Here is a 132,737-nt window from a genome sequence, read left to right as displayed (position 1 = left end):
GACACAAGTTTAGAAAATCCTTGCGAATGTGAAGTGTAACTTTTATAAAGCTGCAGGAACAAGAGGTTTTCAGTTGTTGTCTCTTCATCGGTACAAAAATGTGAGAATGTTGTGTGTGTTGTAGGGTGAGGGGGAATCCACAGAAGAGAAGTGCAGCATGTAGGTGTGTGGTTTACAGTGTCAGTGGGCGCCAAAACTGCGCCCAGCAAAACAAAACAAAAAAAGGTTGGCGGTCTGCTTGTCAATGCACCTCCGCAATTTAAGAAGAAAGGAAGAAGAAGAGAAACGTGCAGTGCAACCCTCCCAATAACAGTAGCTTCAGCCAGAGGAGTTTTTCTAAATTAAAACTTTTGAAAACATACCTGAGGTCAACCATGGCTCAAGAACGCCTCAGTGGTCTGGCTGTCATCAGCATTAACCATGAAGTTGGTGGTCAGATTCAATACAATTATGTAATTGATGACTTTGCAGCGAGGAAAGCCAGAAGGACTGCACTGTAACACTTGAAGTGAAGGGAGTGAAATGTATATAGTTCTTTAGACAACGTTCATTTGCACTTTTTATATTATACAATTTATTTGTTTATTTTATAATATTATATTATTTAACACTCTTACATTTACATATATTATTGTATTGTTTGTTATCATTGTTTGTTTTGATTCTATATTGTAACATTCTCAGTGATTTTGTTCTTTAATTAAAAATTGTTCATTGTTGCGATCGTTGTTGCGTTTGTTTGAAAGAAATGCAGTCTCACAGGGCAAAATACCGTCTGAGAGTTGCAATTCCGTTTTCATGGAAAACCTTTTTTTGGGGGGGGGGAGCGCCAAATGTGCTAGGGCCGGCCCTGTGTACAGTAATGTACTGTATTCCAGACCTCTGCTGAACTACGCAATCTTGTCTATCACTGTATTTCAGAGAGTTTTGCAGAAGGATGCTGAGGAAATCCTGCATGAATTCATATACATAGATGACGCAGGGTTCAACCTGACAAAAGCAAGGAGAGGCAGAAATATCATCGGCCACGGGCTCAAATCAACAGCAACAGCGTTTCCAGTGGTTTTCTTACTCATTATAAAACATTAGTAAGCTGAATTGAGGGCGTGAAATGGAGGGCGTGACATGTGTGCAAGTGTGAAAGGGAGACAGAACTTTCGTATGATACCTCACTTTCTCCGCCGGCAGTGTTAAGAGCAGAGGGAGCCAACGTAAAGTCAGAGGCTGGTGAGTGTTTGAACAACATTAATATTTTTTTACTGTGATCGGCTGAGTCTCAGGTTACCGTGACGAAACACTGAATTTAATAGCAGGCTTCATTGTGCCGCCGTTGCTTCAGGACAGACGAACCTTAACTGTCCGCTCGTCCTCCTCACTCCTCCTCTGACCTGCGCTCACTTTACACTTCAACAGTAAACTCTGATCACACGTTATTAGGACACGTACAGGACTGACGTTTACTTTGTATTTTTTTGATTCGCTTTAGAGTTTATGAGACACATGGTTAAACCTGAGACGCCTAAATACATGTGTTCATCAGTTCGTGTGAAGAGGATCAGAGACGAACACGCACTCAGGCTCCTGCAGACAGAAGAGTTCCTCCCGCAGATTACGATTTAACGCGGTTTTTTAACTTCATTGTTGCAGAAGATGCGAATCCCCGTTTATCCAGAAACATTCATATGAATTCAGAAGGTTGTTTACAGAGATGTAACGGGGTTAATTCTTGGTGACGTGTTAATTTACCTGACGGGAAGGCGGAATCTATTTAGGGCTGCCGTCGTGCTCTCCCTCTCCTGAGTGTGTGTGTGAGTAACTGCAGCGTGAACTCAACAGGATCTGATGCGAATTGTTTGTTGCGAGCTCAGCGTGCAGACGTGACTGTGTGCGGGTGTGTGTGACGGTGTCGGCGACGACGTGGATCCCCGCGGTCCCTGCGTTATCTTAAATAATTAAAAGGTACGACATAATGGTGTTTTATGTTTGTAAATGTTTTTAAACATTTTGATGAACTTGTTTAAATTGTGTGACCTGACTACATGTTTATTTTATAGGGCTGCTTCAGCAGAATAGTTACGCTCACTGTTTTTTCCCAACTTTATATTTCATTTAGATTATTTGGCCTTGTTTAATTTTTGTTTCTGGTTATTTGGCTAGATTATTGCTTTCTTTGTTTTATTTTATTTTCTTTCTGGTTATTTGGTTTGATTATTGGTTTCTTTGTTTTATTTTATGGCAATGTGCAATATTTATGGTTGACTGGGACTGTGCACTCCGGGTGTAAGGACTAGAATAACAGTGAGTTATTGGCTCCACCAATTAGAGACCCTCTTTTGTCTTTTTGTTTGATTACATTGCTTTCAGTGCGTTTTAAAGTTTGCTGTGTTTGTTTTAATGCATGATGTTTTAGCGTTTTATAATTGGGTCTGGAGCCTTTTATTTCTCTCCTTTTAATCTGTTATTTATACCTAGTCCAGGCCAGTCCTTCAACTTTTGTCACACATGTCACTGATTTTAAATCACTGCTTTAAATGGTTTACAGGAGACCATTTAAATCACTGATTTAAATAGTTTACATTTAAATCGCTGATTCAAATGGTTTACATTTAAATCACTGATTCAAATGGTTTACATTTAAATCACTGATTCAAATGGTTTACAGGTGACCGTTAAATGTCAATTTGGTTCACCACATCTATCCAGAATAACCAGGACGGGAGGCTGAGATTTCCGAAATATACAATTTATTCAGACAGCTGCAAATTATTTAAAAGACAGTGACATGTGCAAAAGTTGAAGGACTGGCCTGGACTAGATATAAATAACAGATTAAAAGGAGAGAAATTAAAGGCTCCAGACCCAATTATAAAACGCTAAAACATCATGCATTAAAACAAACACAGCAAACTTTAAAACACACTGCAAGCGATGTAATCAAACAAAAAGAGAAAAGAGAGTCTCTAATTGATGGAGCCAATAACTCACTTATTCTAGTCCTTACACCCGGAGTGCACAGTCCCAGTCAACCATAAATATTGCACATTGCCATAAAATAAAATAAAACAAGGAAACCATTAATCAAACCAAATAACCAGAAAGATAATAAAACAAAGAAAGCAATAATCAAACCAAATAACCAGAAAGAAAATAAAATTGAAACAAGGCCAAATAATTTAAATGAAATATAAAGTTGGGAAAAAACAGTGACCGTAACTATTCTGCTGAAGCAGCCCTATAAAACAAACATGTAGTTAGGTCACACAATTTAAACATTTCATCAAAATGTTTAAAAACAGTTACAAACATAAAACACATCATTATGTCGAACCTTTAATTCTTTAAGATAACACAGGGACCGCGTGGATCCACGTCGTCGCCGACACCGTCACACACACCCGCACAAAGACACGGCTGCACGCTGAGCTCGCCACAAACAATTCGCATCCGCACCTGTTGAGCTCACGCTGCAGTTACTCACACGTACTCAGGGCCGGCAGTAGGGAGAGGGGGAGCACGACGGCGTCCCTAAATAGACTCCGCCTTCCCGTCAGGTAAATTAACACGTCACCAAGAATTAACCCCGTTACATAGAGATGAAGATGAAAGGGCGTCAATTTTATAGTGTTTTATTTAATTGGGTAAATTAATCAGAAAATGTAATTATTGCAGTCTATCTGCTATTTTTTTAAATAAATGTAGTTTTAATATACTATGCAGTTAGTCAACGGGTATGTTAACATTTTCTAGGGCAGCCTTGCCTTGTGCATACGCATGTTCTGAGGAAGTTTTAATTTGTTCTCAGAGTACGAACAACTTTAGGTACAAACTATTGGATTGATTTGAGGCGTGCGTGCGTGCGTGTGTGTGCGTGCGCGCGCTCACGGTCAGTGTCTTGTTTTTCCTCTCAGACTGAAGATGAGTAGTTATGAGGAGGAAGAGGAGGACAGAGCAGAGTCTCCAGGTTTCAGCTGTGTGTCTCTGAAGAGTGACATGTCCATGGAACCTCGTATATTCTTCAGTAATGAACCTGGACCCTCACACACAAAGTAAGAGACCTGCTACAAACATGTGAACCTCCAAACTGAATCCTCGGAGAATGAATGAGTGAAAGATGTGTTCTCAATAAAAACATGTTTGTGTTTGCAGAGGTCAGGACCACAGACTGAGAGCTGTATCTCCAGGGTTCAGCTGTGTGTCTCTGAAGAGTGACCAGTCCATGGAACCTCCTATATTCTTCAGTAATGAACCTGGACCCTCACACACAAAGTAAGAGACTATTTTTACTGTGAACTGATCTGAAGAGGATTTAGTTTCCTCTACTGTGGCCCCTGCATTAGGACACAGCTTCATTGAAGTTGGTGACTGATCTCTCAGAATCACTCAAAGAGCTCAGACCTCCACCAAGAACCAACACGCTCCTTATGAAACTGTTTTGCCCTGAAAAGGGAAGATATCAATAAAGACGCTCAGGCACCATGCTCTCCTAAGGCAGCTTTATTGAGAATAGGGCGTAGTGGCCGAGAGCACCCCCTTCCGGACTCAGCAGGCATGAGTAAAAATCACAAGAGTCAACTTTCAAAAAAGACTCAATCAGTGGAGTGTAGATTGACTTAACCTTGTTACCTTTTTAAAAAACATTTTAACCTTTTACACAGGAAATCAAAAGTTTAACCTCTTTCACAAGACTTTTTACACTTAAAGTTATTATCTTTTTATACATGAATTCCATTCTTCTGTATGACCCTATGACTCTTTTTATTTGCTATTGAACTTATATCAATGATCAGCTTCCTTATGAAATCAATCTATCATAAAACCTGATTGAAATTCACTAGATACCCATTTTTTTATTGGTTCTGCACCAAATTTCACACACTCATAAACATCAGTCCTCTGAACATGTCTGTTGAAGTAGAAAGAAAACCTCCCCTCTCCCTGATCTGGTTCACAGGCCACATCCTTCCACCAAGTTTACTGGTTATCTGGAGTTTTTTATAATCCCACTAACAAACAAACCAACCAACACACAAACATACTGGGTGAAAACAAAACCTCTTTGACAGAAGTAATGACAACCTGTTACTGTGACATTTGAGTTACCAGGAAATGTCTTCACAGGGAGAGGAAGAGGAGTCATGTTTCTGAGGAGGAGCAGTTGTCCTGCTGTGCTTCGTGTCAGGACGTCCTGAAGGATCCAGTCTCCACCAGCTGTGGACACTGGTTCTGCAGACAGTGCATCACCTCATACTGGGACCAGTCTGGTTCTTCAGGAGACTCCTCCTGTCCCCAGTGTGGACAAAGATCCAGAACAGGAGCTGGAGGTCAGACAGCCGGTCAGAGCAGCACTGTACATGTGTCTGCTGATGTCTTCACTTCTGACATCAGCACAAGTTTTATTTTGTTCCTTTATACAGCATCAACATTTTTCTGTATCTGATGAAAACAATCAGCAGATTCTCAGATTCTCTGTCTCTGACATTATTTCTTGTCTTTCAGCAGATCCTGGTCTGCAGGAGGTTTTAGATGAACATAAGCCCAGTCTGAGGAGAACATGTGAACATGTGACTGAAGGAACTGATGAAACAGGAAGTAGAACCCTCAACAGGATCTACACTGAGCTCTACATCACAGAGGGACAGAGTGAAGAGGTTAATTCTCAACATGAGGTGAAGCAGCTTGAGACGGCTTCCAAGAAGAAGATCCTCCACGACACTCCCATCAAGTGCCACGACATCTTTAAAGCCTCCACTGACCAGCAGAGACGCATCAGAGTCGTCCTGACCAACGGCGTCGCTGGCGTTGGAAAAACCTTCTCGGTGCAGAAGTTCACTCTGGACTGGGCAGAGGGTTTAGAAAACCAGGATGTAGATCTGCTGACTGTGCTTTCGTTCAGGGAGCTGAACCTGGTGAAGGACCAGCAGCACAGTCTCCTCACGCTGCTCCGTGTTTTCCATCCAGCGTTACAGAAGCTCACGGCAGAGACGCTCGCTGTCTGTAAACCTTTGTTCATCTTTGACGGCCTGGATGAAAGCAGACTTTCTCTGGACTTCAACCACAGGGAGCTTATGTCTGATGTCACACAGAGGTCATCAGTCAACGTGCTGCTGACAAACCTCATCCGGGGGAATCTGCTTCCCTTGGCTCTCGTCTGGATAACCTCCAGACCTGCGGCGGCCAATCAGATCCCTCCTGAATGTGTTGACAGGGTCACAGAAGTACGAGGCTTCACTGTCGCCCAGAAAGACGAGTACTTCAGGAGGAGAATCAGTGATGAAGAGCTGTGCAGCAGAATCATCTCACACATCAAGACGTCCAGGAGCCTCCACATCATGTGTCAAATCCCAGTCTTCTGCTGGATCAGTGCTACAGTTCTGGAGCACATGTTGACCAGAGACCAGAGAGGAGAGCTGCCCAAGACCCTGACTGACCTGTACTCACACTTCCTGCTGGTTCAGACAAAGAGGAAGAACAACAAGTACGGTGAGGGACATGAGACGACTCCACAGCAGCTGACGGAGGCTGACAGGGACGTTCTCCTGAAGCTGGGGAGGCTGGCACTTAAACATCTGAAGGAAGGAAACATCATGTTCTACCAAGAAGACCTGGAGCAGTGTGGTCTTACTGTCACAGAGGCCTCAGTGTACTCAGGAGTTTGTACTGAGATCTTCAGAAGAGAGTGTGTGATCTTCCAGAAATCAGTCTACTGCTTTGTTCATCTGAGCGTTCAGGAGTTTCTGGCTGCAGTCTACATGTTCCACTGTAACACACACACAGAAGAAGTTGACAACTTCATGGGAACAAATGGGGACACAGCCAGTACCTCCTCCTTGGATGACCTCCTGAAGAGAACCATGGAGAAATCCCTCACCAGTACAAATGGTCATCTTGACCTGTTTGTTCGCTTCCTTCACGGCCTCAGTCTGGAGTCCAACCAGAGAGTCTTAGGAGGCCTGCTGGGTCAGACAAGGAACAATCCAAAGATCATCCAGAGAATAATCAACAACCTGAAGGAGATGAATACTGATGACATTTCTCCTGACAGAAGCATCAACATCTTCCACTGTCTGACTGAGATGAACGACCACTCAGTTCATCAGCAGATGCAACAGTTCCTGACGTCAGAGAACAAATCAAAGGAGAAACTCTCTGAGATCCACTGCTCAGCTCTGGCCTACATGCTGCAGATGTCAGAGGAGGTTGTGGATGAGTTGGACCTGAAGAAGTTCAACACATCAGACCAGGGTCGACTGAGACTGATCCCAGCTGTGAGGAACTGCAGGAAGGCTCGGTGAGTCCAGACATGATCAATAACATGTTCAATCAGTGTAGATGAGTCGTTCTTCAAATACACTCAGTGTTAAATGATTTTCATTGTTTTGGGCAGCATGGTGTTGCAGTGGTCAACTCTGTTAGTGCAGCCTTAGTTAGGTTGATTGGACATTGAAATTCAGTTCAGCTGAGATTGGCTCCAGGATAAGTTGCTGGCTGACTTCTGTGTTTGTGTGTGTGTGAGACCTTGACCACCCAGATCTAATGAGTTCACCTGTTAGTCTAAATTTTTCTGTAATTACAGACTCGTTGGTTGTGGACTCTCAGAGACGCACTGTGAAGTAGTGGCCTCAGCTCTAAAGTCAGACCCCTCACATCTGAGAGAACTGGATCTGAGAGGAAACGAGCTGCAGGATTCAGGAGTGAAGCTGCTGTGTTCTGGACTGGAGAGTCCAAACTGTCGACTGGAGACTCTGAGGTTCTAAAATCCTTGAATGTTCACTTTTCCAATACGGTTTATTCTATGCAGCCGAGATGTCGATGTTGTTGTTGAAGTTGATGTTGATGAAGGAATCTCAGTGAACCTCGTTCTTGTTTGTGTAATATGTTTATTACACAGAAGTTCACAGGTCAGCACGGGCACCATGGTATACCCGGAGAAATCACACGCCAATAGTGAAAGTGTAGCTTGCAAGGGTCGAACACATAATATATATATAGAAAGATTGGTTCCGCCCATGACGTCAAACATAGGGCATTCTGCCTCAATAAGGATATGTTTCGTACCCATCCATTAGCAGGTCAGAGATTATTCCCTAAGTCAAAGGTCATTCCAAAAAGGGAGATAACTGACAAGAAACATCTGGGATACTATTTAAAAAGTCTGAGAATTTAAGAATCAAGATGCCTAAGATGTTAACATTTCATTCTGGTTTATAACCATGTTAAAAAGATCTATTAGCTAAATATACGCCACCAACCTTTTTCTTATTCAGTCATTATTTATTTAATTGTCTCAGTTCCGCTCTGCTCACTGTCCCTCAGTCACTCACCCAGCCTGTCATTCCCGTCGACCTCATCATACCAACTCCATTCACCTGCAGAAAGTTTCAGTAAATAACATGTGGACTGAAGCCAAACACTCGTCCTCCTCAGGTTTTCAAAATAAGACACATTCTTATTGAAACACGTTGGACAGTTGATAAGTATAGAAACAAACAGGAAGTGACATCAGGAGCCGTCCCTACTTTAAACAGTGTTTAATTACACAAAGCTGCTCAGTGACCAACACACAGAGAAGAAGCTGATGAATGAAACAATGGTCCAACATGTCTGATCTGATATTTATCTTTATTTATGATGACGATCCACAATAACAGGATGACACATTCAAATATTCATGTTTCTTTATTCAGATTGTGGGACTGCAGTCTGTCACAGACCAGCTGTTCTTCTCTGGCTTCAGCTCTGAGGTCAAACCCCTCTCATCTGAGAGAACTGGTTCTGAGTGACAACGACCTGCTGGACTCAGGAGTGAAGGAGCTGCTTGATCTACAGCAGAGTCCAACCTGTCGACTGGAGACTGTGAGGTCAGTAGATGGTTGGAGTCAGTCCACGCTGCTTTCATCAGTATTTTACTAAACACAGTCAGTATCACAGATCCAGGGTCTGTGCTACCAAGCAGGATTTGTAGTTATCAGGTTAACTTCAGGTTTTATTTTTTCAGTTCTACGAAGCTCGTTCACTTTTTATCAGGGTGAATCACCATGGTAACTGGTAATGATGAAAGGCTAACTAGCGCCGGAGCGGCATAAGTTGGAGATCAACCAGTATAAAAGCTCCGCCCACTGACCACAGTGACTCTCCACTGTTTTGTGGTGCACATTCTCCTTAAAGGGAAGGATAAAGGAAATTTAAATCAACCTCTTGTTGGTTCAGTCGATCTGTAACTCACCCAGAACATCTCAATCTCTCAAGACTCATCCTGTCACCAAAACACCAAATGCACTCAGTCAGCTTTCTTAAAATAGGTCCATGAGTTTTTATTGAGTAGTGATGTCAGAGGTGTCCACCACAGTGTGCGTCCTCAGAGTCAGTGAGACAGTGTGTCCTCAGAGTCAGTGTGTGTCCTCAGAGTCAGTGTGTTCTCCTCTGATTTGATATTGTTGTGAAATATGAGGCTCTGCTGTCAGTCAAAGCGTCTATGTCTGTGATTGGTCATCCGCGGTCAAACCCCGCCCCTTTTCTGTACACATGCTCATATCTTGATGAGGAAAACCTGACTTAACTTAACGAGTTGATAACCAGCGTCATGTGACCACTTAGCCTGACTGTGTTTGTCAGGTTAAGTTGAGCTGATCTCAGAAAGATCTCCTAGACATGTTGTAGTGGCTTCGTAATTCAGGCCTCAGTGTTTCCTCAGTGAAGCTGTGAGAGGACAATGAGGACAGACGTCAGGATTGGACAGAAACACAGTGAGACAACAGCAGACAGCCTCACACGATGAAAAGAGATGGTGTCGTCTTCATCTGATCTGAGAGAGTTTTTCTCTCACTTCATCAGTGAAGAACTGATCAGGTGGATCTTTGTCACTGCTCTGAGATCAGTGGGACTGAAGCCTGCACATCAGCGGCTCTTATTCCAGATCATCAGCATCATCACCATGGTAACCAGGAGCTCTTTATACAGACCAGAACCTCTCCTGAGGTCCATCTGTCTCATCTGTTTAATGACATTCAATCCACTGTGCACTTTGACTTGCAGAGGACACACACTGAGCTCTTAGCGTGTTCATTCCAACACGTGAACATGAAGCAGAGAGGAAGCTGCTCCACCTCTGCACAGGACTGAAGTCCCTGCTGCTCTTTCTACTGGATGTGCTGCATCACTGACTCACAGATGATGAAGAGAGTCTCTGTAAACACTGATGTCGTCTTCTCTCAACAGATGGAGGGAGTGGTCCTTGTCCAGAGGCTGAAGCAGCAGCAGCTTCTGTGTAGAGCGGCTCTGACTGGGCCTTGTTGCTGGGAAGCAGAGTGGAGACAGAGCTCCAGAAAAATCAGAGGAGTTGCACTGCTCTGAGATCAGCTGTCACACAGTGTCCAGTCCACCATCCTATAACCACCTTCTGTGTATCTGATTGTTTATAAGCTTAAATTTCCTGGATTCAAATCACAAATCGATTTATCTCTACACAAAGTTAAACATATTTAAATCCCTTTGAGTGTATACGTTAAAGAAAGATATTATTATTTTGTTTCCTATGATAGAAGATGTAATGGGTTTGTATTTTGGGTGTATTATTTGGTTAATTTTTTGTTTATCGTTTACTTCCTATCATATTAATTTGGAAATTGGTCATAAGGATAGGGGGGGGGAGGGGAATCATCGTTGATTTAAGCACCAGTTCACCTGCTTAGGAAGAAAAGAGTGTGAGTGGGGACGCTGTATTATTTGTTGATATAGATAGATTACTTTATTCATCCCCGAAGGGAAATTAAGTTGTCATAGCAGCCGGTATATTTGAATACAATAAAATACAATACAATAGAATAAAATGCAAAATATTGAGGTACAAAGAATAAAAAACAGAAACACAAGATAAATAGGAAGATAAGGTGCAGTGGCAAGATGATGGTAATATTACTGATGATATGATAGTAATGTTATTGTTATACAGTATATAAAAATAGTACAGTATATATAGTATATAACATAATATATATTTATATATGATCGTAATTATACCAATATAATAGCAGTATATAGTAATAATGGCAGCAGCAACAGTATATAATACTACATATAATAATAATAACATGTACAAATGTATAAATATGTGTATATAGACTTATATATACAAAGAATATACAGAGAGTATGATATAATATGATATGATATTTAGTAGAGGTATAAATATAAGTATTTGACTATACAATAGATAATATAATATACTATGAGTGTAAGAATATGTAGACAGAGTGTGCAAAAGTCAATATTATTGTATAAAATGATATATAATATCAATATGGTTTATATTAACACATATCACATATGATGTGAAGTAAGTGTGAGACAGGTATATTTAGTGCAGTTCTGTGATGGTGGCTCTGACAGAGGTAGAGGAGTTGTACAGTCTTATTGCGGTTGGGAGGAACGATTTCCTGTATCGTTCCTTAGAGCAGCGGGGTTGAATGAGTCTGTGGCTGAAGCTGCTCCTTAGATTGTCCAGTGTTTTGTGGAGGGGGTGAGAGGGATTGTCCATGATTGCCAGCAGTCTTGCCAGCATCCTGTCTTCCACCACCTCCTCCAGTGTGACAAGCTTAGAGCCAACCACAGACATCGTTACACAATCTGCTTTTTTACGTTTGATCGATTGAATGTATGAGTTTGAAAATGGACAATCAAATGTATCTTTTTTCTTCAATAAAGTTTATACGCATTTTGTACAGATTGCAGTGATTTTTGGATCAGCGTATTATTCAATTTATTCGGCCCTACCTCAGCCTCTCAGCGACGTTTGTTTTCACGAAGTCACTACATCGAGTTTAAAATCTGAGATTTGTCTTTGACACAAATCAGGTGAAGAGCCGTGTTTGCACTTCTTCTTTTTGACCCACAGGTGGCGCTGTGGTATAACAGCAGATCATCCCAGTCAAAGCCTTTATAGTCAGTCTATGGGTCAAACACATGTATCATTTCCTCTGGGACGAACCAGATGTAACAAAAAGTAAAAGAAAAGTTATGTTGTCTCTATTTTTCTCTGCTTTAATGCACAATAAACATCCTTCCACCGACTTTGTTGGAAAACCTTACAGGTGAAAAAATCTCCTCCTTGGTGCAGGTAAATTAACAATTTACACAAGTGGACACAGTGGAAACAACCAGTAGAAACTGAACTGTCATTTTTACAGTATGAAAGAGCCGATAAAGAGCAGAGCATTTTTAAGTCATAGAGGAAACTTTTCAATAAATATTTAACGATATTTAATATAAAACTGACCCAAGGAGGTTTTATACAAACGTAGATGAAGATTCTTCTTCTGTCCAGTTTGTGAATAAGTAAATCTGTTTGTATGTTCACGACCACTAACTCAGAACAACCACAAGTGGGAGACTCTAGCAAGCCTCTGGGAACAGCAGCATGCTGGGAAACAACTGATGATGGGAGGTTCACATTTATTTATAATTATAGGTCATATATTCTTAAATGCTTACTTTTGAAGTGACTCTTTTGTTTTAAGTCTTCCTCTCTGTTTCTCGTGTTGTTGTAAATATTTGAAGATTCACTGTGCACACATGTAAGAATGTCTTTAGTTGCCCACATTGACTTTTGCAAATGTAAGTGAACCACTGAGGTCACAAGTTAACGTTTATGTTCAGATGTTCTCACCTTTTTCAGTTATAAGATCAATACATGTTAAAGTTACTGCTTTGATTCAGTGTTTCCTTCACTTTAGTTTCACACTGCTGCTGCTGCTGTGTCAACGATCAGTCCACTGCTCCTTTGCTCTCTGTCACTCCCTCATCTCAACCTGGTGTTTTTATGTTTTATTGTTCAATCTTCTCAACAAATCCCATGAAAATTCCAAAGACTTCCAGCTGAGTCTGACTTCCCACTGTCTCTGGCACTCGGCTCCAAGGTCACAGGTTCCCACTGAAGACACAAGTTTAGAAAAGCCTTGTGAATGTGAAATGTAACTTTTATAAAGCTTCAGGAACAAGAGGTTTTCAGTTGTCTCTTCATGGGATTTGCTGATGATGATAAATACAAGATCTTTAAACTGAACGACCACTTTGCTGCAATGAGTTATTAATGTGAGCTTTTCACTCCTTCCCATGTTGGCAACTGATTATTCTACTTTACAGAACACTTTATATTTTTTTTTGTGTGATTGACACAAAGTTTCCCCCACAAACCACAACTGCTGAAGCTGAACACTGAATGAGCAGGAGATGAGGTGACATGACATCACAGTTTTTAAGTTGGTGACTGAGGAGAATCGGATCAAACTTTGTTCCTGTTAATAAAAACCTGTTAATTTGACGTGAAGAGGTGTTTACTGCTGCTCCTGAACTGAATCTGCAGTGCCGAACTGTGTCAACATGGGGAACCTTTTAACATCAGCCAATGAACACTGGCCACAAACATAGTCATGTGATTTCAAGTGAATACAAAGAGGAGCCAGGAAAGGGAAAGTAAACTAGTCCAGAGCAGAGGAGGCAAACGTGAAGTCTTTGGTTTTGGTGAGTATTTGAACAACATTCGTATTTTACTGTAATCCGCTGAGTCCAGCACATTAAACCTACAACTGTCTCAGGTTACCGTGACAAAAGGGAACAATGTAGGAGGGTTGACTTTGTTATATTTAAAGAAACTCACGAGCAGAAAGCAGCAGAGTGCGGAGAAGGACTGAAGTATCGAACACAGGAAATCCTTCCTGAAGTGAACCTGCAGTGACGACCTGTGTCCACATGGGAAAGCTCAACAGTTCAGATCACTTTTACATAATCGGCTTGTTTTATTTAGATTTTATTGAACTTTCTCATCTGCTGATCGGATCCTAGAGCCTCTCTGATTAATTACAAAATAATATTGAATCAGACTGCGGACGATAACTTAAACATTATAAAGAAGAAATATTTGAATTTCAAGCAACAGAACAAGAGACTGCTGTCAATGAGAAACTCCACAGACTTATTTCACCTCATGACAGTTCATCACCTCAGAGTCTGACAATATCAGAGCAGTCTGATCAAGATTTTCAGAGTAAAAGCCCAGGAAATATCACATTTACCACCTGTTCTCACGCGTTATGTTGTGATCATGTCATATATTAGTGTTTGTTTGATTCGAGAGAGATACCTGAAGACATGTTCATCAGTTTGTGTGAAGAGGGACAGAGACGAACACGCACTCAGGCTCCTGCAGACAGAAGAGTTCCTCCGGCAGATTACGACTTAACGCGGCGTTTTAACTTCTTTGTTGCAGAAGAAGCGACGCCCCGTTTATCCAGAAACATTCATATGAATTCAGAAGGTTTTTTATAGAGTTGATGAGGATGGAAGGGCGTCAATTTTATAGTGTTTTATTACATTTGGTCAATTCATTGGAAATGTAATTATTGCTGTCTATCTACTATATTTATCAGTCTCTTGTTTTTCCCTCTCAGACTGAAGATGAGTGATTATGAGGAGGAAGAGGAGAAAGAGGAGGACAGAGCAGAGTCTCCAGGGTTCTGCTGTGTGTCTCTGAAGAGTAACCAGTCCATGGAACCTCCTATATTCTTCAGTAATGAACCTGGACCCTCACACACAAAGTAAGAGACCTGTTATAAACATGTGAACCTCCAAACTGAATCCTCAGAGAATGAACCAGTGAATGATGTGTTCTTAATAAAAACATGTTTGTGTTTGCAGAGGTCAGGACCACAGACTGAGAGCAGAGTCTCCAGGGTCCAGCTGTCTGTCTCTGAAGAGTGACATGTCCATGGAACCTCCTATTCTCTTCAGTAATGAACCTGGACCCTCACACACAAAGTAAGAGACTGTTTCTACTGTGAACTTATCTGACCCTGGATGTGTTATATAATGTTGCGCACAGCGACACACGCACTATTAGGCCTCTGCAAACACGGGCATTAATACAACACAAAAGAACAACAGCCTTACAGCCATGATATTATTTTATAGTAATTTAAGAAATAGAATATAACCAGAATAAAGGGAATCTCCCTGTATAAACAGCAGGGCTGAATGAGCATATACTGTAAGTAGGGCTGCAACTAACGACTATTCTGATAGTCGATTAGTCACCGATTATTGAAACGATTAATTGACTAATCGGATTATGAATGACACAAATTCTCAATTACTCTTTTTTAGCAAACAGCTTTTAAATTTAGCTTGAGGTTGTTCGAGGCATGTGATGACTGAAAATAAAGAAAATAAAGATCGATACTTCATTCAAAAAAAATGTATTTTAATAAACTTTGCTGCATATACGTGTACTGTGAACACAAAAGCAAAGAAAAAGCAAGTTTTTGTCCATTTAAAACCAAGGACAGGCAGAATGCTAATAAAAACAAATTAAAAATTAAGTATCCATTTTTCCTGTTAACAAAAAGGACAGGGAAAATAACATTAATAAAAACATCAACAAGAACGACAGTCTTCTTCGGACTAAATAATTGTGATTAAAAAAAGAAGTTTGTCAGGCAATAGGATAACATTTTGCTTTTAAACTCGTTAAAATTGAGGAAATATGTTTAATTCTCATCAATGTGTGCCAATAAGGCCAGACAACAATAAACCCCAAAAGGGCTATTTTTTTCCTTTACTCCTATCAAAATGAAACTTTAAACAATGAAAGTAACCATGAAACATAACATTTTTTGTATTACAAGTTTCTTTAAAAATTTATTTTAATATGCAAGTGAGCTATACACTAATCGAATATGCCCAAAATACACCCAAATAGGCTTATTTTTTTCCTTTACTCCTACCACAATAAAATTTTACATGGTTAAAGTATACATGCAAAGTAACTTTTTTTGTATTACAAGTTTCTTTTGAAATGAATTTGAATATGTACATGAGCTCCACACGTTTTGAATATGTCCTAATTTGCATAGGCAAAAACACCATTCATGTGTATGACAAAAACATCGGCCCAATCTTCATCTCTTTGTGCTGCAGTCTTTCTTGCAACTACAGCGGACTACATCTAGTATTTCTGGTGGTGCCGCAGGCTGATCGGTCATTATCGGCATAAATCTCCCATCCAAAACATGCCACCCCCAGTCTTTTGGGTCCATACGTTCACTTCCCCTTTTCCACTCCATCATTTGGTAAAAGACCCGAAGACTAAAGAACTTTGCAGCTGTTGACGCTGGAGGGAGAGTTTGAGGTTCCACTGGAGATGAGTTCTGAGTTACTGTATCACAGATCCGCCTGTATCTCAGCATATCCAGTGATTCATCTTTTTCGCCCCCATACAGTGATACTAGAGCTTTTTCACCTGCTGCAATGATGATGCCTTTTCCCACATTTTCCTGTGACTTGCTGAACACCTTAGCTTGTTCGAGAAAGCTAGTGTCATTCTGTATTCTTTCGTGGTGGGGGGGCTCGTGTGCCTCCGTGACCCTGAAGGCTATACCAGCGGGGCTTATACCCCTGGCAGGTACTACCAAACCAGGCAGTTTTCAGGTTAGAGGCCAGTCTAAAAGCAGCTTTTCCATCACCCATTGGCAGTAGGATGATTGGATGAAGATTGGGCCGATGTATTTGTCATACATATGAATGGTGTTTCTGCCCATGCAAATTAGGACATATTCAATAAGTGTGGAGCTCATGTGCATATTCAAATTCATTTCAAAAGAAATGAAGACTTGTAATTCAAAAAAAGTTACTTTTCATGTATCCTTTTACTATGTAAAGTTTTATTGTGGTAGGAGTAAAGGAAAAAATTAAGCCTATTTGGGTGTATTTTAGGCATATTCGATTAGTGTATAGCTCATTTGCATATTCAAATTCATTTTCAAAGAAACTTGTAATACAAAAAATGTTACGTTTCATGGTTACTTTCATTGTGTAATGTTTAATTTTGATAGGAGTAAAGGAAAAAAATAGCCCCATTGGGTGTATTATTGCCTGGCCTTATTGGCACACATCTTGGATTGATGAGAATTAAACATAATTCCTCAACTAGGATTTCTTAGGAATTTTAGTATGTTGTTCTGGACACCTCATAGAAATGATCTATGCTGGAAAAAATTATTTTACAATTAGTCGGTCGTAAAACGCTATTTGCCTGGACTAATATTGTTGTAATGGATTCTAGAATCCTGCGCACAGGTATATAAAAAGCTAGCTAACAGGCTATCTGACAGAGGCGAGTCCGCATCAGCTCCGTTACGATGTCACACGTGCCTCCTCCTCAAGTGCACGTGTCCTGCTTCCATCGAGAGCAGGTCTGCCGCACAGATATTGCAGGTAGTTTTTTTCGGGCCATGTTAAGAGTGAAGTTCTGCCGAACTTACAATAACAATAACAATATCTCTGGATTCATCTAACTGTAAAGCATATGTCCCTTTCTTAACTCTATCCACCAGCTGGCACTGTGTCCTGGGCCATGTCCGTGATGTGCCGGGCAATAGTCCTGTTAGACAGTAGCACTGATTCCAGCTCATTCCAACAGCGGGTTTATTTAATGTTTTTGCCGATTGTGTGTGGCTTTTTTGCATGTGCAATTAAATATTCTACCTCATATGATGCCCTTTGAGCTTTGGCTGGGATTGTCTGTTTGTTTAGTAAGGACTTTCTTTTGGACTTGTACCTCTCCCTCATTCTGCTTATCTGTGTCGTGATAACCTCATGGGTCAACAAAGAAAAAGGAAATAACTGATGGAAATGTTTTTATTGCATGGTTTTATTCTAATTTCAACTCTTATTAATGTATATATTTATACAATAATGGGTTAAATATTCCATATGAAATTATTTTGAAATTGTATTTGTTTTTTGGAGGGCATCTCGCGACCTCCCCTCTGTGTCTTGCGACCCCCCGGCTTTGGGAACCCCTGCTCTAGTGTGGCCCCTGCATTAGGACACAGCTTCAGTGAAGTTTGTGACTCATCTCTCAGAATCACTCAAAGAGCTCAGACCTCCACTAAGAAAATCCTTATGAAACTGTTATGCCCTGAAAAGGGAAGATATCAATAAAGACGCTCAGACACGATGCTTTCTCTCTGTCAGCTTCATTGAGAATCATATTATTTCCAGCAGTATTTGCTGTACAAAAATTCGTACATAAAGCCCCCAACAATTAAATGCATTTTCTCAACTTTCCAATATAGTTTTCTTTCACTTTTCTTTGACAGGCAAGAAGAAGAGGAAGTATATTATAATTTCTCACTCTTTCTTAAACATGTCAAATCAGATGTAACAGGTCAATATTCCCCTTCCGGGACTCAGCAAGTATGACTAAACAATTACAAGTGTCATCTTTCAAAAAATACTCAATCAGTAGAGTGCAGATTAACTACACTTAACTACAGTATCCTTATACTTTAAAAGAGTTTTTAACCTTGTTACCTCTTTTTAAAACATTTTAACCTTTAACACAGGAAATCAACAGTTTAACCTCTTTCACAGGACTTTTTACACCTAAAGTTACCTTTTTATATGTGAATTCCATTCTTCTGTATGACCCTCTGAATCTTTTTTATTTGCTATTGAATTTATATCAATTATCAGCTTCCTTTATAAAATCAATCTATCAGAAAACCACTTGAAATTCACTAGATACTCATTAGGGCCCGAGCACAGACATCAAAGGTGTCTGGTGAGACCCTATTGAAATTGTAATGATTATTATTATTATTATTATTCAGGCAAATGAATTGGCTTTTTGAGGGCTTTAACATGCTCAACTTCTTACCAAAATTTGCAGAAAGTTAGAAAGTGGTGAAAATTTACGTATTCTGAAGGGATTTTCAATGGGCGTCGCAAAATGGCTCAACGGTGCCCCCCGAGACAGCCCGAGACCCCCGGAAGGTGTTCCCATTGACCTATCTTCACAAAAATCGATATACAGGTGTATCATGACCAGACAAACAAAAAAGTCTCTTGGTGCAATTGGAAAAACACAACAGGAAGCCTGCTATTTTGCATTTAGTGGCCATTTTGGCCATATTCCACATTTTTTCTTTGATACACTTGTACCAGGGTTTTCATCGGATCAACTTCAAATTGAGATGAGTGTCATCACAACAAGATGGAGATAAAAACTGACTGATGGATTTTTTTTTAATCACACGGTGTGACCGTGGCGTGGCGTCAAAGTTTGATTACACGCCATTAAAACACGATGTTCTGTAACGCGGACATACATGGACCATGAATCCTTTGATTTCAGTCTTCCTAGATCAAAGGAAACTTTATGTTTTGCAAAGGTTACGTCTCTCTCTCTCAGAACTGGTTATTTTTGTTTTTTCAGACAAAAAGCATGCAACGCTTCAAAATGGATGTGCTCGGGCCCACCCAGTGCTGCTTTGCAGCCCTAAAAATTTTATTTTTTTATTTGGTTCTGCACGAAATTTCACACACTCATAAACAAGAAGTAGAAAGAAAACCTCCCCTGATCTGGTTCACAGACCACATCCTTCAACCAAGTTTACAGATTATCTGTAGCTTTTTTATAATCCCACTTACGAACCAACCAACACAGAAACATACTGGGTGAAAACAAAACCTCCTTGACAGAAGTAATGAAAACCTGTGACTGTGACATTTGACTTACCAGGAAATGTCTTCACAGAGAGAGGAAGAGGAGTCATGTTTCTGAGGAGCAGCAGTCGTCCTGCTGTGCTTCGTGTCAGGACGTCCTGAAGGATCCAGTCTCCACCAGCTGTGGACACTGGTTCTGCAGACAGTGCATCACCTCATACTGGGACCAGTCTGGTTCTTCAGGAGACTCCTCCTGTCCCCAGTGTGGAAAAAGATCCCGAACAGGAGCTGGAGCTCAGACAGCCGGTCAGAGCAGCACTGTACATGTGTCTGCTGATGTCTTCACTTCTGACATCAGCACATGTGGTTTTATTTTGTTCCTTCATACAGCATCAACATTTTTCTGTATCTGATGAAAACAATCAGCAGATTCTCAGATTCTCTGTCTCTGACATTGTTTCTTGTCTTTCAGCAGATCGTGGTCTGCAGGAGGTTTTAGATGAACATAAGCTCAGTCTGAGGAGGAGATGTGAACATGTGACTGAAGGAAGTGATGAAACAGGAAGTAGAACCCTCCTCAACAGGATCTACACTGAGCTCTACATCACAGAGGGACAGAGTGAAGAGGTTAATACTCAACATGAGGTGAGGCAGCTTGAGACAGCTTCCAAGAAGAAGATCCTCCACGACACTCCCATCAAGTGCCACGACATCTTTAAAGCCTCCACTGACCAGCAGAGCAGCATCAGAGTCGTCCTGACCAACGGCGTCGCTGGCGTTGGAAAAACCTTCTCGGTGCAGAAGTTCACTCTGGACTGGGCAGAGGGTTTAGAAAACAAGGATGTGTGTCTGCTGGCTGTGCTTTCGTTCAGGGAGCTGAACCTGGTGAAGGACCAGCAGCAAAGTCTCCTCACGCTGCTCCGTGTTTTCCATCCAGCGTTACAGAAGCTCACGGCAGAGACGCTCGCTGTCTGTAAACCTTTGTTCATCTTTGACGGCCTGGATGAAAGCAGACCTTCTCTGGACTTCAACCACAGGGAGCTTGTGTCTGATGTCACACAGAGGTCATCAGTCAACGTGCTGCTGACAAACCTCATCCGGGGGAATCTGCTTCCCTCGGCTCTCGTCTGGATAACCTCCAGACCTGCGGCGGCCAATCAGATCCCTCCTGCATGTGTCGACAGGGTCACAGAAGTACGAGGCTTCACTGACGCCCAAAAGGAGGAGTACTTCAGGAGGAGATTCAGTGATGAAGAGCAGTGCAGCAGAATCATCTCACACATCAAGACGTCCAGGAGCCTCCACATCATGTGTCAAATCCCAGTCTTCTGCTGGATCAGTGCTACAGTTCTGGAGCACATGTTGACCACAGACCAGAGAGGAGAGCTGCCCAAGACCCTGACTGACCTGTATTCACACTTCCTGCTGGTTCAGACAAGGAGGAAGAACAACAAGTACGGTGAGGGACATGAGACGACTTCACAGCAGCTGATGGAGGCTGACAGGGACGTTCTCCTGAAGATGGGGAGGTTGGCACTTAAACATCTGGAGGAAGGAAACATCATGTTCTACCAAGAAGACCTGGAGCAGTGTGGTCTTAATGTCACAGAGGCCTCGGTGTACTCAGGAGTTTGTACTGAGATCTTCAGAAGAGAGTGTGTGATCTTTATGAAATCAGTCTACTGCTTTGTTCATCTGAGCGTTCAGGAGTTTCTAGCTGCAGTCTACATGTTCCACTGTAACACACACACAGAAGAAGTAAACAACTTCATGGGAAAATATGGGGACACAGACAGTACCTCCTCCTTGGATGACCTCCTGAAGAGAACCATGGAGAAATCCCTCACCAGTACAAATGGTCATCTGGACCTGTTTGTTCGCTTCCTTCACGGCCTCAGTCTGGAGTCCAACCAGAGAGTCTTAGGAGGCCTGCTGGGTCGGACAGAGAACAATCCAAAGATCATCCAGAGAGTCATTAACAACCTGAAGGAGATGGAGAGTGATGACATTTCTCCTGACAGAAGCATCAACATCTTCCACTGTCTGACTGAGATGAACGACCACTCAGTTCATCAGGAGATGAAACAGTTCCTGACGTCGGACAACAGATCGAAGGAGGAACTCTCTGAGATCCACTGCTCAGCTCTGGCCTACATGCTGCAGATGTCAGAGGAGGTTCTGGATGAGTTGGACCTGAAGAAGTTCAACACATCAGACCAGGGTCGACGGAGACTGATCCCAGCTGTGAGGAACTGCAGGAAGGCTCGGTGAGTCCAGACATGATCAATAACATGTTCAATCAGTGTAGATGAGTCGTTCTTCAAATACACACAGTGTTAAATGATTTTCATTGTTTTGGGCAGCATTGTGTTGCGTATATGTGTACACATATTCATACATATGTATACATTTTCATTGTTCTCATGTACATATGAGAACAACTAGATCAGATATGAAGAGTGAAACACGGCTGCCCACTGCTCTGTGTGTGTCCTGCACCAGATGGGTTAAAAGCAGAGGTTTAATTTCCCTCCTTGCATGAGTGTGCTTGTGCATGTCTTTGCATGTGTTTGGGACAAATACATGTATCTTAAATCTTATCTAATGAGTTCATCTGTCTAAATTTTTCTGCAATTACAGACTCATTGGTTGTCGACTCTCAGAGACTCACTGTGAAGTTGTGGCCTCAGCTCTGAAGTCAGACCCCTCACATCTGAGAGAACTGGATCTGAGGGGAAACAACCTGCAGGATTCAGGAGTGAAGCTGCTGTGTTCTGGACTGGAGAGTCCAAACTGTCGCCTGGAGACTTTGAGGTCAGGTTCTTAAATCCTTGTGCACTTTTCCATCTTTCTTTCTTATTGGGTCATTATTTATTTGACTTGTCTCAGTTCTGCTCTTCTCACTGTCCCTCAGTCATCTGTCACTCACCCAGCCTGTCAGTCACATCCAACTCATCAACTCCATTCACCTGCACTCACCTGCTCCTGATCACTAAGAAAGTGTCAGTATATAACATGTGGACTGAAGCCAAGCACTTGTCCTCCTCAGGTTTTCAAAATAAGACACATTGAAACAAGTTGGACAGTTGATAGATATAGAAACAAACAGGAAGTGACTGTTAGGAGCCATCTCTACTTTAAACAGTGTTTAATTACACAAACCTGTATTTTGTCTTTCAAGCAGCAGAGTGTTGTTCAAGTTCGATGTTTGAAGGAAGGAAACCGCAGACCCAGTACTTACATGTGTATAATGTTTATTACAATAAGTTTCACAGGTCAGGACGAGCTCTTGATGCTCGCAGATAATACAAGTCGAATGTTTAAAATCTGACTTGCCTCTTGCCAGACAATGAATAGGGGAGGTGGGACCCCAAAACAAGAGATTGCATGACATCACACAACAGGGCCTCCTGCCTAAATAAGGACATGTTTAGTATCTTGTAGTGCAAGGCGTCTTCATTATACAGGTCAAAGAGTATTCTCTGGGGGAGAGAGCTGACGAATAACATATGGGATATTGTTTAAAGAGTCGGAGAATTTGAGAATCAACACGCCTAAGATGTTTACATGTCATTATGTTTTATAACCATGCTCAAAAGATCTTTTAGCTAAATATACTACACCTGCTCAGTGACCAAACACACAGAGGATAAGGTGATAAATGAAACAATAGTCCAACATGTCTGATCTGATATTTAACTTAAGGCTGGATGAGGTCAGCAACATGTTGAGAGTCTGTGTTGACATGATGACGATCCACAACAACAGGAGAACACATTCAAATATTCATGTTTCTTTATTCAGGTTGAAGTACTGCAATCTGTCAGAGATCAGCTGTTCTTCTCTGGCTTCAGCTCTGAGGTCAAACCCCTCTCATCTGAGAGAACTGGATCTGAGCCTAAACAAGCTGCAGGATTCAGGAGGGAAGGAGCTGTGTGGTTTTCTACAGAGTCCAACCTGTCGACTGGAGACTCTGAGGTCAGACATCATGTTTTAATGTTAAAGGTTAAGTGTGTAGAATGTAGTCACCCCTAACCTCACCCTCCTCTTCCAAACATGAGAGAGAACCTGTGGTAGCTTCAGTTGTCAGAGAAATCAAAAAGGTTTAGTTTGTCCAGTCTGTAAAAAACATGGCTGCCTCTGTAGAGAGGAACTGCTCCTGATTTGAATATAGAGTATTTAAATATAAAAGGCTTGTTCTTAAGTAAAGGAAACAACAATTCGTACAATTTAGATGAAACAGGTGAAAACATCTCCAGGATTATTATATATTCAGTTTCTAACAATGGATCCTTTCACCTGAATCTTCCACACTGGAGCTTTAGGGTCAAAGTGCAGAACATGTGTTCTTAACAGTGAACTCTGATACTGAGCTGAGAGATGTTTATAGAATGAGCGCTGAGGACAGAGTCCGGCTCAACGTGACTGAAGTTTTACTGACAGACAAACAATCCAATGCTGGACAATGTGTACCTGTAATGTTTCTGTTGAAGATAACCAGGATCTGTCCTGGTGGTCCAGTTGACTGACTACATGACAGCGTGACCATGGTCCTATGATTACGGGACTTGCACAGAGTCGTCCATGCCTTTATCTTTTCACCAATAGATCTCTGTACCGCCCTGTACTCATGTTACTCAGGCTCCCTGCACCACTTTCATCTGGTCAAAAAAAAATGCTTCTTAAATCATTGCACTTGAAGAAAACACGATCATGTAACTGTTCTTTTCACACATGAACTGTGGAACATGTTGGGACACTTCAGGTCGGAAACAGTGATGTTTACTCAAAGTCCTTTATTTTCACACATGAACTCAGTTTGAATTACAGTTGTTTTATTCTCTATTTAGGTTGAGGGGCTGCAGACTCACAGAGATCAGCTGTTCTTCTCTGGCTTCAGCTCTGAGGTCAAACCCCTCTCATCTGAGAGAACTGGATCTGAGACTAAATTACCTGCAGGACTCAGGAGTGAAGGAGCTGCTTGATCTACAGCAGAGTCCAACCTGTCGACTGGAGACTGTGAGGTCAGTAGATGGTTGGAGTCAGTCTACGCTGCTTTCATCAGTATTTTACTAAACACAGTCAGTATCACAGTACTGATCTAGGCGTTTGTAATAAGAAGCAGGATTTGTGGTAGTCAGGTTAACTTCAGTTTTAGTATTTTTAATCCAACGAAGCTCGTTCACTTCTTATGATGGTAAATCACCATGGTAACTGGTAATGATGAACAGCTTACTAGCGCCGGAGCAGGTTAAGTTGGAGATCAACCCGTATAAAAGCTCCGCCCACTTTCCTTAAAGGAAAGGATAAGGGAAGTTTAAATCAACGTCTGGTTGGTTAAGTTGATCTCTACCTCACCCAGAACATCTCAATCTCTCCAGACTCATCCTGTCACCAAAACATCAAATACACTCAGTCAGCTTCCTGGAGATAGATCCATGTGTTTGTATTGAGTAGTGATGTCAGAGGTTTCCACCACAGTGTCCTCAGAGTCAGTTTGTTCTCCTCTGATTTTTATCATATACAGGTTGGTCCTCATTGTGAAATATGAGGCTTTGCTGTCAGTCAAACCGTCCATGTCTGTGATTGGTCATCCGCAGTAAACCCCGCCCCCTTCTTCTGTGCACATGCTCAGATCTTGATGAGGAAAACCTGAGTTAACTTATTGAGTTGATAACCAGCGTCATGTGACCACTTGCCTGACTGTGTTTGTCAGGTTAAGTTGAGCTGATCTCAGAAATGTCTCCTGGACATGTTGAAGTGGCTTCGTAGTTCAGGCCTCAGTGTTTCCTCAGTGAAGCTGTCAGAGGACAATGAGGACAGACATCAGAATTGGACAGAAACACAGAGAGACAACAGTCGGCCAATCAGACGAGCCGGAAGCTGCTTGTGATCATTTGATTGAGTTGACGTGAAGACGACAGTGGTTGTTGGTTTCATGTGAACAGGAAATGATGCTGGACCACAGCAGACAGCCACATTCGAGGAACAGAGACGGTGTCGTCTTCATCTTTAAGTTTGTTCTCTCACTTCATCAGTGAAGAACGGATCAGGTGGATCTTTGTCACTGCTGTGAGATCAGTGGGACTGAAGCCTGCACATCAGCGGCTCTTATTCCAGATCAGCATCATCACCATGGTAACCAGGAGCTCTTTATACAGACCAGAACCTCTCCTGAGGTCCATCTGTCTCATCTGTTTATTGACATTCAATCCACCTCTCAGGTGTCCACTCTGCACTTTGACATGCAGAGGACACACACTGAGCTCTTAGCGTGTTCATTCCAACACGTGAACATGAAGCAGAGAGGAAGCTGCTCCACCTCTGAACAGGACTGAAGTCCCTGCTGCTCTTTCTACTGGATGTGCTGCATCACTGACTCACAGCTGATGAAGTGAGTCACTGTAAACACTGATGTCGTCTTCTCTCAACAGATGGAGGGAGTGGTCCTTGTCCAAAGGCTGAAGCATCAGCAGCTTGTGTGTAGAGCGGCTCTGACTGGGCCTTGTTGCTGGGAAGCAGAGTGGAGACGGAGCTCCATAAGAATCAGAGGAGGTGCACTGATCTGAGATCAGCTGTCACACAGTGTCCAGTCCACCATCCTATAACCACCTTCTGTGTATCTGATTGTTTATAAGCTTACATTTCTTTGATTCAAATCACAAATTGATTTCTACACAAAGTTAAACACCTTTAAATAACTTTGAGTGTAGGAGCCGTTAATTAGTAACATTAAAATAAGTAACACTAATAAGTTAAAGAAAGATATTATTATTATTTAGTTAATTATAATTTAAGATGTCATAGGTTTGTATTTTGGGTGTATTATTTGGTTTATTTGTTATTTATTGTTTACTTCCTATAGGAGCAGTTAATTAGTAACATTAAAATAAGTAACACTAATACGTTAAAGAAAGATATTATTATTATTTAGTTAATTATAATTTAAGATGTAATAGGTTTGTATTTTGGGTGTATTATTTGGTTTATTTGTTATTTATTGTTTACTTCCTATAATATTAATTTGGAAATTGGTCATAAGGATAGGGGGGGGGGATCATAGTTGATTTAAGCACCAGTTCACCTGTTTATGAAGAAAAGAGTGTGAGTGGGGACGCTGTATTATTTGTTGATCTTCTAAACATCGTTACACAATCTGCTTTTTTCCGTTTGATCGATTTAATCTATGAGTTTGAAAATGAACAATCAAATGTATCTTTTTTCTTCAATAAAGTTTATACACATTTTGTACGGATTGCAGTGATTTTTGGATCAGCGTATTATTCAATTTATTCGGCCCTACCTCAGCCTCTGAGCGGCGTTTGTTTTCACAAAGTCGCTACATCGAGTTTAAACTCTGAAATTTGTCTTTGACACAAAATATCAAAACTCTGGACTTAAAATGGGACGTTTTCATTTCTGCATCAGGTGCAGAGCAGTGGTTGCTTTTCTTCTTCTTGACCCACAGGTGGCGCTGTAGTATAACAGCAGATCATCCCAGTCAAAGCCTTTATTTTCAGTCTATGAGTCAAACACAAGGATCATTTCCTCTGGGACGAACCAGATGTGAAAAAAAGTAAAAGACAAGTTATATTGTCTCTGCTTTAATACACAATAAACATCCTTCCACCGACTTTACTGGAAAGACATATCCTCCTTGGTGCAGGTAAATTAACAATTTACACTAGTGGACACAGAGGAAACAACCAGTAGAAACTGAACTGTCATATTTACAGTATGACTAAGAGTCGATAAAAAGCAGAGCATTTTTAAGTCTCAGAGGAAACTGTTCAATAAATATTTAACGATGTTATATAGAAAACTGATCCAAGAACGTTTTACACAAACGTGGATGAAGATTCTTCGTTTGTCCAGTTTGTGAATAAGTAAATCTGTTTGTATGTTCACGACCACTAACTCAGAACAACCACAAGGGGGAGACTCTAGCACCATCAATAACTGATGATGGGAGGTTCACAGCAGAGAAAAGTAGCAGCATTGAAGTGATTTCATTATTTTTATTTGTGATTTTGGAGTTTGGGGAGAGAACAGGGAACAACAGAAGGTACGGTGGCCGAGGGACGCAAACAGATGCAACATCTTGATCAATATTTGCACATGTGTGTTTGTGTATATCTGCATGTGTTGTGTCTTTAATACATCGATTTAATATTGATAAACTATATTATCTGATTCAGGATCATGTCAGAAGGCTTTTAAAATAACGTATGCAACAATATGCATGAACAATTAAGGAACCATTATTACAGTATATTCAATAATGTGTGGCTTTGCTTAAATCTTTAGAGCTAACAGCAGACAAGGAATGACTTAAATCGCAAAATGGCAACGCGCTTCTGTGTTTGCACATGTCATCAAATCGATGAAGTAGTTTTTTCTTAACTTGCATTTGTCTTTTTTTCTATTCGCGTGTGTTTTCTTAATTCGCGACGCGTTGGGCTCTCTCGGCCACCGTAGATTTGCCTGTGAGTCCTAATCCAGGACAGAATATTTCCCAGACCTCCTGTCACCAGAACCCTTAATACCATCGAGTCTGTGAACTGGTTAAACTGGAAACTCTCAGAATCTGGACCGGATCTAACTTTTCACTCTCGCGGCTCCAGCTTCCGGTTTAAAGTTCGGTGACTGGTGTCGTTACTGGAGAATCATGCTCGTTACTGGACTCGAGTAACGTGAGTGTCATTATGGATGTGTCCACGTGACCGCTGCATTTAAACCTTCTGCAGTCGAGCAGCAGATTTTGCGCTTCACGCGTGAACAACGTTATTTACAACGCTAACATTTCCCAGCTAGCATCTATTCTATTCCACAGTGTTAGCTAACCACTTAGCTTAATGCTACTGTGTGTGTGACAGGAGTGTGTTGCCGATACGTGCGTCCTGTTGTGTTTGTTATCTTCTCAGCAAGTTAACGTGTTACTTTGTGATATATGTCGCTCAGATTCGGTCAAACGCGTTAAATTGACTTGTGTTTTAAATGGAGTTTGGGGTGGACAGCTGTAACATTCACTTTCACTTCCGCACTGAGATCAAAGGAAAGGATCTGTGTCATGTGATCACTCTGTTACAGGAAGTCTCCAGGAAGTCACATGATCACCCTCCAAATCAATACAATTTATATTTTGTCGGATTCATACTCTCAGTACATCCAATAATTTAGGTATTTAAATGTTTTATTCCCTAAGCCTCATATTTATATATTGTCAAAATTGAACCAACTAAATTTGTCCAGATTTGTGACTTACCAGATTTAATGAGGAATGATTTTGTCTGAAATGGAGAAGAATGTCCAGGGACGTGTTTATATATATATTTTTTTTTTTTTTCTATTTTACATTTTTTATACTATTTATTCAAATTTTGTTTTATTTTGGTTGTAATTACTTGAGCATTGCTAGAAGAGAGCCTGTGACTCAAGCGTTTTATATCATTTGGATCGATTTGCAGAGGAATTTTTTTCCTTGATATATAATAAACTTATAGAAAACTACAGTCGGGCAGTATTATCCCTTCACAGGAGAACTGCTGTAGCCAACAATGATTTTAATTATCTATACATCTGATGATTCTTCAAACTTATCTGACTGATGAACTGAATTCTAAATCCATCCTTTTGTTTTTCAGCCTTTTGACTTTGTATAATTTGTATGTTCTATTTTATCACATACACAATAATTGTCTTTTTCATTCATGTTCTGTAGGAGACAATGAAGCTGCAGCTCAGATGTTGATCACAGCAGTGTTCTGTATATGTGTGTGTCAGTGTGTATATCACTCTTTGTGTGTTGTGTACAGGGCGGAGTGAACCAGCAACACACACACACACTTGCTCACTCGTTGGAGAGGCCATGTGGTGGTTCCAGCAGGGTCTGTGTTTCCTGCCCGCCGCTCTGGTGGTCTGGACGTCGGCGTCCTTCGTCTTTGCGTACATCACATCGGTGGTGCTGAGACATGTGGATCCTCTTGTGCCGTACATCAGGTGTGAGTCTGGACACACACACTCACACACACGTCACCTCTGTTATATCTCTGGGTGATGAAAAGACATACAAAATATTGTATTGGTTTCCCCCTAAAGGGCCTTAGAATAAATTAAAGAGTCAGACATTTAGTTTGGAAAAGTTTCAAATCTTTTGTTTTGGCTTCTCTTTTTTTCTCTGTTTAACTCAATGAGTCAAACGTCTTTGTGCGTTTGTTGTGTGTTTCAGCGACACAGGAACGATGGCACCGGAGAGGTGTGTGTTCGGCATCATGCTGGATGTGTCGGCCTTTTTAGGTAACAACTATATTCCCTTGTCTTGTCCATATTGTTTATCAGCACCGATCAATAAGTACATATATTTTTTAGAAATGTATGTAAACCTTTAATACATTTGCAGGTATTGCCACGGTCTACGTCCGTTACAAACAGGTGGAGGCTCTGACGGGTGGAGACAAGCTCACGCTCCACAGACTGAACCGCCTGGCGCTGCTGCTCGGCTGGATCAGCTCCCTCGGGATGTGCGTGGTCGCCAACTTCCAGGTGAGTGCCGCTGATCCTGGATCAGTTCACAGCTGTGCAGGGCCGGCAGTAAGTGTGTAACTCTGTGTGTGTGTCTGTGTGTGTGTCGGAGCAGAAGACCACGCTGTTCTCCATGCACCTGCTGGGTGCGGTGCTCACCTTCGGGGTCGGGGCTCTCTACATCCTGGTTCAGGCGCTGCTGTCGCTCAAGATGCAACCTCACGTGCACAGCAGGAGCATCTACCTGATCCGCCTCGGCATCGGAGTCTGGACCCTGGGCAGCATCATCTCCAGTATCCTTTCACACAGCGAGTCAGTAGGAGCACAGGCGTAGTGATCGTAATCCCTGAGGAACGGTCTTGGTGAACACACAATCCTCTCAGATCTTCTCTGAACACCTTACAGCTGCGATGGGAACAAAGAGTTGTGATCTTTAACAGTTTGTCAGTGTTTGTATCATCAGTCATCTTGTACAGCAGTTTACCAGGAGTGGACTTACCTCACAAACTGCACTGGACTCCTGGAGAGAAGGTCAGTCGTCCTGTGTGTGTCTGTTTGCTTGTGTGTGTGTTTTGTGGTGCCAATATGACCACATTAGACCAGATGCATCAGTCTGTTACTGCACTACAACTCCATTCAGGTGTAACTGAATTTAACTGCAATTTCAATATCTGGGAAACGTCATTATCTTATATGTGCAATCACTTACACTGTTTATATAATTTTTAGATTAGATATTTAGTATTTGTATTTTTATATTTCCCTGTGTTTATGCTTGTATAGATATTTGACTATCTATTTAATGGGATTTATCATCTTAACTTATCTTAACTTATCTTAACTTACCTTAACTTGTCCTGTCTAATCTCTGACTTTCAGTAATTGTTCTTGAGCTCCACTTTTGCTTTGAGAAACATTTACTTTTAAGTTAGGATCTAAATCAGGAGAAGCATTAAACCAAGTGCTTAAATTTAGCTTTCAGTACTTAAGATGGATACACAACTTTTAAATTTATGGTTTTCATTCCGTTTCCAGGGTTACACGGTTCACATCATCAGCACCGTGTCTGAATGGTCTCTGGCTTTCTCCTTCATCAGCTTCTTCCTCACCTACATCCGAGATTTCCAGGTATTTAGTCTCTTCCTCTGGCAGCTAGAAATAGTTTTCAATTTGACATTTCTTTTATAGTACGGATTAAATAAAGATTTTTGTGTTGAAAGGTGCTGTTTTGTATCAATCTCTCATCCAACTGTGTGACACCAAGAGAATGGAATTAATTACAAATCGACCTTTTCGATTAAAGACCTGAGTTGAGAGACTACTGACAAACATTTTCTTCTTTTTGTGTTGATGTAGAAAATAAACCTGCGAGCGGAGGTAGATTTGCAGAGCAGCCACCTGTACGACTCTCCCCATGGAAGCTTTGTGGATTCACATCCTCACAAACGTGAAGCCTCCGAGTCGTCTCCGCTGCTGGCCGGAGGAACGTGACCCACAAGAGGGCGTCTGAAGAAAAACACCTTGTTCTAATCATGTTTAACAGTTTCTTCGAGAGAGTTTCTAAAAGCTGTGCTGGCTCTTAAAGGGTCAGTTCACCCAAACACACCCGCTGTCCTCCCTCTGCCTGTATCTATCATAGAGATGCCAAGTGGTGGAATTTTGTATATCTCTTTTTATATTTTAAATGTGAGCCAATGGTTATATAAACTGTCAGGGGGGAAAACACTATGTATGGTTTCCAGTTCCTCATGTTCAGCTTACAGCAGCTTAATGATTTTCTAAAGTCTGTGATTTTAATGCCTTGTTCTGAGGAGGGTTTTAATATTTACAGCTCTTTTATTGAAGTCAGGGACATATCACTGACAATAGCTTAACATTTTACCTGCTGAGGAATCAGAAGCTTAATTAGCGTGCGTTCGTGCTAACCTGTCGAATAATTACACGTTTCTATGCTAATTTAACTGTTTTTCCTCAATCAATACATTTTTATGTAAGTATTTGTATTCAAGTTTCACTAATAATGCAATATTAAAACAAATCCCCAAAAAATACATGTAACGTTTGAAAAGTACATTTCTGTATTATTTCATTATCTTTAAAAAATATATATATAACAACTTCACATTTCCTTTAACTAATACAACTGTGACACGAGCTGAACTTAGCAACGCATCTTATTTTTATGATGCTGCAAATCTAGCTCTGTGGAATTGACTTAGACTTTCAGTCCAAAGCTGAACTGATTGATCTATAAATTTGATCTGTTTAAAATTGTTGTTTTATCTTAAATACACCTTGAACCTGTTCCAATGTTAACAAGATAGTTTCATATTATGTAAATTCACTTAAATACAGAAAGTGAGTTTATGGCTTGTTTTTTTATACAGAGGTTATTTTTTCATTGCATTGTCTGTTCAGTAAAAAAACATTTTCAAACACACATGTATCACACTTCAAAAAATCTCACACAGATGGAAGCAAATACAGCGACTTTTAATTTTCTCATAAAACTAGGACATTTCTATGCAAAGCGAACAATTTTAGAGATTCACCCCCTGATTTCTTAGAACTGGCGTCTGGAAACTTGAACAACACGAGGGCGTGCGTCTCTAAAACACTGAAATTCAGATTTGACAGGCTTTTACTTTGGCAAACTGATTTTATAATAGACTCCTGTCTACACCGTGAAAAACCCCGATCATGCACAAAATATTTCTTCTGCTCCCTCATGGATTGTTGATTTCTCAGAATCTGCTGGAGATGATCTGTTAACCTCAGTCCTGATAATCACAAGTATAATAATATTACAACACATTATTAATTATAGTTAATGGCTTCAACATATAAACAATCATAACAATAAATAATTACACTGAAATAAGATAAGCAACTTTGTCCATAAAATCTCCAAATTAAAAACACCTTGAGCAGATAAACATGTGGGAGGAAAATAAACTATAAAATCTGTCTGGGTTTGTGACGTGTTGTGAGTTTGAGCTGTAAGTTGTTAAAGGTTCAGTTCACCCTCATAAGTCTTGTTATCAGACAAATTAGTCCTTTAATGGCTAATTAATTAATTGACTAATAATTAAACTAGAATAGCTTAATTACAGATTTCTCTGTTGAAAATACTAACTTACTTTTCCTTTAATTACACGTTTAAAGAAAACCTCAAGAACGTCAGGAAGCAGTTTTTTCATTGCAGCAGGACTTGCTCTTTTCCATCTCTGTTTTAAGATGTCATTAAGAAATTCCTGATGCCAAAATCAATCAATTCCCAGAAAGTTCAGAGTGAATGAACATGATGCTCAGACTAATTTAATTTAATTAAATTCTTAGAGGCCAGGGACAAAGTGAGCTGAGGGTTCTTACTGAGCTCCATGTGATTCTTAACTTCCTGAATAAAGTAAATTAGAAAATACACGATGGAAACTTAACAACAGCTGCATTGACCATCAAACTGAACATGTTTTTTAAATCTGACATGGTGCTCGTGATATTCTCTGTTTGGGAGAAGTGATTATTTTTCATCCGTCCGGTCGACATTGTTATTTCCAACAACCTGTTCAGGTGCAGAGCTTAACAGACAAAAAGATGACATCTACTCATTCTCAATCACACTTACAATGCTGTGATCGATGATTTTTTTAACTGGAAACGGTTGTGAATGGACACGACAGCAGATCAGACGGATCAGTGATGAGCTTGGGGATTTAAAAGGTGATCCACCACCTTCTGAAAAAGAGAAACACCTATTTTCTTGAGTTCTGCTTGAAGCTTTGGCAAAAGCACATGCAGGACATCAGAGCTGCTAATGCAGAGAGTTCACTAACGTGTCGTTCACATGGATGAACCGTCCGACCTCCACTCTTTAAACAGGTAGGAAATGCAGTTTTTCCTAAATGAAGTCGTGTGCGGTGGTTTCCAGTTCACTGAGGAGTTCCCCTAGGTTTAGTAGACGGGTAAAAGACAGGAGGGTTATAAGGCATCAGTGGGCGGGGCCACACAGGTGACGCGCTCCGAAACGCCTCGACAGGAAGTCTCAAACATTCCCAGCTGATCTGCGTGTCCCGGGTCCTCAGCTCTGTTCTCCTTCGCCTCGCTCCGACCGGAAGTTAAAAGGTCGATCCGTCACAGATGATGTTCTGGCCTCGGCCGGGGAAAAGCTCCATCTGCCAGTAACGAGGGTCAGCGTACACTGCACGGGTCAAAAGGTCAAAGGGAACAACCGTCAGAGCAGGAAGCTTCAGCAACCACATGAAACGGTTACTGCAGATAACACACACACACCTCAAACTCTATGAAGGAGAGTTTTAGAAAAGCTGCTTTGTTCGCAGATCAGATGCTTCGCGTTAGTTCACCTCTGATCTTTTCCATCATTTCATCATGTGGACATATTGAACTGTTTTGATTCAGAGGGAAATACTTGCTTGACTTTGAAGTGGTGCATTTAATAAGGTTTGTGGTTTGAGCTGAAAGTCTCATGACTGTTAATGTTTCATGCACTAATACCAATATCAGTGTTGTACATTGTCGCGCCCAGACGATCACAGGCCGCGGATAACTCTTGCAATTTTAAGACTGATGTTATTTGCAATGTTCAGAAAATATTTCTTTCAGTTATTTGGTTGCTACTTTGTATTAATATTTGCTGTTGTTTTCATTATCGCATTATTATGGTTAGTTTGGTTGGATTCGAGTAGTTGTTGATGCCTTTAGATAAACAGGTGGACAGGGATAGGTCAGATATCTGGAAAGTCAATTTATGTATGTATCAAATTATTTATTGCACGGTCTTGTAAGTGAGTCGTTGAATTGTAAAACCTCTCATCAGTTTAGTGTCATAATCTACTATTAACTTCCTACATAATAATAATGTGTGTGGACGAGATTAAAAACAATAATTTCCACAAAGCACCTTTTAAAAAACACATTCTATATGTAAACAAGTCCTTGTCAGTTTTATTGTTGTAACTGTAAAAAAATCCTCCATCGGGCTGAATTAGTCATTTACTTAATAATTTGTTAAATAATAATGCACAGAAAATGCTGATAACTTGTGAGAACAAGATAAAAACTATATTGTATAAATTCAAGGGCTCTGATTAAATAATGAATTTATTGTGATAGAGACTAAACGTTTTTTTTAGCCTGATGTGATTTGTGGTATTAAGTAGTTATTTCTTTCCCATGTCCACATGCTTGATGTGTTTGTGGATAGAAACAGAAGCAGCAGACGTTACCCATGTCTCCGGGTGTGAGCCAAAGGTTGAAGGAGCTGCAGTGTTTCTGACAGCGATGAACAGGCAGAACTCGAACAGTGGGCAGCCCCTCCCCCACCACCAGCCAGCCCAGCACCCGGACGCCCTGGAACACACAGGCAGCAGATAAACCACAACAAACACTGAATGATGATAGAGCACTGTAGAAATACAGCAAATTAAATATTTGAAAGTGGACGTAAAGCAAGCAGTGGCTGTCATGGAAGACAACAAATATTTGTGTGCACGAGTCAATTTATCAAAAGCATTATTTGATATTTCATGTCCACAAATCAACTGAAAGCAGCATTAATCAAACTGAAACATCTCCACCCTGAGAACTTGTTTGAAGGAATAGTTTGATGCTGTCACAGTCTGTTCTTAGATAGAAACCTGTGGAGAAAAAACCGGAAATGTGGAGGCCAGTGATGTGTGTCTGACATCCTGTTGTGTCTGTAATATCAAACATCATGACACCGATATGTGATTCATTTGTCTCAGAGACTGGTTGTTATTTTGTTATTTTGTCATTTTATTTTGAGGAAAGTTATTATTATTGTAGTTTTCCTGTCATGAAAATAACACTGTATTTAGGTCTTGTGTGTTTCTCATTGTGTGGACGTCTGGACTCAGCTGGACTCACCTTGCTCTGGGAGTTCGTGCTGTGTGTGACTAGGCACCGCTGCAGGATGGTTCCTGCACTGTCCAGCAGGGGACAGAGCTCCGCCTTGGGGAAGAGCCACCTCAACACCTTCTCCCTGGTTCCAGAGCTGAACCTCCTGCAGAGACAACACAACACACACCGTCAAAAGATCACATACCACTGTGGGCAGCAGATTTATGTTTTCTTTTCAGGCAATGTTTCATAATTGAACACGATTGTGCACCAGAGCAGGGTGAAGTTGGCGGGTCCCTGAGGGAGGCCGAAGTTGTGGTTCTGCAGGTCGTCCTCCTCCTCCAGCAGAATGGACATGGACCCTGAATGGGCCAAGTAGAGCTCCTCCAGCTGCTGTCGCTGGACGCTGAGAGACTCCCCCCCCTGCAGGCACCGGCACGGACAAGAGGGTTTGGTAAGCCGGGGGGGATATGATCACACAGATTTAAAAAGTGATGATAAACATGTTTCCAAACAGCCTGCATTGTTCTGTCATGTTTTTTTGTCCTGACCGAACCAACTCGTAGCTGATAATCATTCGCATTTAAAAAAAAACTGTGAGATAAATGTATTTTGTATTCTGTAAAGATGTTGTTCACAAAGTTTTCCCCCGTGGGTGTGACGTGGGGTGGGGGGGTCTTTCAGATGGCTAACTGCGGCTGTGTTGACCTCTGACCTTCAGCAGGACGAGCTGCGGCCCCCGTCGCAGGTTCACCGTCCCTCTCAGGCTTTCTGGGACCTCCAGCACAGAGGAGATCTCTGCACAGCCCGAACAGTTCACCAGACTGTGCCGGAGCGAGCCGGCGCTCCACCATTCATGGAAACCTGCAAAAACCACAAGTTCACTACAATCAAACTAATCTAATCTAATCTAATCACACTACTTAAGTCTTTAATTGCCCAGATTTTGGCCTTTTACAGGTAATTTGGTAAGTTTTAGCCCTTGAGCCCGAAATGCCCAGTCTGCTGTGATTGGTCATCTTTCACACTTTTTGTGGTTGTTCAATCAGAATCAGAATTCTTTTATTTGCCAGGTATGTTTGCACATATAGGAAATTGACTTGGTGTCGTTGGTGCACTGAACATAAAAACAACAATATAAGAAAAAACAACAATATATAAGAAATAGAATAATATAAAATAAAGAGTAAAAGAGTTATGGGCACGTGCTGTGCGAAGGTGCAGAGATTGGTGATAGTGCCAGTAATATATAAGTTATAAATTATAAATTATGTACCAATTAATGTCAGAAATCAGAAATTTGTGTTTGACAAAAAAACCCATTCAACTTTTCATTCGATTCAAGCGACATTCTCATTAGTGAAATAAATGTAAGTGTGGTTTTATGTGTGCGTTTGTGGGAGCTATGGGAAACAGGAACATTGAGTGATGGTGTTCAGACCTTGCAGGTTGTACTTCTTGGCGATGGGCAGAGACAACAGGCGCACGTGGCTGAGGGGCGACGACCAGTTGTAGCAGCCCAGGTTGACCAGACCCAGCTGGGGGGAAGTCTGAGGGTAGGTGAAGGCCAGCGCCGCCACCAGCAGGAGGCCCACTACCACCACAAACTGCAAAGACAGCAGGGACATCAGCAACACAGAGACGTGTCCTTCCTCAGAGCACAGACAAGTGGGAGTAACCTTAAATTAGCTGTATACTCTGACAAATTAATGATTTGTTTTAGAATTTGATTCGATTGCTTTCTTGGAAAAACTTGGGCCGAATATAAAGCTTCAGTTTTCTGCTTTTGCCGAGAGAAGTAAAGCTTCAGACATTTCAGTGTGAAACTTCTTTGGCGTTTTATTGCTGCTGACTGAGGGAAAAACTTTGTACCAAAGCCTCACGTGGGTCTTTCAGTCATAAAATGTAACTTCTGTCTGACAAACACTTACAAAACTGAAAAGAGAAATCAATTAAAAACAATAACAAGCTGAGAAAACCTTACAGTTAAGAGGCATTGACACGATAAGCGCTTTAATGTTCTGCCTGACCTTGATGGTGGCTCTGAGGATGGGGAACTGGGGGGGCTCTCTCCGGGGCTCGTTGGTCTCCAGCACCTGCTTGATGAACCTCTCGATCTCCCTCTCCGACATGCCGTAGCGGTAGCCCGACTGCCGGAGGATGTCTATGCTCTCGGACAGTTTGTCGTAGATACATGGCTCGCTCGTCGTCGTTCCCATGGCAACAGCTTCTCGGTCCAGCGCATCAATCTTCAGCCGCTACGGGGTCCAGGAGCCTGGTGGGCCCTGTGAAGAGGTCTGAGATGTTAGCTGACACATCATAACGTTCAACACCAAGTTGATCATTATGGCCAGGACCCTCTACTGTACTGATAAGCTGCTCTGTGGTATTCATCAACTCGTTTTCCTATTGGAGAGAGGGAAAGTTGTATTTACTCCTTAATCTGTAAAAGTCACGGTAGATAGTTTTGCGTATCCTTGGCTTCGAAATAGAACCATATATTGTGGTTTCCTGTGATGTCATCCAGACAGAGAGCAGGAAGGAGAGAATAGGATTTGGATTTTTTCAATATAAACATAACACACAACATAGAGTGCTTGAGTAAAAAAGTTTAGTTCGAAACAAAATAAACTGAAGCAAACTGATCTAATGAACTAGGCTAGAAGTTTAGATTCAACTTTATTGTCATTGCACAGTACAAGTACTTATACAACGAAATGCAGTTTAGCATCTAACCAGAAGTGCAAAAAAGGCAGTAAAAGTGCATATTTAAAGTGGAATATGTAAATAAATAAGATATGTACAGGAAGAAATATATATGGAATAGTACAGTACTAAGAGGTATTGTATGATATAGGAACGATGAATACACTATGAGCAAGATTAAATATGAATAGACTACAGGTGGGATAATACAGTAATAAAACAAATAAAAGTATAGTGCAAATGTTCAAATATTCAGTGGCTGGAGGAGAGTTAACTACGTAACATTAACTAGTTTATTAAGAGACGCGTTATGTCATTACGTACGAACCCGTTTTTAAACTTCACTCGCTGGTTACGTGAAAACAGTCGAGATGAAAAACGTGATCTTTACATTAACGAAGGTTTCGTCGTTATAACGCATTAATAACACAGGTGATTTACCGTATGGTACCGACAGCAGTCCACTGACAGGTTAGCTTGTGATGCTAGCCTCGGCTAACGCTCCCACTCCCCATTCAGAAACGAGCTCCGGACACAAAGTGCAGATCTGACGTCAGCATGAGATCCTCCGCTGCCGAGGACACGATCATGTCTCTGGTCCCAGACTCGAATCAACGTGTTATACAGGAAATAAACTAAGTTGCTAACTCCGGAGCTTGGCTGCCACAAACCGACCGGGCTCTTCTTCTCCTTTTGTTTTTTTGGTAGTTGTCACGCATGTCACTGCCCCCTGCTGGATTAAGAAATGGCCACAACAATCACAAACCATGTTCTTTAATTCAATCTAAAAGCCACAAAGATAAAACTAGTTTATCAAGCAAACGTGTTTTATTATATCAAATGGCACCAGCTCTGTTTTGAATTTCCAATATTTATTAAATTAAATTTTTATTTGTAGATTCAAGATTTAAGATTTTTATTGTCAAATGAACAGAGATAACATGAAGTAGTCACTGTCAATGAAATGCTTGGGTCACACACTCTCTTTAAGCAATGCTCAGTAATTTCAACTCAAAAAAATAAAATAAAAATAGAAATAGTATAAAATAGAATAAAAAAGAATAAAATAGAATAACAATGAAATAGAATATCAAAAATTTAAAATAGAAAATAGTTATTTTATGTATTGTCTTGAGTTTTCTCTGAATATCTTAGCGATTATTTGGGTTTGTGCAGGTTTATTATGGGACGGGGCCTGATCACCGTGGATTATTTTGGGAATAAAAACAATATAAATATCTGTTGGTAAAGATCAACATATTTCAGCTGCGTCACAGACTAGAGAGCCATGAGGATCAAAACTCTTAAATCAACATGTGAGTCTTGTATCACAGACGATATGTTCCCATAAATCAACATTGATTGGGGTTTATTCTTTATTCCAACATGGTGCACTGGTTTGTTTCAGTTCTTGAAAGGATTCTAGACGTGTTGTCACGCATGTTACTGCCCCCTGCTGGATTAAGATATGGCCACAACAATCACAAACCATATTCTTTAATTAAATCTAAAAGCCACAAAGATACAAACTGTGGATACTGTTTATAAATGATGACCAAAAATAACACACACAAAAATATAACATTTCTATGAATAATATACAGTCATTTTTTTCGTAATGCTTTTTAAAAAAATAGGTAATATAGAGCCTGACACGCATAGTGTCCAACATTAAAGTGACCTGGCACAGAGTGGTTAGAAAACATCTACAGGAGCACAGAAAGGTAGAATGTGTTGATATAAGGGTAAATTGTAAATGGTTTTATATATATATATAGCGCTTTCCTATTCTTGATGACCACTCAAAGCTCTTTACAGTACAGTTTCACATTCACTCATTCACACACACATTCATACAGTGCATCTATTAGCAGAACTTTCTTGATGCTGGAATAAGTCGTGGAACTTTAAATTGCATAAACAATGTCTCAGATAATGTGAGAAAATGATCTTTGGAACTGAGAAAACCTAGCCTGGGTCCCAGACGAACTTAGCCCCGCCCACAAAAATATTTGGTCGGGAAGTTCGGTCTGGAGTCGCTCCGTTGGCGAGAAATTATCTCCGAACAGAAGCTGTTCTGACCAATCAAATTGTCATTGCGGGCTTTATACGATGATGGACAGATCATAGACATATATAAAGACTAGATGTCTCGTTCAACGGAGCTGGACGTCACCACATGGCGGCCATCTTGCTACGGGGCAGCCCGCTCACCCATAACATCGTGTTGGTAGTGGTAAATAACCATAACTTGCTCAATTTTCAACCGATTTTGAAACGGTCTGGTTTGTTATAAACGTCAGAGATGAAGATATGACACTGCATACTTATGAATAATTATGTTATTTCCTAAAAAAAAATTAATAATTTATGCAGTGGCCGCCATGTGGTGACGTCCGGCTCCGTTGGCCGGCAACGCAGACGAGACATCTAGCCTTTATATATGTCTATGGGACAGATGATCAACAGTTACGTCATCAACTACGTCATCAAAGAGCGCTTGGGTTGACTTTGTTTTCCACAAACATGCCTATCGCTGGAGAGCTGAGATGTGTAGATGCTGCCATTGAGTAAGTTCTCCGTGCATCCTTAAATTCTTTTTACAACACTGGTAAAAATCGTTCTTCATCTTCTTCCAGCGTGCGTGCAGTTAAGTTCTGTTGACAACAACTATGCGTCGCTCAACATACGTCACATACTACGTTGCTCTGATTGATTGTAGGTCTATCCAAGTGAGCAAAGAGGTATTTTTTTCCCTAGTTCGGTAGAAACACGTCCCATAATCTCATACTCATATTCTGACTAGAATCATGAGAATGACAACGTCAGGCTAGATAATAACACCAGAGGAGCTGAATCCACGTTTCGTAAACTCCTATGTGTAGCCAATCAGAGGCCAGACAACAATATAAGCCCCACCCCCGGTAGTTACAAAACAACTCAGACTGACCAATGAAAGCGCACGGTGTCAGGGTGCCTGTTTCCGGTACTTGTGCAACAAAAAACTGCACCGACCCGGAGATGCGTCAAGCTACCGTATGGATCATGACATGTTCCGGGAAATCCACAAAAATAAAACGTTTTAATGTGGTTTTAAAAAAATATATAACAACAGGAAATATAAAATGAGAGTAATTACTATGGAAAACAGCGATACACTCAAATAAAACATCACAGAGAACACAACAAGCATCAGATGTGAACTAATGACAAAACAAATGATCAGTTAAATGACAAAACGGATACAATAAGTAAAAAGTGAACCGTGGACAACAAAGTCAATTAAAAAGCCAAATATCCAGTCTCCATAACAATCATGCAGGATTGATAGTTTTAAAATGTTTAATATATTTAACCATGTTTATTGTAGTTGATAATCGTGTTGTTTTACTGTTTTTGTTGACAGTGTTTTACTGTGAAGGTCCAGATCGGAAGTGTGTGTTGCTCTCCACCTTCACTTTGACCTGGATGTGACTGAGCAGCTCCTCAAACTCTATCAAACTTCCTCCACGTTGTTCTGTCTTGTTTTACTCTTCAATCGTCTCCTCGGGATTTTCCTCCTCTACTACCGGCCGCTTCGACTGCTTCACCCGGGTTCTCTCCCGGCTTCAGTCCGCTCCTTGTCTCCGGAGGGTCAGCGGGTCTTCCACGTAAAACCAGCCCGCCTCTGAAGATGCTTTCCCCGGCCAGGACCGTCTCCTCGCGGCTGCTCCGGCCGGCCACCTGGTTCCCTCTGCGGCTGGGCTCCGAGGGCCGAGCCGCTAGCTCCATGCAGAAAGGTAACATCGAGCTAACCCGGGTACGAGGCTCCGAGCAGCGGTGTTAGCATGAAGCTAATCCCGACGTGACGCAGTTTAGCGAGGACCCGAGAAACCAAACAGTAAACAAACCGAGGAACGAAGCGTTAGATTAAAAACACGTCAGAGATAATAAAATACTAATAACTAATTTTAAAGAATGAAACCGAGAACGAGATCACTGACTGTAAATTAAGTTTGATAATTCATAAATAGTTCTAACAAGCAAACGTGTTTTATTATATTAAATGGCACCAGCTCTGTTTTGAATTTCCAATATTTATTAAATACAATTTTTATTTGTATTTTGTTATTTTATGTATTGTCTTGAGTTTTCTCTGAATATCTTAGCGATTATTTGGGTTTGTGCAGGTTTAAGGGACAGGGCCTGACCACCGTGGATTATTTTGGGAATAAAAACAATATAAATATCTGTTGGTAAAGATCAATATATTTCAGCTGCGTCACAGACTAGAGAGCCATGAGGAACAAAACTCTTAAATCATGTGAGTCTTGTATCACAGATGATATGTTCCCATAAATCAATATTGATTGGGGTTTACTCTTTATTCCAACATGGTGTACTGGTTGGTTTCAGTTCTTAAAAGGATTCTAGACTCGGCTCCACATCCTGGTTTGATGAGGGACACCAGGGACTGACCGCCCCCCCCCTTGTCACAGAAGTCTCACTCATTGTTTCCGCTCAGAATCAATCAGATCTGCTGAAACTCATGTTGACCTTCTGCCTGTTGTTGTGCTGCAGAGGTCATCAAGAAACAGGAACTGGAGATAGATGAGCTCCGCCCCCTCTACCTGGATTTTCAGGCCACCACACCAATGGTAACAATCATGTTTTCATAGATGTAGCAAATGTTAGATTCAGTGGAGGAGTTATTTAGTCCTGAACTCACTAATGTGTGTGTGTGTGTGTGTGTGTGCAGGACCCCCGGGTGTTGGACGCCATGTTGCCCTACCAGGTGAATTACTACGGTAACCCTCATTCCAGGACACATGCCTACGGCTGGGAGAGCGAGAGCGCCATGGAGGTTGCCAGGAAGGTAAACAGACAATCATTTCTATTTTATAACATTTGATTTCAATCATGTGCTTGATTCCATGAGGCCTAAGTATGATAGAGCCACATTAACTGTGTTCTCTCTCTCCTTCTCTCTGAGCAGCAGGTAGCTGACCTGATTGGCGCTGATCCCAGAGAGATCATCTTCACCAGTGGAGCCACAGAGTCCAACAACATGGCGATCAAGGTCTCACTATGCTCCTCTTCATCACTTCCTTGTTCTCTTCTTCCTCACCTTGTCCCTCCCCTCCTCCCACCGCTATCCCCTCCTCCCTTTGTTTTTATTATCAATGAGAACTCCAATTAAAATGCAGTAAGAACTAAACCACATCGCTATGAGAATGCATTAAGATCAGAAGAACACTGTAATAACTGTTCTGGAGCCGGGTTCGAACCAGTTTTATGAGTTAATTAATGACAACTTCTCTTTGTCTCCTGCAGGGTGTAGCCAGGTTCTACCAGGCCAAGAAGCGTCACGTGATCACCACACAGACGGAACACAAATGTGTCCTGGACTCGTGTCGAGTTCTGGAATCAGAAGGATTCAGCATCTCCTACCTGCCAGTCATGCAGAACGGACTGGTGGACCTGGAGGTACACACACAGAATTTACACACAGAACCTACACAAGAGTCAACATCTAAACAGTTAATGTACAGGGCATTTTTTAAAACGTACACAAGTAAATATGTGTATTCAAAAATAAGTGTGTGCATGTTTTCAGCTGCTTGAGGCCACCATTCGTCCTGACACATGTCTGGTGTCAGTGATGACTGTCAACAATGAGATTGGAGTCACGCAGCCTATCAAGGAAATTGGTAACTATGACAACTCGACATGTTATTTACTCCCCATTTCAATTTGCCTAAATAAATCCTGTCCCTGTCACCATGTGGAGCCTTCACCATGATAACGATATATTACTCTGATCAAAACTGTGGACTCATTGAATTTCCCTCTTCCTGTTCTCAGGTCAGATCTGTCGCTCTAGAGGAGTCTTCCTTCACACCGATGCTGCTCAGGCTGTCGGAAAGATTCCCATGGACGTCACCGACTGGAAGATTGACTTGCTGTCCATCAGTGGTCACAAGCTCTACGGACCCAAAGGTTAGCCCAAGCGTTAGCAGTTATTGGGTTGTGGGTTGTGCAGATCCACCCATACCTGTAAGTTAGATTGAGACAGTGTTTGTGTGTATTTGTGTACAGGTGTCGGAGCCTTGTATGTGCGTCGCCGGCCTCGGGTGCGTATGGAGCCGCTGCAGAACGGAGGCGGGCAGGAGAGGGGGCTGCGCTCCGGTACCGTCCCCACCCCACTGGCTGTCGGGCTGGGAGCTGCCTGCAGCATCGCCCAGCAGGAGATGGAGGTAAAAGTAACACAGTCAAACACACAAACACTTAGCAAATGTACCCACATATCCTTAATAAGTGTGTATATGTGTGTTTAGTATGATCATCAAAGAGTGTCCATGTTGGCTAATCGTCTGGTCCAGAAGATCCAGGCTTCAACACCTGACGTTACAATGAACGGAGATCCAGTCAAACGCTACCCTGGTACACACACACCACAGTCCTGCTTCAATTTCAACTAAACCTTTGTCACGTCCCACTTAATGTTAGAGGTTTCGGTTTTATAGATGAGACAGATGAACCTATCTTCGTGTGTGTGTGTTTGTTTCAGGCTGTGTCAACCTGTCCTTTGCCTACGTGGAGGGAGAGAGTCTGTTGATGGCACTGAAGGATATCGCTCTTTCATCTGGCAGGTCAGAGTCACTCTAAATGAACAGGAGCAAAGTTTTTGGAAATCTACGTTGTGTCTTTCAAGATGAATTAATATCTGTGTTTGTTTCAATGGACAGTGCGTGTACGTCAGCGTCCCTGGAGCCCTCATACGTCCTCAGAGCAATCGGAGCAGATGAAGAGTTGGCTCATTCTTCCATCAGGTATAAACACTGGTCATCTTCCCTGGAATCACATCGTAATAATGGATCATAATCCTGATAATAAGGATGATTGTATCCAGACTGTAATCCTGAAAATAACTCAGTCTGATTTGTTTGAACTTTATTTGTCATTGAAATAAAATGTCTTAATAAGTTACGATCCTGCTGATCGTCAAGATTCTGAAGAAGTTTAAGTTGATTTGTTATAAAAAGAAGCCGTCAAAACCAAAATACATTTGTTAAGATCGTATGTCACATTACCGACTCACACACAAGAATAAACCCTTTAATTTCCTTTGTGATTTTCATCCTAATCTCATGTGGATTAATGTGACTATGTGCTTGTGTGTCAGATTTGGTATTGGCAGGTTCACCACAGAGGAAGAAATCGACTACACGGCAGAGAAATGTATCCAACAGGTCAGCAGACTCCGAGAGATGAGGTGAGATTCCAGTGTTTCTCTTATTTTAGTATTTTTTTTTCTACAATTCTTATTCTAAGTGATGTGATCTTCTGTTTAGTGAACATACTGTTATAATTACTGATAGAAATGATGAGCATGGTACTTTGGAACTGACTCATTGACTTATACATACAGTACGTGTCTGTAAATCTGTAAAATAAAAGTATTTGTTTAAAAGGTAATATTATTATGTTAAACACCCATTAACTTTTGTTCCTGTCTTTGTCTGTGTCTTCATGTCAGTCCGCTGTGGGAGATGGTTCAGGAAGGCATCGACCTGAAGAGCATCAAGTGGACCCAGCACTAGACTCCTCCCACTACTAGTTCACTTCCCAGCTGCTGACAAAGATGATAGTGGCAATTATAATAGTTCCCAGGGAATTCTGGGAACGGACCAGCTTTTTTCTTCCCGTACACAAACACGCACAATCTTCCTGTCTTGACTTGAAGTCTGTTTGTAGCCGTTGCTCTGTTGATGCTCCTGTAGTTGCTGTCGAGAGACGTTGCCCAGAGAGTTGAGCGACAACCTCCTGTTGTTGTTTTCACTCTGTTGTAAATCAGTTGACCTCTGTCGCTCAACAGGTTGCTTCTGTGTGTTGACTGAGAAATTGTCAGAGGCCTGGATCACAAACTCCCTCGTCCTAATCTGATTTCTTTGGGTCACCTGGTTTCACTGAGTTTGACTTCAGTGATGATGTTAATGATGCTGTCGTAAAGGTGGCTTTTATTTGGCACTGTTGGCTCAGAGTTTACTAAACCAGTTTTGATTCACACATATTTACATGCAAGAGAAGGAGTTCTTTGTGAAGATATGACATGAAACTGTGATACACTATATGTAAATTATTATTTCTCAACACAGATTTACATCATGAGATTTTAAGTTGAGTCGTTCAAAGCTATGTTACAGGAGTGTGGGATGTATTGAAAAGGCATTTTAAATATGTTATAAGTATTTTCACATGTTAGAAGAGACGTCTTTGCTATTTTTTTCTCATGATGAACAAATGATAATAATAATTATGTGATAATACCTTTATTCAGACTGTTTTTACAGAAAGAACTACAGATACAAGACCTAAAGAAAAGTGTTAAATGTATCACTTCAGACTTGAGTTCTGTTCTTTTTGTTCCTATTTCCACATCACACTTCTGTTTAGATCCGGAACACTTTACCAGACTGAGGCAGTGATTTCATGCAAGTGTCTGACACTGATCCTGAGAATCTGATTATGAAAACAAACTGATGGAATAGCTTGATAAATGTGAAGGAGGATTTCAGTTCTTGTGTTTGTGTGTTCCTGGATGTAGTCAGCTGAGCCTCTCGCTTATATTCATAGACTCAAGTATTTCCTGTTACTCTCATCATTTTTATTCAATAAACTGCTGCTTCTTGGTTATGCAATAAAATGCTGTCTTATTTTTTATTATATATTTGTTATACAAACAAGAACATTAAATGGAAAATGCTGCACACAGTAGATTTTATAGTACAACCTGTGGTATTAGTTCAACAGTGATGTTGGGCGAGAAAATCTGAATACAGGCTTCAACCAGACTTCCTGTGATATGACAATATTTAATATTGAAAATTAGTTTGAGTTCATTTGATTACACTGGGCAGCTCCTTCAGTATCAGACTGACTCAAGTGTCTGAAGGAGATGTGTCACAGGTTGTTTCTTCCTGCAGCAGTAAGACTAACCAGCTCAGCTCCCAGTAGAACTACATGCGCTCACACTTTATTATCTCTTATTTAAAGGTTTAGGTGAAAGGGATCTATTGGCAGAAACTAAATACAAAAATAATTTGTAAGGAAATATTTTAAGGATTTTCTTTTTTTATCTAATCTTTTTTTAATATTTATCTAATCTTATTTTATCTTATTTTAAGGATAATTTTATTTTATCTTATTTTAAGGATGATCTTATTTTATCTAATCTTATTTTTTTGTACTTTATCTAATTTTATATTAAGGATTATATTATTTTATCTAATCTTATTTTATCTCATTTAAAGGATTATCTTTTTTATCTAATCTTATTTTATCTCAATTTAAGGATTATCTTATTTTATCCAATCTTATTTTATCTTATTTTAAGTATTATCTTATTTTATCTAACCTTTTTGATCTCATTTTAAGGATTATCTTATTTTATCTAATCTTATTTTATCTTATTTTAAGGATTATCTTATTTGATGGATTATCTTATTTTATCTAATCTTATTTTGTATTATTCATCTTATCTTATTTTAAGGATTATTTTATATGATCTTATTTTAAGGATGATCTTACTTTATCTAATCTTATTTTATTATTTATCTAATCTTATTTTCTCTTATTTTAAGGATTATTTTATCTTATTTAAAGGATGATCTTATTTTATCTAATCTTATTTTTTTGTACTTTATCTAATTTTATATTAAGGATTATTTTATTTTATCTAATCTTATTTTATCTCATTTAAAGGATTATCTTTTTTTATCTCAATTTAAGGATTATCTTATTTTATCCAATCTTATTTTATCTTATTTTAAGTATTATCTTATTTTATCTAACCTTTTTGATCTCATTTTAAGGATTATCTTATTTTATCTAATCTTATTTTGTCTTATGTTAAGGATTATCTTATTAGATGGATTATCTTATTTTATCTAATCTTATTTTGTATTATTCATCTTATCTTATTTTATCTTATTTTAAGGATTATTTTATATGATCTTATTTTAAGGATGATCTTACTTTATCTAATCTAATTTTGTATTATTCATCTTATCTTATTTTTTTTATTATTTTATCTAATCTTATTTTTTTTATTATTTTATCTAATCTTATTTTATCTAATCTTATTTTGAGGATTATTTTATATGATCTTATTCTAAGGATGATCTTACTTTATCTAATCTTATTTTATCTTATTTTAAGGATCATCTTATTTGATGGATTATCTTATTTTATCTAATCTTATTTTGTATTATTCATCTTATATTATTTTATCTTATTTTAAGGATTATTTTATATGATCTTATTCAAAGGATGATCTTACTTTATCTAATCCTATTTGATCTTACTTTAAGGATTATTTTATTTGATGGATTATCTTATTTTATCTTATCTTATTTTGTATTATTCATCTAATCTTATTTTTTTTATTATTTTATCTAATCTTATTTTATCTTATTTTAAGGATAATTTTATATGATCTTATTTTAAGGATGATCTTACTTTATCTAATATTATTTTATCTTATTTTAAGGATTATCTTATTTGATGGATTATCTTATTTTATCTAATCTTATTTTATCTTATTATAAGGATCATCTTATTTGATCTTCTGGCCCACCATACCAGCCCCTGTGCCTCTGACGTCACGCTCTCGCGTCACCACGGTAGTTCTCGCGGTGTTAGCTCCGCCATTAGCATCGGTCGCAGGCTGCAGACCGACCATCAGCAGCATCAGCAGCGGAGACTGAGGCCTCCGGTTCCCCCGGTTCACGAGCTCAACCTCAGGGTGTTTGTGCACAAAACTCTCGGTAAGAATCCGGTGCTCAGTCACGCACTCGCACCGGGAGCTGAGCGCTATAGGAGCCGTCAGCAGCGAGCACCCTCCCCGCTGCTCCGCTCCCACACGCACACACAAAGCGAGGCTCCGCAGCAGCTAGCTAGCTAGGTGGCTAACAGGGAGCTAGGTGGCTAACAGGGAGCTAGCCCCGCTAAGATGTGCTAAACAGGCGTCGTGCAGCTAGCTAGCTACGAGTGCTAGGCTCCCACAGCCTGACGTGTGTTAAGTAGAATGCCTGCTTGGGGAGAAGAATCGGGCAGGCTCTGTTTAACGTGGTGTTTAAAAAAAAAAGATGCTAGCTCCGGTTAGCTAGTCAGAGGTTTCATATGATTTTTATTTATTTCAACGCAGGTCAGTTTTTCTCGATCTTACGTCACCGGAAATGGGCAGGAGGTGTTTGGCTTTGATCTCGGTTCAAAGGAGTTAGGGTTTGTGTAGTATTTTAGCAGCACACCAGGAGTCTACAGACCACGCCCCCGGGTCCTGACATCACACCCCACACCCCCACCGCGTTCAACGTCATCAGTTGAGCATATGGACTGTCACAAATGTGAGTGACAGTTGTCATGGAGATGGTCTAGCTTGGTGGTTGCAGGCGATGTTGACCTGAAGTCTGCAAAAACAATAATCTAAGTTACCTCGAAAAAGAATGAACAATTCATTCAAGTTTTCTGTTTCACTGTAAAATCATTATCAGTGATTTTTTTTAAATTATATATTGTGAAAACTGCTGCCACCTTCTTTGGACTAACTTAACTGATCTTTGTGTTTTAATTTTGTTTTGGTCTCTTAGTTAACGTATCAAGCCTACAATTTATCAAGTTCTTTATTATGTAATGAAATAATTGATATAATAATAATAACCGTTTAAGCTCAGATATTAGCTTGTTGCAGATAGCTCCATTGTGCTGCGTAAAGGTTTTAGGCTCCATAAAAAGAACTGGAATGCCCTAAAAAAAAAAATACCTTGAACATTTTTTATTTAATAATTCATTTTATATTCAGAGTAGTTAAAAGAAAAAAATGTATGTTAGCTGTGACCACGCAGGTATGTTGTTTCACTGTTCTTTGGTGCATTTAGTTTTTCTCATTATCTTTGGTCTCTTCATTAAATCCCAGACTGACTCCATGAAGATCAGGGCTCCATGGAGTCAGAACATCTGCTGCAGGACTTGTCTTTGAAGATTATTCTTATGAACTTGCTATTTGATTGGGTTAGGGGTTGCTCTGCAGAATACACACAGCACCTAAACATTTAAAGTGTCTAAAACCTTGGTACAGTTCCGTATGTCACCTGGTAATTGACTAAGAATATAAATTAAAACAACATTTTTGAAACACTGTCACCATTCTATAGTTGTGATCAACTTTGTAGATCTGTAAATACATTTTAATATAAGATAATTAATTTATTAGACAGAATATACAATACACTTTCAGTCTGGCTTATGGCTTGGCTATTTATTAAAATACTTATTTTGCTTATATTGTGTATGCATTCTAACTAGAAGGAGTAAACAGGAATGAAAGCTGAAACTGATGATTTGATTTTCTATATTATGTTTAAGCCTTGGGGCAAGTCATTTTAAAAGACTTTTTCACTTAAAGAATTTATAAACTCTTCAAAACATTCTCTCTGTTCAGACTTTTTCTTAATTCTCCTGATGTCTTTTTATTTATTTTTGCAGGTCCGACCTCATCTAATTGTTGTGACGTTTGCATAAAAGTATCTGGAGGTTTTTAAGAAAATTGCAATTCTGAAAGGGGCTGAATTTGAGTCAGTGAATGATTCCTTGTATATTGAGTTGAAACTGTTGTGTGTCTGTTGTTTTTGTTCTCTTTTGGTCCTCAGTGCAGGTCAGTGGATCTCTGACATGTGTCGGGCTGTGTGCTCCAGGCCTCATCACTCCAGCTTGTTTACCTTATGTTCTGTTAGTTTGGCTCATCCTTGTTCTAAAAGCAGTTTTCTCTTTGTGTTTGAGTTGCAGGCCGTTGATGGCGTCCCACTTTTTCCTTCTGTTACACGTTTTGCTGTGTTTTTGAGGTTGACGACAACATTTGGGAAATCAAGGTGTTTTTTTGCTTTATATATCTGGATTTTTTTCTGCACTGGATTTCTCTCTGGTTTTCTGGCTGTTAAGGAGGTTTCTCTCAGTCTCCTTTGTGATTCTTTGTTCATGTGAATGCAAGCTGCAGCTTCAGTGAAACCCTTGTCCCTCACTTTGGATACTCTGGCTTTCTCTGACATTTGCTGTTGCCGTTTCCTCTTTTGAGTTTTAACCTCTTGCTGCTGTTGATGCTTCACCCAGACTTGATGCAGGCTGACATTCAGAAGAAAGGAGTTGATGTTCCTTGAAAATTTTTGAAGGAGCATTGGATGAATTGCCAATCATATCTCTGCTTTGGGGGATTTGTCTGTGTTGTGGTTGACCTGACGATGATGACAATGTTGATCTTGTCTTTCTTTGTGTTGAAAGCATAGACTGTAGGTAAAGATGGAAAACACATCTCTAATAAAAACTGGACTAACCAGAAGAAAAAAAATCTGCACTTGGACATACTTCAGTGGGATAAGAAGTACCTAAACACACTACCTTTTTTATAGTTTGGTCTATGTTCCACCGACTAACATGCAGGAGGCAAGGTTTTATTTACCTATACCGCAGCCATACCCCTGGTGGCAGTTGCTTTGGCCATTCTTTTGGGGATCTGTCATGTTGACCATCTTTATACAGTCTATGGCTGAAAGTTGTGACCTCCAGGTAGCTGCCTGAAATAACAAGTTTTGTTTTGTTTCAATTAACAAATTTCATGAGTTGAAGATTGACTGAAATGTCAATATTGTTTGATATTCATCCAGTACTATCATCTATAGAGTGGCAGTCAAGGATCACAGTTTAAACCTAAAAACCTGAGGATGTTGTCTGAGAGACATTGTGACCACCAGTGATGAGGCGTGTGTTTTTTATTTATCAGTGTTGCACCTCTCTTCTGTTTGCTTTCTCTCTTCTGATCTGCCACTATCTTTGGTGCCGGGCATTAGTTGCTGATGTTGCTCTGGTTTACATAATGCTAATGTTGCTCTGATTTATTACTGCTCATGTTGCTGTGGTTGATATTATGCTAACTTTGCTCTGGTTGACATTATGCTAATGTTGCATTGGTTTACATGTACCTGACATTGCTTTTGTTAAAATGTTGGATGATGTTGCTTCTCCTTCTCTTGTTGACAAGTTCCTGCTGTTGCTCCTGTTGACATGTTGCTAATGTTTGTTGACAACGCATTGCAGATACTGTGGTTTGACACTTTGCTCGTGTAGTGGTGTGCTACAACCAGTTGCTGAAATGCTTTGGGCTGATTTGGTGCTGCTTCCGGATTCAAGAAGCAGCTGGATCAGTGCTGCTCAATTGTGTGGTGTTGCTGGCTTTCAGATAGGCATAGGTTGCCTGGTTCTTGTTTGGTGTTTGCAGGAGGCTGCTGGCTGTTTGCCATGTGGTTGCTGGCTGGTTGTTCAGATCATTGGAAGCATAATAGCGCTGCATATCTTGTCCTATTTTTACTTTGCTTATTTGTGGTCAAGTCGAGTCTAGTGTCAGGTGTGCCTGCAGTCAGCTTGGAAAGCTGCAGGAGTCTGATTCTGAGATGTGGTTTTCCTGCTGTTTTGAAAGTCTTCTGTAGTTGTTCGAGTTCTTGGATTAGGCAGTTTACATCACACAGCACTTAGATATTCAACCTTTTGAGTTTTAATGAAAGACAATTATTCACACTGATGAAGCCCAGGCCAAAACGCTAAGCAACACTGGGAATCAATGTAAAAGTTTACTGTCGTTCTGTTCTGTAAAACGTTAAATCCATTCAAGATGTCTTGAACAGGAATGTTTGTTCTCTAACTTTTTCACCAGGTTTCAGTGTCCTACAGAAATCATCAGTCTGGTATACAGTGAAACTATTCACACAGCTTAGTTGCATTGGTGAGTTACAAGTTGCATGAGATTCTTGAAGGTCTACTGTTGCACGAAATATTTAGGACACAGCCAAACATACAAGCAAAATCTTTGTACTGCATGATAGAAACAGTAAAGGTTATTAAAATATCTACACAAATTCAAAATTTGGGCTAATATAGAGAGCAACTCTTGAGATTGAAGGTCACTGTAATCTTCAAAAAAAGTAGATTGAATGATATATTTAAATCCAAAATTTTCAGAAAAGGGAAATTTGCGTCGTTAGCTAGCTTGAAAACATTTTTCCGGCTCAACGATGAAACCCATTACCTTGTTTTAGTTGCTCATAATTTGCAATGCATAACATCAGACAGTTGAAGAAAATGAACCATGTATGAGAGCAGCCTCAGTGTGGTTATCTGAGGTGTTTTATTCCCTTTATATCTAACTATTTAACTGTTAAAATCAGTGCTATTTATTCTCTCATGTATTTATTTTACAAAATAAAAAATTGCGGACAGTTATGCTATTTTAATGCTTAACATAGCTTCTGTTGAGGTCTTAGCTTGATCTAATGATTTTCAAAGAGTCAGAAAAGGTTAATCAATTGTATGAAAAGCTATAGGTGACTGGAGACTGTTTCAATTTAGGGTTGTTTTGCTGTTTTTCTGCCTATTTTGCTAAAATTTTTGCCACAAACTCTGTCCAAAAACCACTGGTTTCCAAATGTCAGGATCTAAAAATAGTTGCTCAAAGATTGATCTGTGGTTCTTCTTTAGAAACTCAAATGTAAGCAATGTTGGCTAAGCTATTATTAGCTCTCAATTTGAGTCTCATGCTAGCTTCCCAAGAAAACATCTGGAAACCACTGGTCTCCCTCGTTCTGCTCTTCATCTGACAGTAATGTTGCTTTCTCCCCAGGTTGTAGGGCTGTGGTTTAGCAGTCAGTATGGCGGTAGTCATCAGACTGCAGGGTCTGCCCATAATGGCTGGGACCATGGACATCAGACACTTCTTCTCTGGCCTCACCATCCCTGACGGGGGAGTGCACATCGTAGGGGGTGAGCATGGCGAGGCCTTCATCGTTTTTGCCACTGATGAGGATGCTCGGCTGGGGATGATGCGTACAGGCGGGTCCATTAAAGCCTCCAAAGTGTCGCTGCTGCTGAGCAGTAAGACAGAAATGCAGAATATGATTGAACTCAGTCGCCGCAGGTTTGAGGCTGGAGCAGGTGCTGTTGAAACAGCTGCACCTACAGCAGGAAATGCCAATCGGCAAGGGAGCACTGCCCCTATACCCACAGTGCAGTCAGGGGCAGGGGGGAGAAGTGGCAGCCATGGAAACCAGGGTTTCAGTAACACCTCTGCCTTAGTGACAGCTGCAAGCTCAATACAGGAGCCACCAAGCCACAAAGTAATTGCCAGCTTGGCTAACATAGTGCACTGCTTCCCCAACAGCTACAGCTCCACACCTACAATCACCACAGCTCTTGCATCACTCAATGCAGGCCCCCCGCCCATCCCTCCACTTCCCAGCATGCCTTCCATGCCCCCCATGCCTACACTGCCCTCCCTTCCAGTTCCACCTCCAGTGTCCTCGCTACCCCCTGTCCCTACTGTCTCCCCCATGTCACAAGGCCCTCCAATGCCTCCAATGTCTCACCTCTCCCACATGTCTTCCATGCCTCCCTTTAACCCCTCCCTACCTCCCCCAGCAGGATTAGGCCCAGGTCTTTCTCTTGGAACCCCCAACCAAATGCTGTTTAATCCTCTCTCCCCCCTGGCCTCTCTTGGCCTTCAGGCCCACATGAAGGCTGCAGCGGCTGTAGCCTCTGGGGTAGGAATAGCTAATCCTGATGAGTTGTTTGTCCTACTGCAGAATCTCCCATTCTCCTGCTCAGAGCTGGAGGTCAGAGAATTCTTCCGGGGTCTGGGTGTGGATGGGGCTCGTCTAGTGAGGGATGGGCAAGGTCGGCCAACTGGCAGGGCTATGGTCAAGTTCTTCTCACCTCAGGACAGCTTTGAAGCAGTGAAGCGGGGAGGTGGCATGATGGGTCAAAGGTTCATTGAAATCACTCCCTCCTCTGAGCGGCAGTGGGCCAGCCTCGGTGATGGTATGATGGGTCATGCTCCACACAATAGCAGCAAATCAGATCACATCAACGAATTTCACGACCACCAGCACCGTCGTGGAAATGCTGGGTCTGGGGGTAGGGATCAGCGAGGAAGGTCAAGATCTCCCCACCGACAGGAATTCTGTGTCTACCTGAAGGGCCTCCCCTATGAGGCAGACAAGAAACAGATTAAGGAGTTCTTTAATAATTTGTCTATTGTGGAGGACAGTGTCTACATCGCCTATGGACCCAATGGGCGAGCCACAGGAGAAGGCTTCCTTGAGTTCAAAGCAGAACAGGACCACAAGACTGCTCTGGGTTCTCACATGCAGTACATGGGCACCCGCTTTATCCAGGTCCAGCCAATCAGCCGGAAAGGAATGCTTGAAAAGATTGATTCCATCCGCAAACGTGAAGCAACACAGGGTGATGGCAAGAACCAGGATGGCCTGAAAGCTCCCAGGAACTGCGCCCACATCACCAACATTCCATACAACATCTCCAAGAAGGATGTTCGTGCCTTCCTTGACGGTGTAGGGATTTATGAAGACACCCTGAAGGTTCTGTCAGATACCCATGGCAATGGTTTAGGGCAATCCATATTCCAGCTGCGAACTGAGGAAGACGCCCGTAAAGCTGAAAGACTGCATCGTCAAAAACTCAATGGCCGTGATGCCTTTATCCACCTAGTGACCTTTGAGCAAATGAAGGAAATTGAGAGAAATCCTCCCCCTCAGAACAAGAGGGGCCAACGCAACCAAAATCCGCAAGGCCAAAATCAGAATCCCCACCAGCAAACCCAGCCCAGTCCCCAGCAGCCCCAGATCAACCCATTTGCTGGGATTAGTGGGGAAGAGTTTAACTTTCTCAGAAATACTATGGGGAACCTTAATAATGCCCAATTTGTGACTCCATTCTCAGCCCCAGGGAATGGGCTGGCCGGCCCTCCTCCTCTGCCTCCCCTGGCAGCAGGGCTGGGAGACGTGAATCTGGGTTTGGCTCCACCACTAGTTGCCGGTCTTCCTGGAGCATCAATCATGGAGTCACCAGGCTTTCGAACTGGAACTGGAGGAGGACTTTCATTCAGTCAAGATGGGCTTAGAGGCTTGGTGCCCTTTGAAAGTGCCAACAGAAAATCAAGTGGAGGAGGACAGAATAGAGGAGGTTCTAACAACAACCAAGGACGTCCAGGTGGTGGGGCCACAGGTGGGCAGCAGGTGTTCTCTCAAGGAGCTGACAGTCTCCGTAACCAGCCAGCCCCCGGCGGATCCAACAATCCCAATAGTCAACGTGGTGCTGCTGGCCCAACAATTGTAAAACTTCAGAACATGCCATTCACTGTAACCGTGGATGAGATCATGGACTTCTTCTATGGCTACCAGGTGTTGCAAGGCTCAGTTTGCCTGCAGTTCAGTGAGAAAGGCCTACCAACTGGCGAGGCCATGGTGGCCTTTCAGAGCCATGAGGAGGCTGCTGCTGCTGTCTTGGACCTCAATGACCGACCTATTGGCGCTCGTAAAGTCAAAATAAGCCTTGGGTAAAGCCCTACCCAAAACAGACTAACTGTAGATACAAGATGTTACACCTACCTGGATCAACAATCTAGGTAAAAGCAATTATACCAGATTAGATTTAAAACGTTTTTCAGTTTAGACCTTGCCCTGTCTGCCCACTGTCAGTTATTACTAAAGCGCTCCCTCTTCTTGTTTGTAGATAATAGCAGGTAGGCCCCAGCCCCTGCAGTCTGTCCAATAGGAAGACTCATATCCAGACTTTTTTCTTTCCTGCAGCTCCTCCACTGACTATCGTAACACAAACTGATGATTTTGGTGATTTTGGTCTTGTCTTGTTTTGTTTCCATGACAGCTTTGCAGCATTTTGTCCAATAATGTGACACGTTGATGAATTGAACATACTCTACACCTGTTTTACTGCTATGGTAACATGACTGTTTAATGAGCAATTCTTGCTTTATGCGTTTCAATATGCTGTGCTGCTGTGCTGTTGCAATGGTAAGATGATATCATGCTCTGTTGCCACAAAAAATGATGGTCACAGTCACAGTACAAATGCCATGATAATGTCAATGCTCTGTTGCTATGGTAAAATATTTACATGCTCTGTTGCTATTGTAACATCTTAAAATGCTCTGTTGCTATGATAAACTCTGAAAATGCTTTTTTGCTGTGGTCTAATTTTCAAATGCCATGTTGCAATGACAAGTTAACATACTGTGTTGCTATGGTAAAACCTGCTGTAGATTACATGTTGGTGCTCTGTTGCTATGGTAATGTCTTCGCATTTCCTGTTGCTACGATAAAATCATAACGTAAAGCTATGTTGCTGTTATCTAATGTTAATGCTCTGTTGCTGTGGTGAAATGTTGACATGCCCTGTTGCATTGTTGTAAGAGGATGATCCTGTTGCTATGGTAACATGACTACACATTTCTGTTTTGCAGTGCTCTGTGGATGTGGGATGGACAGATTCCTTACTCTTGTTTAATTTTGTAAATAATGCACTGGGGCTGCTGAATCCTTTCCCTCTGTCTTATTTTTCTGATGTTGCTGTGTTTTGATAATGCGACTACCCCCACCCCCCAAGCCTTTCCTTTGCACATGCTCAGTAGGTTTTTTGGATTGTAGAACGTTGAGATGAGGTCTTGCTTTTTTAGTTTGGTAGCTGTTTGTTGTATGTAGAATGTTTTGGATGTTTCCACATCGAAGCTCATTTTTTGTTCCTATTGTCAGTGTAAACAAATGTGTATGATCATATAACCATACATGATGTGGAGTCGTCTTTGCTTTGGTTAATAAAAGGACATTCCTGATGCACTAATGCTCACCTGCCATCAGCTCTCTCTAATTGCCTGCTCTTTCCTGTCTGCTGATGGATGGATGATGGAAACTCATTCATCGAGTTTCTGGGTCAATTTTCTCTCATCTTTCTATGGAACACGGATGACTTTCATTCTGACATTTTCAGTGCAGTATGACGTACTTAAATTTTAAACTTTGTCAAAGGCATCTTTGCCTTTTTTATATTGAAAATGTAGCTATTTATTTAGCAAAACATGAAATTGAAACCACTTCTGCTTGCAGCTCGCCCAATATTTACCTTTCGTTTCTGACAAACAGTGGTTGATAGATGCTAACTGCTGGGCACTGCTACAGTAGCAGGGAAGCAAATTGCTGAGAGGCCATCATGAAGACAAAGCTACCACCTTTTTATTGGATTCATTTGGCATGATTTAATGTTATGTATAATTATATATTGCCTGAAAAACTTCAATGCTTTCAAGACTAATGGTCTAAATATTTTTTGTCACCTCCTCTGCTCTTAGCTTGTGTGGTGTGAAAATAAAGCCACTGAAACATTTATAGTTGGTTGCACGAATGCAGCTGTACTGAACTTCACTAGCAGAAAGCATCAGTAGAGGTTGTTCTGACTGAAAAGGAAACCTCTACTCAGGAAGTGGTTTACCTCTAAAATGGCTACCCTGATCGCAATGCTCTACTAGCTGTGCACATTGTGTGTTGTGTGCATGAGGTCTTAATAAAGTGAAATAAAACACTGCCTGGGCAAATGATTGTTGGTATAAATGCCTGTCTGTGCTGTGGACCTTGTGTGTGTGGGTGGAGAAAAGAAATGTGTTAAAGTAAATAAAAATTCGGACAGACTTGGATGCAGGTCTGAAGAAGTTGTAGAGAGGTCATTGATGAATTACTGACACCGACCTGTTCATAACCAGCTGAGACCCCCCTCCTCCTGATCAATAGACAGAAAGCAGGACTTAAAGGTGAGTGACAGACATAAAGATGGTCCATTGAGAAGATGAGGGAAATGATGCAGTCTATTGAAGAGCTGTAAATGTTGTGTTTGTAGCCTGTGGACATTCATCAATAATCTTAGATCCACCTTAAAGGGATTCAAACCTTCACAGTGATGAGTCGCTGTATGATACCTTGTAGATCGATGGTAACAGTAAACTTTCAATGTTAATTGAATCATCACCTATAGACGTGGTAGTGCTAAGTTGATTGTTACTTGTAATGTTAAATGCAGAGGGTGGTGATAAGTTAGATGACAGCATGTAGCTTTTATACAAATGATTGGTTGATGGTAAGGTGTACATTTTAAATAATGGCCTGTTGGTTTGATCAGTAGGTGGTAGCCTGTGAGTAGATGGTACAGTACATATTAGTTTGGAAGTCTGGAGATGATGGTGGTCTGCAGGTGCAGGCATTCATTTTCCACCTAGTTTGCAAAACTAGATGATAGATTGCGGCATGCAAATGGTACGTATTAGTTTTTAGCATAGAGGATAGTGTACTTGTAGCTTTAATCATCTAGGTAGAGGCAGATGGTCTAGGAGGTTAGTCTGTATTTAGCAGCCTGTAGGAGGTTCATAGACGTCAGTGGTCTGTAGATAGTGCATGTATAATGTTATCCTATAGGTAGTGGTCTGTAGCTGGGACATTGGTGTAAGCCTCTAGCTTGCGGCCTGTAAAGGGTTTGTAGATGTTATACAGACGTTAGCCTGTAGTTGGTGGTCAGTTGTGTACATAAATGTTAGCAGGATGGATGTTAGCCTGTGGTTAGCAGCATCTAGATGGTACATACATGTTAACCTGTAATAATGTTACCTTTATGGTTTATAAGCTTGCTCTGGTTCTTCATTGAAGCTATATGATGTTATTCAGACCAAAGGCTGCATCATTCCCCCAAAATGCAGTCGCATAGTTTTTGGATCTTTGGAATGTCTGTCACCGTGTTTGTGTGTGTGTGTGTGTTTTACAGGATTTCACATTCAATTAAAATTGACTGGTTTTTCTATTGGCTGGCCCGCAGCAGCTTTTTCTGACTCCTCTGCTGCAAAGGATGAATCAAATTAAACTTCATGGTTCTTTGTGAGGATTCTGGCACTTGCTGTGGTCAGTTTATTCTGTTTCTCCTCTGCCTGAACTGTTTTCAATTGAACTTCTGACTTCGCCTTTAGTTTCTGCTTTTCAACATCACAGAATTACACAATTTAAACAGTCTTGAAGAGCGTCTGAAAATTCATTCTTAACTTTGAGAACAGCAGTTTTGACAAGATTAGTGGCTAAAAGTCCACACACTTGCCTTTTCTGGAGATTTCAACCCCATGTCACAGTCTTCCTCAGCAGATATTGTCAGTTTTTATCCAGCTGTTTGGCCAAAGTTTTGAAGTGGCAGTATGTGGTATTAACTAATTCCTTTTACCAAGAAATATATTAAAATCAGTCGTATCAAGTAAAATGGATAAATACTATATTCTATTTAGTGAATGTGAAAGATTTACATACAAGGCTGGCAAAGTGTCTAAATTGAACACCAAGCAAGTAGTTTTGCTTTTTAATGCACCAATTAAAATGTCCAAACACTGCTGCTGGTCTCTGGTATGGACTCATCTATCGTATAGGTACTACTGTACATTCTAAAGCTGCAGTGGATATTAATAATTTGTCTGAATACACCCAGTTCTGCACAAGACTGTAAATCATATTATTCCTTGTGGCATGTCATTGAGCTGGAAATTAATAAAACCTGAAGACCTTGAATAAGAACAATTGCTCTCAGCCCTTTTAGATGTTTTTAGTGTGATTTACAGGAACAATATGATAGACCAGAAGGACCATTGATTTGAGAGTTCTTTCTCTTCCTCTCATCTCTTGGTTTTGTGCTCTCCACTTTTAGTTATGGCCTTTAAGGCTTTATAGCTCCATTTGCTTCGTAGGCAGCATTCTTAATACAGCAGGTAATTAAATAATTTGCAGCCTTACTGGTGTCTAAGTGTAAGATACACCAGTGGCCTTTGTTTTTGCAAATGTTGTTTCAGCCGACCTACCTCATAATACAAATAAGAATTTCTAGTCTGGCTTTTGTGATGCTAAATTGCAGCTCAGACTTGAGACATATACATTAAGATTAAAATAAAATCCTATGATATTAGAAATACCAAAAATACCGTACTTTTACCCATACACCTAAGTATTGCATTTTTACCTATAACTTACTTGATGCCTATTTTGACTCTTGCTGCTGTAATATTGCCAATTCCCCCCTTTTGTGGGATAAATAGAGGATTATCTTGTGTTTTATAAATTGTTTATTAATGATAATCGACTTTGATAAACCACCTGCTACAAGATGATTCTTCACATTCCAGAAAAAATGCTTTGCTTTGTTTGGGGTCGGTTTATTGTGACGCTGCTTTTAATTTGAAAGAGTCTGTTCGGGAAGTGCTACAGACGTCATCCGGTGGCTCTGAACACTGAGCGACAGTCGTGTGGTCCAATCAGAACGCTCTGTTGAAACCGCTTGACCAATCAGCGTATGAGAGCCGCTCCCTGTGGGCTGCAGCTGTTGTGGAGCGACTCACGTCCGTTCTGTTCGTCGGTTCCTGAGAAACGAGACGTTTCCGCTGCTGCTGTTCTGTGTCTGTAGTTGAACGGTGAATCCGGGAGTCGGTTTCCCCCCCTCCGCTGTGTTTACTGAGTGAAGAGGGGTCGCTTCCGGTCCCGGTCCGTGACTGTGCTTGTTTCCCCCCCCTCTGCTGCTGCGCGTTCCTGCTGGTTGAAGAGATAAGACACCGCTAATCAGAAGAGGTGATTCATAAAGTTTATATATATATAGAGAGAGAGAATGAATGAGTGTGTTTGTGTGTGTGTGTGTGTGTGTGTTTGATAGAGGGAGAGGGAGAGACCGTGTGTGGGTGTGATTGAGCAAGAGGGAGAGAGATAGAGACAGTGTGTGGTTGAGTGAGTGGGTTTGTGTTTGTTTGAGAAAGAGGTTGTATGTGTGTTTTTAAGAGAGAGTGTGTGTCTGTTTTTAAGTGTGTGTGTGTGGTTTTAAGAGAGAGTGTGTGTGTATTTGATAGAGGGAGAGAGAGAGACAGTGTGTGGGTGTGAGAGCAAGAGGGAGAGAGATAGAGACAGTGTGTGGTTGAGTGAGTGTGTACGTGTTTGTTTGAGAAAGAGGTTGTATGTGTGTTTTTAAGAGAGAGTGTGTGTCTGTTTTTAAGAGAGAGTTTGTGTCTGTTTTTAAGAGTGTGTGTGTGTGTGGTTTTAAGAGAGAATATGTGTGTGGTTTTTTTTTAAGAGGGAGAATGTGTGTGTGAGAGAATGTGTTCCTGTACTTCCTGACATTTTGAGCGGTCCTCACTTTTTCCACGTTCTGTCTGAGGGTTAAGACTTTGTTTTAGGGTAAGAATCAGGTTATGGTTATTATGGTAATGGTAATGCTGAGTCATTTAGTCTGGATGGTTAGGGTAAGGGGCGAGTGTCCTCACTAAGATAGAAGTACAAACGAGAGAGAGAGAGGTGGTGTTTGTGTTAAACTGACTGACTGGTTTGACAGCTTCTGACTTCATACACCACCTGACAGCAACAAGACTTTCATTAGGAAGTGTGACTTCCGGTGAGAACTCTTACATGTGGGGTTCTTATGGTTCCTCTGAAAGCTTGTTTCGACTTAAACTGGTTTATTGCTCATGGACACAGGAGCTGATGGGATTTCAACCACCAACATCATGAGTCTGCCTCTGAATCTGTAGAAGGAAGAATGAATCACTGACTGAAAGCCATTAGTAACTAGTAACCATAGCGACTGAATACATGTTGGGAAATTAAAAGTCTGAAGCAACTTATTCTCTAAGGTCTGTAGAAATATCTCATCTCCATCGCAGGCTTTGAATTAAATTGTGTGTCTGTTGTTGAGCAGGGTTGTGCAAACACTACCAGACAGATGGCCATAAATCTTGTGGTGTGGGTCAGAGAGGAATTTTAATGGAAATCCAAATATATATTTCTGTTGACTCCTCAGAGAATAATTAATGGATCTTGATAGACACAATGTCTTTTTAGGTTTCATGTGTTGAATTTGGTGCAGATTGAAAAGTGAATTAATGTTACTTTTGGGCCTTAGTGGAGGTTTGTGATCTTTAAGAGCCTTTCTAGTTTTTTATTGAAACATAAACACCAGTGACTCCATCATGTCTTCTTAATGCAAGTTCTATTCACCACAACTTCCTAGAAGACACAGACCAGTCCTGGTTTACAGCAGCTGTGTTCCTGTCAGTTTGTTAGTGTGTGTTTTGAATATCTGTATCTTCCTTTGCACGTGGAGAAGATAAATCTAGTCCAACACTTATCTCAACAGACAGAGAGCAGAGTGTGTGTGACACAATATAATGTAAATTAACAGGATAGATATGTTAATAGTTAAAGGAGCCTCTCAGCAGAACTCCTTTGTCTGGACATGGATATTCTCCACCTTCGTACAACTTCTTTATGGTTTTATTGCTGTGTTGCGTCAGAGAAGTAACAATGATGCTGTAAATAGTTATTACGCAGGTTGAAGTTTAAAGAATCCTCACAAGGTTTTAATTGGATTCAGTCAAGAAATATGCAGCTCAGCCAGGTCCTAACTGTGACTTAATACTTAAAGCAAAATATTATGGCCAACAGCAAACATCTCGGGCGTATTTATCTTTGACACTTGATTTTTCCGTATGTCCTTGATGAACTATCTCCTGCAATGCACTGATGAAATACTCATTTGTTAACATAAGCACTTGCGTAGTTTCTTGTTGGGATAAAACAGGAAGTACAAGCAGAAGTTTTATAGTAACTGGAAATATGGTTTACAACTCGTACTGTTGAGTTATTATGTGTGAGTCATTTTGGACGTAGCTGATGTTTATCTGCCTGAAACTTTGTGTTTCTTCCTGTTGATAAGATTTGAAAAAGTCTCCTCTGCCACAGAGGTTGTGTTTTCACCTTGTTTACATTGCAAGCTGAGTTGTTTTTCAACATCTTCACTGATTTCTCATGTAATAACTCATGGATCTTGATGGCAAAAACCAGGCATGTTTAGAGGACTGATATTTGAAAGCGTGTGTATTTTGCTGTTGCTTGGTTGGATTTAAGGACTGTTGGGCCTTGGCTCTGTTCGCAGAATCTACTCTGGATATTTCATTTCTGTGTTTTGATCGGTTATTCAACCAATGAAACTGTTTGCTTTTACGTCACAGAATGTTTCAGTACGAGCGACTGTTCCGTCTGTAGTGCGACCGAAGTCTCTCTCCTCAATCCTGATCTAAACACTTCTCTCTTCCTTCTCAGATGGCGAAGGACTGTGTCTCGAAGGTGGAGCTGAGCATCTCCTGCTCCAACCTGCTGGATAAAGACGTCGGGTCGAAGTCTGACCCTCTGTGTGTGCTGCTGCAGGGCACAGGAGGAGACAAATGGACTGAGGTAACTTCAGTCACACGCGTGGTTCTTAATATTTTTGAAATAAATACGTATAATATAAGATTTAATAAAAGCCTCCTCTCTCTGCTTCAGCTGGGTCGAACTGAGAAGTTGAACAACACCTCCAGTCCGTCCTTCAGTCAGCGTCTCAGGCTGGATTATAACTTTGAGACGGTGCAGAATCTGAAGTTGGGCGTGTACGACATCGACAACGCCTCCTCTGACCTCAGCGACGATGACTACCTGGGTGGAGTCGAGCTGACACTGGGACAGGTATGCACCGGATCAGAATGTGTGTACAGCTTCTTTACTCTAAATTAACAGAGTTCTAAAAGAATAAAGTTGATAAACCTTACCTTATCGAGTCTGTTACATCTAGGACCATCGCTTTGTATTGATGACCACAGATTTCACCAAATTTATGTAATGCACATGACCAACGTCTACAATGCAGCCAATCAAAAATACAACATGTAACTCTGCTAAATACACTGGCAGCTGTAACATGACATGTGTAATGTTGAGTCATGGTTAGTGTAGTGTGAGCTCCTGTTGTCGTTGGTTGAGCTGTTTCTTGTGTGAAGATGTCATGATAGAGCAGTTTGTGTAGGAAACACTGACGCTGCAGATTCTACATGAGCTGGTGTGATGGAAAACTGGAAATACAAGAGGTTGTAAACAACAAAGTTATCTACGTGTATTTGATAAGGGGCTTTCTGCAGAAAGGATCAACACAAGGAGTCACAAGGATCTCAGAGTGAAGATCCAGAACAGTCACATGCACAGATCTTAAATAGGAGGCTTTAGGGCTGTCTCTCTGAACCAATCCAGACTGGTTCCATAGGTGGGGTAAGGAGAGGAATCTAAACATTAACAGCGTATTCACATGTGTTTCCTAAGGTGATAAGTAGACATACATTCCTTCCTCTGGTGGGTAAACAAGTGGAAAAAGGCTCTGGCTGTTCTCTTGTCATAAACAGTTCAGACCATAAAACAGCTCAGGTCATAAAGTCATTAGACAGGGATGCATAAGGTTACTCTTCAACTACAAAATAGCTTTCAACCATACTTACTTAATTTTTCCAATACACTGGTTTGACATTTCCTGTAAAATTGGGAGATAAGTTACTAACACAGCGATGATTCTGTTGATCAGGTTCTCTAAGTGTTAAAAAGTCCACACTCCCCTCTGCTGGACTAACAGTGTAATCACGAAACTGTCAGTGTATTTCATGGGCTATGTTAATAACGTGCTTTTATCCAAAGCCCTTTTACCTCTGTCACCACAGTTAAGATGCAGGATGGGAGTCTGTTGTCATGGATACGGCTGTAAAGGTCTCCTCTGTGTGTGTTTCAGATCGTTTCCAGTAAGAGTTTGAGCAGACCTCTGCAGCTGAAGAAAGGCAAACCTGCAGGGAAAGGAACCATCACGGTGTTTATCAATCAATTATTATTGGCATAAATAAAAAATTTCCTTTGTAAACTGTGATGATCTCAACAGTTCATATATTAATGTAAATAGCATGTAATTGTTTGTGTGTGTTTAGGTCACAGCAGAGGAAATAAAAGACAACAGAGCCATTCAGTTGGAGTTTGAGGCTAAAAACCTGGACAAGAAGGTAATTTGCTCCTCTTCCTCATTATCTTCACCTTCTCTATTAACCTTCATCTTCATCTTCAGGACTGTGTTACACCAGCTGCTCCCCCCGCTCACTTGTTTAGTGTTTTTTCTTTTGTCTGTTCAGGACACGTTTGGGAAGTCTGATCCATTCTTGGAGTTTTTCAAAAAGGGAGATGATGGAAAGTGGCAGCTGGTCCACAGAACAGAGGTACACACACACACACACACACACACAGAGGATGATGTCATTGCGATGAAGTCCATTGTGAAATTGATGATTTGTGTTTGTTTGTTTTCAGGTGGTGAAGAACAATCTAAATCCCACCTGGAAGAAGTTCTGCATTCCTCTGCAAACGTTCTGCTGCAGCGACCTCGAGAGGCCACTGAAGGTTCCACCAATCAGATTCCTCTATTCACACCATCCAAATCAGAATGCACCTTCAATCACAACAACCAATCAAAATCTTCAACGACAAATCTGCTCCTCCTGCAGGTGGATTGTTCCGATCACGACAGCGATGGAACTCACGATCTGATCGGTTCTTTCACCACCAAAGTCTCTGAGCTCCAGAAAGCTGCACACGGTTCACCGGTGAGATCTCTGATCATAAGAAAGGCTTCAGTCGTCAGGCGGCTGATCAGACGTCATCAAACTGTGTGATGTGCTTCCAGGTGGCATTTGACTGCATCCACCCGGACAAACAGAAGAAGAAGAAGAGCTATAAGAACTCTGGAGTCGTCTCTGTGAAGAACTGCAAGGTAGAGACTGCATTACCCAGAGTTCCCTGCAGGTTGCTGCTTTGGAAGCCATGAAGCTCAGATTCTGATGCTGAACTGTGTTTGTGTTTACAGCTGGTAACCCAGTACACCTTCCTGGACTACGTGATGGGTGGCTGCCAGATCAATTTCACCGTATGTCTGCACCAGTGAACAAACGCACATTTCAGATGATGTATTTTAATCCATGATCACACTCACTATAACTCAAAATACGTTGTTTTCTTTAGATTAAGAGATGTCGTCTTGGAATCCTTGTAAACTGTTGTATTATTAACCAGTTTATAAGTTATTTTTCTACTACATTAATTTATCGATTAATATGTGAACTATTTAGTTTAATAATAAAAGAATGATTGTTAGGTGGGAGTCGACTTCACCGGCTCTAATGGGGATCCTCGCTCGCCCAACTCTCTCCACTACCTGAGTCCAGACGGGCTGAACCAGTACCTGTCGGCTCTGTGGTCTGTGGGTCAGGTGGTCCAGGACTACGACACGTGAGTACATGATCACACATAACACAACAACTACACAGACCCTACACTAAATCCTCTAACCCACATCCTTGTTTTTTATTTACAACCTCAACTCGGTGACCTAGATCTCAATTCTTAAACCCGAATTCTTTCACTCTACACCTGAATTCATACATCCAACACTTTAGACTGTAAAAGTTCCTACAATCAAAACCTTAAATCCTACACACTTCAATCAAAACCTTAACTCTGCACCTCACAGCCTGAACCCTCCACCCTGCATCTTAAACCTTAAACTCCACATCTTAAATTCCCACATCTGAAACTCTCTTCGCAGTAATTCTAAATTGTTTAATTCCCTCGCATCAACTATAAACTCTGAACTGTGAACTTTCAGAACCAGAAGAAAAATCGCTCTCATTTTTGTGACTGTAAATAACGGTGGTTATTTTGTGTTTCCTTTTTTAGTGATAAACTCTTCCCAGCATTTGGTTTCGGAGCCAAACTTCCTCCGGACTTTGCGGTCAGTTCTCTAACCAACCAATCACAACGTGGCGCTCTGTGACTTACATTGGTTTCTCAAGTGTGACATTGTTCTGAAATGGTTTTATTTGTTTAATTGTGCCATTGGCTTGAAATTAGCTTTTAGAAAATATGAAAATTGGAATAACCTCATTTTTCTGAAGAGCCAATCAGTGTAGAGCATATATTGATTGTCATGTCTAATGAATTGTTGTGTTGTCTTTCCTTTAGGCGGCCCACCACGAGTTTGCGCTCAACTTCAACCCGACTAACCCGTACTGCCAAGGTACACACATCCGCCTCTCAAAATCTTACTCAAGCTAAAATAATCGTTCTTGTTCTGTAGTTATAAACGAGTCTTTGTCTTATGATACAGTCACTTTAATAAAGGCCTTTCTGTCTTGACTGCCATGTGTAGTTGGTTGTTTAGACCAGCAGATGGCGTGTTAAGCACTGCTAATTGCCTGTTTTCTATTTTCACATTTATCAGGATTATTTCAGTCGCCCAAACAAATCTAGATCTGTTCGTCCTCACTGCTTTTCCTCTGTGTCTCAGGTATCGAGGGGATCATTGACGCCTACAGGAAGGTTTTACCTCAGCTCAAATTGTCTGGACCCACAAACTTTTCTCCCCTCATCACCCATGTCGCCTCCATCGCCGCCAGCAGCGCTCAGGCCAACAACGCCTCTGTGAGGAGACGCATAACAACACACAATGAAATAAACCACAAACACACACTCAGCCTCTTACTTAAGTCCCTGTCTCTCTGCAGCAATACTTTGTCCTCCTCATCCTCACTGACGGGGAGATCACCGACCTGGACCAGACCCGGGACGCCATCGTCCGGGCGTCACGTCTGCCGCTGTCAATCATCATCGTGGGGGTGGGGCCAGCGGACTTCAAGGCCATGGAGCTCCTGGATGGAGACGACGGTGTTCTGAGGTCCACGGTGGGGGAGGCAGTCTCCAGGGACATCGTTCAGTTCGTCCCGTACAGACAGTTCAAAGATGTAAGGCTCTGTGTGTGTTAACAGGATCAAAGCAACACAAAAATGAATCGGCTTAATTGAAAAGAGATGGATGGTTGAGTGAATGTGAACATGGAGAATGTTTCCTCTTTCATGCCCACTTCTCACCCTGAACGTCTGTTGTATGTAAATTGGCTGAATGGATTTGATCTCCTGAGAGAAGAACTGACTGAGAGAGTCACAGCTTCAAATGTCAGAATTAGCTCTAGCTAGTTAAAGAGTAAAGCTGAACTTTAGATCAGATGAAAAAAGAGTTAGAAGTGATTGAAAACCACAACAAAATCCACCTAGACACTAACGTCTCATCTCTGTCTCTCTGTCTCTCTCTCTGTCTCTCTCTGTGTCTCTCTCTGTCTCTCTCTGTCTCTCTCTGTCTCTCTCCGTCTCCTCAGGCTCCCAAGGAGGCTCTGGCTAAGTCCGTCCTCGCTGAGGTCCCCAACCAGCTCGTGTCTTATTTCAAGATGAGAGGCTTTGATCCACTCAAACCTAAAGCTGCAGACAAAGCTTAAACCCCAACCCGACCCCCCCCCCCCCCCCCCAACCTTTACCTGCCTGTTATCCCCACATCGCCCATGAAGCAGATTTCATTCCCGGCTCGGACCGACACCAACCCTCTACTCTGCCGCCCCCAACTCATAAAGTCAAGCACTCTTTAGGGATCAACCTGAAGTTTTCACTGGAGTCTTAGCCAATCACAAGGCAGGATACAGCTATTAGCCAATCAGGGTGCCCGGGGGAAAAACACTCCAGTTTCCTGTCTTTTTTTATATCAGTTTGATAATCATTAGATTCTCTTAGATAATAGTAGAGATTATAGATTGTATTCCTTCTGCTGCTTCCACGCCAACTATGCAGATCACGTGTGCACTTGCGTGTCAAAAATATCATGGAGCCGCACACACACACAGACATACACACGCACGCACACACACACACAAAGTTTCACCGTGTCACCAGGTTTAATTAGTGTTGCCATAGTAACAGTAGAAAGACACTGATCTGCTGAGAGCTGAATGTGTCAAAACCTTAACAGAAAACTTGATTTAATACAATAATTGTTTTAATAACCACTCGTTGCCATGGTGACACTCTGCACTTACAGTGTGTGCGGCTCAGATTAGCCTTATTAATCAGGTATCAATACTTTGCACTTTGGGTGTTGAACTGAATGCTTGAAACTATCTTTATGAATGATATTCACTTTAACATAGCTTTACCACCGTAGCCTTATTATAGACTTTACTAGAGACTCGTAGACTTAACTGTCTATTTGCTGCTCCGCTGCTTCAGCCTGAACATATCTTTACTTCGATATCTATTCTACTATCTTCCAGTAACCTGGGGTTTCCTAAAATAGGAGTCACCCTCGTTTGACCACAAAAGAGAAACTGTACTTTAGATTTGAACATCACGGTTTGTAACAAATGTGTTGTATGTGACAAATTAATTTAGACCCTCATTGCTGTGGATGTTAAAATGGCAAAATTCTAACAATCTAACAAAAAGGCTTTGAATTAATGTTTTAGACAGTGCTAGTTCATTTTGACAATCCAAAACGAAATTTGACAGCAAAAAATAAATGAGACGACGCACCAGAAGGATTTGGATAATCCAAGAGGACCACTTTGTTGACCACATGTTGTTTTGATGCCAAATAGCAGCAGATTTCATAGGTGGAAGTTTCTCTCCTCCATGATGAACTTTGTTATTTCTTTATAGTCGCCAAGACCTTGTTTTTACCTTGTCAAAGATAATTTCTGTTTTTTATTTGTTAAAACGAAGTTTCACATTCGGCCCAACAATGTGCAGTTTTCATTTTAACAATGTTTCCCGAGTTACCGGGCAGAATTACAGAACTAACGACCTCTGACTAGCTCCATTGCTTACAACTCACTGCTATTAACCAACCAGTATAATAAACCAGCATGAAAAGTGATATAATGTCTGTATGGCCGCTGACTGTGGGAATGCAACAATAAAACAACTTTGGTATAGAAAAATGTGTCTATTATGTTTCAGTGGAAATAAAAGCTGATTAAATACAGTTCACAATTCAGGGTGATAAGTATTATCTGAAATGACAGAGACCATATTTTAGAAAATTGTATTTAACATGTACTTATTTTTGATTTCTTTCTGGTTTGGTGCATGTCCCATCCACAAACATTGAGGAGGTAGGGTGTCTGAGGCATTTGGCAGCCAGCCACTATTTGAAAAGTAAAACAAGAAAGTTATTGAACTTAACAAATATTAATTGAGGCTCAGGGTGTGTAAATAGACTTCTGCTTTTTATTAAACATGAGAATCAAGCAACAGCGACATGGCGGAAAAAAGTGCTGCACCTTAAAAGAAATAAGACATTGATGTACACACACAGACACAATGATGTGTACATAAACACTGGTGGAGACTGTCCTTGGCGTCAGGTTGACTCAGACCAGAGGATGTCTACAGACAACTTGTCCTCATACCAGAATTGGTTGCAAGTGACCCATAGGACATGAATTAGACTATATAAACATATGTTTCTATACAAAAAGGACACATTTAATTTAGGCAATATAAAGTACTGATTATGTATCAAAACTGATATGAAAAAGGTCTAATGTTGATCCCCCTCCTTCATTCAGAAGATGTTTCTGTTGCTCAAACCCACTGTGATGTAATTTCCTGTATAAATTTGATCTATGAACCTTTGTATTGATTCATGGTTGCTACCTTTCATAATAACAGTAACAACCACGATGATGGTTCCTTTTGAATTTAGTTCCTACACCTGTATACTTGACGAATTGGTGCAGCCGGGCGAATTGTTTGTCAGCAGAATTTTACTCAAGGTACAGAAGAGATTTAAATTAAGCTTGGTGGATGAAAGGGAAAGACGCCATTAGAGATAAAGACAAAGAAGCAGATCCAGGAACAGGTTTTAAACTACAAGTAGCTCAAGGTTGTAGTTAATAGAGCTCTTGGGTTTTATCTATGTTTCTGACACAGATGTGATGTCTTTCCTGGTTCTTGTTTTCATAATTTGATAAAACATTACTGCCTTCCAGCTTCAACACAAATACCAGACCTAGTTCAAAAATGGAGTAGATTTACAACTGACTTTGCTGATTTGAGTTTTCAGTGCTTTTCTTGTTATTCAGCTCTTTTAGTTTGTTTTATTGCATCTAAGGAGCTGAGAACTGTAAATGTGTATTTGTGTGTGTGTGTGTGTGTGTGTGTGTGTGTGTGTGTGTGTGTGCGCGTGTGTGTGTTTTAAGGAGGAAACTAGTTGAGCAACTCCATTTGCTTTCTCAAACATTAGAGAGGACCTGCCCTAACAGACGCACACACACACACACATGTACCTCCCATCACACTGTCGGACAGCAAACACACACACAACAGTTGGTTTCAAACTGCTGAGGAGAAGAGGCAGAAGAGACGAGATGAGAAGACTTTAGAGCCACGAAATGTCCAAAGACAGTTGAACGGATTAAACCAGCATCATGTCCATCAGTGTGAATCTGGGGAGGATCTCCAACCTGCCGGGACGTTCAGACAGAAAGGTCGAACTGTGCTTCAGAGGTCAGTAACACACACACTGTCTTTTATATACTATTAACTGTATGACGTCCAACAGTCTGTGGACTGTCCTGTCCATATACTTTTGATCTGGTGTGTTTATACTGGTTTGGGCCCCTTTGTGTTTAAATAAAAGTCATAATGCTACAGTATAAAATTAATGTTCTAACAGAAATGAGCTTTCAGTTTTGTGTGACCGCAATATAAAACATATTCAGAAACTTTACTCAGGTATATGTAATAGAACGAGTACTTGTTTAACAGTTAAGTCCAGCAACAGAAAGTTAATTGAATGTTTTGATCATTTAATTTTCCAGCTCCACTGGTGGTTTTTGGCTGAAGGTAAAAAAATAAGAAAAACCTCATGAACTGAAGGATATTATCCAGATTTTTCACTTTATCACTTAATCAAAATTAATTTATAAACCTTAATGATGACGATGATAAATGACGATAGATACGATATGAGACAAGACAAGATGATACGATACAATACGGTCTATACAGTACAATACAAAAAAATGCAATGTGGTCTCTACGACACAATAATAATTTGTTAATGCCTTAAATGGGGAAACTGAACATCCTCTTAAACATAGAACAGACAACAGAGAGTACAAAATATTTAATGTGACCGATTCATAAATACCAACATTGACAAGATCCTCAGTAATCAACAACAGCAGCAGGTCATCATCAGTCATCAATCATTTTCATTAAAAAGTTCACTGCAGAAGATACAAACGACTTCCTGAATCTCTATATTGTATATATTATATTACATTATATATATATCTATTGTATTGTACTATACAGTATAAACCAAGACAATGCAATGCTATGCGGTCTCTATGACACAATAATACTTTATCATTACCCCGATCCCCTGTAATCAACAAGAGCATCAGGTCATCAGAATGTTGGAGTTTATTTCCTGTTATTTAGTTTAGAAAATAGTTCACATTGAGGATTCATTGCAGGACTGATGACTTATACTTTATTTGTGTTGGATGGGTGTACCTAATAAACTGTACCATGCTTTAACTTTTCATACTTTAGCATGTGTACGATACTTTAATCCACATGTACTGGTCAGTTTGCTGCTCTCTGATTGGGTGTCTGTTGCCGGTCATCAAAGGCTGAAGTGTCAGTACTGCTGTCATGGTAACTCGTCTGTGGGCCTGTCTGTCCTCTAGGTTTCATCCAAAAATCCAGAGTCCTGCAGAGTGAGAGCGTGGCCATCTTTGATGAGGTGAGTAAACGTCATTCACCAAATGTTTTTTTACACTGAAGAAGGTTTGACGGTTGAGTGGTTGAAACATCTTTCACGGTTCCCGAAAGACCAACAACAAAAAACAGCCTTCACTGTCATTCCTTGTTTTGTCTGCAGTTATAGATCTTAAGCCCTGTGTCCTCCATGTTAGCAGATGGGACATGGACAAAACTTACATACAAGTGAAAACCCAACTCCTCTTTACAAATATAAAGTCAAACATGTTCCTACACAACATGTTCACTTCTCAGGCGACCGGTGAACTTCTCCTGATGTCGGTCTGAAGTTTGTTCAAGTGGGAACAGGACGAGACACTGAGATTTCAGATCATGTTACCGTCATTGTATTTGTCCAGTGTGTGTGTGTGCGTGTGTGTGTGAGGGACAGCAGGTAGCTTATTTGTCTGCTTCAGATTGAAAGTATTTTAACGGGGCTGATAAAAGACTGTACCACTCCCATGGTACACACATACACACACATACACACACATACACACACAAACACGTGTAATGTAATGTAAAAAACTCCTCCTTAAACACACAGACACACACCTACACTTGATATAATTCTACCTTTTTCACTCTGTAGAGACAAAAAATGTGTGAAACAACGATTGAAACAGCGTTTGTGCAGAAACCACTAGTGGAACGTCTCCAAAGATAGTTTCACCACTTTGATCCTGACTGAAATATCTCAACAACTATACAACGTATTCAGATCTAATTTTATACAAACATTCATGGTTCTCAGAGGATAAATACTTCTTACTTTGACTCCATGATTATTCTTCTAGCTCCACGAGGAGCGTGCATTTTTTGTTCTTGAGTGAAATGACTCAACAGATATTAGAAAGACTGTCATGAAATCTGAGCAGGCATTAATATGTTCCAAAGAAGATCCATCCATCCCTTTCTTTCACTAATCCACAAGATCATTCCTACCATATAATCTTTAACTATTTTTTGATCTATATAAGCTTCAGGTTGTGTCCAGTCCTATAGAATGTGTTTATACTTTGAAAAATGCAATTTGAAACTAGTTCTGATTTCGATGTGACTTTATGCCATCACTGATCATTTTCTGATCAATATAAGGTTTAGATCATCTTTTGTTTGTTCACCATATGTTTGTTGACCTCGACCTTTAATATAATATTTGACCAAGCAGCTCCAAAAGTGAATCATCTGGATTCACTCCCCAGCACTACTCTGAGCAACTTGGGTGAAAATCTGTCCATGTGTTTCTGAGTGATTTTGTACACAAACACTTACAGATGGCCCAAAACCATTCCGTGCTTCTGGCTGTGTCAGCACAAAGGGTAAAAATGCCGATGCTATACAACTGAAATGAAAATACATGAGTAAACAGATTTTGAAAGGAAAATAATCGCTGTGGATCACATGATGCTGGATACTATTCTACTAAAGAGCTGGATCTGTACTAATTGATGCAAATATTCAGGAACAGAATCCAGAACCACCAGTTTCCATCTGCTGAACTTACAGGTGGTTGAGTTTTGCATAAGATGGTGGATGAATAGTGTTCACACCTCCAAATGCAGGCATCTCCATAGCAACCCCCGCTGAGACTCATGGGTAATGTAGCTTTTGAAGCCAGTTGGAAAAACGTGAGACATTTCAACCCGACGGCAAGAACCAACAGATCAGTTCCTCCTGAAAACAAACAAACAAAGGTTGATACAAAAGGAAAACGTATATGTTGAAGCGACCCCCCTGGCATTTTCTTTACATCACCACATGTTTGTTGACATAAACACAGCACACATGTGAGATAAGGTAATTACAGCAACCTCTGAGTGACGTGAACAGGGAGTTCTGAGTTTCTACGAGCAGCTTCTGAGTCAGGCTCTGTTTGTTCTTCAGGCGTTACCAGGTGTGTGTGTGTGTGCGGAACCAACCACACAACACAGTGATTAATGGTTGGTGGAGGAAATGTCCACTGTAAAGACAGAAACAGTGGAAATTCATTCGATTGAGTAGCAAAGGCTGCTGTCGTTCATTCACTAGAGCGATTCCCTCCTGAGCTACAACATGAGGTCATCTCACAAAGTGACGGACATGCAAACATGGGCGTGGCTCTGAGGAGAACTTCAGACCCCCGGTTCCTCTCTGACCAATCACAGTGTGAAGTGGGTTTGAATGTTGGATTGTTTTGGCTGCTCAGACAAACAGATCCTGTCCTGATGGCTGCACTGATGATATATATCATAAACTGAGAAAAGTTAAAAATAACAATGAATTTCCATGTTGAAAACTTGTCTGCGTTAAATTGAAAATGAATAACCTCTATCTCTCTCTCTCTCTCTCTCTCTCTCTCTCTGTGTGTCTGTGTGTGTGTGCGTGCACAGTATTTTCGTTGGCCTCACTATGGCAAAGTGGTCAAAGATGAAGTTTTGTCCGTCAGTGTTTACAACTGCAGTAAAGTCTTCTCCAACAGGTAACACACAGACACACACACACAGACACACACACACACACACACACACACACACACACACACACACACACACACACACACACACACACACACACACACACACACACACACATACACACGCACTTATCGTTTAGTTTGACTGAAATCAATTGACTAATTTAATGTGTGTATATTTGTGTTTGTTTGTGTAAAGACTGCTCGGGAAACTTGTGGTCAGTCTACAGCATGTTGTTACCTCAGGGAGGCTGTTGCTACGGGAACCACTCACTGATGCCAAATTCAGCTTGACTGACGTAAGGACACACACACACACACACACAATGCAATAAGTGGAACTTGGTGCTTTCAGGAAATAGCCATATGTCAGAGTTATGTAAATGAAACTACAAAAAAGTTTTAAAGATTCACTTCAGTACTGTGTGAGAAAGTGTAGTGTTACACGCAGTAGGTAGTGATTTACTGCGGGGATAAAAAAATCATATTGTACACGTCCATAAATGTTCAAATTTTAATTCCATTTTTTATGGAAGGAAATTCTCACACACACTCACACTCTAGTATTTGAGAAAACTGACCCTGGTCAATATCACTTCTCTCTCTTCTTTCTCTCTAGATCTATATTGAGCTGGATATCAACTACCATCCACTTGAGGGATCTGCCGGAGGATGGGTGGGAATTGACTTCCTGGACGATGAAGAGAAAGATGAGTTAGTTCATGTCCAAGTATTACCTTTTCATTTTTGATACTAAACCTGACTCTGGTTGTGCTGTGGATCAGGGACACAAACCTTCCAGTTCTTATTCACATCAACAGCAGTGTTAGAGGAGAACTTGCTCTCTGTTGTTTCTGGAGTCAGATGAGAAGATCTGTGTTCCAGAACAGAACCGGACTGAACAAATCATTTTGTTTCTTGTCTCTCTCTCTTCCTGTCTTCATCATCAAATCAGGTATATCATCAGGAATGAAGGATTTGACGACCCAGAGAGGTGAGAGCTGACACCACTCACACATGCATTTTCTCAGCTGCAGCAAGCCAATCGGTGTGGGGGGTGTTTGCCAACATGCACGTCTTGGGAGTGCTGGAGAAGAGTGGAATACCTGGAGGAGGTTGGGTCAAAGTGTGGTTCAAAGTGAGGCGACAGTGCTAACCACTGCGCCAACATGCCACATACGAACACGGAAAATACCTAGAATCACGGCCCTGCAGTTCTATGCCTCTGCCAACCATCACCTTTGACCTTTGAGCACCGAAATCTAATCAGGTCACCCGTGAGCTCAAGTGAATGTTTGCACTAAATTTGAAAGGATTTTATGGAGATGTCTCTCGGATATCACGTTCACAACCACCAAAATTGAATCGTTTCATCTTTGAATCTGCGTGAATGTTTGTACCGAAGGCGGAAAGATAAATAGATAAAACAAAGCGCAGCAAATCTCTCTCTCCTGTCAGTCAGAGGACTTCTTTTCGACCGGATCCGCTGGAGCGGGAGGCCCGACGTCTGGGCCGAAGCCTGGTGATGACCGGAGATGATGACGACGACGACGATAACGATTGTGACGATGACCTGGATACCTCCAACATCATTATCACTCCTCTGCTGAGGTCTGATCACCGGGCTGGATCTTTACCTGTGTGTTATCAACTCATCACAAACTCACCTGGGGGTAGTTAACAATGTGTTTATCTGTGTGTGTGTGTGTGTGTGTAGTCGGTGTAGGCCGCTGTCCAGAAGTGTTGTTGCAGGAACACCCAGAGTACAGAGCTTCCAGGTGAGGCCGTCTATCCCTCCATCCATCCATCCATCCATCCATCAATCCATCCATTTTCATTCCAACATGTAGTTAACAGAGAATAGACACAGTTAAAAACAGGCTGGTAAACATTTAACTTCCCCCTGATGACTCTGAACTGCTGAATGTGTAAATACCTAACTCTTTGTGTGAGTGTGTGTGTGTGTGTGTTTTTGTGTGTGTGTGTGTGTGTGTGTGTGTGTGTGTGTGTGTGTGTGTGTGTGTGTGTGTGTGTGTGTGTGTGTGTGTGTGTGTGTGCAGGTAAATGTAAACATCCTGGAGGCTCAGAAGTTGGTTGGAGTAAACATCAGTCCTGCAGTTTTCATCAGAGTGGAAGGTCAGAAAAGACACACAGCGAAGCAGAAATCGACCAACTGCCCGTTCTACAATGAGGTACCGCAGAGTGGAGAGTACACTTTGATTACTCAACAACACGATCCCATACAGTAGAATACAGCAAATCACAAAAAGTACAGTGTAGTGAAATGAATACAGCTGTTTCCCTCTCATCCTCTTTCAGAACTTCCAGTTTGAGTTTCAGGAGGCTCCACAGATCCTCTTTGATAAAGTCATAGAGATAAAGGTCGGTTGTTTTGTCCTTACTCATGTTCCTACTGCTGTTACCATGGTGACAGATCTGAGCATGATCCAACTGAACACCTGTGATGTCACCTCCTCTCAGGTGTTCCACAGAAGGACTCTGGCCTTCCTGATGACCCACATTGGAACATTTAAAATTGACATCTCCACCGTTTACAACCAACCAGGTACAAGTACCGCTCACATCCTGGGTACTCTGAATACTGCGGTAATACTACAAATACTGCGGTACTCACTGACCTATGACATCTCTGCGTTTTTCCAGATCACCGCTTCTACCAGAAGTGGGCACCTCTCACTGACCCGGCAGACACCAGGTCAGGGATCAAGGGTTACGTCAAGGCTAGCATCAGTGTGTTTATGAAGGGAGATGCTCTGAACATGCCCAGTCTGCTGCCAAGCTCCACGTCGGGAGCCAGTGAGGATATCGAGAAGTCAGTAGTATTTGCATCGTATAGTACTGCATGTGCAGTATTCAAATATTACATTAATCATCATCTTACAACACAAAAATCTAAAAACAGATGTGATGATAAAAGTCATGAACACAGTTACTGTTGTTGACTGCTGTTGTTATTCTTGCAGGAACCTGCTGCTCCCTCGGGGTATGGCTTCTGAGCGTCCGTGGGCTCGTTTCCGTGTTCGTATTTACAGGGCCGAGGGTCTGCCCACCATGGACTCGGGTCTAATGGCCAAGATGTCCAAAGTCACTGACCGGACAGTCTTCATTGACCCTTATGTACAAGTGACCTTTTCAGGACAAAAGGTACTTTTGTACAAATGTTCTTACAATACCCTTTACTCCAAAGGCCAAAATATGCACAACTCAAACAAACGATTTTTAACATTTTTTTTACATTTTTAACTTTCCCGTTATGCATTGCTGGTCAGTCCTGCCACAAGGTCTTGTGAAGCTGTTTGCTCATACCCCATAGAACGTGAAAATGACTAGTGCTTCCGCCCTCAGTGGGAGGAAGCACAAGTTGAGTGGTTGAGAAAGAACCTTATTGTACAAATGGAATTGTTTGCTCTGAGGATAGTTCCTGAGTTTAGCTTACTTAGTTCCATAGTTCCTGAAATGTTAAAAAGGGCTCTTTGTCTTTCTATGTGTATTTATGAATCCAGGGGGAGACATCAGTCGGCAGCGCCACCAGTTGTCCAGTTTGGAACGAGGAGATCAACTTTATCGAACAGTTTCCTCCTCTGGCGCAACGAATCAGAGTCCAAGTCCTTGATGACGCCAAAATGGGAGACATCGCCCTGGCAACACACTTCCTGGATCTGCAACAGATTTCTGACCCCACCAGGAACGGTATAATCAGCATTTTACATGGAGAGAGTAACCTTTACATATCGCGTATCGCCTGACTTAACAGGGGAATGTCTGTCTTTCTTTTGACTTCAGGCTTTAACCCCACCTTTGGGCCCAGTTGGGTCAACTTGTATGGTTCTCCGCAGAACTCCACCCTTGGAGACGTCCACCAGGTAAAACAAACTCAACATTTAAAGAAAGACACATCTTCACTTTCATGTAGGGTTGGGTAAAAAAGTCTTGGTGTTCTATTTCCAGGAATCCAACAAAGACTCTGAATCATTGCATATACAGAGAGAGTCTGGCACATTGCCCCAACAAACCATAATTTGGCTAATGCTTGTTTTTCATCCAGGCTTTGAACCAGGGTCTCGGCGAAGGAATCTTTTATCGTGGTCGAATCCTCCTCGGCCTCAGTGTGGAGGTCTACGCCTCACCGGCCGCTGCCATAGCAGATACAGGCTCAGCCTCCCTGGGAAAGGTGGCCACTTCCTCCATTTCTTCTATAACAGTACACCCTGTGTACAATTACAACACCTCAGAGTCAGGATGTGATTACCTATGTTGTTACAATAGCTAATGAAATCCTGTGTGGCCTTATCAAGACTCACCTGAACTCTTCTGATGTCTAACCTCATGGGCTCATATTTCTGTTTTTCGAAAGGTGAAAGGAAAATTGGGGAAGCTTGGACTGAAGAGGAAGAGGAGCAGCAAGAAGAAGGAGAAGAATGAAGGTCAGTGATTCAAAGAGAACCTCTCACTTGATGATGAGACACGTTTTCACTTGGGCCCAGTTCAGTACACAGACAGGTCCAGGACACTGCAAATGCCATTATTTTTCAGAACTATATCATGAAACAATGCTGTGAGCAGGAACACCAATTGCTTGTTTTTGTCATAGCATCCACAGCTGCCAGTGGATTTCTCAGTGAGTCAGGAGATGCAGGAGTTGAGGTACCAGAGTCTGTTACTGTGGAGACTGAGGATGTCCACCCTCTCCCTGAGGTCAGTGCCTTCATCACCGGCACCATTTCTGTTTATGAACATTCACTATCAAATATTTCTTCTGTATGGCGTTGTTCCAGACTTTCAATATCTATTTGCTTTCCCTGCTCGTCTTTCTTACTTTAGTTTTGGCTCATCTTTTTGAGAGTGTGACGTCCTGCATCTCTCATATTTGTCTTTGTTTTTCATCCTCAGGGTTTCCTGGGGGAAAGGGAGGATTTTCTGCTGTTTGCATCTCTGTTTGAAGTCACAATGATAAACTCGTCTGTAGGAACCAAACCACTGACGTTTGAACTCTCCATAGGTAAAAAGTGTATTCTATAACCCTGGTTGTGAGAACCATTTTATCACAGACACATGGATTATACATCCACCGTTAAGATGTGGAGTTGTATTGCCATCAAACTCCTGAGCTTCCCCAGCTGTTCTGTTTCTCACAGGGAATAATGGGAAAGCAGTGGGGGTCCGGAGATCGAAGAAGAGCCAGAGCAGGGAGGAACTGAGAAGGAGCAGAGAGGAGCTAAGGAGTAGCAGGGAGGATCTGAGTGAGGAAGCACAGGGTCTGCTGGAGTCAGAGGAGGAGCTCGACAGGGAGGAGATTCTGAATCTGGAACCTGAGAACAGATCATTGTCCACTCCTATGAGACCCGAGGCTACTGAGTATAACAAGTAAATAACCTCTTCACCTTCATGGGGGCAGGATCAGGAGACAACCTAAGGTTGCTTGAATAAGCTCCTCAGCCACCTCCTTCAACTGCTCCTGTGTGAAACCTTAAGACTTCTTGGCCAAATGGGAAAGAGTCTCTCATGGCCAGGATCCATGAAGTGGCTGCAGAATCCCTTATCTGTGCACTTTATCTTGTAACTTATTTCATAGATGTTCTTGCATTGCTCTTACCTAGGAAGATCAAAGTTGCCTTTATGCCCCCCTGTGCCTAGGTAGGTAGAACTAACATCACCATCCACCTTCCAATTTTCTGCCACTTGTTCAAGGTAAGCCCTGGGACAGCATGCCAAATAAAGAAGCCCATTTATTCTTCTTCCCAAGCACCGTCTGGTTATTCCCAGACCAGATGGGATAGTCTCTCCAATATCTACCTTGGTCCTCAAACCCTGCTTCGTCCACAAATGGCATATCAGTAAGGTTTAAGAGCTTCTCAAAGCTTTCTGTTCCCCTCACCAACAGTATCTTCATTCTAGGTCAGTAGTCTGCTTCCCACGTGTTAAGCCCTGCCTCTCCTTCTTGCATTGTCATACAGTTTGCCAGGACTTCTGTGAGGCCAATTGAAAGTCCTTCAAAGGGTTGTTTGTTTGTCTGATCCCAATGGTTTGACCACTGTGTTGCCAATGCCATTCACCATAATATGGTAGCAATTCTTGGAGAGAAAAATACTGCACAATATTGCCAACTACTTCTTTGTCTGTATCTCAGGTCATACCAGTGTATTCCCCTCCATCCTTCCTCCATGAAACAGAAGCCGTGTCTGTTTGTCTGGAGTCAGTTTGAAGATCACAGCTTTCGTCTCAATCAGGCAAACTGGCTTAGCAAGATGGCCGACAGGCTGGTAAGGCACAAATTATAAATTTCTTTGACAAATAATACAGAATGTGATGTGTCTAAACTGTGGTCATGTCTTCTCCCCTGCCCCGTAGGAGAATGGTCTTGATGAGGTGGAACGACTCCTGAGGAGGCCGAAGAGTAATGCGAAAGAACGTTTGGTGGCGGTGATCCTGGAACTCTTGGCCTCCTGCAAGTCAGTTCCCTTTCATACAGAATAGTTTGATTTGTCCCCACAACTACGTAACTGGCTGTACCCCTGTCTGTCCTTATCGCTGTCTGTCTCCCTTCCTTTATTCCTTTTTATCTTCTTGTCGGTTTGTCTCCCTGCAGGCAGTTTACTGTTTTCGCAGAAAGGAAGTCTCAATGTCGTCCCAACAACCTTGACAGATGCAGGAAGGAGTTCATCAAGAAGAATTTGGTGAGCCTCATCTCTCTCTCTCTCTCTCTCTCTCTCTCTCTCTCTCTCTCTCGCTCTCTCTCTCTCTCTCTCTCTCTCTCTCTCTCTCTCTCTCTCTCTCTCTCTCTCTCTCTCTCTCTCTCTCTCTCTCTCTCTCTCTCTCTCTCTCTGTGTACCTGTCCCTATACTGTATAACTACCTACTAACTGAATGGCTGACTGTCTCCAGATCCTGCTGGCCAGACTGGCAGTGCGGGCCAGACGTAGGATAACCAGGCGGTTGGCCAAGCAGCGATTGATGGATACCAGGAAACTCCTGAAGAAGCTCCGCCTTCTGGCTAAAGAGGTCAGAGAGAGATCACCATAGGTCACCATAAAGATAGCAAAGGTTGCAATATGTAACATGTTTGAGGTCTGACCTCCCAACCCCCAAACTACACTATTTCCAGCCCCAGAATACCATCCCGGACGCGTTTCTGTGGTTACTGAGTGGAAGCAAGCGATTGGCTTACGTCAGGATCCCGGCCCACTCCATCTTTTTCTCATTGGTGGAGGAGCAGAGGGGACGAGACTGTGGCCGAGTCACCACCCTGTACATGAAGGTATCTAAAATGATCAAGGCCCCTTGTGTTCTGTCTCTAAATCATCCATGACACATATAGTTCTAAAAGTCATTGCTGACGATCATCGTTCTTTTTCTAAAATCATAAATGATGTTCATTGTTCATCATTAGTCTGTGTTTCTGTCCATTCTTTCAGTCTCCAGGAAGTTCAGCAAGGGAGATCTTTGCTAAGCTTGAGGTTTACCTGTGGCTTGGTCCATCCAAGTACAGTAAAGAGGCAACCACCAGCTTACCGGACGAGTTCCTGCCGGTCTATGAGGAGGAGGCGGAGGAGCAGAGGAGCCTTGTCACTGCTGGGAGGAGGAAACTTCCTGTTAGTTTGTCCTGCCAGGGTGAGTCATCTGACCTCCAGCAGGAGGATGATGATGATATTTCTTGTGTTGTCTGTTTTGTAAAAACAATACCAAGACTTGCATTACGTCTTCGATCGACTCATCATCGGTGAAAGTAGATCTTATTCTTTGCAGATAGCAGGTACTTCCAACTACGATGTCACCTGTACCAGGGGCGTGGCCTAATTGCAGCTGATGACAACGGCCTGTCAGATCCCTTCGCCAAGGTCCTTTTCTCTACCCAGTGCCAGGTCACCAGGGTAAGTACAATGATACAATCGTCCCAATCGACAATCAACACAAAGATATTTTATACTTATTCCCTGTGTTTGTGTTTACCTGTGTGTGTTTTCAGATGTTGCCTGACACGCTCTCTCCAGCCTGGTGTGAGTGTTTGTTGTTCGACAGAGTCCTGCTGGAAGGAACGCGGGAGGAGCTCCAACGAGACCCGCCCCTCATCACCATCAACGTCTTTGACTATGACTCAATGGTGACACTTGACCTTCTTCTTCTTCTTCTTCTTCTTAGTATTGTTACGAAACATTGATTGACGAAATACTGATAAAACAGCCTCTGTGTTATTGTGTTTGTGTAGGGTGGTCCGAAGCCGCTGGGTCGGGCGTTTGCAGAGCCAGAGTTTAAACCTGTGGAGCAGTTCTACAAGAGGCCCAACCTCCGTTTCTTTGACATCAACTTTGGAAGGGCCCCGGCCGGCGAGCTGTTGGCAGCCTTCGAGCTCATCGAGCTGGACTACTCTGGGTTTGGAGAGGTGACACCTGTTAATCAATAAATCAATTGCTTAGTGTCTCTCTCTTCCATAGGCTGTGTATAAAAATTGAAGTAGACTCCAGGTCTGGAATAAGAAAAAGTGTCACGTTATTAACAAAAACACAATATAATTGAACTAATTCCAGACAGTGAACTAAACTCTCATCTCGCCCCTGCAGCCCTGCCTCCCCAGCAGTGTAGACCCTGAGGAATTGACCTACATTAAGGAGGAGAAATATTACATCATCCCAGAAGGAGTCCGACCTGTTCTGAAGACCTTCAGGATAGAGGTCTCACACATGTAAACTCACACTATTGTGTATTAGTGTTATGGGACAGCAGACTTATAGGTGTGCATTTGTGCTCAGGTGCTGTTCTGGGGTCTGCGGGAGCTGAAGAGGGTGCAGCTGTTTGAGGTGGAGCGCCCCCTGGTGAGGGTGGAGTGTGCGGGACGACAGCTGGAGTCGGAAGAAGTCGAGAACTACAAGACTCACCCCAACTTTAAAGAGCTGGTCCGCTACATTGATGTGGTCAGTTTGTTGTCATTACTGATGGTTATTGACATCAGTTAGGTTGAAGACATACGTCTTCTTTCACTGGATACTTTGGGGGCACACTCTGTGTATCCATTGCAAGCATACAGCTAACGTCCTCCCTATTGTTTTTCTGTCTGTCTGTTCCAATCAGGACCTGCCGGAACAGGCCTACCTCCATCCTCCTCTGACAGTGTTTGTGGTTGAGCATCGAGCCTTCGGTCGACTTGCTCTAGTTGGGTCCTACGTGGTCCAGAGTCTCATGTATTATGCCCCACCTGAGCTGGGGGGGGGGCAAGAGGAGGAAGATGACGAGCCTCAACCAAAAGGTAAGAACTACCCATTGACAGACTTACATAAAAATGGACGTAGACTCTGGGTCCAGAAACTGAAGCATTATGTTCATTTAGTAAATGATGGTCCCATTTAGAGTCAATTTGATGATAAGGAGCTTGTGGTTGACTTATTTTCTGAAGTTTAAATGGACACTGTTTTCCTTACCAGCGGTGAGGCGGAACACAGGGAACTCCAACACTCTGTCCACAGTGAAGAAGATGGGACTCAGCACCCTGACAATCAAACAGTCCAAGATTCCCTTCAACCCCATGAGGCTGGTTCCCGTATGTTGATTGACCTCGTTCACATTCTCCTAAAAATACACCTGAACTGAAATTTAAACCAGATTTGAACCATGTGAGATGAAAGATTGTGTTGATGTTGACGTTTTTCCCGCTGTCTCAGTCGCATCTGAAGAAATTTAGGAAAAAGAAAGAGGTGTTGGAAGAGGAGCTACCAGAGAAGGAGGAGTTGGACTGGTGGTCGAAATATTATGCTTCAGTGGACGAGCTGGAGAGACAGGTGAGACTCCACACACATGTTTTTAATTTGCCTTTCTGTAAATATAAAAAAATATATATTTAATAAAAGAACAAAAAAGAAAACATGAAAAAATATATATAAGAAGAAATTATAGGGAAATAAACAAAAAACTGTATTTATTATTTATTTGGTTCTTGTGGTGTAAAGTATGAACATATTGTAGATTTTTGGTGATGTTGTGTATTTATTTTACTGTTGGGTAATATGTATTATATGTATTTAAATGGCCCTTATTGTGACATGATTACCAGATAATTCATTTTAGAAAGATCAACAACAGGCTTCACTTTAAGATGGAGTTCCTTTACATAGAACATATGCAAAAATACACATTACAATTTGAAGGGAAGAGAAAAATTACACTTATCATTCAGATTTTTACTCAGAATGTCTCTTGATTGTCTGCAGGCTGTTGAGGAACAGGAGATGGAGGATCAAGCAGATGGAGGTACAGATACAAATCTATGTATTTATTTTCAATATTTTGTGATGTTGCTTCCTTATAGGCCATAATCGTTAACTTACAGATTTCTTTCAGATGGAGCGAATCTGACCATGGCCAACATCGAAGAGGAAGAGGAGGAGGAAGTTGTGGTGATTGAGATCGAACCTCCCAAACGCAAGCCCATCGCCACACTGCAGGTGTGTGACATCACTGTGATTGACAGTTTACAGTTCAGGCTGAGATGACGTCAGCGGGAGAAAAACACTGAATTAGATGGGAAATATGATTTAATACCAGTCTAATTCTCGTCCCAGGTAAGGTGAATGCATAAAGACAGAAATGTAATCCTCCTGTGTGTGTGTGTGTATGTCTGTGTGTGTGTGTATGTGGGCTTAGCTCTATGGAAGTGATCTGGAGTCAGAGTTCAGTCAGTTCCAGGACTGGCTGCAGATCTTCCCGCTGTACAAAGGCAAAGCGAGCGCTGAGGACGAGGCTGAGGACGAAGAAGAGCGGTTGATGGGAAAATTCAAGGTACCGTGGACGGAGAGGTTCTAGTCTTTCTGTCTGTTACTCTGATACCAGGTGTTCATTACTCTGTCCTCTCTGTCCTCAGGGCTCTTTCTTGGTTTATCCGATTGATTTAGAAGATCAAGACAACACCAAGTGTCAGATCACAGATGGAATCCCCAAAAATGCACCCATCAAAGTCTTAGTCCGAGTCTACATCATTAAGGTACTTGTCCTTCTGTTTACCACCGCTTGTCTTTGTCTTAGTTACTTGTGCTTTGCACATTTTATGCATCATGTTTTCTGGTTGACCCTATTTATTGTGTAAAATCTTTTTTAGCCTGCTTTACATTGTTGTTTCATTCAAGAAATTAAATTATGTGCATAAATATGAGAGTTGGCTTCTACAAAGGAGCCAGTTTTTCCCTTTAACCCTGATGGTACTGTGTTTTTCACTGGGAGCCTTACCTTGTGTTCTACCGTCTCTGTTTGTGTCCAGGCCACCAGTCTGGCTCCCTCAGACCCGAACGGTAAAGCTGACCCATACCTGGTGATTCGAGCCGGACAGCAGAGTCTCAACACCAAAGATCGATACATTCCCAAACAGCTAAACCCCACGTTCGGAGAGTGAGTACCTGTTTGTCCCACCTGTACCAGTCCAACCGCCTGTCACTGTCCAACTGTCTGACTTTTGTCTTACAGGGTGTTTGAACTCACCGTATCTTTCCCACTGGAGACAGAGCTGAGTATCATGGTCATGGACCACGACATCATTGGCTCCGATGACGTCATTGGCGAGACACGGCTCGACCTGGAGAACCGGTTCTACAGCCACCACAGAGCCCTCTGTGGGCTGGCTCTTTACTATGACACGTTAGTTCGACCACATCACATTAATCTGTGACACGTTACAAAAATGGACAAAGTAGAAAAGACCAAACACGAGGACCGTGACACCTGTGACACCTCAGTACTAGTACTAAGACATATTAATACCAAAACTATGACAAATTAGTACTAGTCCTGCAACAAAAAAACTCTCAAAGCTACATGTTTCTCACAAAACTGTGACACATTAGTACCAGAAATCAAATACATGGACACATTAGAACCAGTATTATGAATCTTAAAGTCCCAAACTAGGAAACAATACAGTACTTTAATGTTGTTAGTATCAAACATGTGAAATAATAGTAGTCTTTATTTATAGAGGAAATTTTAGATCCAGATTACAAAATACTTCACATTTAAAAGACAATAGCTATAATAGAGGAGTGGCTCTCTGAACCATGTTTTTCTTAAGAGGAGTCAGTCGACATGATTTCCTCGGGCAGATGGTTCCACAGCCTCAGGGCCCTGACTGCAGATGCCCTCTTTAGTTCTCAGACGGTTTCTGGGACAGATCTCAGGCCTCTGATCATGTCTCTTGTTTGTGATTAAAAGCCGGACGACTGAGTTCTGCACAGCTTGGAGTCGATCAATAGATTATTGGTTTAGTTGGGAAAAAAGGTTGCTAGATGAGATGAAGACATGTAGGATGGTCTCTGTGAGGTTTAACGATAAAATAGAACATATGTTTTGGATATTTCAAAGACTGACAACTATGGAATATTTGCACTGGTACTACTTGTTGGAAAATGTATTACAACACTTTATTATCAGTATTTATCTACCTGTCTGTCTCCCGCTCTCTCTCTAGGGATGGCTACAATATTTGGCGGGACGCAAAGAAGCCGTCCGCCATCTTGGCTGAGCTCTGCAGAGAGAACGGCATCCCGTCTCCGGAGTATAGAACATCTCAGGTCAAAGTCCTCAACAGGATCTTCAAAATCCCACCAGACGCAGTACCTGAAGGTAGGACAGACAGACAGACAGACAGACAGACAGACAGACAGACAGACAGACAGACAGACAGACAGACAGACAGACAGACAGACAGACAGACAGACAGACAGACAGACAGACAGACAGACAGACAGACAGACAGACAGACAGACAGACAGACAGACAGACAGACAGACAGACAGACAGACAGACAGACAGACAGACAGACAGACAGACAGACAGACAGACAGACAGACAGACAGACAGACAGACAGACAGACAGACAGACAGACAGACAGACAGACAGACAGACAGACAGACAGACAGACAGACAGACAGACAGACAGACAGACAGACAGACAGACAGACAGACAGACAGACAGACAGACAGACAGACAGACAGACAGACAGACAGACAGACAGGTGGTGAGATAAGCAGGTAGAGAAACAGCCAATTAGTAAAAGTGGAGGAGAAGAGTGTATGATTATACCTCTGTGGAGCCACATTCAGAATATATCATGTACTGGTATTGCTACTACGACCTGGCTCTACTGCTGCTGCTAACACAACAAACTGTATAAATGGCTCTGACTCTAGACTGTTGTTGTTGTTGTCGTTGTCAGATCTGCTGAAGAAGAACGAGCTCTCTCCAGAGGAGCAGGCAGAGATAGAGGAGCACTCGGCTCTGAGTGTGCTGCAGCGCTGGGGGGAGATGGGCGAGTTCCTCCCTGGTGCCAAACGTCTGGTCCCAGAGCACGTGGAGGTCCGGTCCCTGCTGAACCCGGACAAACCCGGACTCCCACAGGTGATCACAGCACAAACAAGCCCAGTCAACCACAGTAATGACACCAGTATGTTACTCAAGTGGTTTGTGTATGTGCGTGTTGCAGGGTTACCTTCATATGTGGGTGGACCTGTTCCCTACTGATGTCCCAGCCCCGCCCCCTGTTGACATCAAGCCCCGCCTACCTGAACAGTGAGTCGGTCAAGTACAGTAGAATAGAACTGAAGGAGGGATAATATGTAACCTTTCGTTGTTCCTATGGCAACAGGTATGAGCTGCGCGTCACCATCTGGAACACGGACGATGTGTTTCTGGACGATGTCAACCTGTTCACTGGTGACCTGTCATCCGACATCTACGTTAAAGGGTCAGGCTCACACACACATACACACACCCTAACCCTAACCCTAACCCACTCAGGCACGCACACATACACACACCCTAACCCTAACCCTAACCCACTCAGGCTCACACACATACACACACCCTAACCCTAACCCTAACCCACTCAGGCACGCACACATACACACACCCTAACCCTAACCCACTCAGGCTCACACACATACACACACCCTAACCCTAACCCTAACCCACTCAGGCACGCACACATACACACACCCTAACCCTAACCCACTCAGGCACGCACACATACACACACCCTAACCCTAACCCTAACCCACTCAGGCACGCACACGCGTAATTCAAGCTAACCTAGCTATGGTAACAAAGGTACCTATCTGGCGACTCAGGTAAATCTGTGACTGGCTCAGTGTTGTGGTGTCTTCTCTGTGCAGGTGGATAAAGGGAATGGATGGAGAGAAACAGGAAACTGACGTCCACTTTAACTCTCTGACCGGAGAAGGAAACTTCAACTGGAGATTCCTGTTCCGCTTCGACTACCTTCCAACTGAGGTAAACTCAGTTCAATTCAAGTGTTTCCGAGTATTTCCTGTCATCATCTTTCCTGTTTACATTAATGTCCTTTTCATCCCCACCACTGTTGTACTTCTAAGAAAAGCTAAATCATTATAATGGTGATTGGTCATATTGTTGTTGTAATTAACACTGCGGCCCCTAGGAGGCGTTAGGAGGAACTGAAACACTGTGATTTACCGTCTGGTTGTCTGTTAGTGTAAATGCAGTAAATCTCTGGTCCCATAGAAAGAGGTGGTTTTCAAGAAGAAGGAGTCCTTCTTCTCTCTGAAGGAGTCGGAGTTTCGACAGCCGGCTGTTCTGACGCTGCAGGTGTGGGACTATGATCGCATCGGAGCCAACGACTTCCTGGGTGAGACACAAATTCACTGAATCGGAATTTATTTACATTCTTTTGCTTTTTACTTCCTTTATTTCCACATATCTTAGTAAAAAAAATAATCTGTTATGATGATGTTCTCCTGATTTCTAGTCTCAAACAGAAATACTGTTTTCATTCTGAACTGTTGTCTTTTTTCTATTCAGTTGCTTTCAGTGAACAACTTATATATATCTTGAACAAAAGAAATCAAAATTAGTTGTTTTTAACAAAGTAAAGTCTTAAATAGGCTATTTCAGAGTTGCCTTAAAATGGACCTGATTTACTTTGAATTTTGCTTTGATTTTTTATTCAAGGTTCAGGGGTTAAAACAGTTTGACCAAAATCTTCTTCCTCTTGCTCCTCATCCTCCTTATTGTCTGTTGTCCGTCCCCCCCCCCCCCAGGCTCCATCGAGCTTCGTCTCAGCGACATGGTGCGAGCAGCCAAGTCGTCCAGTCAGTGCTCGATCGATATGGCGAAGGATCGGGCCAGCCCTCGATTCTCCATCTTCCGTGCCAAGAAGATGAAGGGCTGGTGGCCACTGACCCGCCAGAAGACGGCCAAGGACTTCGAGAAGGAGGAGAAGGAGAAGGAGGAGGCCAAGAAGAAGGGAAAGAAGAAGAAGAAGAAGAAGAACAAGGACAGGAGGAGCAACTTGAAACCGGAGCAGCTCCAGTACATCGACAGCAGCGGCAACACCTTCCTGCTAATGGTACCAAAACAACTGACTCCTAACTATACAAATGATTTGCATTTCTGCTGTAACGATGCAATCTGTAATTTGATATATTTTGCTCTGTGCATTTGAATTTAAGTAAGATGAAGAAGCGCATTCGGAGCCATTGCAGATTTTTAGATAACTTCCTCTCCATGGTGTGGTTTTAATGTGTGAAACTTGGGCACAGGAAGCGTGAGGTGGGAGTAACAGGACATTATGTGGGATTAATATTAGTCTTACAAAGAAAAATTGTTTTCAGCAGAGTGGAGTGTCAATGGAAATGTGCATTACACAGAATTTACCATGTGAGACATTACAGCTCTGGTTATCTCACCCACCTCAGTGTTTCCCATGAGGAAAAGGCCTTTATTTGAAAAACCTCTCTTTATTCAATAGTGTGCAGCACTGAAGTTAATGTAGATGTAAAAACTAAGTCTAATCCAAACTGCTCTTTTAATACTCGTGTGAAGGGGAAGGTGGAGGCCGAGCTTCAGCTGGTGACATTGGAGCAGGCGGAGGCCAACCCTGTGGGGCGGGCCCGCAAAGAACCGGAGCCTCTGGACAAACCAAAGTACGACACACAAAGCCACACACACACACACACACACACACACACAACACACACACATAACACACACACATATAGGCACCCATTTTTTACATGCATAGTTTATTTACTGAAATTGATCAGTTTTAAATGCTAGTGTGACATGAAGCCTGCTGTAGTGTGACCAGTCTCCTGTCGTTCCCCCCAGTCGTCCAACCACCAGCTTCAACTGGTTCATCAACCCGATGAAGACCTTCATCTTCCTCATCTGGAAGAAGTTCAAGAAGTACATCATCGCTCTCATTATCCTCGCCATCCTCGGAATGTTCCTCGCCCTCATCTTCTACACGCTGCCACAGCAAATCTCTGCACTTGTCATGAACGGATGAAGAAACGTGCAGAGTCTTCATCACCTCCAGCTTCAGTACAGGTTTCTCAGTTTACGACTAACTGGCGTCATATTCTCTCCTCCAGCTGATCACTGTGGAACTCAATCGTGATATAATACATTCAGCCTGGACTACATTACCCAGCGTCCCCACTGATCTGATGGTGATTTAAGTATTTAGGATTCTCCTTGACTGTAATTCACAACCAGAGAAAATTACTGGACACCTTTTACTTCATGCCTAGCTTATATACATATTAATATAATGTCATTTAAATGTTATTACTGTGCAGCATCACTGGACAAACTTACATCCAACAAATAAGCACTTTTCGAAAACCAAAAAGACTCCCACTATTGTGTACAAGTTTAATATTGTTGATTAAATGGTTGTTGTTGCGAGTTTCTTATTGATGTTAAAAGCAAATAAATAAGTGAAATAAAGATGCACTGACAGAGAGCTGAAGTTGATATTTTCATTCATACCAGTTTCAGAAAGATAAATGTGAATGTTTGCTGCTATTTCTGAGTGAATAAATAAATAAATATGAATATCGGTTAGAATGATTCTGTCTGTTTGAGGGCAGTGAACAGAAAAGCCCAAATATTCTGTTATTATCTAAAGAAATTAGAACTCAGAACCGAGGTTTATCAATTCCCCAAATGCATTATGACAAATTAATGAAAAATGAATATAATTTCATATTCATTTAAGATTAAATTATCTTCCATTGTAGTAACCAGGGGGATGAAATGGATCAGTATCAGATCAGAATGGGATTAATAGTGTGTTTCATCCTCTCGAGTCCAAACCTTTGTACTTGTAGATAATTCTGTGTAATAATGAGAAAAACCCAGTTTGACAGATTAAACTGTGTTAAAGTCAGGACTCTTCCTCCAGACTTCAACCCTCCTCATCCTCCTCTCCAGGCTGAACCACAGGAAGTCTGAATGGTTTGTTTACAGACGCCGGCTGTGATTGTTTCCTCTGAGACTCTGATGATGATGACAGATCATGGGGAGATGAATGCTGACTCGTGCCAGAGACTAGAAGGGAAGATACATGTGAAAACCAGTTAGCAGATTGGGTTCTGCTGCTGTCAGAGGAGTCCCTCTCTGTTTTCTGCCACGTTAGCTTCACAGATGGTTACGTCACTCTGTCTGTCAGAGATTTTCTGTCTCAGAGTTTTGTTTCTGTTTATAGACAAACCAGTCTGAACAAAACCATATACACCCAAGTGATTTTCACATTATGTTAAACGAGTTTCTTTCTTTCTGTCTCTAAAAAAAACAACTGTTTTTTATGTGCTCTCAATAAAAATAAAATAAAACCATATAGAGCAAAGTGATATGGTTGTTTCTGTGTAAAGTCTTTTTTCTTTCTTTCTTTTCTCTCTCTCTCTTTCTGCTTCTCTAAAACCAAACAAAATGTCCTCACTGTGCTCTAAATTAAATGAAACCCTGAGAGCAGGTTCGACAATATTAAACCAGTCCTGTTTAAGATGGTAGTTTATTATAAGGATATTCATTCCTCTTCCCAGTTTACCTCTGTGCTCTAAATAAAACAATAGTATTAAAACAGTGATGGTATTATGGTATAACAATGTATAATAATATAATATATAATAATATATAACAGTATTATTTATTATAAGGACCTTAATGCCTCTTCCCAGTTTACCTCTGTGCTCTAAATAAAACAATAGTATTAAAACAGTGATGTATTATGGTATTACAATGTACAATAATATAATATATAATCATATATAATAGTATTATTTATTATCAGGACCTTAATGTCTCTTCCCAGTGCACCTCTGTGCTCGGTCAGCAGGGCGCGCCGCCGCGGCCACCGTGCACGCGCCTGTCCATGCGGTGAGAATAAAGGAGGAAACGCGGAGAAAAGCAGGTGATGGAGGAGAAGAGATGAATCTGAGGAGGAGACCCCGGACGCATCCTCTCGTCTCTCCCCGGCCCCGGTGCTCCGAGCTCCGGTTCCCCGCTCGGCTGCTCCGCTCTTTGTCAGCCGGCTCTCAGGCGCAGACCCGGGCGGGTTCGTGCGGCTGCTCCTCCGGATGAAGACTCAATAACCTGGAAACCTTCATCAATTCTATTTGAAAATACTTCATATTTGAAATTCTCTGTGTTGTTTTTTTCACCGTGGAGGCTGCGCCCGTTCAGATGATTTCTCCTCCGGGGCTTTCTCACCTTTTGTTCGGAGGAAGAAGCGACTGATGCTGCGGTGAAGTGACCGAGGAGCAGGCACCGGATCCGGTCATTAATCAGCAGGTCCAGAACCAGAACTCAGAGCTCATGGGATTATTTCTCCTTCACACTGTGGATCTTTAAATCATTTTATTGATCAGCATCGTCAGTGGCTGTGGTTCTTTTGTTCTGATCTGTGAGACTGTCCCGGTTGGTCCCGGTTGGTCCCGGTTGGTCCCGGTGGTTTGCAGCACCATGCCGGAGTGTGTGTCGGTGCCGGAGTTCGTGCATGAGGTGCAGGAGGACTGGAGCTCCCCCACCACCTCCTCCTTCACCTCCAGGATGCTGAGCTGCAGGAACACGGTCTACCTGCTGGAGGAGGTCAGTACTAGAGGAGGAGGAGGAGGAGGTGGAGGAGGAGGAGGAGGAGGAGAAAGGGAAGGAGGTGTGAGGAGGTGATGTCACTCAGTCAGGAGCTTTCATGTTTCCTCATGAATGAAACTAGCACACAGGAAGTCACATGATTACTTTGTCTTCTATCTCATATTCAGGGCCGAACCTAACAGCTCGAGGGCCCTCAGGGCAAAAACGAGCTGCTGGGGCCCCTAACATAGAAACTCTACCCCCCCCCCCCCCAGCATTATGGTGTACCAATTTCACCATGTAATGTCCAGCAGCACAGTTATGACCTTTAACCCGAGCATAGGTCTAATCAACTAGGATGTATGAAAGTACCTGGAGATTCACAATAACTACATTTCAATGTTTCCCACAGAATTAGATCAATCTGTGGTGGAAGCTGCTGGGAGGAGTGATGATGGGAGGCATGGTGATGGGAGGCAGGATGATGGGAGCGTGCACGATGATGGGAGCGTGCACGAGAGAACGCAGCTCGCTCTCATGCACAACAGAGCAAAACACACGAGGGACCTCAGGGACCTAAAATCTTACATGAGTGTGTAAAAATGTGGTTCATTATGAAACTGTGGTGGGACACATTAGACACGGCTGGCTGCCACTGTCTAAATAATTAATGGCAAGCAAGGTATCTCCATATACAAGATCTGGGCGGCACGGTGGTGCAGCGGGTAGCACAGCGGCTCCGTACACTGATTCTGTGTCAGCCTTGTGACCAGTCCAGGGTTTACACTGAGTCTCGTGAAGTTTACCAACCAGCAGCTTTGGTAGCAGACGCTTTACAATGAAATGTGTGAATGTATATTATCTTTTCCTCAACTCTCCAGGTGGAGTAAATAAAACCCTGAGCTGTCCAAGCCCCATGCTAGCAACACTCCTTGTTAACATACTGTTATGTGCATTGTTATTATTATTATATTCAATTTCTGCTGATAGATCCACTTAAATCCTACTCTGCTTCTTTAAACCAGTGGGCCCCCAACCCCCCAAAACACACACAAACACACACACACACACAAACACACACACACACCCATATCCACACACACACACACACACACACACACACACACACACACACACACACACACACACACACACACACACACACACACACATACACACACACACTTGGAGTCTCTGACCTGCAGACCCTCAGATCTCTGACTGGCCTCAAAAACATGCTGTCAAGCCGCGCCCCCCCTGACCCCCCCCCTGCTGCCGCCCCAGTTTTACCCCCAACAGAGTTGGCATATGTTACCACGGGAACAGATTACATCTCATTAGTATTCATTGTTATCGTGAATCTTAATGAGGAGGAGCCAGAGAGATTATTGTTAATGAGGATATGAGATGAACTGCAGCTTGGACTCAGAAAGTTGAAGATTACAACTTCCATTAGAATCTTAGTTTGTTAACGTGACAGGAAACAAGTGATCTGAGGCTCTGGTTTCCTTTGAGGACTTTTTCTAAACCAAGCAGCTTCATTTATCAGACAATGTGAAATAACAGTTCAGAGAAAGAAAACGTCAAAAACAACTTTACAGTCAATGAGACATTTGCTTTCATATATTCATAATTTATATAAATAGGAAGTAAATAATAGGACATAGGCCCGACACATACTGCTGGTAGAAGAGGTTTGTCAGAAGAAGGAGAATGAACGAAGGTGGATGTAGTAGAATACGATGTCATCCTGACAAATGCAAGCAATGACGTCACTGTGTAAACTCCTCCCCCTGATAGATGCCACAAAAACAAATAGGAAAATCAAAGCATATTTGAAAAAAAGATCTAATCTTAGTGTCCGTGTTGATGTATTATTATTATTTTTATAATAACTGCATGAATATATTAACTGTTGTGTGTGTGTGTGTGTGTGTGTGTGTGTGTGTGTGTGTGTGTGTGCGCGTGTGTGTGTGTGTGTGTGTGTGTTCTTTCAGGCTCTGGACAGTGACCGTCTGGTGTTGCAGAAAATGAAGAAAGCTTCTAAAGCCAAATATACTTCAGGACAAGGTACACACACAGACACACACACACACACACACACACACACACACACACATCCATGCACACACTCACACTGATCTCTGCACTGACACTGTCTCTCTCTCTCTCAGAACACGTCTCTCACCTGGAGCACTACATCCATTCGATGGAGAAGCTGTCGGTCAACTGTCACTCAAACGGAGAGTCCGAGGTTGGCTCCGCCTTCTATCGCCTGGCGGACTTTTCCAAAGAGCTGGTGTCTCCGATGAAGAACCTGGTGAGGGACACGTTCACACGAAGCTCGGTAGAAGGATGGTGCAGATCCAGGAATTATTTTATAACCGAATGTTGGGTTGAATGTGTGCGATTTTGTGTTGACGTTTGTGTGTTTGTGTGTGTGTGTGTGTGTGTGCAGCTAAAGAGCATGCTCCACAACATCCACTTCTTCCTGGACTCCCTGGTTAAAGGCGACCTGAGGGAGGTGAAGGGGGTGAGGAGGAACATCTTTTCATTTACCGCTTTCTATTACTGCATCGTATTTTCTCCACTTGGCCTCAGGGTGGCGCTGTCTCTCACCCGTCTTTGTCCTCGTCTCTGCAGGATCTGAAGAAACCTTTCGACAAAGCGTGGAGGGACTACGAGAGCAGATTGTAAGTGATCATCAAACATTCAAGGGTTTTTTCTCGGCTTCGCTCTTGAGGATTTAACAGTCTGTCAGTAAAGATGGGTTTAGCTCCTGACAGGAGGTCTCACACGTGGTGTTTTTACAGTAAGCAGGTGGAGAAGGAGAAGAGGGAGTTGGCTCGTCAGTACGGGATGGTGAGGAACGAGGTGAGCGGGGGGGAGATCGCCGAGGAGCTGGAGAAGGAGAGACGCTCGTTCCAGCTGAGCATGTGTGAGGTCAGACACGCTCTCTCACACACACACACACACACACAAACACACACACACACACACATCCTGCCCTCCTCCTAACTCCGTCAATTTCACCTGAGGGAACGATCCCAATTCCCTCCTTTGATTATTCATCGATCCTTTACCAGGAAGTGCTTCCAGCTCCGGATTAAATGGACGGACGCAAATGAAGGACTTGGAATGTAGCCCACTCATTTTTCTCCTTCTCTCTCTTCCTCTCCTTTTTTTTGTCTTCTTTTTTATGTCTCCAGCGACAGCCAGTTGCTGGAGGCCTTTGTGTTTTTGGGTTGTCCGTCCGTCTGCCCAATTCTTGTGGGCATGATATCTAAAGAACGCCTTCAGGGAGTTTGATCAAATTTGGTATAAATGTTTAATTGGACTCATGAGCTTTGATTGTGGAGGTCAAAGGTCACAGTGACAGTTCTCTCTCTAATGCTCCTCTTCATCATCGTCCCCCACACTTCACCTTAGCGACTCTGAAACTCATCCATCACTGCCAAAACACGTAAACACACATCCGTCTTCCCTTTAAAACCATGTGGTCGTCCCTCTCTTCTCTCTCAGTATCTGATTAAGGTCAATGAGATAAAGACAAAGAGAGGAGTTGACCTGCTGCAGAACCTCATCAAACACTACCACAGCCACAACAAGTAAGGACACACAAACACGCTATCAGGCATAAGTGTTGTAAAAATACATGATTTACTGTATCTGTGTGTGTTTGTGCGTGTGTGTGTGTGTGTAGTTTCCTGCAGGAGTGTGTTTCCACCACTGAGCGGTTGAAGCAGTACATTGAGGAGCTGAACGGAGTCCTGACCACGGTACGACAATGACCGACAGGGAGAAATAAAACCCAGAAACAAGTTAGAGTCAAGACAGACCGTCTGTGACGTCACCCGGTCTGTGAGCTGTCGCTTTTGAGTTTGACATTTTGTCCAGGGCCATATTGTTTTATAAACCAGAAGTAATCATATTTAAAGGAGCAGGGGGTGGAGCCTGACACCCACCTTCACATGCGACCTGCACCCATTTGACGGTACTACCTGTCAATCACATGTCCAAGCCCCTCGTATATTTGTCCCTTAATGGATCATAAGTTCCATCTGAAAATAAGGTTGTATTGAAGATGAATTGAAACCAGAGATTGAGACTTAAACTCCTTTTGACATTATAAATCAAGTGAGAAGTAGAATAATTTTCTAAAGGACTTAAAGGATTTGTAAGCAACCAGTAGAGTCGCCCTCTGCTGGTCATCCGAGAGAAGGTTTCAGACACGGTGCAGGTCGCAGGTGGAGGTGGGCGTGTATTATCCTCAAGCTCTCAGTCAGGCTCCACCCCCTGATCCTCCTGAAACCAGGATGACTCAGCACAAAATGTCAAACAGCCGGTTGCCCCTTGGTTTCAATAATAAATTAAAAAAACTGCACTTGATAAACAAAGTTATCCAGATGCTTTTGGCCTGATAACGTCCCGTCAGCCTGGATCAGTGGAACCTCACGTGAGCATCAGGGCTCAGGTGAACTGTCGTGTGTCTGCAGGTGAAGCAGCGTCATGAAGACGAGAAGAAACAACTGTGTTCTCTCAGAGATCAGCTGAGGCCGGTCGTCCACACGGAGCAGGTCAGACACACAAACACTGACATGATAACACAATCCAACAGGATATTAAACTGTGTGTGTGTCTGTGTCTGTGTCTGTGTGTAGGACTCGCTGCCTAAGCAGGTGTATAGTATGCATCAGCTGCTGGGAGACAAAAATTACGGAACAGAAAGATCAGGATTCCTCTACAAGAAGAGTGACGGGTAAAAACACAACACAATTAACTGCTGATGATCAACGTTAATCGCACAACAACTAAAACTGACTCTGTTTGTGTTTCAGGTTGAGGAAAATGTGGCAGAAAAGGAAATGTTCCGTTCATAACTGTTACCTGACGATCGCACATGCTACTGTGAGCTCACCGTGTGTGTGTGTGTGTGTGTGTGTGTGTGTGTGTGTTAGCTGTTACCTTTGACCTTAAATTATAATACCTAGGATATGAAGTCATCATATGAGGTCATTATCTCGTCATTATAGCCGTCACAGGAAATGACGCAGCAGGACGTTTCAGATAAACCCAAGTGTACCAGTTTAATTTGATCTCATTGGTAATTGTGGATTAACGTGTTTATGTGATTCTTAAACAAAGAAAACATTCTTTACTGCTGCTGCTTCACATTAAAAGCATGTGACTGATGAAACATGGCGAGGCTCTTATTGTGAAGCAGCCACAGAAAAGCACTGTACATTTCTCACATATACAAAATAAGACAGTGGCTGACATTTAAATTTTAGACTGATGGAATATACAAGAAGATTGAGCAGTACTTTGATAGTCAATCAATAGGTTCAGTCATTTCTCAAAGAGCAGGTTCTGCTTTACTTCAGCATGTATTCACTGTAGTTTGAATATTTTAGTTTTTTTATGTTGTTCTGTAGTGATTGATTATTTGAAAACATAATCAGATGCTTAATCAATATTGACAGTTGCAGCCTTAATTGTCTTTATTAACCTTTTTGGGGACAGGATTGAAAAAGTTTTGATAATATATTTAATGGCTGAAGCTCTATATATTAATAACATATATGTGTGGGTGTGTGTGTGTTTGTGTGTATATACACCTCAAACCCTCTTCTGTCTCTCTCAGCCGAATAAACCTCCGACCAGACTCAACCTACTCACCTGTCAGGTTAAACCCAGCGTGGAGGACAAGAAATGCTTTGACCTGATCTCTCGTAAGAAACACGCACACACACACACACACAACCAACCACACACATGCGCACACAAATACAAATTGGTGTTACATATAACAAACCTTTTGTCCTCCAGATAATCGGACGTATCACTTCCTGGCTGAAGATGAAGCTGAGTGTGTGGCGTGAGTAACAAATAAATTAACCTTATTGACAGAGTCTGATACTGGAATCATCGTGTAGGTCCATAAACATAAGATGTGTGTCCGGTTTGTGTGTTTATGTGTGTGTGTGTGTGTTCAGCTGGATCTCGGTGCTCAGTAACAGTAAGCAGGAGGCCCTGAGCGTGGCTCTGGACGGGGGGAGGCTGGAGGGAGGAGGAGAGGAGAGCAGCGTGGAGGATCTGACCCGCGCCATCACCGACGACGTCAGGAGGATGCCAGGGAACAACAGCTGCTGCGACTGTGGAGCTCCGGGTAATCAATCAATCAATCAATCAGTCAATCAGTCCATCCGTCAATCAATCAATCAATCATTCAGTCTATCAGTCAATCAATCAATCAATCAATCAATCAATCAATCAATCAATCAATCATTCAGTCTATCAGTCAATCAATCAATCAATCAATCAATCAATAAGTAAATCAATCAGTCAATCAATCATTCAATCAGTCAATCAATCAGTCAATCAATCAATCAATCAAATCAATCAATCAGTCAGTCAGTCAGTCAGTCAGTCAGTCAGTCAGTCAGTCAGTCAGTCAATCAATCAAATAGTCAATCAATCAATCAATCTATCAATCAATCAATCAATCAATCAGTCTATCAGTCAATCAATCAATCTATCAATCAATCAATCAATCAATCAATCATTCAATAAGTCAATCAATCAGTCAAAAAACTATGCACCAGGTGAAAAGTCTTTGTTCTAACTTCTCAGAATATGAGTAATTTACAACCTTTGGTAAAAAAGTAAAATGCAGTTTATTAAATGTCAAAGGTCAAATCAAAGTTAACACTGTACCTACAACACTATAACATTTTTTAATGTTGAATATAATATATGTTTCTCTCTCTCTCTGTAGATCCTGGATGGCTCTCGACCAACCTGGGGATCCTGACCTGTATCGAGTGTTCAGGGATCCACAGGGAGATGGGGGTCCACGTGTCCAGGATCCAGTCCCTGAGTCTGGACAGCCTGGGGACCTCCGACCTGCTGGTATATGAACTAACAGTAGACAAAGGTCAAAGGTCACGGTGACCTCATGTGAGTCACACAGTGATCGTGTCTCTCTTTCTTTCAGTTGGCCAGGAATGTTGGTAACTCTGGTTTTAATGAGATACTGGAGGCGAACCTGCTGAGTCCGTCTCTGAAGCCGTCCCAACACAGTCACATGTAAGACAAACACACACACAGTTGTGTGTCTTTCTGCTGTTGTCATACTGTCGTTCATTGTGGTGAATTTGATGCTGTGCGTTGGTGCCGTGCAGGACGGAGCGTAAAGACTTCATCATGCTCAAGTACCAGGACGTGCATTTTGTGAGGCGGAATCCCAGCTCCACTGCAACGCTGCGCCTCGGCCTGCAGGAGGCGACCAAGAGCTGCGACATCTACAGCTTGATTCAGCTGCACGCTCAGAGGATGGAGCTGAGCCAGCCGCTGCACACACACATTCAGGTACACACACACACAAAGGGTATATACACATATACACACATGAAAGTATATAGACATGCACTTGCATACATATACACACAAGCAAAGTTTATCCCCGGTAAACACACTCTCTGTTTCCATGCCGACAGGAAAAAGGGGAGACTGCTCTCCATCTCGCCGTCCTATTGGCCGACAGGACGTCACTGCACATCCTGGACTTCCTGGCTCAGAACTGGTCAGTCGATGTTCAGCAGTTATTACACCTTAGTTTTTGTTAGTGTGTGTTTACCCGTGTGTGTGTCTTTTGTGTTGTTTTTTTACAGCTCAAACGTTGACATGCCGACATCATCAGGGAACACAGCGCTGCACTACAGCTGTCTGCACAACAAGAGCGACTGTGTGAAGCTGCTGCTGAGGGCCCGGGCCAACTCACACCTCAGTAATACAAACACACACATGTCACACAAGTTAACACACTTCATTAGGAATAGACTGTGGTCGATGCAGTGCCACTTTTACAAAAGTAAACAAACGTACTTATAATGACAATATCTATTTTCTTGAAAGTTATGTAGATGACCGAAGACACATAGTAAAGTTCATATTTTAACTGTGTGTGTGTGTGTGTGTGTGTGTGTGTGTGTGTGTGTGTGTGTGTGTGTGTGTGTGTGTGTGTGTGTGAACAGAGAATGAGTTGGGAGAGACAGCTCTGGACATGAGCCGCAGGTTGAAGCACAGCCACTGTGAGGCGCTGGTGAGTTGATCATGGTCATATTACACTGCTTCAATGTAACTGTTTGTGTCGACTTACCGTATGTGTGTGTGTGTGTGTGTGTGTGTGTGTGTGTGTGTGTGTGTGTGCAGCTGCAGCAGGCCCAGTCCAACCAGTTTGACCATCACATCCATGTGGAGTACGAGTGGCGGCTTCGTCATGACGACCTCTATGACAGTGACGACGACTTTGATGACAGGGTAACCATGGCAACTGAAGGGCTGCTGTTTTACCTGATTTATTTATCTCCTCATAAATATTTTGGCAGAATTTCTTTAGGTTTTGTTCTTCACGTCACATCTCTGCTGTAACTCTGAACATTGACAGATTATTGATGAAAACAGAGATAACAGCAGATGTTAATAGATCCAATAAAGTGTATTTTGTTAATCTGTTCCCTTCCCGTTTCAGAATGGGCCAGTGAAGAAGGAGCGCACCTCCTCCTCCTCCTTCACCTCCTCCTTCTCCTTCACCTCCCGTCCGTTCAGCTTCAGTCAGTCCCTGTCCTCCGCTGGGGCTCCGCCCTCCTCCGCTGGAGCCGGAGCGCCGGGCGGAGGAGGTCTGCTTAGCGTGGGGAGGAGGCTCGCCATGGCCATGGACCTCCACAGCCGGGCCGCTGGCACCGCGCCGAGCCCCCCCCCACCTCCGCCCTCTTCTCCGGCTCCCCCGCTGCCCCCCAGGGTCAAAGGTGACACCAGATATTGATCATTATATTGCTATTCCCATTGAATGTTTACACTTTCTGCTGCTGACACGTTGTGGCCTAAGAGATGTTGATTCTTCGTTCTGGACTAAAATAATAAGAAGCCATTTTGTTTTAAAACCCCACAGGATGTTTCTTCATCTCTTTATTGAGCGTCTTACTTTTTTACATTTCCTTCGAGATCTTCTGAATGAATTGGCAGAACATTTTTCCCAGTTATGCAATTGTATATTTTTCTTAAATTGTTGTTAAAATGTCTCCACAACTATTGATGGTTTGTCATAAAAGATAAATTATATTTGGGAGCCGATACAGATATTAGGAAGTAGAAGGTTTCTGATCTCTGCTCTGTCACTCAGCTCCCACTGTTCCTCCTCCTCCGCCTCCCGATGGGGGGGAGGGGTTTTGCGAGGACGATGAGGAGGGATTCTTCATCACGTCAGGAAGCAGGAAGTCCAACACTGCCCCTCCCATCGCCGTCCGACACAAGAGGAGCTGCTCTGAGTCCAGCACGCACGGTAACATCTGAGAGACACACTGCAATTAATCTGTCAGAGGGATGCTGTGTAATTAACTGTGTGTGTGTGTGTGTGTGTGTGTGTGTGTGTGTGTGTGTGTGTGTGTGTGTGTGTGTGTGTGTGTGTGTGTAGATTACGGGTTGCCAACCAGTCCCAGGATCTACAGCGGTCCAGACTCCTCCTCCTTTAAGCAGTGTGTGTGAGTATCTGAGACACAAACACACATTGTGTGTTACATTAAAGACCTTAAACACATGATAGAGAACAAGGCCTCTTATTGGACCGGTAAAGGAATGATGATGTCACACTGGTCCAGATACCAACAGGAAGGGTTTTACATTTCTGTAGTAGAATTAATCAGAGAACAAGCTATGAAAAGAATATGACCATAATAATAACAATCTTAATTTATGGAACCCAACAGTCCCCTTATGAAACCATACCTAAATTCACTAGATGCAAATTGTTCACACACACACACACAAACACACACACACAAACAGCCTCGGGTCCTGAGAAGCTCTGTCCCCTCTAGTTCTCAACCAGGTTTCTGGGACAGACACCAGGCGTCTGCCTGAGGAGCTGAAGGGACAAGCAGATCTATAAATGGATTTTTCATATCGAGCCATAGAAATCACCAGTAACGTCTTAAAATCACTTCTAGTCAGTTTGAAGAGTCTGGAACCGGAGCGAGGGATCAGCTCATCTATGGATTATTGTTTCAGGTTGAATAAAGAGGCTTTTTCCACGATGATCTGAAGACATGAAGGATATTCTCTGTCTATGGTTTATGTGTTTAAATCTATGGACGTTACAGCAGCTGTGCTAATTTATTTATTGTTAACTCTCCAGCGACGAGCTACAACAACATTATACATTTATTGTTTTCCGTTAAATTTAGATTCACTGAAGCTACAGTGTCAAACTCGAGAAACTCAGACTGTACTGCCCTCTGGTGGACAGAGGATGAATTAAAGATGTGATTTTTTAAAAATAATAATAAACCTCTTTCCCTCTCTCTCTATCTGCCCCCCTCTCTCTCTTTCTCTCTCTCTCTCGCTCTGTCTCCCTCTCTATCTCTTCCCCCCCTCTCTCTATCTGTCTCCCTCTCCCTCTCTCTGTCTCACCCTCACTATCTCTCTGCGTGTCTGTCTCCCTCTCTCTCCCCTCTCTCTTCCCCGCCCCTCTCTCTCTCTCTCTGTGTCTGTCTCCCTCTCACTCTCTCTGTGTATATATCTTTCTCTCTCCCTCTCTGTCTCCTTCTCTCTCTCTCTCTCTCTCTCTATCTATCTATCTCTCTGTGTGTCTGTCTCCCTCTCCCCCCCCCTCTCTCTCTCTGTGTCTGTCTCCCTCTCTCTCTCTCTCTCTCTCTTTGCAGTCCATCTTCTCCTCTCAGCTCGCTGACTGAACGACCTCACAGAGCAGGTACTTCCTGTCCTGTTACATCCGTCTGTTTTATCTGTTCATCAGTCTGTGTATCATGTGTAAATGTTATAAACTCACAGTGAAGGTCCAGGGATCAGTGGAGCAACAAGAGATAAAATGAGTTCCTGTTGTTAATCCACTTAGTTTCTCAAAACAGATTAGTTTATGTATACTTTAATTGAGTTATCATTTAATTGCGTAAATGTTTCAGCCAGAAAAACAAACAAACAAACAAAAATATCAGATTTTATATTTGATAAATACGGTTGAGTTACATTTGCTTTATAAATCAGGATAAATCATTAGATAATTAACTTTCTGTCCTGTTAACAACGCGACCCTGAAAATAACTTGATGTTGTCATGGTAACATTTGTCTTTTATTCCCTGTCTGAGGTTTTCGGAGGGCGGACAGTGACGGTAGCTCCTCCCACTTCCTGCACCCTGCCAGTAAAGCTCCGCCCAACGGATCTCCCACCAACCACCGTTCTCAGAGCTTTGAGAGTGACAGCAGAGGCCCCGCCCCCATGCCGCTCCCTCGCAGATCAGTGGTAAGTTTATATAAAAATAAATAAATAATAATAATAACACAGGGGTTAATTTTTTTACTGTGACGACATTAATTTCCAGAACATTACAGATTCTCATTTCTTGTTAATTTGATCAATCACGTATCAGTTCGAGTCGCAGAATCACAGACGTCATGACGGCTTGATTTCAGTAGTTGGGACGTTTTGAGTGATATTCTCTGCCGTCCTTCAGCCTCGTGGCAGAGCGAGTGGACGGGTCCAGGCTCTGTACGACTGTCAGGCCGACCAACATGACGAGCTGAGCTTCATTGAGGGTCAGGTGCTGGTGCTGCTGGGACAGGAGGACCCCGATTGGTGGGTACGTATCGTCATCCTACGCTCTGATTGGTTCCACCCCTGGCGGGACAGAGGAGCTCTTGTACTGAAGCCTCAGCTGATGTTGAGTTTTCTTATCTGATGAAAGAATGGACATGCCGAGAATAAAGTTGGAATGTGGAGATTTTATCATTTAGTTTGACTTTTTACTCGACATTTCCACTTTATTCAAAACTTCCTTCTTGAAAACACTGGCGGGACAGAGGAGCTCTTGTAATGAAGCCTCAGCTGATGTTGAGTTAATGTGGTAATGTGGAGATTTTATCATTTAGTTTCCATTTTATAACAAAACTTCATTCCTTTAAACGGATGAGAAAAAAGTTGAAATGTTGAGATAAAAGTTGAAATGTGGTAAATAAAGTTGAAATGTTGATAATTAGGATTTAGTTCGACCTTAATCTCAACATTTCCACTTCTTTCTTGACAATCCTGTTTTCTTAATTGTGCTTGATTCATATACTGTCCTACATTCACGTTTCTGTAAATGTATCATAAACAAATGTGTGTGTGTGTTTGTGTGTGTGTGTGAAGCATGGTTACATCGAGGATGAGCCAGACCAGAGAGGATTGTTTCCGTCTTCCTTCGTCCAGCCGTTCTCAGAATGACATGAAGAAGCTGGACCAGGACTGGACCCCATCAGTCCCTGGACCAGCACAGATCTGAACCAAGTCAGGGCCTGGAAAACCAAACCAGAACCAAACCGGAGCCACACCGGAACCAAACCGGAGCCAAACCGGATCCGTAACGAGATACAGCCGAAACCTCTGAACTTCGATGGACCAGGTTGGTGATCTGGTTCTGAGAAGCTCCAGGAAACACACAATCACTTGGACAAGGAAACACACAATCACTTGGACACTGAAACACAGAATCTGGACTAAACAAGAAGTTTTGGTCAAGTGGTAACGTTGCCATGGAGATGGCCTCGCACAGACTGATCAGCCACAATTCAAGGTTGTCGGTGACTTTTATTAATTTATTTAAACTGAAAAGTTAACTCATATTTTATCAAGCACATGGGCACAACAATCCACCGGACTTTTATTGTGAAGTTCATCTGAGCGACAGTTTTAGGTTCTTTGAAGTCTTTGATCCTGTAGCAGCTTCCTCCTCCTCTCAGGCTGAGAGTTCTTTACTGGACCACATCTGAGGAATGAACACTGAAGACCAAAGGATAAAACGCAGATGTTTGTTGTAAAATCAGGTGAAGTCAGTTTCTGGAGCCGGATTTCACCGTGTTGAGCCGTTACCATGGATTCAGTTTGTAAACATGGACTTTAATTCTTCCAGCTGCCTTCGATGTCCCGAGATATCACAACACCTCAGAGTGTAAGTAGCACAGCACAAAACCGCCACTATTACGAAAATGAAAAAACAGTTTCTTGTTAAAAAATGGAAATTTCTCATATTAACATTGTTCACAGCGTTGGAGAGTTGAAGTCGTGATTTTGAGTTTTTAGTTCCGCAGCCACCAGGGGGCGATCAAAGGTCATTTGTGTCTTCATTTCTATGACATTTAACCCATGATTGTCAAGGGCTTATGGGAAATGTTCATAAAAGGCAGTTAAAGCCTAAATATTGAATAAACAATGACATTAGATGTTTTATCAAAAAGGTTCCAAACATATTAAGCAAGAAACGTAACGTACTGTTGTGATAAAACCTGGTTTCTCAAGGCAGAAGTTTTACTTATTTTAAATAGTTAAAATCAATCTGGTTTCACTTCAACTCTCTTTTACGTATTTTCTTTTCATTACAAACCAAATATTCACGAATAAACAAGGAACTGTTTCATTACAAGAAACTTGTAAGAAGATTAATTGATTTGTTTTTATATCATGAAACGTAGATGTAGCAGGAAACACTAACTTCGTTATAAATGAAAAGTTTGGTGAAAAAAAAGCACAGTTCAGTGTAATGTAGTAATGTGGAATGAGGGACTAATCGGCCATATTGGGGAAAAAGAGATTTTGAGAATAACGTTGTAATGTTATGTCACAAAGTCATAATATAACAAAAATTAAGTCGTAGATAACTGAGAAAAAAATAGTAATATGATGAAATTAAAATGTAATTTAACAGGAAAAAATTTGTATTATGAGAACAAAAGTCATAATTTAAAAGATAACTGCTGTAATTTAACTTTAATTTAACAAAAAAAAGACAAGAATGTCTCAATATAAAGAAAAAAAAACTCGTTAAAATACAGAAAGAGAAAAAAAAAATCATAATTTTACTAGAATAAAGTTGTTTCAAGTCAGAATTTAATGGATGTCATAATGTAACATTATTTCTTAATATAACATGAAAATAGTGAATATTACGATAGGACTTTTCTCGTAAAATAACATCTTTGTTCTCAAAATCTCACAATGTCTTTTTCTCCAATACGGCCCAAATGAAAACTACACCGACATATGTATGTGAACCATCTGGGTTTGAGCGTTTCAACGTTTACCTCCAGACTTATTTGGTTTTTGGATTGAAAGAACACAAGCGATGTTTCATATTTTTTATTTCATTCAAAGTGACAGTGGTGGGTTCATGTTGTTTTCTGTATTTAGTTGAAATTCCAGTGCTTCTGTCTGTTTGGCTTCTGAGAATGAACGAATGAATAAATGAAGTGACGATCAGTCGGTTGTTTTTTAAACGAATCTGACTTTTCTTTCTTTAATCAAACAGTCACAGTTTCAACAGGATGAGCTGAATTAAAGCTATGGTAACTGCACATACATGACACATACATGTTGTTTGGTCACTGGCATCACTCTGATCTAAATCTACAGATCACGTTCGACATTAGGAAATCACAAGCAGCTGATTGGTTGATCTGCACGTCCCTGCGTAATTTCCACAGCGCAGGGATTCTAACGAGCACAACTTTGGATTTAAACTCACAACAAAGCGGATTCTTTTTTAAAGTGTGAGGAAATAAATCTGTTTACAACTTTAACAACTGCAAATCCCCAAACTTTGCATCTACATGTTAAATCCAGCTCAGTCATCGAGTGGCTGAACTCAGGTGAACCGCAGCGTCTGATGTGTCACAGGTCGGGTTTTAGAGACTTGACGGGAAAAGGATTGAACTCAGACTGCCCTCTCCACAGCAGCAGCCTCCAGAGGATGATTCAGCATTCATGATTATTTATAAGGCCTCAGTCGGCTTCAGACAAGGTGCCGGGTGAGTTTCTGACAGCTGGAAACCGCCACGTCCCCTTGATGCAGATGTGCGGGGGTGTGAATGTAAGCTGGGGCGGAACTTCTCCATTTCTAACTCTGTTTGAAGCAGACTGATCTTTACTAAACGTCTCAGAGGCGATTTCACACCGGTGGTTTGTCTGAATCAGAGAGAAGACGAATGTCAGTGAGGATGAAAAAAAAGAAAAACTCCACAATGAGTTGATTCTGAATTCAGAAACAGATTTGTCGTACAAACATCACCATTAGAAGGGTTGTTCGCACGATAAGATAGTTTGATAGTTTCCCGTTAAACTTAAACTTGTTTTATCACTAGGACAAGTCTGGTGTTATATTTGTGTCTCTTTCCTGAGCCAGCAATTTGATTAGAGCTCAGGAAAATATAGTTTGCAACCAAATAAATAATATTTTCTTTTTTACAAAAGTCTATCCTGTGCGCAATGAAACCGATTTGCATGTTTACCGTTATCCAATATTAAGGTGCAATGATAACTCCTCTCATGCAGTCTCACTCGAATAAACTTTTGCTCTCCCTCATGACACCAAACAGCCAATCAGCATTCTTTGATTTTGGTCGTGGCACAAACATAACACCAGAGACAAGCAGCTGCAGTTCTTAAAAGCAAGAGCAGTAAAGTTAAAATATCTCAGCATCTTTGAGATCATCTGATTCTGCACAAAGTAAAACACCAGTGTTAACTGTGCCTATGAAATCATTTGACATATAACAGGTTTACGTCTTCAGACCAAATACAAACTGTCTTTGTCCTACATGATAAATTTTAATGTGCAACTCATAGATTGTAAATAAAGATGGACAAAGCTAAAATATCCTGGATAGAGGCCCGGCCATCTTGGATGAGCGACGTCATTTGGAGCATGAACCTGCACAGTCGTGATTGTGGCGTCAGCCTCAGCTCTCAATCATGACGTCACTATAATCATTAAAAACAAAACTTGAGATAAGTTTAAAACATCCCAGTTGTGGGTGCTGCCATCTTGTTACACGTCGTCCATGATTTATAAACAGAAACGCGACTTATATACATATATTGCGGCTGAAAGTTGATCTCAATGTGATTTGTCACAGGAAGCAAATGTGTTAATCGTCTCCTCACAGATTGGAAGTGAACGGAAACTGTATCTGAGAACACTCGCTGATTCAGAATCAAACTCGGTGTGAAAACGCCCTGAAACTCTCCGTAGTGCAAAAGAAGCCACAAACATTTAGACGACTGATAACATTTTTTGTACATTCACAGTAGAGGTGAGAGGCCGCCGCTCTGCATGCTGGGAACTCCGGTGAGGAGGAGGCGCAGCAGTCATGTGACCCGACTCCTCTGCTACTCGCTGGACTGCTCAGTCCTTCTTCATTCATATGTGGTTGGTTTTTGGTTTGGACTTCAAATTTTCCTTTTTTTTGAAAGTACATTGCACTGCATCCACACTCACTGGAAACTGATAGTTTGACTTTGTCCTCGTCACGTTTCATTTGATAAAAATCTTTAGTCGTCTCCTCATCTTTGTCTCTTCAGCTAAACCGACACGTTCTTGAAATGTTCTCGAAGTCAAACGTCTTCAGCTCTCTACAGTTAGTCTTGTTATTTGGCTTTGCCACTTTGTTATCTACAGGAGGCAGAAAACTGTGGTTAGAAAATGATATCACTAAAGGTTGGACTGTTCCTTAAAAAACATTCCTGCCGCGGAAATCCTACAGCCGGTCGTTTGATATTCAGCACAACAGGCGGAGAACCATATATGGTAACAACAGGAAGTGACGTTGCTTTAGGATCAAAATGTTCCAGTCTGACAGGAAATCCTCCACGTCAGGACGGGTCGTGATAGAATAAAAATAAATGGATGGATTATACATGATATATAAAAAAAGGTCTCTTCTCTTCTCGTGGTCGGACAGAGGGCGAAACAACACGGCCTCCTCCTTTCATTACTCCTTCATGACAAAGTGCTTTGATTAAAAAAAGAGGTTCTCCCTGTATAACGTCTATAAAATCCAATAAAAAAGGATAAAAGTCTGTGGTTGTTTCCCCACTCAGAGCAAAACATGTGTGGGCGATTCCTCGCAGTCGTATGGAGAGTGGAGGGTCCCGAAAAACTGTCTGTTCTATTGGTTCAAGTGAGGCTGGAACTCATTTAACCCAGCAGGGTGGGGTGGGGGTCCGAGTCCCCACCTCCGAGCAGGTTTAGCTCCGTCCACAGTTTATCTCCAGATCCAAAACATCTGGCGTCAGTCTGGAAAAGCTGGAGGACCCACGTAGGTCTGTCAGCCAGATGATAGGTCAGTCAGTAGGTCTGTTTAGAGAGAGGGTCTCAGACAGAGCTCTGGAAAAGGTTCGGAAAAATTGGGTCCGGACCTTTTCTGAGGAGCGTAGGACATTTTCTGGGTCGGACTTATTTATGACAACATTCAAGAGAGGGGTGGAGCCTGGGTAGAGCAGCAGGAGGCAACATTGTTCTTATCGCTGAAACCTCATGCATCTCGTTGTCTTTCCAATTTTCAGCATCAGAGTTTCTCTCTGAGATATTTTGATTCTTTAGGTTTTTTTTTCCAATCACGTGGTAGAAATGTAACAGGGCCACTTGCTCACTGTGAATCGTCCTGCTGTTCTCTCATATGATCTCAACCTAACATTTTCCAGACTTTTGATTAGTGGGCTGCCAGGAAAAGTTCTGTAAAATGTCCGAAGCAACTGACTTGGAGTCTTGGACACTCGCGTTCTCACATAGAGCCGCTCAGAGTTCAGAGCAGGTCTGAGAGCAGCTGGTCTGCAGGTCAGGTCTGTTGCTCAGTCCACTGGTCTGCAGGTCTGTGGTCAGGAAGCACATCGCTCTGTGGGTTGATGGGTCCGTCAGTAAATCTCTGTGGTCAGTCTGTCGGTCAGCAGGTCAGTCGTCGTGGTGTCACAGGTGCAGACTGATCTTCCCTTCCTTGGCGAGCTGTTGAATGACCTGGATCTCAAAGTCGGCGCTGTGGACGCCGGTTTTCCTGAAGGCTCCGGCGTCACGGTTCTCTTCCCAGTAGTGATGCCAGTTGCCCTGTTTGTCGGCACCGTAACCAAACACTGACACCTGAACACAGAGAAGAGAAGAAGCCACGACATGAGGAACAGTCACTGAACATCCTGCATCTGTGCAAGTGATGAAAGCTGTTATTATGTTACAGCTCCGTCACTCTATAACAACGGGCGGCGATTCTAGTTTGTGTGCAAAACAAAGTTGATATTTGGACTCATCCTTCCTACCTGGTCACAGGTGTGCAGAGCAAAGATGATGGCCAGCATCCCGGTGGAGGGGTAACGACCGTGGTGCTCGGTCCAGTGATCGTGGACGTATTTAAAGAACACCGGGTTCATCACCAGAACCTGCACACACACACACACACACACACACACACACACACACACACACATCATGGTCAAGCTTTCATGTGTCAGCTTTCATTTGCTCTCAGACCCGTTTTCATGGGTTTTTATAAACATCTGAAGAATCTGATCTAAGCCAAAACTGTGTTTCAGAACATGATTCTGTTTTTTATGAAGCCGTAGAGACTTGTTGAGTCAAAGCAAACATTAAACATTAAAACGAGACTGACGGACTAAAAGCATCAACAGCGGAAGATAAACTGTGAGAGAGTATTTGTTTTACCTTGTCTTTATCAGCCTCCACTCTGTCTTTAACCCTCATGTAGGTCCTGAACACACACACACACACACAACCACACACACAGTTTGTGTAAGTTCACATTTTGTTTTGTCTGATTTAAATATGAATAAACTGTAGTCACTGTATATGACTGTAATAACTTAGCATAAATAACTCAAAAATGATAAAGATAGTAAAAGAATGATTGAAAATACTAATTTACAAAAACAGACATAATTTTTTACCTAAAATGTGAACATAAATACAAATTTTAATCCTTTTTGTTTATTCTATCAAATTAATATTTTCGTATCAAACATAAAAGCTCAAATGTGAATTATACATATATATATATATGCTAATTTCAGCCAATGCATTAATATGTCGGGATCTAATATGAAGTAATTTTGATACTTATATGTGGATAAATATTTGTTTGGGAATATGTGTGTTTTAATACAGTATAGAATGATCCGATATACTCCCATATATTTATCACATTTGACATTGATATTGATGTATGTTGAATATATTTCTCTCTCTTCATATATTCGGGGAACTTGGAGTAGATTGAATGTGTTCGTACATTTTGACCTGGCCGGTGGACAAGGCGCTGGTCAGCCACTCCAGGTCTCTCAGTTTGAACGGCAGCAGGACGAGGCTCTCTCCTGTCCCCATGTCCACCGCGCTCTCCGGGTACAGGAGGTGATGCGTCGTCCGACTCCCGACATCTTTCTCAAACCCTCGAGTCACTGCCTTGTTCATCCTGAAAAAGACGAAGAGAGGAAGATGAGGCGAGGAAGACGAGGAGATGGTAAATGTATGTGTTTGATTGCGTGTCCAAATTGTACCGGATCACGGAGTTGTGGGAGTTGATCAGGTCGCCGTGTCCCGACTGTCGCAGGTTGCCAGAGTTGCCGACCACCGCACAACTACGGCAGAGGGAGGGGAGGGGCTTGAAGTCCACGGTGGGTGAAGAAATGACCTTGAACATCTCTGACATCACTTCCTCCAGAGTTTGGGAGTTACCCGACCGTTGAAGACCCTGTGAAGGAGCGACGCATAAATCACATTCTTTTTCACTGTGGCTCGATTTGACTTTTTATATCAACAATGCACAACTACCTTTATATAATATGTAAAATACACTTTTCATCAGCTCCAGAAGTTTTTCAGAATTAATTTGTGTAATGCTCTCTGATGTTACTGTGGCCAAGAAGCTCGTGTTTTCCCCTTTGTCAGTTTGCTTGATAACAGGATTATGTAGAAACGACTAAATTGGATTTCCATGAGCTCGGTTAAAAGACGGGTCCATGGCCAGGAAAATCTATTAAAGTCTTTGATTATTTTAATATTATTCAGCAACTGTTTTGATTTAATTTGCTAATTGAAGAGCTACTGGTTTTATATTAAAGGAAGTCGTTTTTTTTTAAAGACAGTTTAAAAGACTGATTTATGTTATACAATATAATAAATGTGATATGCAGCTCTACATGTTTACATCTACACTCTAGCTTAAGCAGCTGTGTTTTAAACTCATTATGTTCTGACTCTCTGCGTCTATATCTAATTTTATTTGGCCGACTATAGAGCCACTTCTGCATCTCTCTCACACACACACACACACACACACACACCCACCCACCCAATATGCAGAATACTGCATACTGTGGCTCAGACTGATGTTAGCAGCATTACCGCCCCCACCTTTTAATCTACTAATGGTTTCTGCTGCAGGACTTAATCTATAAGTGCAGGAAACCGACTCAGACGTTCTTCTTCTCATCCAAACTGTCGACAGCTTCCACAGCCACTAATTTAAGAGCTCTTACATTTCAGCGTTCATTAAAACACAGCTCTGCATCGAAGACCCTGGTGATTGAACTGATGACTTAAACCCTATTACACTTCCTTCTATTGTTTTCGAATAACAAATCTTTCATCTGTGATTCGTTTAATTCATCGATTAGGACTCACATTTTGTTTGTTATCCCTTTACACAATAACCACAATTAGTTACTTAAGAAAGATAAAAGAGGGAACATCTTATTCAGCATCATCTTAAAGGAAATTGTGATTCACTAAATGGTTAATGAGAATGATAAATATTGATATGAGCGTAATCCGTAGTTTAATCATTGATTGTGGTTTAAAATGAGGTTGATAAAAGGAATATCGGGATAAAATGATTTAAACATACAGTGATGAATTGATCTTGGATACTTGCAGTGCTGTGTATAATAAAATCTCACACTATGCCTACAAACTGATTCACTTCCTGTAGATTCATTAAACATCCACGGTTATATATTGTTTAATTAACTGAAGTGAAGTCAGTGGGAGTCGCTGGGGCAAAGGACGACTTTTACTTTGAAGGCCTAACTTTATGGAAGGCAACATGTCCAAACAGACTGAGCATAAAAAAAGATGAGATTTACTATCTCTCTATAAACCTTACTTTTCTGTTTGGTCCATGTCCCATTTGTCCACGATGAGGACGCAGAATTTATATATTCCACTAGGGGGCGGTTAAGACATTTTGGTTTCACTTTTGGTAGCCATCTTTATATATCTGTTTATATCTTTAAACAGGAACAGAAATCCTAAACAGTTCCTGTGTTTTGTCCTCACCAGCCACCATCTGAGCGCCTCAGGGTCCAGGTTGTTGTTGGCGTCTCGGAGGACAGGCTGTTGTTTCGCGTCATAGTGCTGGCTGAACCAGAGCGACTCCCCGGGATCTGAAATACAGGACTCAGAACAACCACAAGACCTGATGGAGAAAGATACAGCAGGGTCAGACAGAGCAGAGCAGGGAATTGTGGGAAAAGTAGAGTTCAAGATCTCCTGTATCTACCTCGGGACTTTCTGGGAGTCGACCGCAGGCTCCTCCTTGTCCTTAGGCGGGGGGGTTCTGGGAGGAGGGGGTGTCACCGGTGGGTCCGGGTTCAGGTCAGCAAGAGGCGCTTTGAGGTCAACCACTGCAAACACAAACATACCGAGTCAGACAATTAACATCTTCATGGTAGAATTGCAACACTACTACTACTACTACTTCTACTAAAAAACGAATTCCAGTAGTGACCATGACGACATTAGCTCCTCACCTGTGTCCCGGCTGGCGTGCATGGCCTGGAAGGTGGGCAGGGACAAAGACAGAGGCAGGAAGTGTCTCCTCTGGATGCTCTGACTGGCCAGCATGAGGAAGAGGATGGCGGCGATCACCAAAGCAACGCACAGCTTCCTCCTCAGCAACATGGCTGCAGGGACGACAGGTGGGCAACGACGGGAGGAAGGACGAGAGGTCAGTCAGCCGGTCATCCTGCTAAGTCAGCACAGTCAGACTGTGTCATCTGGACGTCGTCCACTCTTCTGTCGTCGCTCCGCTCAGCTGCATCGCCATGGAGCCTGAGACCCGGGCGCGGCGCTGCTCTTCTATCGGTGGAGACCGGATCTATGTTCATACCTGAGTTAGAGAGAAAGACACGACAACATCAGCAAGAAGATTTGACCTTTTATTTTAAACTAAACATCTCTAAACTATTCATAACAAACGAGCAATTAGACGCTATTAATAACCAACTATGTACTTATAAAAACAATTTAAAGTAGTTTACACAACAGTTTACAGAAGAACAAGACAAACCACAGCTTCTGTTCACTCTTCAGAAACAAAACTTCAGAAACAGCAGTGAAGTTGGAAGCAGAGAATTTTTCTGTCGGTTGTTGTCGTTGACGCTGTTGACTGACGTCTACAGAAATAACAACATTGCAAACATCCCTCTATCTTGAAAAACGAATGAAAAAAGAGAGAGAAGGGAGCAGTTTTTGACTTTTGCCGATGGCTGAAGTTCCCACTCCTCTACCTCCCCCACTCCCACCTCTTCCTCCCCCGTCCCACCTCTCCTCTCCTACTGCAGGAATGTCTCCATGCAGACAGACTCGGACTCTGCATACCAATCAGATCTGGACCCAGTTCAGCTTCTCCTGTTTCAGCCCTCCCTCTGCTCCTGTCCCTCTCTCAACCGCACTCTCTCTTTCTCTCTCTCTCTCTGACTGTGTGTGTGTGTGTGTGTGTGTGTGAACAGTTCAAATCATTCATTGTCGTGTTTTGTAACAGATAGCTGCAGCAGTTTATTTAATAATCTTTGTTGTAATTGGTAGAACAGTCTCCGAGTTACATAAATGTGATGCTGAGTCATTACTGTATTTTTACTGAACTGTTTTTCGATACTTATTTGAAGCCATCAAACATTTCAAAGATCTATTTAACCAAATCTTCTACTTTTACAATTTCACAAAAAAATTATATGATAAGTTTGTTTGAAGAACAGCATCATCTAGTTGGTGTGATGTTGTGGAAGAGATTTCTCTAATGCTGCCATAACTCAGGGCCTCCAAGATTACATTTCTCAATGTGCAAAGATGAGAGAAAAGTTAATAATACTTATCTGCCACCTGAAGTAAAATATTACTGTATTTAAAGTATTTGCATCGATTAGTTTTGTGTTTTCCTTCAACAAGCAACAATAAAGTTCATTTTAAAACCTACAACCAACAATTGTCATTAACATAAAACTACGCAACTTACAAACAAATTGTAACAAAAGACTATTTAAAATGAACTTTTCATATAAAACAAAAAAATAAAAGCATCAAAGGCAATATCCCCCACCACCCCATGTCAGACTGTATTAACATTGAAGACTTTTAGTTTAAAGGCAAAACTTTAAAGACTCTAAATAAAGATTGACAACGTGTCGCCACTTCCTCCCACTATCCAGAAATGAGGCGAAAATATAGTAGAAATTAAAATTAGGAGACAATCGTGCTGTTTCACCCCGTTTTTAAAAACGTCAAATAACCAATTGAAACCAAATGAATCTGAAACATGGAAAACCTGAACAACCGTCAGTGGGATTAGAACAAACTAAAATGACAGAACCCATCTTTAAGAGAAATGTATGCAACACTTGACTTTTTAGTTTGGTCCATGTCCCATCCACTTACATGAAGGAGGCAGGGTTTATGACCTATACTGCAGCCAGCCACTAGAGGGAGATAGATACGCTTTGGTCCCTTTTGGTGCCCTGTCATGTCGTCCATCTTTATTCACACTGTGCTCAACACCCTGAGGAAATGTTCACACCAAATATATTTGAAAGAGAAACAGTAAAAGGGGAAACTCCTCAATCTACAAGCAGTCACAGGTCTTCACTCTTTGCAGAACAAGGCCCAACACTACATCTGTGGAATGAGAGGGATTAAAGGAACAAATCTACCTCTAAAACAAACCTAAAATTGTTTAGGGATTGTTGAAATGTGTTTTCTCCACTCCACCTTTTCAAATAAATATGTGATTTTCATCAGTGCTGATTATTTTCTTAACTTGTCAAAACAACAGTCGAGAAATGTAAAAATTATTTAGTCTGATGCAAAACTGCAGGAAAAACTGAAAGAGTTGATTTCAAGTCGGTGAGTCTTCTCATCTCATCTGATGGTTTTTCCCTCGACTGGAACAGAAGAAGTAAAAAATAGATAAAAGAAAATCAATCGCACATCCATAGCATCACAAACAAACCTCGGTCTGTTACTATTAACTTACTCACTGCAACAGATATCCCTTTTGTTTTTTCCCTTGTAAATATCACTAAAAACTTTTCAACTACACAACCAGAAGGTTTTGGAGCATTTGTTCCTTTGGAAAACAGAACCAGAGGAAACAAGTCAGGACAGAGAAACATCTGAACACACACAGGGTTGTAAAGTTGTCTGTATCCTCCTCAGGCAGGAAAGAGCAGTGATCTTAGGATATGGGCTCAGGAGAAATTCCAGAGAAAAAAGAAAGCACTTTTCTAGGATTAGCATCTGCATTAGCTTGTTGGTGCAGAGTTTGACTTGTGTTGTGTTGCGTTCACTGTGCAAACTTGTCCTGGTACAAAGGGCTTTAACACAGAATCAGCTCAGCAGAGATCAGCTCGACATTTGGTCTGAATAGGAAAGTCCACACTGATCAATATCGGTTACAAATTAATTCTGGGAATGAAGTACATGGCGTCAGTTATTTCAGGTTTACTAAAACAGACACTTGATCTTCTCTTGAGCCCTTTTCAGTTTATAGTGAAACAATAAAGCCGGTAGAGTGATTGTTTTCTGTCATGAACACAGAGGGGACTTCTAAGCTGCTATCAGACATTTTACTGAAGTTTTCCACTGTAAAACTTTAACTGGAATTTTCCATGTATGTCTGGAAAAGGCCAGAGTGAGCCCATGTGGGAAAACAGCAAGAAGTTGTCTGGATGTTTGTTCCACACAACGGACGCAAAACCGGAAGAACACAAATGTCTCAGGATAATGAAGAGGAGTCATACACAGAAAAAGGTTTATTGTTGAAACGCTTCTGTTTTCTCAGATTTCAGCTGTCAAATTTTCGTTTTTGATTCAAGTCAGATTTTTTTCATCAAGATCCATGAATTATTTTACTTGAAAGTTGGTGGGGGGGAAAAAAGGAGAAAAACTCCTTATCACATAATATTTAAGAATATAAAAAGAATTCCTAGATCTGCTGCTTTGTCGAGGTCCAGTAGGTTTTGAGGAATCCGAACAACCAAACGACAAACGGACGGATGTTTCTTCTTCTTCTTTTTTAAACCACAAGCTCTGCCGTTACTTTCTCTGCCAAAAGTCTCTGAGGTGCAAATGTGGAAGAAGCTGATTAGAGAGCGGCCAACTGCCAGAGACACCTCAGCGTCTGACAGAGATAAGAGCCGGAGAGGCTGTGGAGGGTTAACGGCCGGCAGCTCAGTCACACACTGTCCTGTATGTTATTTTAGGGTCAGGAGGGTGGGGGGGTGGAATTGACAAGTTTAGAGGTCATGTGGTTCCCGGCTCTGAGCAAAATCATGTGACTGAACTCTATCCTGTCCGTCCCTTGTGACCTCTGACCTCAGCGTTGACACCAGGAAGGAAACCAGCCGCTCTGCAGATGGAGAACAGTGACGAGCTGGAAAATGGAGATGCTGAAGAAGAAGAAGAAGACTAATGGTTTGCCAGGCAAATGAAGACTTAATCTAATGTTTCTGTTCCGTCTGTTTACACAGATCGCCCACAGAGGGAAGAGGAGACTCTGACTCCGCTGGTCTTTTAGGGGACTTTTTATGCCTTCAGAGTACAGTAGAGAGGCGACAGGAAGTGAGAGGATGTGACATGAACGTTCACTTTCATGTCACATGAAAAAATCTCAACCTGTAACAACAAATCTTCTCTCATGAGAAAATGTCTCCTGCAATCTAAAACACTAACATTTCTGCTATTTTAATTATTTAAAGCTTAGTTCAGCCCTAAAAAACATTGTCTACATTTAGTAATTGATGATTTTAGAGCCATTACTTTTTTGAAACCAATCAAAATGAGCATCTGAAAAAAGTTCTGAACAGGTCAGTATTTCTGTTCAGATTCAGCATCTTGTTGACTCATTATTTGATCGAATCATTCCTGGTTTGTTCTCTGGATATCGACACAGAGACACAGGTGTTGTATAAGAACTAGAAATCAGATAAAAGTCAGATGTTGCTCCTGCTCTTTATTTAAAACATATGAATTGAGAGCAGCAGGACTTGGTTGTGGACACTTGAAGACGTGTCAACTCTTATCTTGGAAGCGTCTTCAGTTCTGACTGATGAGAAGACTCAGGTATTTAACCTCTGGGGGGGGGGGGGGAGGGGGGGGCGCTATCGAGCCACTCATTAGCGTCATAGGGGTCACATGAGGCAAAGTGAAAACAACTGTTGTTTTAGGAGTCACCTGTTATCCTGGCTTTCCTGGAACTCAATGGAATTTGCACATTAGTCCAGAATCCAGCCGTGACCGATAAAATCGAATCAAGAAACGGCGTCATTCTTTCCAAAGCAACTGCCTCTCCAGAATAAAACAACACCGAGTTTCTAAATAAGCTCTATTTATTAATAATAAAATCTATTTTAGAATAATAAAACAAACCCGTTTATGTCCTGATACTGTTTGACTGCAAATATACAATATCCTTCCTCACACACATAAGTTTACACATGAAACATGTTGTCTGAATCGCTCCAACTGCCAAAAACTCAACGTGTCATCATAACTGAGCTGAGGGCGTCGTAAAAAACAACAAACCTGCAACGTCTTTCAGGAGTCAGAACATAAAGGACTTCTAGAATAAAAGCTAACGGATCCTGAAAAGCTTGAGAAATTTTTACCACTTTCGTCATTTTAGTTTTGAATTCGAGACTGCAAGTAGATTTGTTAACTAGCACTTTAAAGAAAGTACAGCTGACCTTTTAGTTTAGGGTTTTCCTTGATATACAGTATCAGTTGAATTTACTTAGATCCTAAAATATCAGCCTGCTGGTGGCGCTAACAGAGTCAGGGGCTGACCACAGCCATCTAGCTTCTTCTCTGGGGAACATGAATGTCCATAAAAGAGTATGCAGCAGTTGTTGAGATATTTCTGTCCAGCTCCGAGTGTAGATACTCTAAAGAATTTCCATATGGCTCTGATACAACGATAGCGACACACAGATGGAAATTATATGACCATGTGTCTTCATACTAACATTTTCACTCTGAACCCTGATACAACAGAGAAGCTCAGCTTATAAAAAGGCAAACGCCACGGTCCTCTGCTCCCGTCATGCTGGTGTTCAGGTTTAATGGCCAGTTTCCATGAGGACGGCAGAAACGTTTGGTCACACTGGTTATTTATTACAGTCCAGAGTCACTGACCAGAATCCAGCAGGACGGAAAATTAGCTGAGCTGAACCTTCCAAGTGCAGCTCAGAAAAGAGACGGGCCGACCCACTGAGAGAGAGAGAGAGAGAGAGGAGAGGTAGTTTTAAATAGGAAAAAAGGACACTGCTCAGACTTCCTGACGTAGTGCTGAGTCACGGTTGGACAGACCCTTGATGTTAAAAACTACAGCATCAGCCCAAGAATAATAACTATAATAATATTCTTCACATGAGTTTGGAAAGCGGGAGAGAGAGAGAGAGAAGTTTAAGATGTTAGACATGGAGACAGCCTGACCCGACAGGACATGACCGACAAGCCTTGCATCATTGTCCTGATGTGAACATTCAGGGAAGTGAATCTACAACGTCACACTGACCCAGTCAGAGGCCAAACACACCTGCCCCCACACTCTTCAGCCTCTGAGCCACAAAATAATCAAATGTACCAGAGACTTGTCGCCCTCGTCTCCGATGTGCAAGTGTTGCATCGTTTCCTGTCGTTTTGCAAACTGCTCTGCTGCTACTGATGGCTGTTCTTTCATAATCACTTGATGTGGGGACACAGAAAACCAGAAGGGCGTTTTAATTTGATTTCAAACCACTGTGGGAGCAATCTTGCAGGCCCCAGTGTCTGCTGACTTTGAGAAGCACTACTGTGAATGACAGATATGGCTGAGCTGAGGTCCAAAGTCCATCCTGAACATTGTGCAGATCTGATCTACATCCTGTTTGAGGTTATTGATACCAACGGACATTTTGACAAGTTGTTAAACCCGGGGGTGTATTTGCTCTTTACACCAGGACTGTGAAGTTTAATTTGTACTTTGACCAGACCGATCAATTTACTGGCGGAAAAAGATTGCTCAATATTGGATGAGTCTAATACAGACGCAACATACCAAAGTTTTTATGTTACTGCGTTTGTTCTGGACGTATGAGAAGATCAGATCGTGTTTCTTGACCAATCGAAGACGACAACCAGGCCTTTCCAGAGGGTTTAGTCATAGAGTCTCTTCTCAGTAGATTTGTTCTCTTCATATATTATGAGTCCCGTGACAGTCTGTTCTGTAAAGTCGTCTCTTGTTTCTCACTCGTCTGTTCCAGAAGCCCGATCCCTCCTCTCCCGCTCCGTTTGATACTTCTCCCTTTTGTCCCTTTTTGTGAGGACGATTTCATTCAGGCTCGAAAGATAAAAGCTGTCATATGTTGGACATATCTTGAAGACCTCTGAGAAATCTGTCATTCCGAAATGTAGAAATGAAACTGCCCCTGAGACAGACACTCAGTCGGGTCTGTAACAATCTGTTTCTGTAGTTCAGATTTAGAATCAGGCCTCTATAATTACATCTGTCCAAATACAGACTCACAATCTGTCTCTGGCTATAATTATGTGTATGTGTATTCTAGTTCGGTTCTACCAGCCTACATATCGTAAACACGCAGACCCACACACAGCCCATCGAGACGGGTACAAACACCTACAGCTGAATATCACAGACACAAAAGAGTCTCTATTCCACAAGGACAACATAAAACAAAAGATCCCTCTATTGGAATATCATATAAACACAAAAGTCTATAAAACGGCATAAAATACCAAAAACCTAAATATATGTTCCTAAGAATTAGAAGAACACCGTGAATAGCCAACTACAGGAAAGAGGAAGTAGACCAACTATTACTGGAGTGTTATGATACAGATAGACTACAATCCGGTCAAACTAGACCACACGAGTAGGAAAGAATCTGTGTTGATATATAAACAAGAGAATTCACAAAAGTATGAATCATCATTTTAAGTAAGAGAGCTTACAGTAAAATAACAGTATAACCACATGAGACAATAATACGACAGAACAGTCACATCTAAACAAACAAACTTTTAAAGTACTATAAATGGTTTTATGCAACACTGAAATAATATATTTGGAAATGCTATAGGAGACAATATACACAGAAGTATGTGACAGGTCGACTGTGTCCCATGTTCCACAAACACGATTCAACTATTACAGAAGAATTTACAGACAGACCAGCCAACATTATAGGAAATATTAAGAACTATAGAATATTACGTACAGCTGTTCTGTTTCCTGTGCTGCTACAAGAGAACAAGTTAATCTATTTTAAAGAAAATTGTAAGTAATATTTTTTGGGGAACACGTAAGGTGGATTTCCCACCTGGGGTTTTTTCTTCCTCTGGGCCTTCAGACTTTTTTGTCTGAACCAAAATAACAGGTGTGGAAGTTTGGTTGATTAATTTAAGTTTGGCTCCTGGTGTTAGTGATGCCGACAGTAATACCATGATGATGATGAAGAATAAATTGCAGTGCAAAAAAAATATTTATCTGTTCACTTACTTTCTAAATTCAAAACAGAAAAGACTTTTTTAACCCACTCAGTTCAAAAAGTTGGCAAATACAAAAGCTGAGCTGACAACATTTCGATGTCAGACATACGCACGCCTACAAACCCACCAATGTGAAGCATAGATAGAAGCAGCCCACGTAGGTGATGGCGACAGAATATATGTGCAAATGTCATACAAAGTGTGCGTCCGAAAGTAGAATGCGAGAACAACATTTGCGTGTCATTTAAACTCCAGTTTCAGTTCTCTGGTGAGCGTCTTCCACCAGACATGTTGGCTCCATTTGTGGTGTTGCTGTTATGTTTGGCTCATCATGTGCATGTTTCCTGGGTCATACCTCGGTGTGACTTATCTGCCTTTCCTGTGTGTTGCATGTGAATTGTGTGTCAGCCATAATGTGCTCTGTGGTGAGGGGCTCACAACGTGCATAATAAGAAATCTATGGTGACTGACAAACTCACCGCTTTGCATACACGCGTGAATTAATTGTGAAAGGGGCGGAGGTTATGAACCAAATGTGAGCAAATTAAATACCACAGCAAAGAAACATTACAGTTCCACGATTTCCGACAGTTCGCACAAGACGATATCACGAAGGTTGAAATGGGCCGTTGTGCGTAAGACAGTTCATCGGAAACTACCGCTCGGAGCAGCTGGGTGCAACAAACTAAGTCATAACAGGAAACGTTCGAATAAAAGAGGCCTTCAGGAAGATAACTACAGCATATTATAGCTGCCATGCATTACAGGAGTTTTAAAAATAACAGACACATGTGGTTCTTGATCCAAGAGAACTAGAAAAACTCTACATTACACTGAAATCAGCTGTTGAAATGTTCTAGGAATATTATATAATTAATTAATTAACGGACAGTGATACCAGTTTGAATCATGATGATCCTGCAGTTTAGTACAATACAGACAAACTGAGTTTTACACACAGGATTAGAATATTGTAAATATCCGAGATCATAGTGACGGCAACTATTTCGATAATCGATCAGTTCTAAATCATTTTGAATTATGCTTTACGGATGTCAGGTTGCTATTTGATTTTTGCAGATAGGTAAAAAACCTGTGGTAGAGTTTTACAAAAAGAAAAACGTGTGCCTATTTTTTTGATAATATGGCAAAAAAAATCTAGCGAGATATCGACAGTTATTGCGATAAATATCACAAAATCTCTATTTTAACTTTATCAACTGATTTTTGGCTCCGGAGTGAAAGTTGTGGTTTTTACAACTCAACAATAACTTCACAAACCTCAGGCACATAAAAGTTGTGTGTCCAGTGAAAAAGTCACAAATCGATACACGTACATTGCGATAATTTACCGATATCGTGTTATCGCCCAGCGTTGGGACGACCACAAGAATAAAGTTCGAAGCCCCCCCACCACAAGAAAGATCCCACCCTCCTCCTCCTCTTCTTCTTCTTCTTGTCCGTGACTCCTTCTTATTGTCTCACACTTTTCTCAGTTACACACAAAATAACAACAAACTCACAAACACACAAGAGCGAGAACAAGCAGCGGTAAAAAAAAAAAAATAACGGAAAACTGCACGAAGTTTTGATGAAAGTCTCCGAAGTTTCTTGCTCAACTTTTCATTGCGCCGCCCCCCGAACACACACACACAGACACACACGCACACACACATGACTGTATTAACACACACATACACTGGACTGTATTAACACAGACACACACACACGGTAAATCCTAACAAAGCTCCGCAGAGCAAACAGACTCACATGAAAGCGCCGCAGCGACCGGAAGCTTCTTCTTCTTCTACCTCCTCTACTCTGTTCTTCTTCTTCTTCTTCTCCCTCTTGTCGTCTTTGTGTGGAGCCCCGGAGCACAGACACCGTGATGCAGAGCAGCGAGGCCCCGCCCGAGAGGGGGAGGACCCGGGGAGCCCCGGAGGAGGGGGTCGGTGCTGGGGAGTGGAGGTGGGTGGGGGGGGGGGGGGTGGTTATTCTCATGTGAATGTGTGGCTTTTTGGGTGTGTTGCCTTTCCTGGAAGTGTGATTGTGCCAGATGTGTTTCTCAACTGTGTGTGTGTGTCTGTGTGTGTGTGTGTGTGTGTGTGTGTGTGTGTGTGTGTGTGTGTGTGTGTGTGTGTGTGTGTGTGTGTGTGTGTGTGTGTGTGTGTGTGTGACACCAAACTTCTTTAAAATGTCTCTATGGGTTTGCACATAATCACTAAACCCACAAAACAGCAGCTGAGATTCATTAGCATGGAGAAATCAATTAAAGCACTTGTCACATTAAACATCATCTTTTTAATTGCTGTGGTTCGTGGTTTTTCATATTTTGAATTCCTTTATTTTTGTGGTTTAGTTTTTGTTGATTTTTTAGACACTTCGAAACAAGCTGCGAACACAACAACTGAAGCATTGTGAGCGTTTATGGATTAGCTGTGTAGCTAACGTTTGTCAGCAAACGGCGATTAACAGTATGTAAAGATGAAGCCAACACCTGACAGCTCCGGAAAAGTGAAGCCACAACTTCTTGGCTCGAGTATGGGTCATGAACCCTGGGCTCTACATACAAGAGATGGAACGATGGAACGATGGCCGAGAGCTCAACGCACTGAAAACACATGCAAATAGAACTTCAACTACAACAACAACTTCATCAATTCGACAAAACAATCGCTGCACAAAAAAAGACAACACATGCAAATACAGAAACGTGCTTTAATCACAACTGACGAGCAGCAGACTTCAATAACTAACTCAGTATTGAACTACAGGTTCTTCACTGCTTTGGGTCCCCTGGAAACATTTCTCTTCATTAATAAATTATTTATTATTATTCATTAATCATTTTTGTACTGTGGCAGGAAGTGGAGACACCTCATCCATTTGTATCTGCAGTCATTGGTTCATCATGTGAACTTCATAGTTACGGTATCATTGTTGTGATCACAGCTTGTTTTCTCAGCGCCCACAGGGCCGAGAAAGCAGTTATGCAGGTTTAATTATTGATTACTGCAGCTTTAAACTACAATTTAGAGTTATTTTTACACATCCATTAGCCGTCCTGTTTGTTTTTCCGTCCGTTTTGAGTCGACTTACCTTTCAGAAACAGTTTCACGAGACTCATCTTTATTCAGCTGGGATTCAAACTCTAACACCAACTATCGCCGGAAGATTTAATTCATTTTATCAAGCTGAAAATGTGATAGATTCTCAATTCATTTTGGAAATACGAGTGTTTTAGACTGAAGCCTAAACCTGCAAGTCAGGAAAATTCAACATCCTCAAAGTTGATACATGTAAAAGACACGGAAGTAGCGTAATTAACATTAATTTGTTTAATAACCTTTCACAGCATTTTGTCAGGTTTAGCTCTATGGTATACAGCTCTGTGGTCTAAAGCTCTATGGCCCAAAGCTCCATACTATGGATGTGGTAAACAGATGTGACAGAAGCAGGTGAAGCTCAACAGTTTATTTTCTAGAGCAGCATACAGTTGATGATCGACCACAGTAACAACATGACAGTATAGAGGTGGAAGTAGAGCGTTTTGTTAGTAACAGTACTGAGTTAAGGCATATAGATTGCAGTTATAGGTGATAAAAGCCAAAGTTGCGTTAACATTATGTTTATATTGTTTACGAAAGCTACAACATTAAAGATTCGACTGATAGCATGTGTTACACTGACATAAAAAAAAGAGACCCAACACCTTAGCATAATACCAATTGATCATTTGTCACAGATAACCCGGTTGTACAGATGGCCGCCAGAAGGGGGCAGAAGAGTGTTTACAACTGATTCAGGCAAAGAGTGTCCTCTACAGGGGTTCTGTTGTACTGCAGGAAAGCAGTTTCACAGGACAGGCAACCTGAAGTGAACTGTTAGCACCTAAAAGTCAGATGGAGACAAACTGAGCACCTGCGGAAACTCAAGTTGGATATAACCATGACTCAAGTTACTCCTACATTAAGATATAAGGCATTTTTTAGCAAACACCTGAATTATTTGCACCAGTTGCTATGGAGATGGGGAGGTTGTCAATTTTGTTTACAATAAAACCAATGAGCCTTGGTTGTAAAAGCCTCCTCTGTTCCTGTCACTCAATTATTAGATTGGATTATTGGATTCTCCGCTTTGCTGATGACTCAACTCAATTCCTAAATAAAATGTGAAGACGGGAGGAGGAAGAAACGATGAAAAACTCACGTTGTTGCTTCAAATTCAAAACGTCATTATAAAGTCACGGTGTAATTGCTTGGTATCAAAACCTTAGCTCTGGCAGAATAAACAACACACCTTCCAATGTTTCATCCCTTGCAAAATGTAAAAAACTAACAGAAGCACAAATATTCAACATCGGTTCCAGACATTGATCCGGTTTTATGCTGCGTTGTGGTTTTAGTGGTTTCGATTAGCTGCGGTTCAGTTTTGTCCACTTGCTTCGAGACTCTCTGACATGCAGATGATCGGTTTCAGGCTCCAAACAGAATTCAATGTTTTTTAATATATTAACTTTTACATTCTAGATTTAGAAGCAACTCCCAACATTTGATAAAAGCGTTGAAACCCCCTTTAAACTGCTCTACAGTCTGATTCATTCATTCACTATGGCTCACCCGACCACACCGGCCATTATTCCCTCTTCCTTCCTTCCTTCCTTTTACCCAGACTGCCAACTGCTTGGCTGAGAGGTGAAGTGAGAGAAAGGCAAAGCGAGGGCATTGATGGAGCTTTTGCAATAACTAAAGTTTAAAATGGAGGGTTATTGTATACACATTGACGCTGTGATTAAAAAAACTAACATTCTTCAATACAGTTTCAACACTTTTTGTTTGTTAATTTTTGTTTGTCATCAACACGCAACTGAATACGATGGACACAAGACCGAATTAGATATATATAGACATATTTCTACACTAGAAGTAAAAGATAAAGTGGTAATAATGTCATTCAGTCTGTCCAGAAGAAAGGCAAAACAGTTAGTGACTACACTGTAAACTTTTCAAAAATGTCTGGTTTGTTGGTGATGAATCCTCCACAGTTTAAACATTAAGGTGGTTTCTTCATTCTTGAAACTTTAACGCACAGAAGGAAAATACAAGTAGAAACCAATTGAACCAGATTCTGTCGTAATTCAATTCACCTCCCCCAAATAAAATAAGATACCACATAATATATTCACCCCCCCCCCCCCCGTCAGATTCTAACTACATATATCTGTTTTTTCTTTGCTGCTTCACCTCACATCTCACTTTTTGTTCTTTTCCTTAGAACTCACATTCATTTTTTTTTTCCTTTAAATACCGAGGACATTAAATGGCACCTGTTTGAAGTAAACTGTAAACGGAAAAATAACCTGTGTTTTCAAAATCTGGATTTTGGATACCAGAAGTTCAGACCTTGATGCAAAAGAATAATAAATGTGCTCATGTCAAAACAGGAGTAAGAGGCGGAGTAACAGAGCTGAGCAGAAAGTTCAGGAAACAAAAACATAAAGAGAAATCCAGCCCCCCGGGATCCTTATGTAAGTGAGCACTGGTTTTAACAGATTCATTCTTTACTGGACCTCACAGTAAACAATGTGTCTGTGTGTGTGTGTGTGTGTGTGTGTGTGTGTGTGTGTGTGTGTGTGTGTGTGTCAATGTGTGTGTACTGTATGAACCCAGGATTGACTCTGATGATCTGGAAACATCATCTTGTGTTGTGTCGTGGAGGGAGAGGCTGATATGAAATAAAGAAACAATACGGAGAATAAACAGCCAAGTTCAGCTCTGTATGTGTGTGTGTCTGTGTGTCTGTCTACATGATGACACAGCAGCAGGTCGCTGGGTAGTCGTCGGTGCTGACTTTGTGCTCGTTGCCGTAGACGAAGTAGTCGTGAGAGTCGCCCTTCCACTTATACTTCACCTTGGTGATGGGGATCAGCTCGACCGTCTGCCTCTGAAAGGGAGCGAGAGAGTCATGTTAAAGGAATAGTTCCAGCATTTAATCTCTTTCATCCTCAGAGGAATTTTAATCTTAAGAGTTAGGATGTGGATAGCCTAGCTTAGCTTAAACACTGGAAGCAAAGGGAAACTGCTAGCAAGAAAAAATACACCTAGAACTTGTGTTTTAAAGGCAGCAGGCCGTCACAGCAAATATTGATTTAAACTGAGCTTTGTATGAAGATAAGTGATATTTAAAAAGTGTAATGATATTATTTCTGAAAGTATTCTCACTTTACTTTGAATACACTACCTTATTTTTCCGAAACAACCATTCATTAATACTTTAACTGTGCATTGCTTCCTCCTAAATATTGTAATGGTGACGACACATATCTTTTTCAGCTCTGGGGTTTCTCCTGAGTGAGTTGCTGGGCTACCTGCTGCAGGATCCTGGAGGTCTGGGCGTACTTGCTCTGGTGATCTCTGATCAGGCGCTCGGAGGCCTCAGAGATGGCCGGGTTTGGGAACCCGATCAGGGGGTAGAGCTGAGGGGAGACGGAGAGACGAACGCATTATACTCACATTAACACAATTAGTGTTCCTTTAAAATGTCCTTTAATTACCCCATTAACGTTACTCAAGCGCCACCTGCAGGACAAACCTTAAATTACAGTGTGAGGTGTCTGAGGTTCACACCTTAAAAAACATTTCAGTAAATTTACTAGATTTGTTTGCATTTATTGAAGAAACATATTAAAAAGGGACACAGGTCTGTATATCCTGCTGTATTAAACAGTGTGTCAAGGGTTAAGGGTAGAATAAGGTTCAGGTCAGGCGTAGGGTAAGAGGAAAGTTAAGGTACTTAGTTGTGACGCTTAAGATTAGCGTAAGGGGCGAGGGAATATGATAAGAAAATTCTTCGAAACTATAGAAACACTAATGTGTGTGTATGTTGAGGGTTAAGACTTGGCTTTGGGCTCAGAATTAGGTTTAGAGGAAAGAATGTGTGCGTGAGTGAGTGTTCATGTGTGTGCATGGTTGTGTGTGTGTGTGTGTGTGTGTGTGTGTGTGTGTGTGTGTGTGAGAGTGAGTGTGTGTGTGTACCAGGTACTGGTTGTTCTTGAACAGCTCCTTCCCGCTAACTGAGCTCATATCATCGTCCTTCAGATCACTCTTCAGCTCCACCAAATGGTCCTCAACATGATTAGTCCTGACACAGATAAACAAATACTTTCCCATGTTAACACATGTTTGATAGAAGAGACGTGTTGCTTTTGATTTTCTATGTCACTTTAAATAATTCAACAAATTAACACACACATACACACACACACACAAAATTCAATTTTTCATAAACAGTGTACAGTACAGATTTTTATCAATTTTAAATCAACACCACGCTGTTTTATCTTCATGCCACCAGAGGGTGCCACAGTGTTAACACAACCTAATCCACTCCCAGGTCTGGTTCTGTGTGAGCTGCTTTAAGCCCAGTGACCCTGTGATCAGATGTAGTCCCAGTTGCAGGAGGATCATCTTCAACGACTACTGAGATGTCTTTAAGGACCTTCTGAACCTTTTCAAGGATTTAGGAAGATTCTTAAGACACCATCAAATCATGATTGGTAAATTTCACTTCACACAAAAGGAAACTGTGCTTTTACCAGTAGAACCACCCACATCAACGGAACTAGGCCTTATTGTTATTCAGTTCCCCATGTTGCTGTTCCCTGTTTCTGTATCACAAAGGGCTGCAGCACTAATGTTAGGCTTTGTAAGAGAAGTGATACA

At 41.7% G+C, this 132,737-nt stretch overlaps 9 protein-coding genes across 12 annotated transcripts in view; 6 read left to right on the top strand and 3 right to left on the bottom strand.

The window, feature by feature from the left end:
* The first annotated feature begins 13,479 nt into the window (after positions 1 to 13,479).
* LOC133000337 (NACHT, LRR and PYD domains-containing protein 12-like) lies at positions 13,480 to 26,748 on the top strand. Its single transcript, XM_061070243.1, has 9 exons — positions 13,480 to 13,515; positions 14,442 to 14,588; positions 14,689 to 14,808; positions 19,589 to 19,803; positions 19,973 to 21,764; positions 22,138 to 22,311; positions 23,302 to 23,475; positions 24,348 to 24,521; positions 25,932 to 26,748. The coding sequence occupies exons 2-9, from the start codon at positions 14,449 to 14,451 to the stop codon at positions 25,960 to 25,962; spliced, it is 2,820 nt and encodes a 939-aa protein (XP_060926226.1). The 5' UTR covers positions 13,480 to 13,515; positions 14,442 to 14,448; the 3' UTR covers positions 25,963 to 26,748.
* Positions 26,749 to 28,032: 1,284 nt separating this feature from the next.
* dram2b (DNA-damage regulated autophagy modulator 2b) lies at positions 28,033 to 32,061 on the top strand. The gene is made up of 8 exons (XM_061069588.1): positions 28,033 to 28,190; positions 29,313 to 29,496; positions 29,726 to 29,793; positions 29,897 to 30,039; positions 30,134 to 30,311; positions 30,467 to 30,549; positions 31,054 to 31,146; positions 31,375 to 32,061. Exons 2-8 carry the CDS (start codon positions 29,366 to 29,368, stop codon positions 31,507 to 31,509), a joined length of 831 nt encoding a protein of 276 aa, XP_060925571.1. The 5' UTR covers positions 28,033 to 28,190; positions 29,313 to 29,365; the 3' UTR covers positions 31,510 to 32,061.
* A 429-nt stretch (positions 32,062 to 32,490) lies between these two features.
* c4h6orf89 (chromosome 4 C6orf89 homolog) lies at positions 32,491 to 39,284 on the bottom strand. The gene is made up of 8 exons (XM_061069587.1): positions 39,043 to 39,284; positions 37,926 to 38,180; positions 37,337 to 37,502; positions 36,611 to 36,759; positions 36,167 to 36,318; positions 35,923 to 36,058; positions 35,262 to 35,385; positions 32,491 to 34,216 (listed from the first exon to the last, which is right to left on the bottom strand). Exons 2-8 carry the CDS (start codon positions 38,112 to 38,114, stop codon positions 34,134 to 34,136), a joined length of 999 nt encoding a protein of 332 aa, XP_060925570.1. The 5' UTR covers positions 38,115 to 38,180; positions 39,043 to 39,284; the 3' UTR covers positions 32,491 to 34,133.
* Positions 39,285 to 42,012: 2,728 nt separating this feature from the next.
* On the top strand, positions 42,013 to 47,287 carry nfs1 (NFS1 cysteine desulfurase). Its single transcript, XM_061069237.1, has 13 exons — positions 42,013 to 42,380; positions 43,162 to 43,238; positions 43,340 to 43,456; positions 43,577 to 43,660; positions 43,915 to 44,067; positions 44,198 to 44,291; positions 44,446 to 44,580; positions 44,680 to 44,837; positions 44,919 to 45,024; positions 45,152 to 45,233; positions 45,330 to 45,413; positions 45,767 to 45,856; positions 46,121 to 47,287. Exons 1-13 carry the CDS (start codon positions 42,275 to 42,277, stop codon positions 46,182 to 46,184), a joined length of 1,350 nt encoding a protein of 449 aa, XP_060925220.1. The 5' UTR covers positions 42,013 to 42,274; the 3' UTR covers positions 46,185 to 47,287.
* Positions 47,288 to 49,300: 2,013 nt separating this feature from the next.
* Positions 49,301 to 69,723, top strand: cpne1 (copine I). Of its 4 annotated transcripts, none has more exons than XM_061069072.1 (16): positions 49,301 to 49,409; positions 64,644 to 64,775; positions 64,866 to 65,045; positions 66,130 to 66,204; positions 66,320 to 66,391; positions 66,518 to 66,601; positions 66,693 to 66,782; positions 66,887 to 66,985; positions 67,066 to 67,152; positions 67,246 to 67,305; positions 67,534 to 67,667; positions 68,115 to 68,169; positions 68,400 to 68,454; positions 68,725 to 68,858; positions 68,942 to 69,178; positions 69,589 to 69,723. In XM_061069072.1, exons 2-16 carry the CDS (start codon positions 64,644 to 64,646, stop codon positions 69,703 to 69,705), a joined length of 1,611 nt encoding a protein of 536 aa, XP_060925055.1. In that variant the 5' UTR covers positions 49,301 to 49,409; the 3' UTR covers positions 69,706 to 69,723. The 4 variants fall into 4 exon arrangements, with proteins under 4 accessions (XP_060925055.1, XP_060925053.1, XP_060925054.1 ...); XM_061069073.1 differs by lacking the exon at positions 49,301 to 49,409 and adding an exon at positions 61,886 to 62,126; XM_061069070.1 differs by lacking the exons at positions 64,644 to 64,775; positions 64,866 to 65,045; positions 66,130 to 66,204; ... (10 more) ...; positions 68,942 to 69,178; positions 69,589 to 69,723 and adding exons at positions 53,342 to 53,410; positions 54,305 to 58,341.
* A 2,964-nt stretch (positions 69,724 to 72,687) lies between these two features.
* fer1l4 (fer-1 like family member 4) lies at positions 72,688 to 92,803 on the top strand. The gene is made up of 50 exons (XM_061070254.1): positions 72,688 to 72,766; positions 73,960 to 74,015; positions 76,405 to 76,493; positions 76,687 to 76,786; positions 77,107 to 77,201; positions 77,360 to 77,365; positions 77,443 to 77,481; positions 77,946 to 78,098; positions 78,205 to 78,265; positions 78,548 to 78,679; positions 78,807 to 78,869; positions 78,969 to 79,053; positions 79,152 to 79,320; positions 79,472 to 79,652; positions 80,012 to 80,198; positions 80,292 to 80,371; positions 80,554 to 80,679; positions 80,863 to 80,932; positions 81,100 to 81,203; positions 81,399 to 81,507; positions 81,644 to 81,872; positions 82,636 to 82,768; positions 82,857 to 82,957; positions 83,095 to 83,182; positions 83,390 to 83,506; positions 83,610 to 83,762; positions 83,920 to 84,115; positions 84,251 to 84,375; positions 84,471 to 84,605; positions 84,711 to 84,884; positions 85,063 to 85,173; positions 85,252 to 85,413; positions 85,571 to 85,745; positions 85,921 to 86,036; positions 86,158 to 86,274; positions 86,704 to 86,743; positions 86,834 to 86,937; positions 87,137 to 87,271; positions 87,354 to 87,473; positions 87,747 to 87,874; positions 87,950 to 88,120; positions 88,947 to 89,101; positions 89,696 to 89,877; positions 89,963 to 90,048; positions 90,125 to 90,223; positions 90,651 to 90,768; positions 91,018 to 91,141; positions 91,554 to 91,861; positions 92,338 to 92,438; positions 92,623 to 92,803. Exons 1-50 carry the CDS (start codon positions 72,688 to 72,690, stop codon positions 92,801 to 92,803), a joined length of 6,168 nt encoding a protein of 2,055 aa, XP_060926237.1.
* A 2,459-nt stretch (positions 92,804 to 95,262) lies between these two features.
* unm_sa1614 (un-named sa1614) lies at positions 95,263 to 107,648 on the top strand. The gene is made up of 28 exons (XM_061070056.1): positions 95,263 to 95,388; positions 97,368 to 97,440; positions 97,545 to 97,690; positions 97,829 to 97,903; positions 98,014 to 98,063; positions 98,184 to 98,313; positions 98,893 to 98,978; positions 99,074 to 99,149; positions 99,867 to 99,947; positions 100,032 to 100,129; positions 100,209 to 100,278; positions 101,015 to 101,102; positions 101,200 to 101,248; positions 101,367 to 101,539; positions 102,149 to 102,282; positions 102,368 to 102,459; positions 102,555 to 102,741; positions 102,870 to 102,955; positions 103,044 to 103,159; positions 103,407 to 103,474; positions 103,585 to 103,692; positions 103,904 to 104,180; positions 104,555 to 104,713; positions 104,846 to 104,912; positions 106,092 to 106,138; positions 106,534 to 106,688; positions 106,900 to 107,025; positions 107,574 to 107,648. The coding sequence occupies exons 1-28, from the start codon at positions 95,263 to 95,265 to the stop codon at positions 107,646 to 107,648; spliced, it is 3,018 nt and encodes a 1,005-aa protein (XP_060926039.1).
* A 1,893-nt stretch (positions 107,649 to 109,541) lies between these two features.
* Positions 109,542 to 126,888, bottom strand: st3gal8 (ST3 beta-galactoside alpha-2,3-sialyltransferase 8). The gene is made up of 9 exons (XM_061070375.1): positions 126,787 to 126,888; positions 117,006 to 117,364; positions 116,756 to 116,879; positions 116,533 to 116,671; positions 114,753 to 114,946; positions 114,488 to 114,667; positions 113,905 to 113,950; positions 113,502 to 113,621; positions 109,542 to 113,328 (listed from the first exon to the last, which is right to left on the bottom strand). The coding sequence occupies exons 2-9, from the start codon at positions 117,154 to 117,156 to the stop codon at positions 113,161 to 113,163; spliced, it is 1,122 nt and encodes a 373-aa protein (XP_060926358.1). The 5' UTR covers positions 117,157 to 117,364; positions 126,787 to 126,888; the 3' UTR covers positions 109,542 to 113,160.
* A 3,762-nt stretch (positions 126,889 to 130,650) lies between these two features.
* The window catches only part of LOC133000487 (protein SSUH2 homolog), a 9,351-nt gene continuing 7,264 nt past the window's right edge, over positions 130,651 to 132,737 (bottom strand). Inside the window, exons 10-12 of the mRNA XM_061070434.1 lie at positions 132,051 to 132,156; positions 131,384 to 131,491; positions 130,651 to 130,959 (exon numbers count right to left, since the gene is read on the bottom strand). Of these exons, the coding sequence (XP_060926417.1) occupies positions 130,819 to 130,959; positions 131,384 to 131,491; positions 132,051 to 132,156 (355 nt within the window). The 3' untranslated portion in view covers positions 130,651 to 130,818. The remainder of the gene's footprint in view (positions 130,960 to 131,383; positions 131,492 to 132,050; positions 132,157 to 132,737) is intronic.

This window comes from Limanda limanda, chromosome 4, assembly GCF_963576545.1.
Source record: "Limanda limanda chromosome 4, fLimLim1.1, whole genome shotgun sequence".
Lineage (NCBI taxonomy): Eukaryota > Metazoa > Chordata > Actinopteri > Pleuronectiformes > Pleuronectidae > Limanda > Limanda limanda.
Note: the sequence above shows the minus strand (reverse complement) of the source record. Positions and strands in the feature narration are given on the sequence as shown.

What these genes read in the sequence shown, in the direction of transcription:
- LOC133000337 (XM_061070243.1), top strand. Translation starts at nt 14,449, where the DNA reads ATGAGTGATTATGAGGAGGAAGAGGAGAAAGAGGAGGACAGAGCAGAG. An exon ending in AGCTGGAGCTCAGACAGCCG is followed by an intron (nt 19,804 to 19,972) that starts GTCAGAGCAGCA and finishes GTCTTTCAGCAG; the next exon opens with ATCGTGGTCTGCAGGAGGTT. An exon ending in TGTCGACTGGAGACTGTGAG is followed by an intron (nt 24,522 to 25,931) that starts GTCAGTAGATGG and finishes TTCTCTCAACAG; the next exon opens with ATGGAGGGAGTGGTCCTTGT.
- dram2b (XM_061069588.1), top strand. Translation starts at nt 29,366, where the DNA reads ATGTGGTGGTTCCAGCAGGGTCTGTGTTTCCTGCCCGCCGCTCTGGTG. An exon ending in CCTCTTGTGCCGTACATCAG is followed by an intron (nt 29,497 to 29,725) that starts GTGTGAGTCTGG and finishes TGTGTGTTTCAG; the next exon opens with CGACACAGGAACGATGGCAC. An exon ending in CCTACATCCGAGATTTCCAG is followed by an intron (nt 31,147 to 31,374) that starts GTATTTAGTCTC and finishes GTGTTGATGTAG; the next exon opens with AAAATAAACCTGCGAGCGGA.
- c4h6orf89 (XM_061069587.1), bottom strand. Translation starts at nt 38,114, where the DNA reads ATGGGAACGACGACGAGCGAGCCATGTATCTACGACAAACTGTCCGAG. An exon ending in CAAGAAGTACAACCTGCAAG is followed by an intron (nt 36,760 to 37,336) that starts GTCTGAACACCA and finishes TGGTTTTTGCAG; the next exon opens with GTTTCCATGAATGGTGGAGC. An exon ending in GCCAACTTCACCCTGCTCTG is followed by an intron (nt 36,059 to 36,166) that starts GTGCACAATCGT and finishes TTGTCTCTGCAG; the next exon opens with GAGGTTCAGCTCTGGAACCA.
- nfs1 (XM_061069237.1), top strand. Translation starts at nt 42,275, where the DNA reads ATGCTTTCCCCGGCCAGGACCGTCTCCTCGCGGCTGCTCCGGCCGGCC. An exon ending in CCATGGAGGTTGCCAGGAAG is followed by an intron (nt 43,457 to 43,576) that starts GTAAACAGACAA and finishes CTCTCTGAGCAG; the next exon opens with CAGGTAGCTGACCTGATTGG. An exon ending in ATCGCTCTTTCATCTGGCAG is followed by an intron (nt 45,234 to 45,329) that starts GTCAGAGTCACT and finishes TTCAATGGACAG; the next exon opens with TGCGTGTACGTCAGCGTCCC.
- cpne1 (XM_061069071.1), top strand. Translation starts at nt 54,333, where the DNA reads ATGGCGGTAGTCATCAGACTGCAGGGTCTGCCCATAATGGCTGGGACC.
- fer1l4 (XM_061070254.1), top strand. Translation starts at nt 72,688, where the DNA reads ATGTCCATCAGTGTGAATCTGGGGAGGATCTCCAACCTGCCGGGACGT. An exon ending in CCAAATTCAGCTTGACTGAC is followed by an intron (nt 76,787 to 77,106) that starts GTAAGGACACAC and finishes CTTTCTCTCTAG; the next exon opens with ATCTATATTGAGCTGGATAT. An exon ending in GAACTCTTGGCCTCCTGCAA is followed by an intron (nt 82,958 to 83,094) that starts GTCAGTTCCCTT and finishes GTCTCCCTGCAG; the next exon opens with GCAGTTTACTGTTTTCGCAG.
- unm_sa1614 (XM_061070056.1), top strand. Translation starts at nt 95,263, where the DNA reads ATGCCGGAGTGTGTGTCGGTGCCGGAGTTCGTGCATGAGGTGCAGGAG. An exon ending in TGACGATCGCACATGCTACT is followed by an intron (nt 100,279 to 101,014) that starts GTGAGCTCACCG and finishes TGTCTCTCTCAG; the next exon opens with CCGAATAAACCTCCGACCAG. An exon ending in CGCTCCCTCGCAGATCAGTG is followed by an intron (nt 106,689 to 106,899) that starts GTAAGTTTATAT and finishes GCCGTCCTTCAG; the next exon opens with CCTCGTGGCAGAGCGAGTGG.
- st3gal8 (XM_061070375.1), bottom strand. Translation starts at nt 117,156, where the DNA reads ATGTTGCTGAGGAGGAAGCTGTGCGTTGCTTTGGTGATCGCCGCCATC. An exon ending in GCACGCCAGCCGGGACACAG is followed by an intron (nt 116,880 to 117,005) that starts GTGAGGAGCTAA and finishes TTGTGTTTGCAG; the next exon opens with TGGTTGACCTCAAAGCGCCT. An exon ending in CTCTGCACACCTGTGACCAG is followed by an intron (nt 113,329 to 113,501) that starts GTAGGAAGGATG and finishes CTCTGTGTTCAG; the next exon opens with GTGTCAGTGTTTGGTTACGG.